This window comes from Dryobates pubescens, chromosome 22, assembly GCF_014839835.1.
Source record: "Dryobates pubescens isolate bDryPub1 chromosome 22, bDryPub1.pri, whole genome shotgun sequence".
NCBI lineage: Eukaryota > Metazoa > Chordata > Aves > Piciformes > Picidae > Dryobates > Dryobates pubescens.
Window position 1 is genome coordinate 11,310,001 of NC_071633.1, and position 111,144 is coordinate 11,421,144.

Genomic DNA, 111,144 nt, shown 5'->3' on the forward strand with positions numbered 1-111,144 from the left:
AAAAAATGAAGAGAGAATCAGCACTGCATACTGCAGAAAGTACTTGCTGATGTTAAGCAATTTTGAAATAAAAAGAGTGGCCTAGGTTTATGAGACAACTTAATGGTATTCTCTAATGATAAAACTAAGCATGTATTAGTTTGTAAAAGGGGGAAGATAAGACTTCTGTCAGAAAAGCAAAGGACTGAGAATCAAACTCTTTGCTTGGCAGTGGAACTGCTTCAGTGGGCAGAGATCCATGCAAGCAGGGTGGTACCTGTGTTCCAGTGCATCCTCCTGAGCTACCCAACCCCCCTACTGCTAGGAGAGATTCTCCACCCTGAGCTATTAAGCATCCTAGGTGGAAGGACTTTCTCCATCCTTCTTATGATTGGAGCTCTCCCTATTTAAACCATCATGGATGTAAACAGAGAAGGGGAGTAAGAAGATCTGGCTTTTTAGTCATCTGAGGGCAAGGTGAGGTCAAATCCCTAGGCCAGTGGTGACAGATTAGCCAAAAACTGTTTAATGTAGAGCACAAAAAGGGAGTGAAAATCAGGATGAGTAACCTATTCCATCACCTGGAGTAATGCTTTCTCCTCCAGCCCAATGGTTTATTAATGATTACATATAAATTAAACAGGAGAAGTTGCAAGAGCATACCCTAAGCCAGAAATGACTATTTGGTTAGTTAGCTAGCCCAAATGACACCTTCTCAGGCACATGAAACAATTATACCAGCTCTCCCATCTGCTGGGGAGTGATTTCAGAGGTCATGCTGGTGTATTTTGTTACAAGAAATAGAAGTCAAGCCGCTTGCCCGCAGTTTGAAGATAACCACTGCTACATTTTCTGTCAAATGGGTGCTTGCTTGTAGTGTGGGGCAGGTGGGTACGAAGTGATACACACTGGTCACCCATGATCAGCAAAACCAGCACATTCCTACTCCTTCCCTCAACGTGCTAAGAGCTGTCCTTGAAGTTGTGCTCTAGTTTTTGGACCATTCCTTAGCCATCATCACCAGTATAATCCCTGTAAATAGGTAGGTACCTAAATAAATAATGGTAATAACAACCACCTTCCCAAAAGAGGGCATGAAGATGGATGTCCAGGGTTGAGTTAGCCTAGGATGTATGTATGCTCACAGTTTATATCTATTTAGCCACCTGGCCTCTATAGTCTAAATAAATATTTGTGCCAAGAGCACCTAAACATTTGTGAAACATTTTATCAGCCATCTGATTTTTGCTTTGGTGCCCCAAGAGACCTGCTAGAAGTTGTATGGAAAATTTATACTAGACCTGGAATAAATTCCAAGTCTCCCTAGTTCCAGTCTAGTGTGTTAGCTGCAAGACCTCCTGCTTCATTCCCAAAAGTTTTACTATATCCCCTATTCCCCAAAATTCATCAGAGTCATATTTGCTTGAGAAAAGCGTTCATCAAAGGAAGGGAGTGTGGATCATTCTGTTGTGCTATTACTTGTGGCAAATTAACTTGTTGCATGTTGGAGAAAGCAAAACCTGGGGTTTATTGCTTCTGCCTGAAAAAGGGAAAAACTCACTTAATGTCCTGGCAGACTGAGTCTCTCTTGACTGAGACCCCCTCATGTGATGCCACCTGCATTATTTGGGGCTTAATTGCAACACCTTTGTTGTGGTTATTTGCACATATTTTCTCAAGTATGTCAAATTTCCCTTGTGTGCTTTCTTTTTCAGACTTCTGCAGTGCTCCGGAAGCCAGCTTAACAGAGCCTGCTCTGCTGAAAGCCTTCTGAAATCATTCTTAAATTACGATGCAGAATCTCTTCAAATTAAGTTGCAAACCAAATTCAAATGTAAGTTTAATTTAGCACCTTCCACTTAACCGAGTCCTAGTGTATAAATCCCACTTTGGTTAAGTACTTAAGATGAGATTTAATTGGTCCTGAGCATCATACTAGTCTGTGTAAAAAATTACTTTAAAAAACTTTAATCACTGTCTTTCAGGCAAGGCTAGACTTCTTACGTATAGCAAAGCTTTAAAGTGGGACTGATCGAGAAATAGATCCTGAACTACACAGCAGTCCTTAGTGCTTCTTCATACCTCTTGATAATTAAGGGAATTCACAGTTGGAAAAAGTTTTTTAAAGTGTCAGGGACAGGTGTTGCTGTTGGGTTTTTTTAGCTCTAATTAAATGAGGGCAGGGAAGCACCAGTAAATAAGTACCTGGAGGAAATAAGAAATTACCTTTGCTTCTGAGGAGACCTTTTTTAAATGTCTGAGAGGGTTAGCAGGCTCTTTTGCTGCTTTCTGCTTATCCTGCACAGCTGTAGCTCACTAGGTTGAAACTGGAGTAGCAGGCAAAGAAGTGGAAAGTTATCCAAAATTGCTCACTATATACATTATCTTCAGTCATTCCATGGCATTAGATCTTATAACTATGGTTCAGTTAAGTGCTCTTCTACGAGCACATTCTCTCCCTGTTGTGTTTTTCTGGCAGTAGTGTTCCTTTCCAACAGTATTCTAGCGCTTAGAATTGATGGCAAGCTATATTTTATCTGTATAACGTTTTATTTAATAAGGCAAAATGTGATTATTTGAATTAATTAGAGTGTGTAAGAACTCCATGTGTAATGCACTTTTGATACTTTTAAAAGCATGCTTATATGTGTTGATTTATAAATAGTTGAGGTATATTTATGTACATTTGATATACAAGCAGTGCAAGGTATTATAGATCATTTGAAGGAGTGTTGTAGTGTGAATTAACATTTAAGCAGTGTGTGGTGTTCATTAAATGCCTGTGTTTCAGCTGGGTGTTTGCATGGTGGTATTTTTTCTTTTAAAGCTTAGCTATTAAATCCATTGTAAAATACTGCAGAGCTGTATCTCAGCCTTTTTAAGTGATTGCTTGACTCCAGTGACTGTTCGGTATGGAAGCTACAGTGAAAATATGCCTATTTAAAACAGATGGAGTCATTAACAGGCCTTCTCAACTGTGCTTCCCAGCTTCTTCTAAGCTAAACCATCTCCTCCTAAGCAGGTTAGGAGACACATGATTATCACTGCATCCCCATGTATCAAGAGTGGCTGCACTGCTGCAGTGGCAGGGGGCTAGCTCAGTAGAAACAGGACTTCTCACTGTGTGAACAAACAAGCGTGCTGCTGTCCATCCACCTCATTCTGTCTAATTGATGCTATTTAAAATTTGAGCCACAAAAAAAAAAATATTGGTGGTTGCTTCTCAATAGGCATAGTAAGGAATTTTACACACCTGGATGCTGCCCAGGGTTAGCTTCGGTTGGCTGTTGCATCATGTTGCAACACTATGAAGCGCTACAGGGAAGGTCTGTTGGGCCTCTGTGATCCCACAGAAGCTGCATGGCAGCACCTAGGGTGAATTTAACCACAGAGTGGTAACAGGAAGAGCAGGCTGTAACAATCTGCTGCAGAGAGGGAAACAACAGAGCCTGAGCAAGGCCTTACCAGTAACAGAAAAGAAACAAGACTGTTTTTCAGACTGCCCTAACCAAGACCTTGGGATAGGGATTTCTGACTGACCCTGAGCTGTGAAGCATTAAAAACACAACAAATGATCCACTGGGCTCTCACTTCTTGACCTCCCTGTGAGCAGAGAAGATTTTCCAGTTCTCACTGAGAGAATGATATAATTTCTGTAGTTATCTTTACATCTTTCAGACTGTTTCTCACCTGTTTAAAGAGAACTGTGTCAACCACTACCATTTCACTCCCATTATCTTCCTGGTTTAGGACAGCAGTTCTTGCACTTCTGACATTTGCTGATGGACCAGAAGAATGTGAACCTGCCCATAGGATTTCAGTATTCTTTTTTTAATTTGGTATGGTAATTCGTCATTTTGTAAAGATATCTAACACATAGCCTTTTTTTTTCAGGACTTGTGGAGTTGTCACCATTGGGTACAGGAATTAGGTAAAAAAGGGATTTTCTTTTTCATGGAGAATGCATTCAGTGATCAATAAGCACAAAGTCTTCCAGTCTCTGAGCTGTGAGCCTGGTTTAGCAGTGATACACACCCTCTCATTAGGGTTTGGGGTGGCAAGAGAGCAAAGGCAGTAAAGGTGGGTTTACATAGGTCTGGATAGAGGAGTTTGGTACCCCTCCCAAAATGTCTGTGTGGGTAATATCCTGCATGAGACAACAGGTGTTACCACCTGCAGATGGGTGCTACAGGTCCATATCTGATGTGTATGCTCCTTCACTAAGCAAAGTGTGTGCCCTGAAGCCAAACATACCACTGCAGCAGTTTCAGTGGTTATTCTCTTTGGGTTGCATCCATATATATGAAGCTAGAGTTTGTCAACATCACTCTGCTGGGTTGCATGCGGTCCAGTATATTATGGTTACTCTGTGCTGTTGTAGTATAGATCATTGTAGTCAGCCTCTGGATACTCCTAAATTAAGGCAGATCGTCCTTTACTCCTAAGAAACCTCCAGAACCCAGCTGCAGCCATAAAGCTGCTGTCAAAAGCAAACTGGCTGCCATTCAGAATTGAGGCCAATATTTTTAACAGCATGAAATTTTGTTTCAGGCCCTCTGGAAGGATTCTGCATATGAAATGTTGATCTGGAGCAAAATCAAAACTGAAGTCCCCTGTGTGGAAAAGCAGGTGAGGAAAAGGTTGGCTGTGTTTGAGAAGAGAGATGCATCTCTCATGTGCACTACAGAGAGTGTCTGATAGCATTAATTTGGAATTAAGGTGCATCTTTCTTTACGCTTGGCTTATGTTAACAAATGCATTACAATGTCATGACCTCTTGTGTTTGAGATAGCGTCTTGTAGAACATACTGCCCATATTAATCTAATAAACATAATCAGAAAATAACTTGATATTTGATGTTAGGAATTAAATCATAAGCTCTACCCGCTCTCAATGAGCCTATCCCTCCACATGTACATTCGTATTGCCACTGGTGGCATTTTGTTTGCATTACAGCAACCTGAGGGTAAACACCAGGCAAGATCCAAGATAGGAAGGCAAATTGTTTTTGCAAACATGGCAAAGAAAGTGTGTGGAATCAAATGCCAATATTAATGCATGACATCTGCTCTCTGCTCCAGTTCTGAGTAAAGTAATCCAGTCCTAATTACACACTGCTGTGCCCTCTACCAGCTAAGGAGAATGGTGCAGCCATTCTTAGCACTGGTACGTAAATATCTTTCTGGATCTGATAGATACATTAGATTCAGGGCAGGCCTTTCATTTTTTGGCTGTCAGTTGCTTTGGGCAGCACAAAGAGAGGGGAGGAGAAAGGTTGCAGCAGGAGAAGATCAAAATCTTCCAAAAAAGCACTCTGCTCCTAGAATAAAAAATTTTCCTAGAGAACTTTCCCTGCAGATCTCAATCAATATCATTTTCATCTAAGTGCACATATTACTCATTAAGAAATGTTGGGAAGACATGCACTAGAGTGTATGCCTTCACTGGAGCCTCTACCTGCCTGCTTTTAGCAGAAGATCTTCAGATCTTGTAATTTCACAAGATGGATGTATTTGGAAAAAAAGCCGACCCAACCAAAAGAAATATATTCATCTCTTTGGTTTGTGGATGCATTTTCTGCTCTCACACATTAATGGATCAAGATTATCACCATTAGATTCAGGCTGAACTGGATGCTGATGAGATCATGCGCAAAACATTGTCCAGTGCAAGAGACCTGCACTGGCAGTGTGATGTGGGACTAGCTGGAATTCCTCTGTTGTGTGTTCAGCAGCAATGCCATATCCTTTGTGTGCTGGCCCATACTGCTATTGTGCCAGTCACCTTTTTCCTACAGGACCAACATTTTTAGATGATATGTTGTTAGAACAATGCTATGAAGACCTGGCAAATGTCATCCATGCCAAGCAGGGTCAGAGGGAGCCAGAATACTCGGGGGACACTGGCAGTGTCTTAAAATGTGAGCCTGATACTGCATTTTATCTTTCCATTACAGTATTTCCATCTCCAACCATTCCGTGTCAGTTCTGTCTGATCTCTTCAGCAGCAAGACAGTGGAGAAATAAAAATATTTTGAGGAAAGGCACTGGGATTTTTGGATGCTACATTATGGTCTAACTGCACAACTGGGACCCCTGTATGCTGCTGCAGTATTAAGAAGAACTGATAGTAACAGATTATGAGAAGCCAGCTCCATGGCTCTGCCTCTATTCACCCATCTCTGATTAGTCTCTGCTTGACATCAGTCTAGGAGCAAGAAGATCTGATCATAATATTGGATGTGACATGAAGCCCAAGAGCTCCATGTGTCACTCTAGAACCAGACACTGTCTCCATTCCTCCACAACACAACTGAAGCAGATGAAAGGATGCCAGATTTGCCTTTCAGGTCTCCCTACTGCACCCACCAAGGTGAGGAACAAAAGGCAGGACTATCTGCAGGAAAACACTGCAGTGACAATGAACGTTGACACGGAGAAGTTAATTACTGGTCCAGATGAAGTTGGGAGACATAGAAACACTATTACCAGAATATAATCATCAGGTTTGGGGTGTTTTTCATTGAGTTTTGGGTTGGGTTTGAGTTTTGTTAAGGATTTTTTCCACTTACTTCAAAGGACTCAGGAAGTTCTTCACTCATACTGCTGTGTGAAGAGGTGGCAGAGTTGAAGTCCATGTGTTGACTTGCTTAGAGAGGCTGGACTAAAGGTGCATTTCTGAAATTTTGCTCAACTTCAGTAAGAACTAAAATTTTACATCACTGTAAAGAGCTGATTGACCATACATGTGCAGTAAAATATTTCACATGAGCCTAGGAAAGTTCTGAGAAGTAGGAGAAAGGAGACATCTCCTGGAAAAAATGTATCTCCTCTAAGTATGATTTCCCTGGAGCCCAGTCTGTTCCAGCTCCTAGTCTGGGCCTCCTCTAAAGCTATTCACTCATGTCATAGGTTCCTCTGCCTTAGACTTGCCCTTCTCCCCAGTTGTACTGGTGCTGGAAAGACACTGATGGATTTGCAGTGTGTCAAACCCAACCCAACCCAACCCTCCAGTAGTTCAGACCCACTCAAGAAAACCTTTCTGATGCAGGTTTCTCATGTAGAAAGAAGCATTCATGAAGTTCATTGCAGCCAAGCAGTTTGGGGATGGGGGTTGAAGGAGGGTTAGAATCTGCCTGTTAAACTTATGAAACAAGAAGCAGACCAAAAGTATACTCTTCCTAATTTTTTTTTTTTTTGGGGGGGGGGGGGGGGGGAAGTGGTTTCTTTTTAACTTTGGGCTATGGAGAGCAGCAGCAAAACTTCTGAATAACTAATTTATCCACTGTGAATTTCTCTAAAAGGTCATTACAGATTGTAAAACCTAATGGCTTAAGGAACCAACCTTACATCACAGTGGTAAAGAACTCATTCTCTAGTGTTTTTGAAGCTTTGCTATTTTTCTTCTGTCAAAGGAGATGCTGTATTTTTATCACACTGCTCTCTTTCTTAAAAAAAAATAGCCTAGCCTTTATTTCCAAAAATATTTAACATTCATTTCATGCAAAACAGTAACAGAATCAAGTGATAAATTATTTTTACAATGTATGGGCAAAGAAGTTAAGCAGATCAAGCAGGAGTTTAGAAATAATTGAGGTCTGTAGATCTCAGGTATGTATTTAAGTGGGCTTTTGAACTGCAGCCTCTGTTTTGTGTGAATGTAACTTTTTTAAGCACTTGGGATTTTCCTCCTTATAGGATGGCTGAAGGGTGGCATAAGGTCAGGCCAGTGGTCACTCTCTTCTGACACTAGCAAGGTAGGTGCAAGTGGTTCTGAAATGGGTAATAACATAGAGATTATTTGTAGCTAATCTAGTATAGAGCTGTGCAAATTGTCTTGGTTGTTTGTGTGAATTCAAGAAATAAAACCCATGTGACTAAACTGGCAGATAAAAGTCTCATCTGTTCAGAAATCTGATTTTGGAAGTAGCTACTAAATTCACTATGAGCAACAGTAGTCTTTGCTATGACCTGATACTGCCTTCACTGTGGGATTCTGACTGGCACATGACTTAATCACCTTCTCTTTTTTGTTTTGATTTTTTTTTCTCCTGTCAGCTAAAAGGTAAAATAAAAAACATATTAACCTCCCTGATGAAGCTTTATAATTCCCAACACTGAAACATTAACTAACTCCTTAATTAAGAGAGACTGAACGTAGAAGAATGCTTTTATGTCATTAGCTGGTTTTTGCTCCAGTCATCTGCCTCATTCAAGCATAGGATAATATGAAACCTCACGGGTCTGCTAAAGGCTTGACTTAAGTATATTGCAGACTTCCTCTGCAATTTAGTAAAAACAGTATGTTGTTCTTAAGAAACTTCATTTTCCCTCCCTTGTGCTCAAGATAAGCAAAAATAAGAGCAGCTACTGAGCAAGGACCTCCAGTTAGACTCAGAAGTCCTCCAAGCCTTAGCCCTTACTGAAGCATATAGGTGTTTCTATTCCTGTGTACCTCTTCCCTCCCACACCAGGAAGATCAGGAATTAGTATTAGATCAGAAGCTTCCCTAGGCAGAGCACAGCTGTTCTCTTTATCTATGATTTCTGCAGTATTGAGCATGATGACTTCTCAGAACTGCCTAGACAGGGTGTGTGTAAGGTGCCATAATTGAATGGATAACAGGGCATGTTAATGATAAACTGGCACCTCAGCAACGGTGTTGTCTGATCCTCCTCCAGCAGTGAGCTGCTTTAGAGCTTTGTTCCAGAGAACGGAGCATTGGGGACCTGAGGCTTATTCCCAGTTCTGGCACTGATCTGTGTCAAGTTTTCCCAGTCACTCGTTCTGGTGCCCGTTACCTACGTAAGCGCTTTTTGAAGGAGTGATCTAGCTGTGCCTCTCTGGTGTCAAGGTACTGAAAAATAAATGTGGTCAAATCCTTTGTATGAGATTTCTAATCTACTGGGTGAAAGAGGTTCAAAAATTACTGAAACTTGCTCACTTCACAGAAATGACTTGCTGAACAGAAAACCATGCAGAACAATGCTTCACCACGCTGTAAAAAAGTGGGGACACTGGGGTTCATCCCTTCATCTTACTAACACTGTAAACCTAAAAATCCCTACAATGGTAAATGTAGGATTGCAGCAGACTGCTCAAACTGCAGGATGTTTGTTTGGGAATGGAATGCTTGGGAGTTTGTACTTTTTTTTTTCCCCACTTTTTTTTCCCCCTCCCCTTGTGTGACACTCCCTCCATTTCTTTTATCTCCAGTGACTCCATCTCTCTCTGTTCAGGTGTGAACATCACTTCTTAAGAACGATACCAAAGCCAACATCTGTCTCCTCAGTTTCTTCCTGTTCTGCCCTTAGCTTGCCAACAGTGACCTGGAGCTCCGGTGCATGCAGATGAACACCTGCCACTCGGTAAGTCTGCGTGTAGATGGAAATGCATCACCCCTGTAGCAAACTCAGAAGTAAGGCACATGAGTTGCACCCACAAGTCTCCTTGGTCACAGTGAGAAAAGGACCAAAGGACCAAAAGTACACTCAGAAATCAGTCAATATTCTCCAGGGTCAGTATTTTTCAAGTGTTGCCGTGTTCTTTTAAAATATTAAAAAAAAAAAAAAAATAGAAAAAACTCATTGAGTTAGATGGACCAAGCTCCTGTGGGCACAGTATGTGCCATACAATGGAAATTAAACACCAGAGAATTAACAGGGTTCATTGTGAAGGCATTTTTATCCTTATATGTGTGTACTCACAGAAAAACATGCTGCACTAATGAAACATGACTTTATGTTCCCAGTCATATTTATGCTTGTGAAGATGAGCTCAGTAAGTTTGTTGCCAAGAAAGTTTAGCTAAAGGGTTGGGGGGAGGGGGCAGGGGGAGAAGAGGAGGTATTTGTGGGGTTTTCCATCCCCTTGGCTTTAAGTGATGTGTACAAGGTGTGATTTAAAGAGAGGGGGGCAGAGCTGCCAAACAAGCAAGACATGGCTGTCTTGACATGGGTGAATGTGAGGATGGGGAATTGGGAACAATTCCCATGACAGGATGTGCAGCATTTGCTCCCCTGAAATCTATCAATAATTGTCAGTCTCCCCTCAAGGGGAGACAGCCTGAACAAAAATCCCCCCCCCCCAAAAGGCAACATGGGGGAACCTAAATAGAAGCTAATAGATGAGCTGAGCTAATATTAGTTTCTTGATATATAAAGCCAAATGGATTAATGGATCAGCTCATGCATTGCCTAAGGAAACAAAAAGAAAATCTTCAATACTTCTGTGCACATTGAGGACATGAACAATAAAAGTCTTTAGAAAGTAAAAACCTAATTTGGGGGAATCAATTACAAGTAGTTTTTTTCTTACCCTTTGTTATTTAAAGGAGGTTCATACAGAGGTAAAATTTGGGTGACACACGAGGCAGAAGTCATATGTCTCAGACACTACAATGATGGTCGATTTCAGTTAGCATCAGTCTTGCCCAGGCTCTTTTTAGCATTCCAGCTTCAGCTAATGGAAATCAAGCCCATTATGGTAAATGTAGGAAGTAAGTACATTAATAGTGGGCACTGACATTAATTCAAATGGTAAACAATTCCAAACTGTTCCCAGTACATACTAGATCATATATCATCTTACCTGCTGCTTCAGAGGGCCACTTCTTTCACAGGTTTTTAAAGTACAAGAGATTGCCTGCCAGAATTTTCTGTTCCACATGAGTCCTATACACATTTTTCTTTTGGTTGCAAGAACTTTCATTCCAGAACTGCTACCATTGCAATGCCAATCTGTCCCTTACTTGAAGTGCAAGGGGGTGGACAGGGCAAGTTTAGCTAAGGGGAGATGTGAGGAATAATCTAATGCAAAGGTAGAAAGAAAATTTGGCTTATTTACATAGTAACACGTGTGTTAGAGTAATGCCTCCCTTCCTTGGCTATACGCTCCTCCATTTTCTCTCTCACACACGTATATACACACACACTTTAACTGTGCTTTTGTGTTTTGTCAGAATTAATGAGAAAAGTTCCCTTGCCCTAGGGGTAATTAGTGTCCTTGGAGTTAAATAAGCTAATACTTAGACACCTCTGGCACAGGCAATTATGTTTGTGTATTGAATAATTGATTCAAAGAGGGGGGGAAGGGGCTGCTAATCAGATCTGAGCATAATGAATTGATTTAATTAACAGGGGAATCTGAGGGTCCCTGGGAAATGTGTGCATTTATTCAGCAGCAGGAGAGAGTGCAAAGCACATAAATTGAGAGAGCGAGCGAGAGAGGCAGGCGGCAAGTGCTTTTGCTTTCAGTGATAGGTTCACATCTTTCCTCCCTCCCACCCCCCTTCCTTTGAATATAATTTTAGATTTAGAGTGAAATCAAGAGAAAAGCACTTTAGAAGACTGGAAAGCTCTTGCAGTAGCAACAGCAGAGGGGGGAGAGGTTGTGAGCTATCACATTAAGACAATTTTTGACAGCGCAGGTTGGGGACGGACGGAGCTGGGGAGCCAGCCCCCGATATCGTTCCTCCCTTGCCTTTTATTCTCATCCCCCCCCCTCCCCACCCCCCCTCCTTGTCTTTTTTAATATCTAAACTGGCACTCGAGCTGCAGCGGCGGGGCCGGGGGCGAGGCGGCTGGTGCAGCAGCCCAGCTCCAGCTCTCCGGCGCCCAGCGCGACCGTAGCCCGCCGCACGCCCTGCTCCAAACTCGCGTCCCGGGGCAGCATCGGGGCCGTCGCGCCGCTGTCCCCCGCCTGGGCAGCGCCCCGCTCTCCGGCCCGGCCTCGCCGCCCCCGGAGCCGCGCCGCGGCGGCTGGAGGGGGAGCGCCCCAAGGAGCCGGAGCGGCGGCGGCGGCGGCCGCCCTCGGCGCCCGGGACAATGGTGCTGGACAAGGAGGACGGTAGGTGGGAGCGGGGACGCGGGGCCCCGCCGCCGCCAACTCCGCTCGGGCGCCCCGGGCGCGGGAGGCGGCGGCCGCCGGGCAGGGAGGGAGCGAGGGACGGAGGAAGGGAACGAGGGACGCACGGAGCGAGCTACCCCGCTCCGAGCCACCGCTCGTCGTGCCGCGGCAGGGCGCTGCTACCCAGCCTGTCCCGCATCGCCCCGCCGGCGCCGGGTGTAGCGGAGCCCATCGCCTCACAAAGAGGTGCTGGGGCCCGGGCAGTGCGCCCGGGACGGTGCTCCCTCCCACCCCTGGGGCTGCTGCTGCTGCTGCAGTTTCAAGGCCGAGCGCTCTGAGGTCTCTCCGCTCGGGCGCGCCCGGCCCCCGCCGTGCGGTGCGATGCGGCGCTAACCGCGCCGGGGACAACGGCGGCTGCTTTTCCCGGCCGCGGCGAGTGCTGCGGCCAGCAGGGAGGTATCTGATGCCTGCAGCCCTGTCACTGGGCCCGCCATCAGCTCTGGTGGCTTTGGCGTGTGTCACTGCCGGGCCAACTTCGGTGGCATCCGAAGCAGGCGGTGCCGAAATGCCACCCCGTGCTCCTATTGCAGTCGGCGCTGCCGTACGTGTTTGCGTGCGCTGCCATAAAATGTCTCTGGCGGGCTGGCGTGGGGCTCTAACTCGGAAAAGTGGATACTAGGATGAAGAGGCAAGCGGGAGATGCTTTCCTGTGCTCTCTGTCCCTCTTTCTCTACCTCTTTTCCCTCCGCCCTCCCCTTCTCTTTTGATCTGGAGTTGCAGCTTCAGTAAGGTTCGAGTCGCCTGCCACGACCCCTCGGAGTCGGATGGGGCACGTCGAGAATGCGGGGCTGGCTTGTGCGACCCGGCTGTGGGAGGGGGCCGCGGCGTTGACAGCTAGAAGGTTAAATGCTCGCTGCCCCAGAGAGGTGCGTGAGGAGGGAGCATGCTGAAAACTCGTCACATGCCTCTGCCCTGAGAATCCCTATCCGTGTCTTCCTGCGGTTTATTGAAGCCCTCTGAAGTAAACTGATGTGGTGTTATTAATCGGGTCTGTAATGCACCAGTCAAAAGCGTGTGGGCTGGAGAAGAGGGAATGAACTTATCCAACTGGTCAGTGAGAGGTAACAACAGACTTTTCTCATCCCTCGCCCCCTATGCACAAAGGTAAAAGGGTTAAGTAACAGAGGAATTAATCCAGGGTAATTTCTTACTTCTGTGTGGAAAAAGGTTCATGTTTCTCTCTGACCTCACTTTCAGGGGTGACTTGCATTGCAAGAGCCCCCTGAATTTTGCCCAGCTGTTGGAGGAAAAGGGAATAAAGGCTTTTATCATCTCCATTAATACCCTTAAATAGTGACAATAACTGGGTAATGTCTTAATCCCAGTGACTCTCTGTCAGAGGGTGCCTGCCAACCTGTATCCATTTCAATCTGATTGACGGGCTAACAGCAGGATGCTGCCTCCAGTGCAGGAGTGAGAGGCACAGGTGAGCTGGGAGGAAAAACAGATCTGAAGAGGGTTTCCTAATAGGGGTATTTGGGTTCTTTCAAGTGTTGCAGACATACTCATTAAACACAAGGAGCTCAGGGCTGGTGTGATAGTGGTGTAAGGAAATGAAACTAGAACCATTGATAATCCAGACAGTTCTCAACAGCCTCCTTCCAGGAGATCTCATGAGCAATGTATAAAAGCAAATAATGATGGCGATGGTAGAAGTAAAAAGGAAATTAGTGTGAGGTGCACTTAAAAAGGAGTAAAGTAGGAAACAAACCCCTGATGAGAGGGCTGTGGAGATCAGAGCAACAGACTGCAGTAATGCCTGGGAATCTCCTGTGCTGTTGATGAAGTAGTTATGTTGGAGAAGAAATTATGCTCACTTTTAAAAGTGCACTGGAGAAATTGGGGACAGGAGATGAGATTCAGAGAAGAAACTCGTTTATGAAGAGGTTATTTTACCTTTGTACTTTTCTTTCTGCCTGATTCAAATGGGCTTCACTTGCCTGCTCATCTGTGAATGTTAAAAGGGGATGCTGGACCTGCACAGGTTACAAATGGACTGAAATGGAAGCACTTGCTAACTAAACCAATTCCTTTTGAAATCAAGCTTGAATGAGCTTGTTAATAAAAATGGGTCTGCTTTTCTCCCATAAATGACTATTTTTTTTCCTTTTTATCTTTCTGTCCCAGAGGCCAGTCTGATTTCTACTATCTAAAAATTCTGTTGTTGTGGCTACTATCCAACTTTCCCCTTGATTTTAAGAGGCTTTGCCATGTGGAGGGAGGTGGGATTTGAGAGGTTTTCTTCTTCTGAGGTCTCTGGCAGCAATAGGAGTATTCATAATTATTACTGAGTGGAGAAGGCAGGATTTCAGAAATGTTTCCCCCACCCCAGCTGAAGGTTGCAAGGATGACATTTGCTGCCCAGTAGGTAGAGGCTGCAATGTGCTCCTTGCCTTTGCATCCCTGAGAGGCTACTTAGCAAGCTAGGCCATGGTGGTGGTCTCAGAGGCAGCTGCCCACTCTTCCAGCTCTGGGATGGGGCTGTTACAGTGCTTTAGGGGTGTGTTCTAGCCCCTGTGTGGCACTGGTGTCGCCCATGAAGTCTAATAACCTCTACATGGCTTTGTGAGTGAAAAGCTTCTTTGGCAGGCACACTCCATAGTACCAAAAGATGTGGTAGAGATGCAGTAATACTTTTCTGTGGTCTTTACAGATATCATTGAGGATGAAAGGGCAGGCTGAAAAAATAACAATAATAATGTTTTTGACTTGATGTGTTGTGGCATCATGTCAAGTTATGTCAGGGCGGTAACACATTTTGCATGTTTGAAGTGACATAATTTAACTTGACTGATGCAACATGAGTTGATATTAGAAAATACCATTTTACAGTGGATTTTTGGCAACTACCTTCCCAAAACAGATGTTGGGAACCGAGAGATGGGAGGGGAAAAAAAAAGGGCTGAGAATGCAAAACTTCCAGTCTTGCCTTTCAGTCAGTTCCAATGTGTAAACCACTGCTGATTTGCTGTTGGCAAGTCAGCTTACGTACCCTGCAGCTCATTATACATTTCCAGATAATGAGAGTTATGATATTTCTCAAGTACACAAATATTTTGATTGCAAAGACTAAATTTCTGCTTTAAAAAAAAGTAAGCTGACATCAGGTATCACATTTAATTCCAACAGGTCATGGTGATTGTAGTTGCCTTTAATTGCCGTACAAATGTGTTGGGGGTTAGAAAACTTTCTTATTGTTGGTGTGTGAAATGAGTAAAGAGGTAAAGCGTTTAAAAATGCCTGTTTGCAAAGGGAGTAATCCAGCCTCTATCACACGGTGACGCAGGGAAGGAATAAAACATACATTGATCTGGTACAGCGTATTTTTACAAGTGCTTTATGTCTGCTGGTGTGCTCTGCTACAGAAGCCAGCTGCGATAGACAGCGGCTAACTTCACTTGTGTCAAAAACCTGCCTTTCTTATAACTGACAAATAGCATAAGTTTACATGTGCTGTATTTTTGGGGGTAAGTTTGTCCTGTCTGAAGGTGACAGGGTTGAAAAGTGTGCAAACAGGAAGGTGGAACATATCATTGTTTTCTAATGGAGGCCAATAGTGTATTAGCAGTATTAAAATGCCTCCAGCTTAGAAAAGCCTGTGGTGGTGTTAGTTTCCGCACTGATGTTTTTAACTGTTAGACTTTGATCTCTGGGATAAAGTCCTTCTCCTTTTTAGCTTGAGATACTTCTTAAAATAAAATAGTTGTTTATGATGGTTGCATTCTCATGTTAAAATACATATTCAACACTTCCAAGCCAGTATCACTAGAAAAAATAGAGTTGTTCAAAGTACTGGATGAAAACGGTTCATTGTAAAATGATACATTTAACATCAAATATGCTCAAGGACTGTTAGGATTAAGCATTCTGAATGAAGGGGAAGGAAAAGCCACTTCAGCTGCGGATAAGGAATCTAATTAAAAATCGGTATTAGGGATATATAACTTGAGCTCGCTATCATGCCTTTTAGAGTACCGTTGTATCAGTTGTAAAGGGGAGGAAGAAGTGTCATTAAAGCAGGAATGAAATGTTTTCTTGGATTAAAAGACAGAGATGAGTGAAATGGTGCTGTTGATACTCGTAGCGACGCCTCTGATCCCACAGATCCTTATGAGCGCCATCGGAGACAACAGATGACTGGTTGGAGTGAGGGTTGGGAGTTGAGAGAGGAAGAATAAGAGACATAGGCCCCAAACTGGTCACTTTGTATCTGGGCATTGATGGCATCTTTGAAAAGTGGAGCAGACCAGTTAGTGTTTGTACCAGGTTTGAGTTCTTAAATTCATTTTAATATCATCCTGGTGAAAATGGAGCTCTGGTCTCAAGAGTATTCCTTGAAACTAATATGCACATGTGAAAACAACCCCAAAATGTTTGTACTGAAAATTAGTAACAAGTTTTAGATCACAGCAGATGTGTGAAATCCAGCAGCAGGAGATAGGGCTGGTACAAGGCGATGGTACTGTAAGGCAGGGCCGGTGCCAGGCATCAGCCGCGGAGTTTGGAGCTTCTGAGCTGCCCGCAGATACCGGCTGGTTTCAGTCAAAATCCCGAAGGGAGCGAATCTGGACTCGCACCCCGGCTTTGGACCACCGCGCCGGTGCAGGACGCTGCCTGCGCAGCCCCTTCCCCCCTCCCCGGGCTGTCCTCACCGCTGTCCCCGGTCCCCGCCCCGCTCTGTCCCCGCCGTGGCTCGGTCCCGGGGCGGAGAGGCGGCGGCGGGGCCGGCGGGCTGCAGGTGGTGCTGCTGAGCCGGGAAGGCTCCGCTCTGCCAGGAAAAGCCTGGCAGGAGAGCGAGAGGGGTCCCTGGGAAATGTGTGCGCTTATTCAACAGCAAGTGTGCAAAGCTCGCAAATTGCGGGAGGGAGGCAGCAGCAGCCGGGCTGAGGTGTTCTACCCTCGCCCAGTATAATTTTAGATTCAGATTCAGCTTAAATCCAAAGGGAAAACACTTTATAAGGCTGAAAGCTGTGTAGTTCTAACAGCCAGGGTTATGAGCTATCAAATGCAATTACATTAAAATAGATTATACTGTGTAAATTGAGCCATTTAGAAGGTGAGAACCAAAGAAACAGCTCTGATCCCCCTTCTTTCTAAATTGCAGTTTTAGTTCCTTGCAATTCTGAAGCACAAAAGTAGGTGAGACTGCTTTTGTATCTGCAAAGTGCTTTATTTCTGAGTGTAATTCTAACTGAGTGCAATCTAGGTTAAAAGCTGGACAACTGGGTAATTAGAGCTCACTTGCTGCTAAAGGACGATCAGCTGTACCGTAGCTCATTTGTGTTCCCAGAGACTTGTTCTCCTCTCCCCTGAGCGGAGGCTGCTGGAGAAGAAGCATCTGTCCCCGGACTTTTCTTGACTGCGGAGATGATGGTGCTGGACAAGGAGGACGGTAGGTGGGCTGAGATTGTGTAAGCCGGTGCTTCATGTCTTCCGTGTGCTGCTAATGTAGAAATAAATAGTTTTGAAGCAGATGTGCGCTGTGCATATCAGTGCTCCACTTTCAGCTTCTGATATTTTTCTCTTGTGTTGGTGAAAGCATGCTTGCTCATTATCATTATTATTTTTTAATCTTTTCCCTGGCACAATCAAACCAGTTGGGAAGGGTTTACCCCAGGCACTGTTTGATGAAGGGCACAGCAGAAACAGCTTAATTTTGTTTTCTTTTAATATCTATTTAGATTTCTCTTTCTACAAGTTACTCTAATATTTCCATTTTAGCTTGTTTATTTTAACAGCTGTTATTGTAAATCTAATTTTGAGATTCTCTTTCCTTTCCATTGCATGCCATTTGGGGCTCTTTAGTGCGCCTTCAATATCTATTTATCACAGCTTTTCTTCATAGATATAAACATAATGACAATAAGCTAATAAGCTGCTCTGGCAAAAAAAGGCATTGGCTTATTCTAAGAATCTACTCCCTTTCCTGAATGGCAGAAGTGGGGGTTCATTTAGGAGGTAATTTAATGAATGAAGCTGAAGGAGAGCTTGACTTATTTTAGAACTTCACAAATACTTATTTCATTAAAGCTGGCTAGTCCTTATCAAGGATGACTAAGGAGTCCGTGTAAGTTAGTAGTCTGAATGATGCCTTCGTTTGCACATTGCTTGCTAAGGTATGCAACTGAACTGCTCAGTCGCTAGTAGTTTCTAGGGTGAATGTGGTAATCTAATCACAACTTTTTAATTAGGGTTTTTTCTAAGGCTACTTTGTGGCTTAGGTACTCTGAGAGCAGGGACTAAAACTGAAGCAGAGCAGAACATCTCTGTAGCCATCCAGGTGGACTTCCATTGATGGCGCTGCCTCTTGCCAAAGACCGCCACCTTGGTGGCACTTGGAGCATTGAAAATGGCAACTACATCAGAGTTTCTAATGCACGTTTGTAGCAGTTATCTCATTGTTTCATTTCACTTTTATAAGTGGATGGTGTGTGCCATGTAATGGGTGTAGTGCTGATTCTCTGATCTTTTTATTTCAGAAATCTCTAAGTGTTAAAAAAATGAAAAGTAAGTCATAGGCAGTTGTCTCTTGGAAGTAGAAGAAATTACTCAATATTGGCAAGACTGTAGACAGGAAACAGCTTTTCACAGGGAGCCAAAGAGCTTGGAGAAATTGAAAATTCAACATTTTGGCATTATCATTGATTTTACTTGAATATATGTATTGCTTTTTAAAATATTTATGAGAAGTATAAATTGTAATTCAAAGTCGCTTGCTTTCCTGTGCCAGATGGGTGCTAATCATGCATTGTGAATAGTACTGAAAGCTGCCTGGTGGTAATAAGTTGGAGCAATATGAATTTTGTTCCCCGACCCATATCTGTCTTATGGTATTTTAAAACTGAATTAATACTCTACTGGAGAATAATGAGGAAAGAAGGCTTGACTACTGAAAATAATGGGTAGATGTTCACATATAACCAAAGGTCTTCTACTGAAGTTTCTTTTCTCTCTCTCCCTTCATTCCTTCCCCAAAAAGGGTGGTGTGGGGCAGAATACTGCCCAGTATTTCATATCTAGAATTTTGAGGTCTTTGTGTTATTATAAAGTTTGATTTCTAAAATTTTCAGTCTAGTGTAATCCTATGCACAGGATTTTGAATATAGTTTCTGGGAGGGAATGTGAGGTTTTATTTCATTCTTGTTTGAAGCACTTGGGACAATGGGGAAAAAAAATGTGACTGGATTTTCCACAAAGGTTTAACACCTTTAAAATATGAAACCAAGCAGAAATGTGTCATTCTCAGTGCTCTCTTTCTTGTAGGCATCTGTGATCAAATTTTGACTAAGAGTTGACCAGTGTGGGATCCGTGCCCATGTAAAAGTGCCTTGTCCTTCTGAATTTATTCTCTGCTAGTTAAGTTGATACCCTAAGACTGTGAAATCATCTTATTCAGGGAATATAATAATAAATCACAGGCTTTATTTCTCTTGAGGTCTCACAAGTTTCTTTGTTAACACAGTAGAACTTTCAAGAAAAAAAAAAAAAAAGAAGTAGATGTGAAGCATCTGTTCCACATCTTCTAGATCAGCTTTGCAGTTGACTAGACTGTGGATAAAAGACACTAAGTGGCTGAGTATTGCTTATGCTGGGAAAACAAATGAAGCTAACAGGGTTTCAAAGGCTTTGAAGCAGTGTTGCTCTCAGAGGTGTTCAGTTGTTTTCTTTGGCAATATAAGTTGAAGCAAGCCAGTTTACTTTATTAAAGGCATAAGGCTACTCTTGTAACCTTCCTCTGACTAAGACAAATTTGGCTGACTGACCTTCCTTCTTCCTGGACCACACGTGTTGTGCTGGGTTTGGGATTTTTTGTCTTCCCCCCCCACCTCTTTCTAGGACCCATCTCTTTTAAAAGACAGCAACATTTTCCATATTCTGTTATATCTTTCCTTTCAATTTGTGTTTCCCTATAGAACCATGTTCTGCTATGGTGGAGCAATGCAAATCAAGTAGAATAGCCTAAATTAATTCTTCACATTGGCGGCAGTGTGATTGCCTGCACAGAATCAATAATGCATCATGGAGGGATCAAATTTTGGAGTATAATGTGTGAATAATGCTTGACACAAAACAAAAATTCAGTCATCATAATAGCAATTAGGAAAAAGCTGCAGCTTATCCCAGCTGTAATCTCTGCTAACAATGAAGCACAGCCTGGTAATCAGCATGTATGGTATGAAATGCACTAATAGAAATCACGGCTCTTTGTTATGTGTGTGTGGGGTGAAAGTTTCCTTTTAGCTAACTTGTACTGTGTTAACTAGACATAGTATCCTTCAACCCAGTCATTGAGAATGTGTGCACTCATCAGCTGTGTGTTCCTCCCGATGTTTGCATAGACAGTGGCACCCCAAATCATGGATCCTTTGTGTTTTCAAGCAGAACTCTGATTAAATAGATCACAAGAGTAGGCCAAGTAAATAATATAGCAGAGAACTCCGTTAAATATGTACCCATATGCAAACCTTGGGGTTTATTTGCAAAAAAACCCCTCCATAATTTCTTTGCAAATGAGAAGAAAAATATAGATGCTTAGTGGTTGTGTGCAGTGGGGTTGGAGAATGGGTCTTAGGTTGATGGGAGGTATTTAGGGCAATGAATATTAGGTAATTTGAAACTGGATTAGTAGCAGCGGTTGGGTTCCCTGTTGTGTAAGAGCCCATCTTACCCTGCACAGAAGGGAAGAAAAGCAGCATTTGGAATTAGAAAGGCAGTGAAATTGATTGTATAATGGCAGTTACAGAAATGGTGTCACAGCACCCTACCCAGCATAGCAGGGTTGTGGTTTGGCTTCACAAATGAGTATGCCAGCTGCCATATGGAGGTACCTATAGATAGGTAGATGGATAAGGCGAGAGCTCTGCCTCCAGCAGGGGAGGTCCTGCCAGTCCTCTTTTGACAAAAATCATACACACAAGCGTAAGGCAGGTATGGCTTGTACACAAGCCTGATACAAACAGTGCCATACAAGAGGAAGAGCTGTTCCAGGTGCTGCTGGTACCTTTTGTTTCCTTTTTACTGTACGTTTCTCAGATGTATCTATTGAGAAATGACACAAAGAAAGAGAAGAGGAAATGGCAGGGTGGCTTTTTCCTCAAGTGACATGGAATTTAATTTTTCTGTTGCCTAATATTCCTGAGACTGTTAGAGTTTTCTTTTTGTCTCTTGTGCTTCTTTACCTTTGGACCTTCTTCATGGTCCACCATTGGTTTAGCTTCCCTCGTGAAAAAGAACTGCTGCACATCTTTCCAGACATAACTTAATCAATGGATGTCTTATCCAGGTCACCCAAAGCCAAGTTTTAACCTATTCAGCTGCTTGCCTGTTGGTTTTTCAGGGACTCAATCTTGACACATGTGGACTTGGTGTAATTTCGGAGGTTCGATCTGGCTTTAGGGCATGACACAGTGTCCTTTGGTGACTCAAATGTACAGCAATGGAGTAATCTATGTATGAGGAGAAGACAGAAGGTGGTGAAAGCAGGAATCTGAATAAAACCAGAGCACATTTTGCAGGAAAGTAAACCATGAGACTCTGTTTGGCCACAAAGGGAAAAACAAAATAATAATTTTGCACTGTTTCTCCAAAGCTGCCCAAATGTGGAGTTAGAGGTAGCCTTCCTAGAGGTGCCTTCTGCCCCTGGAAATGGCACGTAGCTAAGCATAAGAGAACCATGAGATAGTGAAGTAACTGCTTAAACCTTTTCAAGAAATGGAAGATAGTGTAGTTGGAGCACAGATAATCTAGATCTCTGTTTAATGAAATCTTATCCTATGGGAAGAAGAGGAGCAAAAAGAGTTAGCAGGCCTAATAGGAGCACACTGCTTTGTACGGGAGCATTCCTGCTGGGCCCTCAAGTAGTTCTTGGTGTTTGCTCAGACTAGAGAGCTGAATGATCTGGGTAGGCATCTGTACAGGATGTCATCATTCTTCATTCCCAGATGCCAGTGACACGTGATAGTTCTTGGGCTGACATAAGTGTTAAAACAGTGTAGGAACGTTTTTCAGCTCTGGTAATAGGGCAAAAGAAGAAGCTGGTTCCTGGAAATCAGTTTGCTCTAATTTTGGTTTAATACAGTAGAACGTATGCCTGATACCCTGACAGCAGAACATAATTTGTCTTCTTTGGAGTTAGTGTTAAATTTTATTATCTTTAATAGATACAACATGAACATGTCAGCCTGTTTGTCATAGCCATCCCGAAAATGCTCTCTTATGGTAGAATCCTCGGAAAAATTCCTTTTAAGAGCAGTGCATTATTAATAAAGTAATCCATTAGGTCTGGTGATAAAGGGTCACAGCAGAGTCTGAAATACATTTCTTAAATGGTTAAGAAATTTATCATGGTTGGAGGATTAATTGATTTCATTTGGAGGCTTTCTTAAGGTTTTCAGGCTTTGTATTTAGAAATGGTTTTACTGTCTTTGGAAATGTGCTTTCTGCTCAAAGTTTTGCTGCACTGTCATTAGCATGAACTATTGCATTCTGCTAAAGGCAAACTGTTCTTTTAGCACGTGAGTGATTGCCTCTGTGAGGAGCCTTACTGAGGTAAAGAATATGAAAGTTTATGGTAAATAAGGTATTTTACTTGAAATCAATTCCAAATCAGAATAATGGTATCAAGCATTAAGTGTTGTGGTGTAAGAATAAAAAAGGCACTTGCAGATGCTGCTAAATGCTGGACTCTAAAACTCTAATGGGTTTGCATCTTTTTTAAATGGGGCAGAACTGTCATCATTTAGAATACATAGACATTGTTTTAAACCATATAGAAATCGCTGCCCCCAACTTCAATAATGTGCGTAACTGTTGCCAGGGAATGATTTATTCAGTGAATGTTTCTCCTATTCACTGAAGACTTTGGGGTGGAGGGGAGGGGTGGTTTAAAATGAAAGTTGTTCACTCTTAGATTAACATAATTGAACCTATAGATGGTCTGAGAACAATTCTCCACAGCTACTGTTTTTGAAACCTCAGTGTGTAAGTGTGTGTGTGTGTTTTCTGTCCTCCAACAGCGTGACTCCTGAGCCCAAGTTTTCAAGCGCAATGTTGGGTGCTATCAGTGCAAACAGATGCTCAGCTCTCCAGTGAATGTTCTTGCAAACTAGTTTCTTCATACATTGCACATCAAAGCAGATAATGGATGCTGTTGTCCAAATTTAGAGGATTTTTAATTTCACTGAACATTTCCGCATTCTCTACGCCAGTGTTCAGAGTTCCTTGCATGCTAATCAAACTCTGAGAGGGTGATTTGGGCAGTGAAAGTAATATTTGCCTTCTTTTTAAACTATTGATTTCAACAGTTCTAGTTCCTCTTAAGGAAAAAGTGGATGATTGTTGCATATTCATGACTGAACTGCAGAGAACTTGGACCAGAATTAAACAATTAACCCTCTCGCCAATGTAAACATCCATTTGAGTAGAAGCCAGGGATGTTCCTACTTGGTTTATTATGGATCTGAGATATAGAAATGTATTCCAGAGGACTGTGTTTCTAATAAATAAAAAGGCATAATGAGAATGTAACTGGGAAGGAAGACAAAAGCAGCCATGCTTTAAATTGTTAATGATGGTGCCAGTGGCTGCAGCTTTACCACAGCTGTTTAAATTGATCAGCTAGTGAAAATGTTTTGTTTTGGCATTTTCCCTGCATGTGCAACTCTTTCGAAGGGACGTCTGGAAGCTTTTCAAAGGGGAATCATGATGATTTTTTTTTCTTTCTTTTTTTTTCTTTTTCCCCACTAGACTTAGAACACTAGAGTCTCCAGTATTCTAATTCCAGTATTTAAGGATGCAGTTCAGTTTGTCTTTTGTAAAGTTTTTGGCTCATGAGTATTGCTTCCCCTAAATTTCACTTACCACTCTTCTCTTTATTTTCCTCTTTTTTTTTTTTTCCTGCCCCCTTCAAAAATATTGCAAATTATTCAATACCAACAAGAGATGAGGCAACAGCTCACTTTCTAGCTGTCCTTTTTTCCTCATCTCCTCTATTTTCCTGGTGCTACTGAGCTTGCTCAGAAAAGCAGAAAGGTGCTATGTCAATTTGCTATGCATCTTTTGGTCAAGCATCCAGTGTGAAATTGTTCTGTAAAATGTACTTTTTCAGAGGAAACTTGCTACTAATTTGTTTCCTGGTTGGCTCTGCCTTGAAGGGGATGTGGGTTAACCAATACTTCTTTAATGCTTGTATAGTTTCCCTCTGTTCCAGAGTGATGGGTATACATTTCAAAAGGATGCAACCCCTTCAAGTTGAGTAGGTAGGGCAAGGTTGTATTTTCTTTATATTGACAAGTGATGTGTTAGAAATGTACGGGTGGAGGACTGGCTTGAGCTGGTAAAATGTGGTGTGTTTTGAAGAACACCTCCTGCCTTGGGTTCCCACCTGAAAGCTCATGAGCAGACCTAACTGGGACCTTGAGTGAAGCCTCTTCCTGGCACTCGTGATGGCAGGTGACTTTTGGATAGGCCATGCCTTAGATAATGTTGAGCAACCTGGTTTCTGGCTAATGTAGTGGGGGTGGGTATTGAACATTATTCTGAATCCATTATATATTTATCTTTATACTCCTTTGTGGAAAATGATTTCTGTAAGTACCCTGTTATGGTTATGAAAGCCCAAACCAAACATCAGTCTCAAACTCTTTGACCTGTCTGCACAGAATGGAGATCTGTTTTGAAAAGGACTCCTTTATATCTGTTTTTACTCCATGCCCTTCCATTCATTTGCCTATACAAAGCAATAAAGGGTAAAACTAAAGTAACATAAATTGGTCTGTCTTCCTGAATCCATGTCTCGCTAATGTACCCAGATTAACTCAACTGTAAATTGTCTCCTTTGGATGTCGTGTCTTGCTAAAAGTTTCCTATATGATTCATGATTTGGATTGCTTTTAACAGCTATTGGCTAAGCAATATGGTAAATGTACAAGGTGATGCAATTGGCATTAGTGAGAGGATGCACAGGAGCATGTAATGCAGTCAATACTACATTAACTACTGATGCCCAATTACAGAAACTGGAAGAGTGGCTTTTAGGAGCATTAGGACTTGCAGAAGAGCTGAGATCACCTGCCGCTCCTTGCCTAAAAGCTTCACCCTTTATGCGCTGGGATCAAAGCAAACATTTAGTAGCTATTTTGTCATGTAGAACAACGAAGGTATTTCCTGCCCCCCCACCCCCCCTTTTTTTTCCCCTCCCAAAAAGTGTCACACTAATGCTTTTAGCACATGTAAAATCCTATCTCCATATTTCAAGATTCTCCTTCCATCTCCTGGGGCAAGACTTTATTTGAATAAAAACTCTTTAACCACCACAGCGTTTACTGTTTCTCTAAAGCTTACTACTTTAGCCTTTTTTTCCTTCTAAAGAAATACTAAGTGCAATTTAGAGTGTCCTATTTCAGTGTGTCAGACAAGGCTCCCCTTCGCTCCCCCCCAGCTCCTTCCCCTTTCTAATCTGTATATGATTGTTTGTGACCTCAGCTGGCTTGAAGTCTGTAGAAAGAGTGTTTTAAAATACAACCAGACACCACATAAAACAGGATATTTGAGTGTGTGACCTCTCTGCAGTCCACGTTCAGATTAAGCACACATTGTTTCCACCACTGCTTTTAAAACCCATTTGCAGTAGATGGCAAAGGACCACGTTGCACTGAAAGACAGCGCATGCTTCTAGATTGAGTGGAGTGTGATTGTAGCTTCTAAACCTATTTGAAAAGTAATGAGCAGTGTCACTGCTGCCTGGCAGAACTAGCAACCCACAAAGTTCCTCTGGACTCAGAGCAAGATGGGAAATCAAGCAGCTTTAAGAACTCTGAAATATTTTAATATAGAAGACAGCTGGCAGGTGGCTTATTGCTCTTATTGCAGCATTTGTCTTTACTTCCAGCTATGATACTTGGCATATCGCTGCTGCTTTTAATCCTCAAAGCATTTTGCCAGTATTAAGGAATTTGCACACCCCAACTTAGCATTCCCTGGAACTAAGGCCTGGGTATCTGGGTGGATGTGCCTGTTTCCCCCTGAAGCATGAGTGGGCTTCTGTGCAGGTTGTCCCAGATTTGTTCAGCTTTGCTTTCTGTCTGCACAGCACAAGAGGAGGGTGGGATCTGCAATGCTGTCTCTTCTTGTGGCACACTGGTTTTGGAGATGGGAGCTCCACAGAAGGAGGGAGAAACAACTTCTGGATCTCCTGGGAAGGATGTAGTGCTACTGCAACAGTTGCTCTTCTTGGCTGTTGCTGGAGCGGTTGTGTTGATCTGCTCTCAACAGGCAATGGAACCTCCCTGAGGTTCAGTCCAATTGTGAATTGTTGAGGAAAAACCTTCAGTAGCCTATCTTCCTGCTATGAATAAGAGCATTGGTTGTGTCCCATTCTGATTCCTGCCATGATTGTAAGTGTCAGTTATGTTCCCTTCTACCATTTCGTGCACATGACAGAAAAACAAGGTAAGAGTCTACAGGCGCTTCCTTAGCGACCCTTTTTTTGGTGGATGGTGCTTGAACTTCTAAGACAGCTGGTGTGTTGGTTCTCTGTGTCATTGATCCAAGGACCCATGGAGCTCTCTGTCCCACATCTAGTACTGTCCTGGTATTCAGCTGCCCCAGGGTGTCAGCTGTGGCCAAGGGAGTAGGGGCTGGAAGGGCAGGGGCAGAGGAGTGCTGTTATTTTAAAGAGGGCTTTTGCTTTCAATTCCTGATTGATGCTCTTTTGAACATTTAGGGGAGTAAGCAGAAGGTAACCTGCTGGGTTTCTCCTTGCACTAATGTGTTTAAAAGGTGGCACCAGCAGTGGAGGTGTGGGGAAACTTGACTGAGCTCTGCCTTCAGCACAGCTTCAGTGTATCCTGTGCCCAATGCACTTTCCAAGCTGTACAAACAATGCTTTAAATGTCTGAAGTACCCAGCAGGGCAAGTCAAAATGTCCTTGAGCAACTCTGTATTTAGACAGTGTTTTCTCTTTTCCTTTGATCAAGAAAGAACAGATGTGTCTCTTCTTATGTGTGTGTTTGTGCACACCCGTTGCTGCACATGCTTTCCCTATCCTTGTGCAGGGGCTGCAGTATTTAGGGTAGGCTGTTACTCCTCTTTGTTCTTTCCTATTACTGTTTTGTTTTGGTTTTTTTTGGGGGGGTGGTTGGTGTTTTGGGGATTTTTGGTGTTTTGGTGGGGTTTTTTTCAGGGGAATTTGAGTTGGAATTTAGAGAGGTCAGACTAAACAAGGTTTTAACTTATGCACACTCCCTTAGATCTTTTTAATTTGGATAGAGTCAGGAAAAAAATAAAGAAGGCTGCCTTTTAAAAAGTGTATGTGTATGTATAATCGATTCATTGACTAGTCCTTTTTGGGGGTTTTTAAGCATTCAGTCTAAGTGGGCTGCTCAGTGAAATTTGTACATTCATAAAATAGCTGATTGAAAAGCAATATTTCAGATAAATACAAGCCAGCGATCTATCAGCAGTTGTAATAAAAGCTGGGCTTCAGGCTGTGATTTTATTTTGAAATAATAAGAATTGCTTTATTCTTTTTACTTGAGTTACCATGGTAATTCTGTCGTGTAGCAGTGTTATATTGATTTAGAAAGTGGACAGTAATATTTCTTTTGTGTTATTCTGTTTCTAGGGGTTGATTTCTAATTTCCACTTGGAGATTACTTTTATAAATTTCTTAAGTCCTTCCACTTTTTTCTCTAGCAGTGTAATTTTCCTCTCACACATTGCTATTTTCTGAGCTTATTGGTTTGCTCTTATTTTAAATTAAACTTGCTGGTTTCAAATATTGAAATGACATCTTTGTCTGTGTCTGTACTTCGGTTTAGCAAAATATTACAGTCTGCTGTTTTATGCTTAATAATTTAAGGGAAGCTTTATGTCTGCCATCAGTGGTTGTTGGTAACTTATGACTAAACCAACACAGAGCTTAAACCTCTGACATTTTAATACTGTGTGATGCTGCTTTCCACCCTGCCTTCTCTGTGTGTGCTAAAGAGAATGACAATTAAATCCTGAAGAGATCAGGAGGAGTTTTTGGGTGGAGATGACTCTTGGCCCTGGTAGGTCTCTGTTGCAACTTGAGAGAATCACTGGTTTTGTCCATCAACGCAAGAAGCGTTCCTGGTAGACCATCTTCCTTGTGCAATTAAGAAGCTTCAAGCTGTGAAAGCAAAACTCTGACTTGCAGAAGTGTGTGCACATACCCCATGGCTGACAAAACATAGCAAGCTGCTTTAGCTCTGTGCAGGATTGCCATACTTTATCTATCGAGCACTGCTCTTAGACTGCTGCTACTTTAAGAGATGACAGCCTAAACAGGATGTGATTGCCCCTTGTGGCAGCTCTTTCTTGCGAAGGAAAAAGAATGCTTCTATGGTAAACCTGGGAGATGAGGGGAAACGAACCTCAAGCGTCACTGTTTTCAGAAGTGGTAGTTTAGATCCTGAAACCAAAGCCATGAATTCTGCTTTCAAACAGAAGTCATTCTGCTTACGTTTTAGTATGGAGGGTGGAAAACCTTCCTGAGCACTACGCACAAACGTCCTGATCTCATGAAAATGCCTCTGAAAGGCTTTGTGTCACATGAGTAACAGAGCGGGGCTGAAGTCTTGTTCTGTTGTCCTTTTGCTTTCATTCCTCTATGAAGCTCACCTGATCTCTGCTGGGATTGCTAGACCAGCTACAAGAAAGAATATTACCATCAGCTGGAAATGGAAAGGGAAAGGGAAAGTTTGTTGTGGACCTGCAGTGGTTGACTTCAGGAGGACTGAGGTATGAGGTAGTTGGTAAAAAGCAAATGCAAACCTGAAATGCATTGAACAAGGAACTGCTAATGACCACTGGAGAAAGACACTGACAGACCTTGTCTGTCATGGATAAACCATGGATCACACATTCTCAGGGACACACAATCCATGTGGAAATAGGGGCAGAGAGGATGAATGTGAAGACAGAGGAGTCCATACTTTAACTTTTCTATCTTTGTAAAACAAAGGCTGACTGGTCTGCCCTGTATGAAGACACTGAGAGGGGAAACACCAGGGAAGAAGGAAAACAGGCTTTTACCCACAAAGATTTATTTGTCAATAGAACGAGTAGGTGGAAATGGCTAAGAATATTTCTGGGTTAGCAACTTGAAAGCTTATGGGCTTCAGAAGAGTTGGTCTCTGGATCAGCTTTCCCCAGGGAATAGTGGAAGCACAAAGATGAATTGTTTGTTTTAAAGAAAGAGATGGTATGGTAGCCTCCATCTCCAGGAGATGGGACTTGCTGGTCCTTCTCAGTCATCAGTCCATGCTGAGACATTTATGTCACAGTGCGTGAAGCTCTATCAGCATTTCCACATAAAATCCATATTTCCATGAACATTTATTTATGGTGAAAGTCTGCACATAAGATCCTGCCTAAGGATACCTTTTTCTTTCCTATTAAAATTTTATAAACCTGTCACTTGGCTGGAATTTTCAGTTCTCTGTGAAAGTAAAATCGAAGGGAGGCCCTGATGGGGAAGCATGAGAGTATAGGCACAAGCTACAAGCTTACAGGTGAAACTCCAAATGAGAATGGCAAAACCCATGTCTAAGTGTTCTGTACTTCTCAATCATCTGATTTGGTTTGATTTGAGTGTGAAAATGCATACTCAAGTGCTGTTCCCAGAGGCCTTCCCTAGCTTTTCTGCATGTGTGTTGCTGTGCAGGTGTCATCTGTGCTGTTTGGCTTGAGAGCAGTGATCCACAAACTTTAAAACCTTTAAATAGGTCTTGACCTGCGAGGCTGTAATGGCCCTTGGAGCCTTTACAGCCCATTGAGTGATGTCTGTTACACATTAGTCTGTAGTAGCTCCAGAATAAATAACTTGATTTTTTTTTTCCTAGCCAGTAATTATCTCTCTCCACAATGGAGTGCAATCGCTCTGCATGCTAAAATCCTGTTTTAAAGTAATGCAACAAGAGACTGTTTAATGTCTCTGACAGTCAGTATTGAGCACGAGTTCTCTGCTTTCTTTCTCCAGCGTTTTCTGTCTCATTGCTTACTCCTATTACAGCATGTCCATGCTACCAGGAGCTGACATCTCACCCCAGATTGTCTGTGATGTGAGAGAGAAGTATCTGATACTGTGGGTCTCCTCAAAATAATGCTTTGGTCTTTCCCCATCACACCTGCTTTTCAGGAACAGCTTTAGCTGATAATTTGCAGTCATCTTAGTAGGTCTCTTTGCTCAAGAGACCAATTTTATCCTGGTAGAAGAAAGGACTAGATGACCTAATAGACTTTTTTTAATAATCATTTCTCTCTGTATCTGATCTTTTCGTGGGATACAGTGTTGCCTGCATCCTAAATTGGGATTTGGGTTTGCTACCCCCTACCTAAAATATATTTTCTTTCCCTATGGTTCCTTCAATTATAACTCTAGGATGTATCTTCTGGGACTGAGTAATTGGCTAGGTCAGAAGTAATCTTTATTTTCACTAGAGAGATGTTTACAAACTGGTGCTGTAGTATCTCTTTAAAACCCACTGAGAATCTGATTAAAGGTCTGAGGATCTTCTGCAAAGATTGCCTGCTCCCAGTTGACTTGAAAGGGTCAGCATGCTGTCACAGTTTCGACGACTAAGAATTAACTTAAGGCTGATTCAAATGCTACTCTCTGTGTACAGCATTGATTGAACTGCTTTCAGATGGCAAGAGGTAACTTTATACTGTAGCATGTGTGAACTCCATTTAGTTAAATCGGAAAGCTGAGTGAATATGGTTGCTTGTGGCAGGGGAGCTCAGAGGTGAACACATTCTACACCTTCTGCCCTGAATTAAATACTTTGGGGAAGGTGGGAGAGAAATAGAATTCTCGTGGTAACGTACTTGGGATACTCTCTGCTGCAGCTGTTCTTCATCAAGTGAGGGCCTAAGTTTTGCATAATCTTTTCTTCTTCTCTTTTCCTATGCATGGTCCACCTTGTAAGCTTAATGAGGTGGGATTGCTTGTAGTAGAAATGGCAGCATGGTGCTTTTCTGAACGAGGTCAAAATCTCAGACCAAATACCATGAGTTTGCTGTGATGTTATTGCTGCCCCTTTTTCAGAAAAGGTAGAAGGCCTAAGATTTTAAATCTGGTTTAATGCAAGCATCAGTGCTCAAAGTAACCATGCATTAATGTGGGAAACAGCTGGTGCTGACTTGCACAATGCTGTGGGCTTTGTGGTGCCACACTTCCAGTTACTAATCTTAGAGCAGCTTTTCTAAAGGTCCTGCTAAATGCAACCACCTGATGTAATGATGTGCTCTGTGGGAAGCAATGCCTAACTGCAGACTGCTGTATTCTGGTGCTGTCGGTGAGTGCACCAAAGCAGGCAGTGCTACTGCTGCAGCTGAGCCTGAAATGGGAAGTTCAGCTCAGCACTTTATGCAAAGCTGAGGTGTGCTTCTGAGGACCTGCTTCTGCTTGCCAGCCTCTCTGCCAAGCCAGCAGTTACCTCTAGCAGGTGGTGCAACCAGGGAAGGTGCCACATGAGCACTAAACCTTCATCCAGGACTCAGGGGCCAGCTGGTGTAAGTCAGTGAGCATGTTGCTGCATCAAAGTAAAGACAGGAATTCCCAATTACTTGCCTTCTCTAATGTCCACTAAGCTAAAGGCTTTTCTGGGGATACAGTCACAACACCTAGGCCCTTCGTGAGGCTTCATGAATACATCAGTGCTGTCCATGAGTGAATAATCTCAAGGGCTTGTGTGTGTGTATATGTTAGAGGGCTCAGATTTCCCTAGACAATTTCCTGGGGATTCTTCCTAGTGCTGTCTTGGAGTGAGGGTGATGTAGTTGTAAGCCAAGATCTAAAGCTAACCTAAAGCCTTGGTGTGGTTTTGTTTTGGCTTTTTGTTACTTATTTTTGTCTCTCAACTGTGGTAATGAGTCCAGGAGGAAGACATGCTGGAAGTGCTGACAGGCTGTGAGTTAGGGCAACCAGGGAGATTATGCTGCAGTAAGGTACTGCTCAGCTTTAGTTGTGCCCAGAGCAATTTCTGTGTTCCCTGCGGGCAGTTACTGGACAGTGCTCTTGCATGGTGGCCATGCTTCCTTCCAGAGTTGTAATTTGCCAGTGATCACTCTCAGAAGAAAAATATGCCCTGTCAGGATCCTGAGCAAGCTAAAGGTGAGAGCAACTGCACCAGCCAAGGCAGAGGAAGAGAGAATGATTTTGACGTCTTCCGTTGGTGACCAACCATGAAATCAGTTTTCTATCTGCAAGAGTTGAAAAGTTGCACCAAAGACCAACAGTCTGGTCCCTCTTTCCCCCACCTCCTCTCTCAGGCTGGAGGAGCTGCTGCCTTGTGGTCACTGTAATTTAATTTTGGCATGTTTCACTGCACACAGTGGATCCATTTCTGTACAGTAAACAAAACTCTGATTGCCTCTTGCAACAAATATTTTGACTGTCTTTTGCCATTACAAGCTTTTTATCAAATTAAACAGTGCATTGAACTAAGGAACTGTGGACTTGTCACAGTAACCCCTCTGCGATACTTCTTGGATGCATAATGATGGTTTTGCTTGTTTTCATCCTGCCTTATTTCTTCTTGGGATGGCAAGCTCCTTCCACATCACTGAGCAAGCTCCCTGTGTTCAGGTTTCAAATGATGACTTGTTTCCCACTCCTTCCCATCCCAAAAAACTAGGTAAAAAGTTGAGCTCAACAAAACCCTTGCCAAATCCTGATTTAAGCTTAGGGTTTCTCAATGTGTGCTGTTTTCAGTTAGCGTGCAAGCTTACAGCACTGACTCTTCAAAGAACACTCCTTGGTGATGTTTAATCAAAGAAAGCAAATATTTCTTGGTCTTGGCTTAAGTTTCCGTTCTGTCTACAGAGCAAGTCAGTTATGAAGATGACTATGCTGGTTCCTGCTGCAGGAGAGGCATGTGAGTGGTTCCTACAGTACCAGCTGTGACAAGCTTACTTTGTTTCAAATAAATGAATACTCTTCAAATGGTGTTAACCTAGTTAAAATTTTGCTTATCAAAGCAAGATCTGTAAAGCAAGCCAGGTAAGTGCATGTTACTGTTTGAAGTTGTATGAGAATGCAGGAGGAGGAGTTGATTTTGAACTTTCCTCACGCTGCACATCGTGATCAAGTGCTTGAGGCAACTTTAACGTCTGAATGAGTTTGTCATTAAAGGAGTAGTGTTGATAGCAGGGCTGTGTTTACTCAGCATTTCCCTGCAAGCTCTCAGAGCCCTCCTTCCACCTTCATGTTTACTCTTGAGTTTAGCAGAGATGCCTGCCCAGTGAAGGAAAGGGCTAACATATCCTGTGTATGCTGAATGACAGTATTTCTGTGAAATAAATACTAGGGATGCTTTTCATATCCTGGAAGAAATCACAAAAATATCACATAGAGGAAAAAAAACCAACAGGACTTCGCTCTGTGTTTGTATTTGTTTGGTACTATGCTATGTAAGGCAGTGTATGCATAAAGAGGAGCAAGGTATTAGCTCTAAGTTAGATTAATGTTTGAATTAAGCATCCAAAAAGGAAAACAAAACAAAAACCCAACACTGAAAAACCAACCAAACCAACCAAAACCCCCCAAACAATCAACCGAGAAGGGCTAAGAAAGTAAAATAACTTTCACACACAGAATCACCATGGTTGGAAGAGACCTGAAAGATCATCAAGTCCAACCCGTCACCACAGACCTCATGACTAAACCATGGCACCAAGTGCCACGTCCAATCCCCTCTTGAACACCTCCAGGGATGGTGACTTCATCACCTCCCTGGGCAGCACATTCCAATGCCTAACAACTCTCTCAGTGAAGAACTTTCTTCTCACCTTGAGCCTAAACTTCCCCTGGTGAAACTTGAGACTGTGTCCTCTTGTTCTGGTGCTGGTTGCCTGGGAGAAGAAACCAACCCCCTCCTGGCTATAACCACCCTTCAGGTAGTTGTAGAGAGCAATAAGGTCTCCCCTGAGTCTCCTATGAAATTCTGATCTCCAGACTTCAGGTCTGAACACTATGTGCTGAACTGCAAAATATCATGTACGTTCATGTGATTCTTGCTTCAGTACCATACCCAAGGGCAGATCAGGATGGGTGCAGGCTGTCAGTCTGTTTCCAGTATACTTTGAGAGTAAGATTATGTGTTAGAGTGTGTCAAATGCTAATCTGGCTAAGGCTTTCTGTATCACTTACGCAATTTAATATGTCATCCCCACCTTCCCGCTTGCTGGATTTACTGTATAATATATATTTTGGCCAAGTGTTTTTCCTCTAAAATAGAGAAAAGCAATTTAGGAACAATGCACAAAGCAAATGAAACACATGCTCTGCTGTGCAAGAGTGGTTGACAGCTCTGTTTTAAAAAACATTAACAAGGAGATATGCAGTAAAGAACATAAGTCTCTTTGAAAATGCTAAAGTAAACTGAGTCTTTGTTGATGGGAGGAGGTAAGTGTGATTACCTAGTCAGGGAAGAGGATAGGGGCATGCATGGGTTGGAAGCAGGGCATACTGGGGTTTTTATTGTGAGTTTCAGATGCTACTGGCTATAAGTTGAAAGAACTGATACAGAGGTAAATAGGAGCTATGTGGAACCTGACATTTTATAATGTATACAGAAAAATAGTCCTAAGTAGTTAAGGATTTGTCAACACTTAGTCTTTATTTTACACAGTAACTAATCAACTGCTATTTAGGCTTTTCCTGGGTCTTGCATGGTTTGGGCTGATTTTGCGTAGGGTGCATCATAGGAACTGGACCCAAAGGGACAAAAGGAAGATGGTGAGTGTAGCATTGCTTCTCTTTGTGTCACAGTCCTATGCATAAGGCTCATTTGTGGCCAGCTTTCTGTGGGATAGAGGGGTGCTTGCAAGCATTCAGTCTTTCATGGTTGTCCAGTAGAATATGCTGTGGAGAGAACCAGTGGTGTGTGCTGACATGGAGCTGGGAGACAGAAGCCCCTGCTGCAAGCCATGAGCAGCTGAAGAACCACCCTGCACAGACCCTGGCCAGGGCCAGGGTGCTTCGTGACCTGACCAACTCTACCTCACCTGAGGTGTTTGGCGTGGAGGCTGTGTCTTGCTTCTGTTTGAGAGTGCATGGCTGAAAGGCCTGATTTGATGTGTGAAATGAAGAGAGAGGAAGAGCAGAGACCTTCCTGAGCACTGTGGCAGAGCCGCCCTCCTTGTTGTCTCTGTACTGGTTGTAGCCTGTGCTTCACCTGGCGTTGCAGCCATTTGCCTTCTGCATCTGAGGAGCATGTCCTGCCTTATACCTCCATCTTCCTGACTTCTTTCAGACATCCCTGTGGCTCTGTATTCATCCTGGCTCTTCAAAAGATAGGAATCTTAATTTCTCCATCCATTTTTGAAGAACTGAGATTCTTGAGTCCTTGAATCATTTGACTTGCCCTCTGCTATGCTGCCTTTGCAGCATCCCTTTTATATAATCTCCACTAGTTGCAGTATTCTGTAATACAGCCCCACTCCTCTCTCTAATAGACTGCTCTGATGTCCATGACTTACATCCCTGAATTTTCATTACTGCTACAAAGAACTGCTATGCACTTTAAAAGGGAACAGATGGATTCTTCCCTATTTTGGAAGAGATCATTCGTGCCTGTCCACCTTCTCAAGTTCACCTATTTTCATTACTTTAACTTAAAATGATTTGTGGAGCCTTCTGAGCTCTCAAAATTAAACTGGAGCCTGAATAAGATTTGAACCTAGATTTTCCACATCTAACCTAAAGTAGATGATAGCTTCAAGGGAGGACCTAGAGAATAGTTCATTTTGGTTATAGTTCAAAACAGTAGTCAGTCTGTTCCTTCCCACTGCGCTCTTTCAGAATGGCTCCAAGGAAGCTCACAAAGAGCCCTTCTGAGATTGAAGTGGGAACAAAGTGCTAATTGTTAAATTATCTTTTGTCCAACCCAAAACCTAAGGAAAATCATCTGAAGGATGTTAGTTGCATACAGAGTATTTCTGTCTCTATCCAGTGTTAAGTAGTCTGTTTTAGAAAACCTTTATGTTTTGTCCTTTGCAGTTCTCAATAGGCTTTTGCACTCAAACAATATGGACTCTAGCAGGTGGCATTTTTGGCAAATGACCTTTTCTCAATACTGGGACGTTCAGAAGTTGGCCTTTCTCATCTTTTTTTTTTCAGAACTATTAAAATAGGAGGTGAAGAGCAGATTTAGTGCTAATGGGGTGAAGGTGCACTGAGATCTTAGACCGGAAGAAAATAAAAAAATCGATTTCCAAAGAACTGAGTAAGTGGTGAAGAGCTGGGTCTGATAGCTGGCTGTAGTGACTAGCAGCACTTCTCTCTGGAAACAAATCACACAAACTTACATGAGTGGGTCTGCTGCTGTGGCAGAGGTTAATTATACGCGCGGCTCGGCTGCTCGCAGGCTTTTTTCTTCTGCGCTCTGCTCGCATTTGCCTTTCTGACGTGAACTGCAGTAATATGCACAATTTATGTGCCTCTGTCTGATTTTGGTTAATTGTAGTAGTAATTACTAATTTCCAACCCCTGACCTGCTTTTTTAATCGCATTTTTAAAGCGATCTTTTTGTGCCGTTTTAGAATTTGGTGTTTGGTTTTTAATTTAGATAAATTATGCCAAAGTGTTCTTGAGAGAGCTGCGCGCTGAGGTCAAAAGCTTTATCTTCACAGTGCCCATTTTCTTTAACCTATTTTAATAATTGTAGCTGCTTTCTTTAATGGGTGGCTTTTGTCTGAACTACGCTGTATCTGTCCTGTTTAGACCAGGCTGCTGATGTAGCAGTAAAACAAAGTGCTGCGGAGCAGTCCCGAGGCTTTGGGATCACCACCTTGGTCAGGGAGATTCTGGGACTGGATTTCCCTTCCTCTGTCCCTCCCAGCACAGCTTGCAATACACCCAGCCTCATGGCTCCCCTACCCTGTGCCTCCACAAAGCACCCAGAGACAGACCATGGGTCTGCCATGCTCAGCAGCCATCCCATCCTGGATCTCTAGCATCTGATCACCAGTTCAGCTGTGCTCACACTGTGTGGACTGTATTTGAAAGCCTTTCCCACCCTATTTCCCCATGTGCTCATAGATACCCATATGTAGACGCTCATAGATGCCAGCAGTGGCAAGGTCCCTGGCCATGTTAATGGCACCAAAGCATGTGTGAGCATGGGGAACTCTTTGGGCGAGCACCTTCCCACCTCACAGACTGCATCTTGTTCTGCACTGGAGACAGAAAAAAGGTGGCATTTCATGGCCAGATGTCATCATGAACAGTGAAAGCTCCTTGTCATCCTTCTTGTAGGAGAGGTCTCAGCTTTTTAAAGAGGACATTGTTTTTAGCCCCAGACACACAAGGGCAATATTCATGTATGTGCATTTACAGGTCGAGGTGCAGTTTGCTGTGGCTGGTTATGTGGTAGACTCTGCTAGATCTTATGCAGACCTGCCTTTCTCTCACCCTTCTCCTCCTCCTTCTGCTTTAGATGTGGAAAGTTTAACAGGGTGTGACGTTTTTGAACTTGGAAACAGGTATTAAAGAGCAATTAGCTGGCTGGCCTCCCTGGATAAAACAGAGAAAACTTGCCAAAGATCTTCTTGTCTTTAAACATTTGTACAAATCTCATGTCAAATATAGAAGTAATTGCCTTTCCCCCCTTTTCTTTTTCCTCTCCCCTCAACCACTTTCAGTCCTGCATCTGGTTTAATATAATGGGTGTTTGCATGAATGGCTTAGTTAGCCAGGGTGGCAATAAAACACTTTAAATTTATTGTGACATTTGGATTTAATTAAAAAGTACACACTTAGAAAAGTAAAACATAATGTGTAGAGGGAGTCAGGAAGGTTTCTCTCCTTTTCTTCCAAAAAGCTAATTAGAGTTGTATTTTAAATTGTTTATGTGCTGCTAATCATTGTAATAAATCATTTATACTGAGAAAGACACACTCTAATGTGCTTGTGTAACTGTTTATGCTCTCAAGTTTCTATCATGAACAAATTGATCTGGAAGTGAATTTATTAACCACTAGGGAAGAAATCATTAGTGCTTTCTCTAAATATTCCCCAGGTACACTTTTATTATAGTAGTTTACCGTTTTAACTAAAAGTAACTTTACAGGACCTTGGTTGTAATTATGATGCAAATCGACTTCCCGTCATTTAAAAGGAGGGGAAACTGCCTTTTTGCTGGTAATGTATATGTGTGTCCTGTATGCCAGAGAGCCTCACAGCTTCCTAAGGGTTTGTTTGGTTGTTTTGTTTGGTTTGGTTTGGGGGTTTTTTGGCTGAAAACAAAATGTAAAGTTGTGCTTTCGGAGGAATTAGTTATGGGCACTTCATGGAAGTGGAAAGTTTAATCTCATTAGTCTACCTGGCCTTTGCTAAAGGATCTTAGGACAAGGTAAGTAGAGCCTGTCACGTTAAATCTTTTGCATCTGATGGCACACTTACACTCACAAAGCAACTTGGTGCTTTCAGAGTGCTGGAGATCACTTGAAATCTCTTGGGGATCGCTGGCATTGCTGTTTCCCCATCACTGGTGAAGCTACTTATGAAGGGATTGTAATATGGAAAATCGGCAGCAGAACTGTGATTCTAATCTGGATTTTCTTGTTCATAGTACAACTCTTAATCCAAACTGGAGAGCTGGTGACATCCCTGCTCTTCCCAAGGTTTTCTGAGGTGAGCTTGTCCTGTGAGTCTGGAGGTGGTTGTGGAGCTGTGTGTGAAGGTGTTGGGAACCATGGTGGGTTTGCAGGTGCTGGCTAAGACTGAGGAACAACTTTCATATTTGGAGGTGCTGCTGAATTACTTTTCAACACCAGTACTTCCCCTATGGTAGTAAATTGCATTTCCCAACCAAGAAACCAGATCTGACTACCAAAAGCTGCAGTTAATGCTAGTAGGTTTTGTGGGTGCTTTTTAAATTTAGCTGCTATTATTTGAGTACTGAATTATTTACTTACAGGTGTAGCATTGGACCACCAGGTGGGAATACCCACAACATGTAGATTTATATAGTTGAATAGGTGGTGAGGCATTTTTATTTGAAGTCCTCAGAACTGTAAACTGCAGTGTAAGTCGATGGCAAGGTTTCATTCTCAATGGGATAGTCTTAAACAAACAAACAAAGCCCCCAGTAACCTAACCAAGCAAATAACAAACCCAAACCAACAACCAAACCAAATCCAACCCTAAAACAACAAACAAAACCAACAACCAAACAAACAGAAAAACCCAACAACCACCTACTCACCAAACCAGTGTTGCAATTTCTGGCAAAGCAAGCAGTCTGCAGCCCTTTCCAGCAGAAAGAGTCAATATGGGTACAATTGTTCTCTTTAATTCATGTTCTTTGGAGAAGGTGACTTAAAAATGGAGAGTTGGGAGGATATCTGTGGAGTCCACAGAGACAGCTGCAGAATGCAGTGGCACCAGGACAGGAGCAGAAACAGAGTTAAGCTGGAACCAGAAGCAAAGGCTTCTGGCACCTTCATGCAGGAGCTTTCCAAAAATCATTTGCTGTGGGAGCTGAAGTGCCCCTGGGATTTCAGCTTGTTTCTCCCACCCTTCCCGTGTAAAAGTTCAGTCAGTCTACCTGTGCGCCGTCTCGGTGCTTGGTGGAGATGTATTGACTGCTTAACAGTTCACCTCAGTGTTTCCATGGCAGAGAGTGTTGGAAGGGTTTGATGTCTGATGCATGTGAGAAAGACCTCCTCTTGCCTCAGGGACATAAGCACTGGGAATAGCTTTGGGTTTAAGTATCAGCACTCCTACTGTTTTTTAAAATATGGTCCTTAGCTGCTCATGGTTGCATTCATGGTTGGTGGTTTTTTAACTCCTTAGCCTCAGGGAGGTTCAAAAGTCTCAAATCGGTCCTGGCTGCACGTATGCTGTGCCACCTGTGTGTACCTGTGAGGAGTTTATTGGTGCTTCAGTTACACAAATGTCACCGAAGAGGCTTCCCTTTTCTAGATTTTCTGCCAACCAAATAGTTTTCTCTCATGAGATCAAGATGCCTATTCTCTGTCTCTTTTTAGACCGTATTTCTGATGTGTTGGTTTAAAATCCAATCATATTGTACACATCTTGCTCGCAAAGCGTGATTATTTTTATTTTTAAAGAGTCTTCTAGCTATTCATTTTTCCAGAAACCTGCTGTAGAGTGTTCTGCCACATTAGGTTTCCCTAATAATCCATGGGAGGATGTGATCAAGATCTATTACTGGCTCTCAATGTGGATGTCCCCGAATTCTGTGAAGGAGCTGTAGTGGCAATTTGCTTTGTCTTCTGTTTGGAAAGCCTTGCTGTACTAACCAGGACTGTAAGGAATCAAAAGGGACATCTTGTGTCTTCTAGGAAATGTGGATTTTATTTTATCTTTTTTCATTTTTTCTGGATGTCTTTAGATCCTTTTATGGCCATTTTCAGAGTGAAATGTGAGACCCTCAGTCATTACATTTTCTGTTGAATCTGACACTTCTAAATGTAAATGTGTCTACCAGAATGCCATTAATTGAGAACGATAAACGTCTTTTTATATGCAAAGTCTTTACGTGGAGGTGACTCTTGCTGTGATTCCTGAAGGCATTTTTCCTTCAAAGCACACAAGTATATCAGCACTTAAAGAAGCATTTGATATCCTCTTGCCATTGCTGTGGCCTGAGCCTCTGCGTTGCTGTGCCTTATATCTCTTCTCTTGACACTTTACAAGGTGTGCCGTATCCAAGCTTGGACCTTCTCCACAGAAGTGTCCGTGAATTAATAACTCAAAAATAGCTAGTGGCAGTTTTACACAAAGTCCCAGAATTCAACTTGTCCTTTGGTGAGCAGAAGGAGATGGAAAGGGACCAAGACAGCCATGTAATGAACATAGTGGAACAAAGCTGGTGGCCATTTACCCTAGGGGAGCCAATGAGGACAAGTTGTTCTCTGCCACCACTTGCTGCATAAGAACAGCTTTTGTGTACAGTCTTCTCATGCAGCTTTGGGCTCATGTAAAAGAGTGAAAGCATCTTCAATTATACAAACAGTATCTGCAAGCTACTTAAATACATGGTCTTGGATAACCAATTCTGTAGGTTTTTAAGTAGAGCTCTGTTGTAAATTCAGGTCTTAATAACCTTGCCACATAGTGGCTTGGTAAGATTTAATATCTCCTTTTCACGTTTCATTTTGTCTCTTTCCTTGTTAACAATTCCTTCCAATTGGGCAAGAAGTGATATCCATCGACTCTTCTACTGGTGAGACTTTTAAGATGTTGGCATCTCAAAAGAGTGGTGCAGTGGCTCTTGTGTGGTGTGGCAGGAGTTTTTCCTAAGTGTGTGACAGTGGTGATGGATTGGAGGAGGAGCACCAGTGGAAAGTGTTATTTCACCATTTAGGATGAAAATAAGGTAAACCCTGTTCATGAGGAGTAAAATTGAGTAACAATTTTAATTTATTAAGTCTGTGGAAGAGGTAGGGGCACAGGATTACTGCAGTTTTATCATGTGGAATGGGAAGACATTGTCCCTTGGTTTAATTCTTCACTGCTCTCAGAAGATGATAATATTAAGGTACTCATGCTGACTCAGACCTTACCAGGGTGATACATAATGTTGCAGTGTCTTGCTTCAAGTAAAGCCACCAAATGGAGCTGTGATGAAGCCATTCATGAACTGCATACCAAAGGCTGATCATTTTCTGGTGTTTTATAACACAAGGCATCTGTCTTAAATGTTAACTTCCAAAATATTTCTCTGTATGCTGATAATGTGATGCTAACTGTGGGATGCAGCTTTACCATTTTTTATGCTCTATAACAAAAATATGAGCTCAGGGGTGTATTAGCATGATAATGCATTAACATGAAGTACCCTTTTTTTCTGCAAAAAATAGGCATTCCTCCCACAACAACTGAAAAATAGAGAGGATATTGTCTGTAGAGGTTTGCATATTGTACTGCAAGTGTATTTTGACACTAGAAACTGAAGAAATGGGAAACTAGATATGTCTAGGGAGTAACTACTAATCTAAGTGTCAGGTTTGATACTGGCAGACTCTGTGGAACCAGTAGCTCAAATCTCCAGAGGACTGGCAGAGCCCCTGACCTTTGTAGCAGCAGATGAACTGTTAGTATTACTGAAGGCTGACTTCAGAGAAAGTGATGGACAGATCTTAAACATGAAATTGGTGCCTGTTTTGCATAGATACAGGATGTCAGAGAGCACTCATACAGAGGAAGGGGCTCCCCTGATTTTCTTGGCCATTTAAACAGTACTATATGCATGCTGTTTGTTGGCTTCACTTGTCTCTGGAGATGGCCATGTTTCATCCCTCTGGTTGAAATTTTCTGATTGCTCAGGCTGTGGGAATAATTTGTGGTAGAGCTCATTAAAACAAAAATGTTTTGGAGGTATCTAGTTTGAATTGTTGGTGATATCAGGCAAAGATGACAAGATTTTGCTTTGCAGAGGTCAGTATGTCAGTTGTGAAATCAGCTCTAGGCCTCTGAACACAAGGTAAGTGTCCATCACTTGAAGTTGGCCAGGTGTCCTGTGAACAGACTAGAGAGAGCCTAGCAAGCACCATCTCGGTGGTGGCACATACAGGGAGAAGCTGAGTGAGGGCAATGGGTTTTCTGTGTTGGAGAGGAGAAGGCAACAGAGAGTTGTCACAGCCAAGGAGTTCAGAGAAAACTGAGCAAAACTCCTCTTAGAGGGGAGCAGAGGCTCTCATCTGGGAGAGGAATTCATGCCAGACAGTTCCACAGGAAACAACCCCTGTGTCAGGTAGCTGTGGGCAAGAGCAGGCAGAGCAATCGTGGGACAGGTGGTAGATGATACAGCCATGGTCCTATTCCAATACTGGGAGGAGAAGCTGGCTGTTGGCTTCCAGTGCAGATCTGCCCCTTCTCTTGTGCAGTCTGATGGACCTGTTTGGGACTGGGGCAGGGTTTCAGCTGCAGTAGGTTTGGGAATGAAATGAAAATAAGGCTGAACCTGCCTAAAAAGTGTGAAGTCTACGGAGAAGTCTTCTGCTGCTTAATTCTCCGAAAGCAGAGTGGCAATTGCACACTCGGCAGTTGCTGTGAAATTGCTGCTATGGATAGCCAAAAATGGGATAGATATTTTTTTAACTTGAACTTTGGGGCGTCTGAAATGCTGATATCTATTCTTTTCCACCCAATTCCTATTTGTAAGCACTTCAGTTAAGGGCTCAAATAGATTTTGGCTTTTGGAAACAGTTATTCACACACTTCCCTTAGCTGTTGGATCTGGAGCAGAGGTTGGTTTTCCTTATCAGACTTTTTTATTCCCTATTAATAGGGAATAAGTACACTGCTGGTATATAAAGATAAAGCAACATAAATCAAGATCTCTCTATGCACATTACCACTTCAAACAGAACTGGTAGCCAAAAATAAAACCACCAAAAGCAACAAGCCTCCTATCACTTGAAGTAACAAATTACTGGTTGTGCACTATGCTGTGGCAGATCATGGCTTGCTTTAAAGTATCATTCTTTTCTCCTATGCTTAGATAATTTAGACACTCCTGAAAAGAGGTACCACATGGAGTGCAGTGGAGTTGAGGCAGACTGGAGAAAAGGATTGCATTTTGCATGTGGAAGCATTGAATGTAGGTTGTAGATAAATGACATGGATTTAGAGCCATCATTGCTGCTACAGCTTGATTATTTTTCTCAGGGATAGGTGCTGGCTCTCTCCTGCCTTTGAAGAACTGCTGTACCTGTGTCTGCTCTGTATTTTATATAAGGTTGTGCTGACTTCTATTCTTCCACTTCCTATCTGCCTCCCTTTCTCATCCAAAACTAGGATGCTGCAATCATATAGCTTCCAAGTGTTCAGCAATGGCAACAAGCTATGAAAAGGGCCCCCTATGGCCTGTGAAAATACCCATATCATGTACTTCATCCATATAAAAGCATCTGCTCTAGAGCTTTAAAAATGAGGCTTGCAGAGAGGCTGATATAGTCCTGGGAGCAATCAGAGCTGGGAATAATGTAGGGCTGTTCAGGAGCTCTTTAGGGTAACAGGTAAATGTTTGTAGCTGTTTCCTCACTGGAAAGTGTGCTGGGATTGTTGCCTTGACCTGTGCAGCAGAGGAGTAGAGAGTATGGCAGGGCTGGAGATGTGTGCTGTGAAACCAAAGGTTTGCTGCTTTTATCCCAGCTAGATGTCCAACTGTGTTTCTTGAGTACCACATTCACTTTGCAAGAAGGCAAGGCAGGGAAGAAGGAATCTAATACGATTTAGAAGTAATAAGGTGGACTTCGCAGCAGCCCTGCTCTTAATAACTTTTACTCACACAAACCTGCTTTACAGATATTTATAGTGAAGTTTTTCTTGATATATAAAAATATTTATAGATATTTTCTTTAAAGGGTGAATAAATCACTTGGTGTCATTTGACACTAGTGGATACGTCTCTTTTGTACAGAGCAAATTTTCTTTAGGTGGTGCTTCTTGAACTCATAGGAAAATTGAATAGCACTGAAATGCTGGGAATTAATCTAAACTACCAGTGTGAGGTGAAAAATGCTCCCTCTGCTCTAATTGGCATGGCCCAATGAAAGACAGCTCTTGGGCTGCCTCTCTTGCTAACTGCCCAGCTCGTAGCAGAGTGACATAATTCCCCAGCCCTGGAGAACCATAATAGAGCACTCCCTGAAGTGCTCAAAATCCTAAGGGGAAATTAGGATATCTATATTTTTTAATTAATTTTTCTATATCTATTTTTAAATGTATTATTTTTATGGGTTTCCTGGAGTGCTTATGTTCATCCAAAGGACTGGGGGCTATTAAACAGAGGGGGGTTTAAAGGTTTCTCTAATTGCCACACTTCCTCCCTCTCCCCTCTTTTAAGTGGCTTTGGACAGTGTGCAGAACTTTGATTTTAAATTTGTCTAATCTCTTGAGATATCTACATAGGGAAAACTATTGTAACTGAAATGGCTCTGAATATTTTTCCTTTCTTCCATTTTAATAGATGTGTTTAGTCTACTTTAAAAGCTTTCTGGAGCACCTTTTATAAATGGCTAATTTAAGCTTGTCAGGTTTTAATTATAATCTCTTTATGCACAAGTTAAGATGCTTAATGCTAGTGAAAAGTTCTGAATACAAAGCAAACCTGTGTCAAGTTGCAGAGCACTCTTTCCTGTCTTAATTGCTTCTGGTCTGAACTTTAACCTTAACTCTCCCATCTGTCTTATATGTTCCCTTCTCTCATCACAACCACTTTCTTTCTGTAGAGTGCTGAGGATCTGTCTTAATTCTGCAGGATTTTTAGTCTGGCAAAAACCTACCATCAGGCTGTGGATGTTCAGCTCCTTTTTTATCCCATTCCAGTGTGATGAATGTTCCTGGAATTTAGCCCTGCTGCCTCATGTAGCCCAGAGCATGCATGCCCTTACCCCCTGCTAGATGGTGGTAGAAGATGGGGTACCTAAGATATCAAGAGAAGTGCCTTGGATCGCAAATGTTATGATAACTTCTGGTCTCAGTTAAAATCTCTTCCCAACAGCATCAGTCATGCTTTTTGTTTGCAGTTTACAGATGCTTTCTTAGGTAGTGTATTCCTTTTTAGGACTGTCATCTGCCCGATTTTCTGGCTGTGACCCAGCCTTGGTGGCAAAGGTTACTTGACTCTTTCTTAGATAAGAATGAGTTTCATTCAAGCTTAGAAAATTAGTCTTGAAAATACTCAGTCAGTGCAGATTCTTTCTGGAGAGTGCATTTAAAAGTCTGAATCCAAAATTGATTTGGAAGTACTCTAATCTAAAATAACCCTGATGTTAGCATTGTTGTCTGCAGCTCTGGCTAGCCCTGGCGTTCCGGTTCAGCGCATTGGCACACAGTTCCCTGATGCTGTGAAATTGAGACTCATCTGGAGATACAGACTTTTCTAAAAAGGATTGCAGGGCACTTAAGACTCCTGATTTCATTAGTTCAGTGAAGGAGTTCTTTTCAACAGTCAGGAATCTCGTGATGAGGTGGATGAAAACTGAGCAAATCAAGCGGTAGAGACTGCCATGGAAATGGAGTGGAGGAAAAGCTGCTTGGTAAGATTTTTGGCCCGGAAGTGTAGCATTTTTGGAGCTGAAGGTCAGTGGTTTTGAAAGTCTTTTTAGTCTGAGGTTTCAGGCAAAGCATTAGTAGTTACACATCCAGGCCAGACTTTAGGAGGTACATTTCAGGAGCCTTTAATTTCCGCACGCTGGGCTAGGTCATACGTTGGGGTTTTTTATTGTTTTTAACCAAGTGTAGCCATCAGCATCCTCGTGTGTGTTGGTGAGAATTAAATGGAGCATAAATAGCTGAATTGAAGAGCAGACTGCCACTTTAAGGGGATCAGTTGCTGCACAAAGCAGTGGTAATGATCCAGAGGAGCAGGACACGTGGAGGAAAAGAGTAAAGTGTGAGTACCATCCAAAGCGCAGGCAGCAGATCATAAATTCTTGTAGTGGTGGTGGTCTGAAATTCAAGGAGTAGGATTAGAGAGCTACTGTGGGTTAATGAAAACGGCTCCCTTAGGATCAGCTTGAATTCAACTCAGTGGTCAACCGTAAGAAGAGGAATGTCTTGTGCAATTCCAACTTCTCATCCATATTCTGAATACTGCAGTGCTCCTGAATGCTTAATAGAGTAGAATATGCTCTGTTACGGTGTATTTCATATGACTTCTAAGATGCTTTAATGCAAACTAAATGTCATGCTAACTTACCCCAGACCGTTAGTGCTCACTTGAGTCTGGGATGTATGGTGAATTGCAGCAGAGTTTTCACAGCCTTTCTTGGGCGTTTCACAGACACACAAAAAAGAAACAAAAGGATAAAAAAAAAAGAGTCTTGCAATTTTGCTTGGGTCTTTCGTGTTGTCCGGGCTAATAGTGCTCAAATCCTGTCTCTATACGTCACCTCAAAGGAACTCATTATAGCATGAGTATACAACAGCTAATGCCAAGAAACCACTTTTAGTTCTTATCAGCGCAATTTCTTGTAAAGAAGGGTCGCATTAATGGCCAGCTGTGGCTTGTGAGCCCTGACTTAATCAGTTGTGAATAACAAAAATTAGTTTGAGGCATATAGTTACTAGCCAACTGCACCTATAACAAATGGTTAATGAACAGTGTTGCACCGGGGTCTGCATACCTTTCCCTGTGAATGAAAGGGGAAATGGCCAAGAGCAGGACTTTCTCACTCCTAATTGCAGTGGCAAAATGGGGTAGAGTAAAATCTGCCCATGGAAGCAAACTGTTGGTAAGTAAGCCTTAAGATAAACCTCAGTAAACAGAACAGAAGCAATGGTAGTATTTAGCCTCTTTTTCAGTCTTCTCTATCTTTGTGGCATTAAAAGAATGACAACTTCAGTTATTTGCAAAGTATAGCAAGTTCTTTCTCAGAAACTTCACCCTGTCCTTTTTCCAGGCTTGAAATATTAAACTGCCTTTGCTGGAGCAGTCAATTGTGCAGGGTGCTGTGCTCTCTGGAGTCAGTGGCGGGATGGGAAGGATTGTTCCAGTTGTGGTGGGCTATACTTTGCACGGCCAGGATATCCAGGGACCTCTTTTGTCTGGTCAGTCTCAGATAGGAGCTTCAACAGATCAAAATGCACCTTTGTCCATTTTCTGCTAGGAAGGGCAAGACAGTGCTGGCTTATTGTCCTGCTCAAAATCTCCCCTTCCTCCTAGCCACCTCTGAGTAGGCAGAGGATTTTGGGAAAGAGCAAGGCAAAACCTTTACTATTTTCAGGGTGAATTTTGGCCCCTGAAGTATGGCTAATGATTGGCATGTTGACTGCAGGCACGATGCAGATAAATCCAGCAGAGTTGCACTAGATGTGAAGGGGTTTTTTGCCACCTCTTCTGGAGCTTGTTCATGTGCAGCTGAAGCTTACCAAGGCAACTCCACAAATTCCTTGGCTTTTCTACGTTGCTAGCTTTTTAGGAGGTTATATACAGTCATTCAAAACTTCAGGGCTTGCAAAAGGTTAGTGCACTGTTTATATCCACAATGATACAAGTTCCACATCCTAAATCAGTAATTATTTATTGGTTACCTACACAGTAATTACCAATGCAAAACTGAGACTGAGACTCTCCTGACCCAGGCCACCTCAGCCCCTCTTATACAAAAACAAACAAACAAAACAACAACAACAAAAAACCCCAACAAACACCACTTTGAAATTTTGGAGGGGGAAAGGAAGTGGGGAAATGCGATGCTCTCTTAACCTTGGTTTTTCTTTGCTACTTTCATGAGGCAAAATTCCAGTCTGCTTTATTTTTTAAGTCAGCAAACTGATTATATATTGTAAAAGATCAGTGTTTTCATGGGTGAGTAGTAATTACTGAGTAATGGCTTAAAACATTTCCTGAAGGAACATAAAGCTGTTTTTAAAAGTCAAGAGTACATTAAAAGGATTACCATGTAGATTTGATTTTTAGATAACACTAAAATGGATCCCAAATGGACTTATGAAAAGGGATGCTATCTCTTTAATGGAAAGTGCATGGTCTGACAGCTCAGCATGCAAATGGTCCTGCAGAGAACTGTCTGTTGTGTTTTTTTTCCTTTCAACAAGAAGAGAAAGAAGGGCAAGGAAAGCTATTTCTCCTTTTAACTTTTAATAGCAGATGGGTTGGTCTGGTTTTGCTAGGGAAGGGAGAGGAGGCTACATTTGAGGAATAGCTGCATCTTTCTGAATCACAGGGGAGGTGTATGTCATGACTTGGAGAAGGTCAGCAGCAATCGTGTCACTTACATGGATTGCATTAAGTAGACAGACTCCCTCTTGCATTCTTTATAGGTGAATTTTTACTTGTCTCTTGGAAATGAAGAAAATATGCAAATAAATTATTGTCCTTGTATATTTATTATACCAATCTTATGCAGGGCAGGAGTGTCAGTGCTTGGCTTTGCAGTAAGTTTGGATGGGGGCAGGAGGGGCAGTTACTTTCATGCTACAGTAACTTGCAATCACAATAGCATTTGCTATTTCAGAGTTGCCAGCACAACTTTCTGTTGATTGATGGTGTAAAATACGCTCTTGGCCTGAGTAGGATTTCTTCTAGAAACATTTGAAAGAGGGTATTTTTATTTCATTAAAAACAGAGCCCTGGGATTCCAAATTCTTTTGTGGTATTGCACAAATTAGTATAGGCTCCAAAAGTCTTGAGAAATTTCTATAAGCCTGTGAAAGCTTTAGATTGGATAGTCATCACTGCCTGCATTAGGGCCTGTGACAGATTGCTTCATCAGTGTACACAGAGCAGAACATCAAATGGCCATTTGGCAGTGGGCACTGAAATTCTATTAAGGTTGCCGAAAGCTTCGGTTGACATTGTATATGTCTGCGAAGAGGCAGAAGAAAAGATGATGATGATGATTGTGCAGTGATATAGTTCTGTTCTCCTTAAAATATTCACATATTTAGCATACCAAATCTGTCAGGGCGATGTTAATGTCTCCCTGCTAAACCTGAGCTCTGCTACGTCGCGTGTCGTGTCTCCAAACCTCAGCTGCACTATGTTAAACGGTGCATTGTAACTGGAAGGTGAGAGTTGTGTAGTATTACACATGTGCCTGGAAATAACTGACTTGAGTTTTTACTTCTCAAACACTCTTTGGGATTTTTAGCTTGATATAGGGGGGGGGTTATGTTTTATTTTCTTTCCTTTTTTTGGAAAGGGAAGGGACAAAAAACCTGCCTGGATTTAACCTTAGTATGTAGATTTTTCTTAAATGAGTCAAAAAGCAAGGGATGAATTCTTACCTTTGTGACTCTTCTTGTGATTCTTCTTCTGTTGGTCTGCTTTGACACCCAAACCCCCTGAACAGAAAACTTTTCAGCTGAGGGTTTTCAGTGAACACCTGCAAAATGATGGATATTGAGTATGGGATGGATTTCAGGCTAGTCATCCCTAATAGTAACTTTGTCACCTGTGATGTGTTTATACTGCTGGAAAGGTGATTTGAGGATAGTCCATTGCCAGACTTTTTTTTCTAACTCAGACATTAAGAGAAGCAACTGGCCACCTAAAATCAGGACCATTGCCAGACTGTAGGGTGCTAAATTGTGACTAATTGAGAAAACTTGATCAGAATGTTCTCAGGTTGAAGGTGGAAGAAATCTGTACATCTTTTTAATGTTCTCAAAGCTCCAGACAGTGAAAATGAAACATTACATGTGCTAAGAATAATCTTTGGGCCTATGCCAATTATAACAAAATTAAATCTCATACAAGCATATTTTATGAGCAGAGGGGAAATGCTGTTTACCAGAATGATTTACAGACACTGGTTTGCAGTAACAATGATTATGGTTTACATTTAGTCCTCCTGCCATGTTTTCCTGTCTAGCTACAGGTTGTCTTCTAGTAAAAGCTGCTCTGTAAGAAAGATCTCCCAGGCAACCACCAACAGAACAAGAGGACTCAGTCTCAAGTTGTGCCAGGGGAGGTTTAGGCTGGATGTTAGGAAGAAGTTCTTCACAGAGTGATTTGTCATTGTAATGGACTGCCCGGGGAGGTGGTAGAGTCACCATCACTAGAGGTGTTTAAGAGGAGACTGGATGAGGCACTTGGAGCCATGGTTTAGTTGATTAGATGGTATTGGGTATAGGTTGGGCTTGAAGATCTCGAAGGTCTTTTCCAACCTGGTTAATTCTATGCTATGCTATGCTATGCTATCTTAAAGCAGATACTGAAGTCCCAAAACCTTTGGGGAAAATGAAAATCTGTATTATAACCTTCAACCTGGTGTCCTGAATCAGGACCTATGTTGAAACAGGTTCAAAGGATGCAAATGATTGTTTTGGATATCTTGCTCATTCTTGGCAAATGGCTTGAAAACAGGGTCTCTGCATTTGACACTGGAGGTGTCTAAGCTGCTCATGAGGCTTTGGGTCACTTTTAGGCAGCTGCAACTGCCTGGGGACACTAGATTAAACTGTGTTTTCACAAAAGCATGTGCCCAAAACAATTCTATGTTTTTGAGAGGAGGACTATAGCATAGTTAAAATAGAAGTACTGATACAAATGTTGTTTCTCCCATTAACTGCCCTCTCCAAATACATTTTTTTGTTGCCATGCTTGGGAAATTAGTTCAGGGCTGATTCAGAAGAAAGAATACCACAAATGAATTGCTAAAGCCACTGTAAAAATCACCAGCTGTATATTGCAGCATGAAACTGGAAATGGAAAAAAAAAAAAGAAAAAGATTGTGGTTACTCATTGAATAATTTTGATGAATGGTTTAAGGCTTGTTCATAAGCATTTAGTTGCAAGTACTCAGTGTTCCAAATGTAATGTTTTAATTGGATACACAGATGACATGATGAGTTTCACCTTGCAAGCCATAATTCTTCAAATGAAATTCTTGGTGAAGATGCCCAAGACAGCTTGCTCTCAGTTCACAGGAAGTGCACGGTTTAACTTGTTTCACAGGGTGTAATATTCATAGAAGGTGAGTAATACAATACTGGGAACACAAAGTGAGTTTCTTTTTAAGGGAATTAAATTCACTGCATCTTTTTTGGCAATGACTGTCTGCATTTACTTAAATGGGTGATGCAGGTCTCTAATGCTTTTAAATGATATCAGATCCTCTGATAAAAGACATAAGACTGCAGCTTATTTATTGTGATGAGACAGGAGTTAATAAGATTACTCCTACTCTTCAGTTTCTTTTTCATCTTTTGCAGCCAAATGCTGAGGTTTTTGTTAACAGGCAAAAGGAGGTCAGCTCATTTAAGGAGTGTTGATGCTAGAAATAAACATTTTTTCCCCCTCAAGTGGAACTCTGAAACCTAGGCTCAATTGCCCAACTGCAAAACTCCGGAATTGCTTTTAGCACTGGAATGCTGCATCCCTGTAATCACCACTGACAAAAATGACAAAGAAAAGACAACAACAACAAAATAAAAGGCCAAGAAAAAAAAAGGGGGGGGCAGAAGAAAGAAGTGTAACATAAACGCACAATAATTGTGGTGTTTGGCAGAAGGGTTGCTCAGAAATGTGGTAACTGGAAGGCTCTGCTCAAGCAAGAATTTGTGGTGGAGAATAAAACCTTATTTCCAAGGTGTTGTACAACTGTACCAGGGGAGTTCTCACAAACCTTTCAGGGAGCAGCTGTGTGTGTGTGCAGTTATCTACCTTGTTGCTGAGTAAGCTTTTACGACAGAGGTAGCTAATTTGAGGGAGAGTTTGGGGATTATTTATTTATTTATTTATTCATTTATTTTAAACCCCTAAACAAACAAGGAAAAAACCCCTCCAACCAACCAAAAAAACCACCAAAAACTTGCAGAGGGAAAGAGTTAAAGCCATCTGCCTGGGAGCATTGTGTAAAACATACACACAATGTTGGGGAAATAAGCCAATTATGTGTGCTTCACAGGAGGTGGGGGACTGACCTTTGTGTATAATTAGTTCTTTTATTTAAAGCAAAGATTTTGAATAGAATAACTAATTAGCTGTCATAAATGGCAAATTGAAGATTTTGGCCAGATTCCTTGGGGAGTGTGGGAGGACGTCTCTCCTCCCAGCCCGCACTGTAGGCTCTGGCTCTCCTCATTAGGGTTGTTTTTAGTTCTCTGCCGTGGTAATGAGGATTGCAGTGGTGGCACTTCTTGAAGCCCCCTCTAACAAGGCATGAAATGCAGGTGGAGGAGAACTGCCTTCAGCTCCTGCCGCTTTCCCGCAGCACATGTGGGTGTAGCAGGGCTCGGGTGGGAGAGGGGGAGGCCATAGGGGGCTGGGGAAAGTTGGAAGGGGTCTGAAAAGTCCTGTGCTATCACCTTTGTTTTATGCTCTGGACCTGACTTTGTAAAATACAGGCAAGCTGCAAAGCCTTGAGGCATATATCATTAGCTAGCAGTCCCACATTACTCTTTCAGACCAATTAACCTTTAGAGTTGCATTAAAGAAATTAGGTGGTGAACTTCCATGCTTTCAGAGGGGACCAGTAGCTCTCTTGCAGACCAAAGCACTGTGGAGCCGTGCACCACAGGACCATTGCAGATAACTGTTATTTAAAAAGGCTACCATTTATAAAAAGTTCCCAGGCTCTCCTGGAAACAAGGCTTTATGAACAATGCCCTTGGAGGAACTGCAACTGATTGCCATGTGAATGGAAATATCAGTAAAATGGCTTAGAAAAATTTAGAGGTGTACTTAGTGGACACTTGTGTTATAAAGGCAGCTGAATAATTTCACAGAAAGACCCCGACTGAGAAGATACAGGCTGATTAAAGCTGGTTTGTCTGACTGTGAATAGAGGTAAAGTTTAGATTACTCACTACAATAACAGCCTCTTTAGACACAGCCATAAATTTCAGTATGTCCAGAGGTGGTGTCTATAATTTTTTAATGTGCATTGGAGCTCTGAGCACTCAGAACAGGTTTTGTTTTGTATTTACCAGCAGCAAGTCTATTAAGTTGTAGAGGGCAAAGAAGGGAGTGGAGGTAGCCGAAAATAGAAAGGCTTCATCTACTGCTTCTAAGAAAAGACAGCCGTGGATGGCTAGCAACAGGAGAGGAGAGAGCAACTTGATGGTACTTTCAGAATTAAGTAATCAATCAGCATTCCCTTTGTGATCATGTATTTCAGTGAGTGAGTGTCCAGCTGTTAATTTTTCCACTTCTGCAGCACTACTTCTCATTTTCTAATCCTCGCCCACAGAGCACACATGGAATTTATCGAAGCTGAGCCCTTTGTTTCTTGACAAGCCCTGGTTAGACACCACATGCCCCTGATCAAATTGAACTAGGTATCTGGGCGGGTTTTGGGTAAGTACTGGGGGGAAATCTACACAGAGAAACGAAGCAGCAGCTCTTTCTTGCAGCGTGGATATTTCCAGAAATAAAAGAGCAGCTTTCCAGGTAGTTTCTACCTGCAAAGCTTGGACTGCTCAGGGTTTGCTGGAGGGGCTGCAGGAGGAGGAAAGTGGGGTTTGGTGGTGGTTGTGTCCTCTCTCTGCAAGCCTCTGACCGTGAAAGGGGTTAAGCTTCTGAGATGCTGCTCTCTTGTTGCTTAGAAATGACATGGCAAGCATTTGAGGAACCCTTGCTGATCAAGTTTGGCAGTTTTTGAAATTTTGTTTCACGCCTTGCCTGCTGTGTCAACTCACCAGCTAATTGCAGCTGCAACTTTCTGTCGTGGCGTGTGTGCTGTGTGCAGACCGGTTGGCTGGGATGTCGGAGGGAAGCCTCACAGACCAAAATGTAATTTCAAAACACTGAACCTGACCAGCAGAGGCTGACCTTGCTCGTTATTATCTGAGTGGGAATAGCAGCTTTGAACATCATATGATCTCTGAAATGGTACCTTTTTTCATTAGAAAGCCCCCTGCTGAACACTGGCCAAATACATAGCTTTTTTACTTGCTTAAGGTACTGTTTAAAAATATATCTATCTGTTCCTTTGCTAGTTATTAGAGGAAAATCAAAGTGCTACATTCCTTTTATTCACAGAAGCCTCTCATAAGACAATGGTGAGCTTGCAATAGCAGGGAATTGAGATGGCTGTGGTGAGTGAGGGTCTGCCAGGGCCACAAACAGAACAAGAACCACATGTACGGCCAGGCCACGGCCATCTGGGTCTGCTTGCCACCTCAGGGGACCCTCCTAACCTGCCAACCTGCCTTTACTGATCAAACCAACCTCTCCACATGGTCCAGCCAGCGTTTCAGCCCTGCACAACTGTCCTTGCACTTGACTATGCGGCTGTCACAGTGGACCTCTGGATCAGCACAGCTGTAACCCTTCAAGGGCACTGGTTTCAAAAGTGCTCGAGGGCCTTGGGATGTCTTGTCTGGCTAATTGTCTGGTACTTCTCAGTCTCAGGGATGATCTCAACATCCAGAGCCACAGCAAGGGGGTTTAAGGGACTTTGGTTATCTAGAATCTGAATCTGAAATCTGTAGCACCTCCAGACACAGGACTTTAAAGGTACCTAGATGAACCTTGCAAAAGACTTGTATGATGACCCCTCTTGTAAGAAATCCTCTTCTGCCTCTAAGGGTACACAGCTGAAAGCCTGTTTTGTGGGTGGGTAATGACTCACTGGTGTCCAGGGCTCCTATCTCAAAATATAATTTGCACATCTAGGTCTTAGTTTTCATAGGTGCCAACTATTTTCTTTCATCACTGGTACTGATCTTGCACGGTTTGCAAATGCAAATGTATGTATGTACCCTTCTCTGCCTCAGAGTAAGGCAGTCTCTTCTCACAGTGTTCTGTTTTCCTGGTGTGGAGTTGGAGAGAGCATGGGATGACAGCTCTTAAGTTTTCTGAAATAGAAATTGCTCCAAAAGTGAAGCTTTTTGTGCTCCTGAAATGTACTCTTAAAAAAACAACAAAAAGGTGCTGTGTCCAGGACCATGCAGCCACTTCCCTCATTCTCAAAAGAAACTCTTACCAGGAGCACAGAACTTCTGCAGTCTGACCTCTAGCACCTGCAGTACGCTTCTGACACTTCCCTGCCCTTTCCCTCTTTCCAAATGTGCAGGTGTTTCCCTGTGGCCATGTAGAATTTCTCTCAGGAGCATTATGTGCGGCAGTTAAACACAGAATTAAGTTTTCACTTAATTATTGCATACTTGTCACTGGCATCAAAAGTTTGCTTGTATTGACTTTGCATGTGGTTTCAAGTGTGCTGCAGCAAGAGCAAAAGGACTCTTCAAGTCTTAAGAGTTTCTGAATGTTACTTGACCTGTCTCCGTGCTGCTGAGACCACTTTGGTAACAAATGGATCAATACCTCGCTGTTTGTGTAGAGGTGTCTTAAGTGCTATTGTCATCTGCTCGCAGCTCTGACAAAGCAATTATTACTGTAGGAGTGGTGGGTTTTACATGTGCTGAGCATTAGCCACTGTCAGGTCACCCTGGCTTTTAAGGAAAGCAGCAAATGTCACTTATTACTGTGGCACTGACTCGGTCCTCTCTGGTTAAGGGACTGTTAATAATTCCATTTTCGAGCTGCTGCTTTCTGGGGCATCCAGCGCTTCCTACAGAAATGGTGGTTGAACTTTGGGTAAGAGTGTGTAACCAGTGACACCTGCTACTGTAGCCAGTGTCCCCCCTGCATTGGTTAAGCCCATGGCATACTTGTTACAGGCCCAGCATTGTCATTTTTAGTGATTGACACCAGTGGAAATAAAAAGCAGTAGCAAAATAAAACCAAAGCTCCAGAGAAAATGGGATTCTGGCGTCTCAGGGAGTTCGTTTCTTCTTTCATTATCTCCTGTCCCCTTCCTCCTCCACAGTACAGTCCTTGTTTATTTTTCCACCTCGCCTGTTGATTCCATAAAATCCTCTCTTGCCTTACTGTTAAAGTGAGAAGGGTGGCAGGTGTCACACCTGTGTCAGTGCTCACCGTGGGAGGCACTAGCTGCTTGGGGGAGAGTTAAAAAATGGAGACAGCAGTGTGAGGAACGTGGCCACAGCAAGTCTCCACCAGTCTAGTGACTTGACTGCCCTGTCCCCACCTCATACCCAGCTGGCTCATGCTTGCACGGCAGTCTCAGTAGAGGTTTCCAGGGAGGAAAAAAAATCTTGACTTTTTGGTACCTTCTCCAGCCATACAAGAGGAGAAGTAAAGCTCTGCTTTAGTTAAAGAGCATGGCTTCACTAGTGGTAGAGAGGCACTGGTTGGGTTGTTCTCAGCAGTCCTGAAGGGTTTTGAATGAAATTCATTTTAGAGCAGCCCCTGGGCTTGCTCTGCCTTTCACTGGGGCCTCTGTGGCCAGCAAGGCTCACAAAAGAGGAAAACCCATAGTGTGCCACATGTTTTATACCTGTTCCTCTCCTTTCCCCATCAAGCTTGATCCAACCAAGATGTTGGGATGGGGGTGCGTACAGTGGTGGTCTTTCTGATCTTCATAATTGCCTGTGGCAGGTAATTAACAACACAAGGGTACCGGTAATGAGGGGAAAAGCCGATGTTGAAATTGCAGCCAGTTTATTCTGCTGCAAGATGTTAATTAAAAAGTCTGGTGCTTTGTGTCAGCCCTACCCTTAGGAAAAAAGGGCTGTGCTCTTGCAAGTGTCGCACTCCCACTTAACCCACGACAGTGTGAAGTTTAAATTCCTTTGACTATCAGCTTCTTGCAAGGTGAACTCCCTGTAATGGAAGCAGCAGCAGTATTTGCTCACGGATCTGCCTATAGCTCACAGTGCTACCCTAAATTCAAGCTGTTTGGATGTCTTCTAAAGGAAACGCTTTGTTTGCACTGCAGGTGTGCCGATGTTATCCGTACAACCCAAAGGGAAGCAGAAGGGCTGTGCTGGCTGCAACCGGAAGATCAAGGACCGGTACCTGCTGAAGGCTCTGGATAAGTATTGGCATGAGGACTGCCTAAAGTGTGCCTGCTGTGACTGTCGTCTCGGAGAGGTTGGATCAACTCTTTACACAAAAGCAAATCTCATTCTTTGCCGCAGAGATTACCTGAGGTAAATATAGGAACGTACCGTGGGCTCTTCCCAAAGCCTTGCAGCGTGCTGCCAGTTGTTTGTCTTTCTAAACCTCCACTATGAAAACATGTACTTGTGCATGGACAGCCCTGCCCAGAAGAGGTTGGAGTTTCTCCTTCTGTCTAAGCACGTCTTTTTATTTGCACTCAATGTATTTTGTTGTCAGGGAGGTGGAATCCTATTTTTAGGTCAAGGTAGAAGGAGGAGGACATGACTTTTTACTGTTATGAACCAACAAGAACAAACAGTGCTTGCTGAGAAAATTAGGAAAAGGCTGTTAATTCTTCCTGCATAGCTTTGATGTTATGCTCCTGCATATTAACTGAGACCTGACCAAACCCTTAAGCTTTTCTTTTTTCAGCGATAGCTTTCAGATAGACTCCTAGTGCTTATTTTGCGTAAGGTTCCTCCCAGGGGGCTCTTGTCTCTTCCCTCAGTAAACAGAGCAAAACACTCCAAAATTACAGATCAACTTCAAATTTTTTTCTTCTCGAGGAAGTCTGCAGAGACCATACTAACTCTGAGTTAGAACTAACCTGTCAGTGTGTCTGTAATACATAACAACACATGGGACTTTTTGCTTAATGTGTGTGGAGATTTCGTACAAAATACTTCAGACAAACAGCAATGACTTTTAATAAGACAGTAGGCCTAATGCAAACATACTTATGAGGGACACACTGCAAGGCACTCCCAAGTTTTGCTTTGTTTTTCCTTTGGAAGACTATATGTGATCTCCAGCTGATGAGTGTGTTCTCTCTTTTTGCTTATTTCATTGATAGTATTTCCTATGAAACTTCAACCAGCAAACACATCTGAAGCAAAACCAAAATCAATGTGCTGGTTTAAGATAGGGAGGTAAAATGCCATCTAACCTTGCATTGTCCAGAGGCTGGCTACATTAATCTCCATGATCAATGGAAAACACATACCTGAATATCTTCAGTAAATGTTTTCTTAGTAAACTTTGAAAGAAACAAGTTTCTCCTTCTAAAGATGAGAGATTGAGCACTGAGACAAAAAGAAAAAAATAAGTCTCTTAGTGGCCACATGGAGCTGCCACCTTGCCTTTCAGCCAGGCAGCGTGTCCTGCTCATACCGAGGGAATTTGCTCCTGTTTGAGCTGAAACTCTCCAGGGCACGCATGAAATGTCATAGCTGAAATTCTGTCACACGTGCAGCAGTTGCAGATCCAGACCAGGTTAGGTGGGATGCTTCCCCAAAATGTGAGGAGGAGTTTGGGCAAGGGTGGAACATGTCTGAAGGGGAAAAGAGAGGACAAGAAGCCTTTGGAAAGGTATAAAGAGTGCAGTGAGGAAAGAGTTAACTATCTTTACTGTCCCTGAATAGTTTTTGTACCTTGCATACTTACTAATGCCACAAGTCACTTGCTCTGGAAGTGTGCTTAGTCTTGTTTGTGCTAAGCTGAATAAAACTGAGCTCCAGAAAGTTCTGTAACACACAGATTTCTACCCTCAAATTGCATTTTGGTTCTTCACTTTCCCTCCTTCAGCTCGCCTGTACTCTTCCTGATGTGTCAATGGAGAATATAACAGCTCTTGATCTTCCATTGCTGAGATTGCATTTATTCCTTTTCATCATAGTATCACAATTGGGTTGTGCTGGGTACCAATCACAAAGAGTCCCAAAACATCTCAGGAGAGCTTCTTCCAGGAATCTTTTTCCTTCCAGAAAGCACAGCCTGCATTATTTTCTGGAGTATTTCTTTATGTTTTATGTTATTTATACTTTTAATCTTGTTTGCATCCAACTTGCCAAGTGCTCCAGATCTCTCCATCAGTCATCCTCCTCTTCAGGATTTTGTCATTCGATTACCAGTGCTGTGTTTATTGTTTGGTTTTGGTTGGTTTCTTTTTAATCTGACCCAAAAGCTGGATATTCAGCATTATCCTACGTGTTACAGAACCCCATCAGAAATATTCAGATGGGTGGTGATCCCCATTTACATTTGCTTTTTGAGACCTATGAGCTACCCCATGTTTTGTCCATTTAATGAGCGCTGTATTGATTTTGGTTTGTTCTGGTTTCATAACAAAAATAATGTGCAGCATCAAACCAGACACGTTAAAGTGCCAAAGGAGAGCAGTACTGATGCTATTAAACTTAGAAGGACCTTTTTATCACTGCAGCTGCAGAGCATTTCTTTCTTTCCTTGGTTTATCCTGAGAATGCTTCTTTGAGGCAGAAAAATCTTAATTTGTGATCTTCTCACTGGCCCACAGATGACACAGCTTTTAGGGGCACACCAGAAGCCTGTGCTGGAACATGGGAAAGAAGCCAGGTGTTGGAGACCCCAGGGAATGGCTCGTGTCCCATCTTTGAGAAGAGAGGGAATTCATTACGTTGAAACATTGAAGGCAACAGTTGGGGCTGGTGTTTGACCATGGCCGTGCGATTTCTGGCACAGCAGCAAAGTGTGAGCTCTGAAACAAACTTGTGCTGTGCCAGGAAGAGGTCTCATAGCCCCTCTGCCTCCATTTGTTGGGTTAGAATAATCCCCAGCCCACCAAGGATGAGTCCATTGCTATTTGTACAGCATGGTTACATTGTAGAGGGAAGGCTTAGGAGGCCTTCACGTTAAATATTTTCCCCCTGTCTGGATTTAGTCTGTTATTGAACCTTTAATCACTATAAATATCTCTCACTTGTTTGGGGTTTTTTATGGAGAAAACCATATAATTGTCAAATCCCAGGAAATGTGACCAAGATTCAGGTAGGATGGAATAATATTAATCCTGTCACACAGCTGTTAACGGTTAACACAGTTGTTAACTAGCTGTTGTCCAGCTTTACAGCTGGTTCATGTTAATAAGTACATTTAGATTTATACTGGCTTTTTGGAGGTTCTGCTAAACTCCTCATGTTAAAAAACCCTCTCAGGGTTCTAGGATGGGAATCAGAGCATTGCTCTGCACTACCATGTTTGAAGGAAGTGTAAATTGTTGGGGTTTTTTGGTTTTGTTTTTTACTTTAAAACATCTTCATAATTTTTCCTTCTCTTTCAATTGTAACTATTAGTTCTATTAATTGAAGGAACTGACTTTGCCATCACCATTTTCTCTACTGTCTGTTCACTCCTGGTAATTTGAATTTTTCTTCTTGGGGAATTCCCTATTCCCATCATTATATAATTCCTTCAATAATAGTTTTAGATCCTCTTTCCATATCTTTTTTACCTCTTTAAACAACTCATTGTATTTGTTCTACTGGTCAAAATTTAGCAAAATTCATTCCTAAAAATAAGTTTTCATACTTCACACTGTACTCACACCATAAAGGAAGTACTTTATCTGGAGTACAGTCAAAGCAGTTTGTTGTTGGCTACTTCCTTTTTATGCCTTTGAATACAAACAGGGTGAATATTGCACTGATATTTAGTAGGTCAACCACCATGTCTGATTCTGTACCTGTAAATCATAGAACTATTAAAGTTGGAAAAGACCTCTAAGGTCATCAAGTCCAACCATCAACCCAACACTACCATGACCACTAAACCATATCCTAAAGTGCCATGTCTACACATTTTTTGAACACCTCCAGGGATGGTGACCCCACTACTGCCCTAGGCAGCCTATTCCAATGCCTGACCACTCCCTCAGTAAAGAAATTTTTCCTAATACCCCATCTAAACCTCCCCTGGTGCAACTTGAGGCCATTTCCTCTTGTCCTATTGCTAGTTACTGGAAAGATCAACCTCCACCTGGCTCCAGCCTCCTTTCTGGTAGTTGTAGAGGCAGAGGATGTCTCCCCTCAGCCTTCTCCAGACTAAGCAATCCCAGCTCACTCAGCTGCTCTTCATAAGGCATGAGGAAGTGTAAATATATGCACCTTTTATAGCTGAAGTCCAAAAGGAATATTGCTGTGTAATGATCAGGAAGAGAAATCAGTGTTTCATCATCTGTAGATAGACCAATGTTTCTTTGAATCTGGTTGTGATTGTGTCATTTAAGAACACGTGCTCCCTTGTGTGCTGAGATGTGCTTTCTCCTCCTCTTGCTCAGCCCCCACTTCCAAGCCTGCAGCAACTTGTTCCTCCCTAGGGCTGCACAGACGGAACCCCTCAGCACCCAGGCATCAATGTGCAGCTGCTTGCCTACAGACAGCCAGGCCTTGGGGAACAGTCTGGGCAGCTCAGAAATTCAGCTGAAATGCTTGTCAGGGTCTGGGACTCTGCTTGTGCCACCCCTCCTCCGGACAGGTCTCACTGTTCTGGGGAATCACAGAATCACAGAAACATTCATGTTGGAAAAGACTCTGAGGATCACAAAGTCCAAGCCAGAACCCTATTCTACAAGGTTCACCCCTAGACCATATCCCCGAGCACCACATCCAAACCACCTTTAAACACGTCCAGGGTTGGTGACTCAACCGCCTCCCTGGGCAGCCCACTCCAATGCCTGACCACTCTTTCTGTGACATTTTTTTTCCTAATGTCCAGTCTAAACCTACCCAGTCATAGCTTGCGGCCATTACCTCTTGTTCTATCACTAATTACCTGGGAGAAGAGACCAGCACCAGCCTCTCTACAACATCTTTTCAGGTAGTTGTAGAGAGCAATGAGGTCTCCCCTCAGCCTCCTCTTTTTCAAACTAAACAGCCCCAGCTTCCTCAGTTGGTCCTGGTAAGATTTATTCTCTGGGCCCTTGCCCAGCTTCATTTCCCTCCTCTGCACTCACTCCAGCACCGGGGACAGGGACGTACTTCTGGGCTTGTGTCCTCAGTGCAGGGCAGAGTGCTGGGACAGGAGCATGGCTGGCTCCTGCCCTACTGCACGGGCTTGGCTTTGGAGCCCCCTTTGCCCACAGTGTGGGCAGCGCAGCGGGCTGTGGGCCGCCTGCACCGGTCCTCAGTGGGTCTTTAGAAGCAATCCTTCAGATGTATTTCAGGAGCTGCTGGCAGACCACAGCCTGATCATTTGTTTCAAAAGATAAACTGTCGTCATTGGTTGTGAAGGAACATTTGTTAACCTTCACATCTCATAAAACACTTTCTTGCTCATTTTTTAATCATGAAAGATGAAATTGGATCTGGAGTTGTTATCCTTGCGGTATCACCTCAGTCTCCAGCTGTGTCTAGATGTATCTTTCGATACATTTCATCAGAGCAAATAGATTTACCATTTGTTTCATAATCGCAGTTCCAGCATTCCTACCTCTAATTATTTTTGATAAGCAAATGCTATTGAAGAAACTGCTTCTGGGACAGCCGAGCTTAGCATGCAGCTCGGGTGGCTCCTCACAGCCCCCACGCAGCTATGTGTGTTTGTTCCTAGGCGTAATTAAACCTTCACCAAGCTCCGGTTCACAAGGACGGTTTGGGTGTTGCATCAGGATTTCCCGGGAGGAACTGACAACTTAAATTTCACTGTGAAGTGCTGATGAAGAACGTGATTTTCCCTTTTTACTCAGCATGGTGCCCTCACATGAGCAAAGGCGAATCAGGCTTGCTTTGACAGGAGCAGAACTGTCGCTTCTGCAGGTTTGGTATGATGGTGTTGGTAAAGTTTTTCATCATTTAAACTGATTAGGGCCTTAATTAGACTCCAAAGAAAGCCCAAAACCCACATTAAAAGATGATGGCAAATCAGTAAGCAAGAAGGGCTTTCCAGGATGCCCTGGTGCTGTGCAGTGGATTTGATCCACCGTCAGTGGATTTAATGGAAATGCTTTCCACCCAACTTCCTGTGTTTTCCTGTGTCGATCAGTGCATCATGGGATTGGTGCTGCTACCTGAACATGGTGTCAGTGCTACTGGCAGGAGAAGGAGCCCTGTGTACCCCATCAGGACTGCCAGCCCCTCAGCACTGTATTACAGAAGCTTGAACTCCACCCTAGACAGCACTCAGTCCAAACAAGTCAGCTGCCCGGTACTGGGGTTTCTAGTTCTTAGACACTGGTTTTTGCTCCGCTCTGATTGCCCTAGCAGGTTTGCACTGTTAGCGAATTGCTTTAGAAGCCCTTTAGATGAAGTGTACTGTACTCAGCAAATGTGCAGGACTTAATTTTGTTGTGGGATGTGAAAAGTGTTCTTGCACAAACATGAGTGTCCAGCACAGGAGAATGCAGGCAAATGCCTGCCTTCTGGTGGGTTTCCCCAGGTCAGTTACAAAGGCCCTAAGCCAAGCCATTAAACCACAGTTGGATGTGTAAGCACAAGTCTTCAGGAACCACATGCCACAGCTAGTAGAATTGAATTCAATTTCCCAGAGACATCACTAATACTCTGAACGTAGCTTCAGCCTGCAGAGACTGCAACCCCTTTGGAGCAGCAAGGAGTCTTTGGGCTTTTCCCTGCTGGAGGACTGCGGCATGCACTGAGAGCATGCCCTGCCTGCCTTTCAAGGGACACATTTAGTGTGAGAGGCAGTATAAATGCAGCATGGCTGAACAAATGATATCCACTTAGAGCCTAAAAATGTTGCTAAATTGAAGTGCTGTTCTTACATCTCAACAGGGAGTGTCTTGCATGCTATGTAGGGTACCTTCACTTCTGCACTTAGGATCTGTACAGCTATTAATGAGGATTAATTAGGCTTCAAATGCAATGTCTTGTCAATGTTGCTGTGCTGCATGATGTTAAAGCACAGACCTTTTTTTCCTCCTTAGTACTGGGTCCAGGAGTTTCTCACAGCCCATGCCTATCAGGATAAACAAGGAATGCTTGGTTTGTTCATTTGCTCTTTCCCCTGCTTTGTTTTGTTCCTTCTCCATAACCTCCCACTGAGGAGGAAAGCTCATGGGGAATAATTCTGCCCAGCTGTGGTACACTAGCACACCTCTAGTGATTTCAGCCTTGCAGTTTTCTGATTGCTGTTTTTAGACTCTCCTAAGAGGACATTGTTGCATGTGTGTTCACCTGTGCCAGAGACAGCCAGGATGGGGTTTAAAGTCAGTGGCTTCAGTTGTGCCATAAGAACGGGTGGGGCAGGGATGAAGGTCTTGGACTACTCCTACCTGCAAAGAGTTTCAACCCCACTGTAAATATTGACTGAAAATACAGAGGGAGGGACCAAAAAAGTATAAATAAGTGAACATTTGGATGTGTTCTTCAACTGAAAACAGATGCCCTTGAGCAACCTTGAAGTTTACACCCAGTAATCTCTGAACTAGTGCGGTCACTCGACCAGAGGGCTTTTTTGTACTGCGTTGGTTCAACTCCTGCTATGCCATCCATGAATGGCAAACCCTTTGGCATGCACAGTGTAAATTCTTTAGGATTGAACTTGAAGGATTCATGAGAGGACAGCTTGACCAACTTCATTAGTATCAAAATGCATTTCCTTTCCTTCAGCTGACATGACTTCCCACTGCAGCACTGACAGCAGTGTCCTGCCCAGGAGGGTGCAGTGGCTAGTATATATTTACCATGCTGGAACACCTATTGCTAAGGCTTGCTCTGAATATTACACAAAGGCTGATTGTAGGGCAGCTGTGAACCTCGAGTCTAAAGTTGCTTTTAAGCTTATTCTTTTTATCTTTTTCAGTGATGCTCAGGCTTTCCTGCAATTACTGGCATATTCGGTACTTTGGGCAAATCAGACTTGTAGCTCAATTCCTAATACCCACAGATGGGAAAAATACTGCTTGCAGGTTGCTAAGAGGCAACCAGTTCTGGGCCCCTCAGTTTAAGAAGGACATCGAGACACTTGAACGTGTCCAGAGAAGGGCAACAAGGCTGGTGAGAGGCCTTGAGCACAAGGTCTATGAGGAGAGGCTGAGGGAGCTGGGATTGTTTAGCCTGGAGAAGAGAAGGATCAGGGGTGACCTCATTGCCCTCTACAACTACCTGAAAGGTGGTTGTAGCTGGGAAGGGGTTGGTCTCTTCTCCCAGGCAACCAGCACCAGAACAAGGGGACACAGTCTCAAGCTGCACCAGGGGAGGTTTAGACTCGAAGGAGGAGGAGTAAGTTCTTCACTGAGTGAGTCATTCATCATTGGAATGGGCTGCCCAGGGAGGTGGTGGAGTCACCATCCCTGGAGGTGTTCAAGAGGAGATTGGACGTGGCACTTGGTGCCATGGTCTAGTCATGAGGTCTGCCGAGACAGGTTGGACTTGATGATCCTTGGGGTCTCTTCCAACCTTAGTTATAATGTGAGACTGTGAAGAGCCCTCTTCACTGGGGGACTAGTTAGATGTTTGTTTCAGATGGAGGGACAAAAACCTTTTCTTTTCATGACATAAAGCAAGTCATGTTCCACAGCAGATCCTGATGAGGCTAGGAACTGAATAGCATCAGGCATATAGGGAAGGAGTATGGGAAAACTGGATGGTCATTAAGGTCCCTTCCAACTCAAGGCCTTCTATGATTCTGTGATGATTCTATGAAAACCTATTTCACCTACTAGTTGGAGATGATATGAACATGGGCTTTGGTAGCTCTTCAAAAACTTACATGTACAGATAATCTGGATAGACAAATACAGAGAGAAATATGCAGCTGGACACAGTATCCACAAATGTAGATATTTCTCTGCAAATAAGTGTGTAGTCCTCTTTCCACTCATAATTCTTACCTTGCAGTGTTGACAAAGCCTTTTATTTTGGGGAATTATCAGTCTCAGCTCAACTGTTTAATTTGAACTTGTCTTATTCTTACATTGTTCACTACTGCTCATTATTCCTGTGTGCCTGTCTGGCTCCTTGGGTTTGTCTTCAGTAAAGTTAACATTTCCAAAATTTTCATTCTTTCTGTGGAGGGAAGATTTTCTTTCTCTTACTCAGCTGCAAGCTGCTAGCTAGTCAGACACCAAGCTAGAGAGAGGAGAAGAAATGGGGACTCCTTCTTGTAAGCAATGACTAGTGGTGGCAGAAACAGGCAATCAGGTTCTCAGTTTTGCCACTCTGCACATTTTGGTTAACAGGTGCTAAACTTGATGTGTCCGTATGAGATGTTTCATACCGTTTTCCCTGCAGTAAGGACCCTTTACCATCCTTTTCCCCCCTCAAAAACCTGCAAGTAGCTGTGCCTTCCCTGCACTTTGAATTCAAGTGTGTTCATGGAGCTGGTGAGGTCTGGGTCATCATGCAGAAGACTAGTCTTTAGCCCAGGCTACATAAGTAGCATCCTTTGGCAGTTGCTACCACTTCCAGGAGTGCTCCCTTCTTTTCCCATTAATTCATTTGCATTCACTGCTGCTCCTGGATGCCAATTAGCTTTAATTTTCACTATATACACTGACATCAATGGCCAATGAGAACAGTGCGTAGCAGGGTTTTTAGTGTGCCTATAAACTACACAAAATTGTCCTTGGACAAACTCCTGCTTTTAGACTGGCTGACAACAATAGACATGGTTAAGTTCAGGCTAAGAGCCATTAAACATAATTACTACCACAGGGTAAAAGTTTAATTGTGCTAAATTTTAAATCTGCATAATCTATGCTTATTTACACACTGGCTAGATCTTCCTGTTACATAAAGGGGAAAATAAATCTCTACTTTAAAATTGTTGTCTTTTAACTTCAAAGGGAGATGAAAAAAAAAGAACAAAAAAGGGAGGGTTTGCAGAAGCAAAAACCTCCCATCTCAAATCTTGCTGTGTTTCCAGCTTCTTTTATGCCAGTGGCTCCAAGCTGGGACATAGATGCTGAGCACCTCCTGATACGTTTTCCTAATGTGCTTCAACTTTGTGTGTGTGAATGTGCAAGAGAATATTGCATCTGTTCTGAAGGTGTCTGGGGGGCAGAATGCATGGGGGGTGATTTTAAATTTAATCACAGATGGGGCTTGAGGTAGAAGATTTTCCTCCTGCTCCTTGTCTTCTCTTTCTCCTCTGATAATACTAAGCTCCCCACTTCAGAAAGTTTCAGCTCAAGTGGCTTCTGGGTAAGCAGGTATCAGAGGTGGCAGGTTTTTAGCAAGGAAAGAAAAAAGACAGAAGTCTGTGTTCATTTTGCTTTTTTCTTTCAGCAGATTAAAAAAAACCCAAAAACAAACCACAAACCATGTTCACTGATCTACAAGTTCCAGGGTATTTTTGGAAGCATGGTGAATATACAAGGCACTCAATCACTCCCTGAAAAACAGATTAAAATTAGGAAGTGCTAGAATAAGTGTGAAATGTTCATCTGCTGGGAAAGGGAGGGTATGGAGGACTGTGAAACTTGATAGAAGAGGAGAAGATTAGCATGCTGACTAGCTGGAAGCTACGTTTATGTAGACATTAGACGGCAACACGATTTCAGCTGGACAGAACACATAAGCTTCAGATCTTATGCAAACGGTCAAAGCTGTTTAACAATTGGTTTACCCCTAAAACCCCTGACAGGAGACAGGTGAATACGATGCCAAATACATTTTTCATGTTTCTTAAGCTAACTGTTTAAATAGTTAAGTGAACATCTGTCCAAATTTCCCCATCATTTCCATTTAGAAAAGTCTCCTATTTGAAGGCTGAAGAAAAGCGCCTGCTTAACAATGCAAATGGTGCTGTCTGGGGCCCCTTTATTTTGTTTAATCTAGATTGAGCTCCACACAACTGTGATGCTAATGAATAATGGATATTTTATACTTGTGCATGTAGCAGTGCTGGGCACAGAGCAAATCTAGGATTAACCTCCCAGTTTCCCTGCCTAACGTATTGGACTCATTTTTTTGAGTTTGCTGTGACTTGGGTACTCTAAACATGGATTCCTGAGTATACAGAAAATGGCAATAACCCAGCAAAAACTGTCAGGTTTTGCTGTGCCCCAGTGAGGTACTGCAGAAGGGGGCAGCTACACTGGGGGAGGGAGGGATGTTTGTGTTAAGGACTTGATTTGTGAGCGGGTGCTGAATGAGAGCCAGGGTGTTGCAGGGTGGAGGAGACCTGGATGCTTTTCAGTGCCACGATTTTGCAGTCCAGGCTGCTGGCCTGGGGCAGCCAAGCACTGTGCTCAACTGCTTCCCCTGCCACCCCTGCCTGCGGGAGCAGGAGCAAGCCTGAGCCAGTCTTGCAAGGAAACAGGGACTACCCCATTACTTATTACATGGGCTGAGTTTGCTAGCACAAACTGTATAGCTGGAATTTTACTCTGCCTTTTAACTCTCATATGACGAAGTTGTAGGGGAAGAAATTTTGCTACTTCCTTTGTGATTTTTCTGTCCTGTACAAGAGGTTCCATTTGGTTTGGATTGTTAAGCTTCCAGGGTAAATGAGGTTCTGTCTCTTCATAGGAAGTCTTGGGGTTTTCCAGCCAGGGCTTAATGAAAGACTTTTGGTATCGCTTCTAATGAAAAATAAGGGTAACCTTTATTTTTATAGCTGAAGAGCAAGCTGACTTTGGTAGCATGGCACTGTGGGAGGGTGGGAGACTCGTGTGGAGGTTTCTATAACATTGATGGGTGTTTTAATTCACAATTACTGGCCAGTAATAATTAATATTGATTAGCTTGGCAAATTGCAGGTTTAGAAATTGGTTATAGATTTTCCTGATGCTTCTCATCTGCGTGTTGTGGAATCAGCCAGAACCAATGGCTTGAAACAAACCTTGAGCCCAAATCTGTCTGCGGGCAGCGACGCGTTGCACACACAGAGCTAATGGTCAGCAGGAATCGTACGTCTTGAGGCTCACCGCCCCAAGAATATGATTTTTATCCTCTCCTCAGCAAAGTAACCACATGCACACTGACCACAGCCTGCAGCCAAACTTGGGTTTGTTGGCCTGTTGATTCGCGCCCTATCTGGTTCGTGTGCCTTTAATGTCGCAGTGGTGTGCTGGCCCTGGCACGTGTGGGGGTCTGTGGGGACATCTTGGAGAAGAGGACCGGGGGAAGGATGCTGCAGTCTTGGTTAAGTCCCCGGTGGGAGCTGTAACAGCAGCAGACATCTGGGGAGACAGATAGTGAAAGCCAAGACAAAAATGGCAAAGCTTCCAGTGCTGAAGGGCTGTCCTCGAGGACTGGGGAGCTGAAGTGGAACGGCTGAGCATGCTGTTCAGGCCGCGGTGGAAGGGCTTAGCTGGCTCCCGGGAGGGACGCGGAGGCTGGAGGAGGGGTGTGCAGCCAAGGGAGGAGGGTTTCCTCTCTAAGATGCCTTGCAGATGCTTGTGTACTATTCATTGCAAGAGAAACTGTTCTTTCTCATTTCAAACAGCAGGTAAGTGAGGTTCTTCTTGAGCTATGTCACAGCATTGCCTGCTAGGGTTGGCAAAGTTTTCTGCATCTTCTGCATCCCCCTGCAGATGGGGCAGGCCCATGCAGAGCAGCTCCCATCACCCACCCCACTGCTGCAGAGGCCGGTAGTTTTTGACTGAAATTTTGTGAGCCCCAAAATAGTGCTTGGAGTGTTTAATGCTTTTCTCCATTAGACAGCAAATTAGCCCTAGGCTCACAAACCAAATGAAGTTTCATCTCGACAGTCAGAGCCTGCACACCAGGCAGTTTTATCCCAAGTTCCCGCACACTGGTTGGTCAGTGAAATGGAGACTGCAACTTCTATTTATTGGTGCAATACAGTATTTGATACTGCTAATTACACTTAATTAGTCCTTCCACCATTTAATTAAAATGGCTTCTAATGATTGTGCTTCTTTGGCAGGCTCTTTGGTACCACCGGGAATTGTGCTGCCTGCAGTAAACTGATCCCAGCCTTTGAGATGGTGATGAGGGCCAGAGATAATGTTTACCATTTGGACTGCTTTGCCTGTCAGCTCTGCAACCAGCGGTGAGGACACAGTTGTTATACACACAAACACAAACCAATTTATACCTTTGCCTGCAAAATAGGAGAAATGTTTGATCCACGCTACCTGTCTGGGGCTCACAGCCTGCTGGTGTGGCTCAGGCTAGTTTATTAGGCTGAGCTGGGTGATACATGTAAGTACCTGTAGTGCCCTTACTGCAAATCCCCTTGGAGCTGGTGGGAGTTGGAGGGACAAGAGAGATCACAGAGACTGCAGATCTGGCTGTGGCTGTATGCAGCACAGCTGCTGCTGAATAAACCAAACTGCTTCGGCGTCCTTTCAGGATCTGCCCTTTTTGCAGAACACAGATGACAGAGAATGGGCCTCCTCTGGCAAACTCATGTTATTTTGCTTAAATTAAGTTTCTAACAAGCTCAAAAGTGGAAATGGCAAAGAAGGACAAAGAGAAGGGACAAGAAGGGGAAAATTACTATAGATCAGCTGTTTCCAACACTAGAAACAAATCCCTTCAGTTGTTGTATAATTAATAGGGGATCTTGGTATAATTTTGAATGTATGTCTGCAGGGTTTTACCTGGTGGGAAATGCACTTCAAAGACTGTAATAAAGGGGCACACACAAAGTTTTCACTTGGGCTGCTTGTCACCAGCTCAACTTGGGACAGCTCTGAAAAGTCTTCCCAGCACTCTGTTTTTGGTCATTGGAGGCAGATGTGATACAATGTTGTCTTCTGATGCATCCATCCTTCTTTGTCCAAGAAAGGGATTGTTGTTCTTTCTGATTGTTTAGTCAGTTTGTGGTGACTGCCTAGGGCTCTGCTGGGGTTTCTGTTCTGGATTTGTGGTTGGGTTTCCCAAAGATGAAACTAGGAGGCGATGCTTCATCCTGTGTGAAGGTGTGAGAGAGATGACAAAGTTCATGGGAAGATGCAAAACCTAATTCTGCAAAAGTCAAGCTAAAACCTTGACTTAAAATTTCATCACTCACCTTGAAACTAAAGTCACAGTGGGGTCTCTTGAGTAGCAATACACGGTGTGCATGTGGATGCAAACCCCTCCCATGTTTCCCACTGAACTTGGGAAACCATGCAAACTGGAGTCAGATTCTCCTTCCATGCCCCCTGATAGTGGCTTAGTTCTTGAGGATGAATGGGGTTGTGGTGGCTGGTGCCTGAGCGTGGAGGAGAGCCATTTGCAGCTCAGGTGGCTGTACTCAGTCCCATTACTGATGGTAGAGGTGGTGTTCGTTGGAGGTACAAAACTCCTGTGAGTACTGGTGTGTCCACAGGCAGGGTGGCAGTGCCGAGGCGGCAGTGACATCTAGTGGCTCCTGGCCTTGGGCTCCTTTCTGGAAGCCACACTAAACCTTTTAGTTGCCCACTTTTTTTTTGCCACTCGAACACACTCCTGCAACAGCCATGCTTCCCCATCAGCAGTGTGTGGCTGTCTGCAGAGCCAAGACCTTCCCTCCCCAAGATGGGCTCTCCACATAGCTGAAGTTGCTGGTGGTTGGTAGGGTTTGTCTCCAGTGTTGCAAGAGTTGCAAGATACTGCTGGGGCTCAGCCCTCAAGTTCAGCTTTCTGCAGCATGCTGATGAATGCTGGCCAGGAGAGGGGTGCTCCTAAACTCCATACTGATGTTAGGGCTTGAGCATCTCAAATGTGTCTTCCGGCAGAAGCAAGCCAGGGCTTGGGGCTGCACAGGCAGGAGTGCTGGGTTGGCCTTGGAGTCTGTTGGATGAGTATTTGAAATCAAATCTCTACTTTACCCTGGCTTCTCTCACGGAAAAGCTTAGTACTGCCTAGTTTTCATTTTCAGAAATTTCTTTTATATGCCACCCTGTATTACAAAGGCTCCAAAGCACCTCTCCCTCTTCCCTCTACAAATGCCAACACTGTTACTGCACTCAGTGCAAAGTGTGGTCCTACTTTGCCCTTAAAACAACCTCCACGCGCTGTCGCAGCCTGGCAGGAAAGCACAGGTAATCCCCATTCTGGCAGAGTCACGCTTTGATGCACAAAGGATTTGCCCAGTTTGGGAGGAGCAGGGTTTCTCTGAAAGATGGGCTGAGCAGACAGTGTAGAGCTATGTGCAGATTGTTATTTTTGGCTGAGATCTGAAGGCTACAAACTTTTATGGTTTATCCTCTAGAGATTTTAGCTTGAAAGGGCAGAATGGAAGTGCTTCTGTAACAGATAACGTTGAAAGGTGAACCAAGAACTGAGCTTAAGTAACCCTAAAGTCAAAATTGCAGAGGTGCAAAGCTAGTCCCAAATTGGAAACACCACCTGAAACCCCACCTCATTTTTCAGCCATTAAAAAAATTGATTTGGGGGAACTTTCTGTAGCTCCCTTCCTTCTTGTCCTTCTATAGCTAGACTGTGTAGAGAGTTAAATCAGAGCAGAATCTCTAATATTTCTACTGAGTGTGCAGTGTTTTCATTAGCTTCATTCTCCAAAACATCAGGTTTGCAGGAAGTCCTACAATACTACTCAGCCTACTGTGCTTTCAACTGTTGTAAGGTCAACGTTGCTTGTCACAATACTGAAGAAAAGTTGGTCACCACTGCAGCTGGCCATAGGTCAGCATTTACAGGGTTTGCAGGAAGTCCAGCTGCTTGCATTGCTTTATCTAAAATGGGGTTTTGTTCTGAAGAAAATCACTCTGTGGAAGTGGCAGGGTAAGTTCAGTGCCTGCCTCTCTCTGCTGCAGCGGGAGCTCAATCAGCCAGATGGGCTCTGCAGTAGACAGGCTCTGAGCATGGGGCTGGCAGTGCAGCCCCACATCTTGCTCCAAAGAGAACTGCAGGCTGGGACATGTGAAAGGTGAAAGTTGGTGGAAGTTGCCCTCTTAAATCCTCTGTATCTAGTAGATGTATCAGCTGGAAAGATCTCAGTTTACTGCTGGTTTTGCCAGAACTGGTAAGTAGAAAGAAAAAGCCACCTTTCCAGTGAATCAAGGCCTTCTCCCAAAACTTCACAGGGTCTCAGTGTACCCCTGCTGTGCACTTCAGCTCCCATGTATTCACACACCTTCCCCCCACACCCCTTATTCTCCAGTTCCTCCTTTGGCTGCTCTAGACCCCAAGTGGGTTTGGCAAGAGGCACCTGTTGATGGTGCTGGTGGCAGGAGTGATTTTTGCATTTCTCTTTCTGGATATTCATATTGTACTTAAGGTAGGGATTAGTAGCAAAAAGCAAGCAGTTGTGTCTGCTACTTAGAGTGAGTAAACCTACTGGTGGGGAAGGTGGTGGTAGGGAGAGTGTGTATAGTACAGTTTAGCTTAGAAGCTGTTATTGCAAATTGAGATTTCAGAACTACTTAAACATTGGTCCTGCTCTGGCGGGGGGGGGGGGGGGGGGAGGACTCAATGATCTCCAGAGGTCTCTGCCAACCCCTAACATCCTGTGATGTTGATGGAAGGTCACCAGTGAAATCACATAAACTGAGAACTACCCTCTGTTGTTTGTAGCAACTTGACAAATTAATCAGCTTATTTGTTGAGCTGAAGAAAACTTGCAGCCATGTCAGCTCTAAAATCATCACTCCTGTTCTTGTAGCAGAAGATACTTAGTTTTATGGAGCTGCAATGCCTTAAGCTGCTCAACTTAGAAATCTGGAAAGCATTTTTGACAAGCAGTAGGGCAATGTCCTTGCCAAAGCTCTGCCTGTGAGCAGAGTAAAAGCATTTGAGGTATGCTAGGTCTCATGAGGATAGGGTCATCTCCAATGGTCTTCCTTCAAAGCCCAGTAATTATTTGGCCTTTCCAGAGGCTGGTACCTACCTGTTCCTCTGGGTTCAGTGCTGCTTTTTGGTGCAGTGCCTCTCTGCTTTAGGGACGTGGAGGTGATCTAAGATTTGGTGCTTGGAGCAGGGAGGCTCAGCCCTGTGCTCTGATCTATCCTTGCCCCACTAGTGTGATGGACAAAAACCAGCCCCTGAATTGGGTGCAAAGAGCATTATTTGTTATCTTAAGAAGTAAAGATTAGCTTCTAATTCTCCGGCAAGCAGGAAGGGCAAAAAAGTTATTGGCTGTCAATTCACACCTCTCCAATCTTATATGTGGAACTTTTTTGACCTTAATAGTCAAATAAAATTGTTAAATATCACAAGCCTCTCTGTCAACTTCCAGACAAACAGAACAATTTACATGGTATATAGAGAGCAGTGCCCTTCGCTCAATGAAGATAAAGGTTAGGAGTGCAGCCACCAGGAAATTTCTATTTATTGTTCGGCACTGTACACAAGGGGGTGAGGAAGGACTTAATAGCCAGTCGTTGCCTAGAAATTAGTGTAAATACTGCCTCACCCCAGGGAACCCTGGAGATGTGGATACCAGCAAAAACTTCAAATAGTCTCTGTGTAATATGGCCTGTTTGATTTCCCGGTTGTAGAGCTGACATGTCTCGTCTGCTGCAGGCATAAATCCTTTCACTGCTCCTGGCCTCATCCCACTGCTGGCATGGGACCTGAGGTGACCAGGACATGCTCCCTGGGCTGCTTTGCCCAGCCCTGGCCTGGGAGCTGAGCGCCACCAGACTGGGAAAGGGCACAACAAAACCCCAGGGCCTATGCAGGGAAGGCGAAGCATGTGGGCTTTCCCAGGGTCCAGCACCACCAGCAGAGCTGGAAACTAAAGTCTGCCTTCAGACCCAAGCAATCTCCTATTCCTTCTCTTCTGACCTCTGTGCATATTCACACCCGCTCATTCTTTTTCTCTTCCAGATTCTGTGTGGGAGACAAGTTTTTCCTGAAGAACAACATGATCTTGTGTCAGATGGACTATGAGGAAGGGCAGCTGAATGGGAGCTTCGAGTCCCAGGTTCAATAACAAACCCTGCTTCGCTGAAGCACTGTGGGATGGGTGCTCGGCCGCACGAGCAGCGAGGGTGCCTGTCAGCTTGCCTGCAATATTTTTTTAACTCTTGGTCCAGAGAGGACTATATACATTGTAGTACTTTCCCCCCGCCCCCAACACAAAGCAGTTACAATTTTAGATGTACAGTTGTGCCTGCTTAGCTGAGCACTGCATTGCCTGTATGTTTGTGAGTTTTTGGGGTCTGGGGGAGGGCTCTGTACAGTCTGTTTTCTGTATATAAACTGGAACATTTATTTTATGACAAATGTAATGCAATTTTATTACTGGTGTGAATTAAAAATTATGAATGTTTCCTGGTCATCCTAGCTGTGGTTTGTTCCCCGTGTGGCAACAGCCTCTGTTTCCTGTGCTTGATGTTGAGCAGGCTGGTAGAAATACACACATAGATCCCTGCCAACTGCCTGGATAACAGAGGCAGGAGCTCTCAGGCAGCAGCTGGGGTTAGGAATGCTGCTGCAGACCTCTCTGAACTGTGTGGAGACTTGTGTCCAAAACCTCACTGCGCTGTGCAGAGGAGGGAATGAGCTGTGGGCAGGGTGATGGCTGGGAACTGTCGATGGCACTGGGTCTCGCTATGGCTGCTGAGCTGTGCTGAACTGAACTGCTGGCTGAGAGGCCACTTGCTTTTCACCTCTATCTGTTCAGGGCATTTCCATGGCTAGGAGTGCTTGTTGGCCAGCTGGCACGGTGTCTCCAGGCTGGGCTGCAAGGAACAGGCCCCTTCCAGCCCTGCTACAGGTGTCCAGGCATTGAACAGAATATTAATTTCAAGGCTTTAGTAGGCAGTGGCGTTTTCCTGCAGGGCATCGCATGTGGAGGTCTGAGCTGCTGCAAGAGCTGATGTCGGGGTTCAAACATGAGCGGGCGCTAAGGCAGCATCCCTCTTTGCAGCTCTTTTTGCTTCCTCTGTGCCAAGTGCTTTGACCTCCCACGTAAGGAAAGTGGTTGGATTTGAAGCATCTCCCAGAGAAAAGCTCTGAACTGTGTTCCTGTTGCGATGCTCTGTGCAATGATTTTCAAGGTTATGCAATTTGTGTGCAACTCACTGGACTGCACCAAACAAATTTCTTGTGTTTTGTCACTTTAATACAGCTCACTAGTGGCTCTAAAGGACGGCTGCAATGCTATTTATTTTCTTTTCTTGCCTGATTTTTAGGTTTATACCCTTTCCTCTAGTAAGTAGGCACCAAATACTTTTTTTTTCTGCTGTGACTTAATCAGTTACTGCTCTTGGGTCATGTGTGTGTTCTTGGAATTGCAAATACCAAATGCAGTGCAGCTTGATGCTGCTCTGCCTGTTGCATGAAAACCTTTTTTGTCTATCTGTGTTGAATAATGGTTAAACAGAAGCAAAACCTCGCCAGACAGTGTGGTTTAAAATATTGCCTGTCAGCCGAAGCTTTCTCAGACATCATGTGGATTGGGTGAGTGATTTTTCTTCATGAACAGATGTTTTAGGTTGGGACACCCATTATAAAAGGTATGGTCCCATCCTCATTTATTCTAATGAAAGTGAAATAGCAATTAAAAAGCCACCTATGGATAGGTGGTGTTTTAATTGCTGTTCCGTTTTAGTGCCTTTTGGGGTTGGAGGGGAGGGTTCTTCTGGGAAACTGTAGAGTTGATGCTCCTTTTGTAGAGGCTATTGCATGTGGCCACACTGGGGCTACTGAAGGAATAACTTCTTACCCAAACATTTCAATTTGGAATGGGCTGTCATATGGTCACTGCCTGTGCCCCAGAGTAATGGCCACACACTTGCCTGTGGGCTTCACTGTAATTAAACACATAATGGCAGCACACAGGTATTGTCCCATGGTCAGGATGGGAGCAGTTGGATGATAGGTTGGACATGATGATCTCGAGGGTCTCTTCCAACCTGGTTTATTCTATTCTATTAAAGCAAAACCCCATACCAAGCAAGCTGAGGGGGACACTTTTTTTCAGATTCAGTTCTGATTCTTTAGGAAGGGTTTGGTACCATTTTAAAAGGAAGCCCTTTGGAGACAGGTACTTCAGTCTTCTAGGAAGACTATCTAAGTTGGCTTACATGGTCACCTTGCATCAGAAAGAAGAGAGGAAGAAAATGCAACTTTTCAGAGCTGCTTGGCTCATGCCACCTAATGGCTATGCAACTGACTATCTGTCATACATCAGTGAGAAAGCCACAGAAGTGTCATCACCCCAGAGGCAGAGGCATGCTGGAGGAGAGGGCTGTTTGTGTGGGAACTTCCCCTCTATCGCTTGATGAAGGAAAATGGCACTTGGTTGGTGTGAGCCATGTCTTGCTGTATACTTGAGTCCCCACATTCTGCAGGGGAGATGTAGCTGAGCTGGGCCTGTTTGGGTGTGTCTGGGGATAGGGGTGGTTTAGTGGGTTTTTTATATGTGGCAATGCAACAGATTGGGTCAGCAAACCTAGCAGAACGATACAGAATACAGAATTAAACAGGTTGGAAAAGACCTTTGAGATCATCGAGTACAACCTATCATCCAACACCATCTAATCAACTAAACCATGGCACCAAGCACCCCATCCAGTCTCTTCCTAAATATCTGCAGTGATGGTGACTCCACCACCTCCCTGGGCAGCCCATTCCAATGGCCAATCACTCTTTCTATGAAGAACTTCTTCCTAACGTCCAGCTTAAACCTCCCCTGTCACAGCTTGAGACTGTGTCGTCTTGTTCTGGTGCTGGTTACCTGGGAGAAGAGACCAACCCCCACCTGACTACAACCTGCCTTCATTCAGTTGTAGACAGCAATAAGGTCTCCCCTGAGCCTCCTCTTCTGCAGGCTAAGCAACCCCAGCTCCCTCAGCCTCTCCTCACAGGGCTTGTGCTCCAAACCCCTCACCAACTTTGTTGCTCTTCTCTGGACATGTTCCAGCAACTCAACATCTTCCCTAAACTGAGGGGCCCAGAACTGGACACAGTACTCAAGGTGTGGCCTAACCAGTGCTGAGTACAGGGGCAGAATAACTTCCCTGCTCCTGCTGGCCACACTGTTCCTGATGTAGGCCAGGATGCCATTGGCCTTCTTGGCCACCTGGGCACACTGCTGGCTCATGTTCAGCCACTGTCAACCAGTACCCCCAGGTCCCATTCTGCCTGGCTGTTCTCCAGCCATCCTGACCCCAGCCTGTAGCACTGCATGGGGTTGTTGTGGACAGTTTGTAGAACCTGGCACTTAGATGTGTTAAATCTCATGCCATTGGACTCTGCCCATCTGTCCAGCCTGTCAAGGTCCCTCTGCAGAGCTCTCCTACCCTCTAACAGATCAACACCTGCCCCCCCCCAGCTTGGTGTCATCTGCAAATTTACTGATGATGGACTCAATCTCCTTGTCCAGATCATCAATAAAGATATTAAACAGGATGGTGAAACAGAAGATAGTCCAGGAACTTGGATGAAAAGAATGGATGAGGAACCGCTAAATGGGACAAAATAAGAAGCTGAAACAGCTATGGAAAAGTCTAGTCTCAGTGGCTGCCATTTATATGGTTCTGTCAGCACAGCAATGTGGTGTGGAGGAAACCTGGAGCCAAGGATGAAAGCTAGCAGTGTTGGCTAAGAGCAGGGAGCACACTGAGGTCCAGCAGTCACAGGAGATGTTACCAGAACAACATGAATCTCTTCTGGAAAGGTAAATGTTGAGGTGGGGTATTATGAGAAACTGAGCCCCCATGAAGAGCACCTCTGTCTCCAAGGCATGGCAGGAACCAAGTCCTGCATGCCCAAGAAAGAATGACTTCCCTTCCAGTTGCGCACACTAAATACAAGTCCAGCAACATGCTGCTTGGCTGCCAACATCTCTTCACCTTGCATAGCAGTCCCTGATGAGGGCCAGTCTGCACCCTTCCCTCACTACTGCTGTGGAGCACAGAGGGGCTTGTACCTTGCCAAAACCCCCTTCTGTCCAGGGAAGAGAGCAGGTGGTGGGGTTAGTTACACCCTGGGCCATGACCCACATGTGACAGTGTCTCATTACCTCTCTGCACTTGCCCTTGCTGTGACATGCAGGCAGTGCTTCCTGCCAGGTACACAGCCTTCATTTCTGGTGGGCATCCCTCTGGCTCTGTCACTGTGCCTGTAGATCCTATCCCTGATGCCTAACAAGGAATTTCATGATGCTGTTTCATATAAAAGTTCTGTCTGATGGCTGGCTGGGTGGGAGGGAAGGCTGGGACAGGACACAGGTTCTTGGGAGTTGAACAGGGTGCAGCAAATGTCCAGTCATTCTATATTAAAAAAAAATATATACAAGGGAGAAATTGTGCAGCATCTGTAGCCCTCTGTCCCGTGTGTGCAGCAGACAAGGCCCACCTGTCACAGCCCACGGCCCAGAGAGCACTAGTAGTGGGATTGCTTTAAAAATAAAAATCCCAGGAGGACAATGCAATCATGAATTTTTGCCTGAACACTGCAAATTTGCTTAATAGAAACAAGTGCTGGAGAGCAGACCTGCTGTTGAATAATCACTTCCACTCTGCGGAGCAGAGCACGGAAACCTTTTGATGGTGTTATAGTCATCACTTGGCATAAATATTCATTCAAGGAATCAGAGCAGAGTAAATGGCATTTTAGACTCTAATCATCTAGTATTAGCAGACAGCCTTTTTACTGCTAAAGATAACCACTGCTTAATCAGTTTAGTGACCACTGGCATATAGCATGACATTTAAGCTTGTGCCTCAGTCCCTGTGTTGAGGACACGGCTGCCTGTGACCCCTCTGCTCGAGTCTTCATCCTTCCCAAAGTTGGTCCCCATGCCACCAGCTGCCAGCCACACGCAACTGGCGTCAGCTTCTGCGCAATCTGCCATTTGCCCTCTTTATCTTAGATCAAAGTGATATTTAAAATTCTTATTACAACTTTTAAAATCTAGGATATTTTCTCTCCCTCTCTTATTATTTTTTTTTTTTTTGGTAGTTGGGGCTAATGGCTGATCACAGCACAGTCTGATTTTGAGATTAAAAACAAGCCAGTATTTAAAGGCAATCAAAATCTCAGGCTTCTTCTCCATTCATCTTTAATGCTGGTGTAATTGCTGCACAGATTCTGGCTCTTCTTCCAGTCTTAATTTCTCTTTTTTTTCTTCTTTTTATTTTTAGTGCGTGCCTCTGTCTGTCAGAGGGATGTTACACTTCCCTGAGCAGCATTAGCGCTGTGGAGCACTCTGCTATCAGCAATCCAGCTCACCCCATTTCATATCTTGCCAAACAAGTTAATCTAATATTAACAGCGGTTTGTTACCTTGTTGTTAGCTTAATTTCCTTTACAAGAAATGCTATATTTGCATTTCATCCCTCTGCCATTGGCTTGCAATCCCTGCTTCCCAATGCCAAGGAGGGGTGGCTCACACCGCTCGGTGCCAGTCTCTCGGTGTGGCCTTGCCACGTGGTGGTGGTGGTGGTGGGGGCATCACCCCGACCAGGCACGTTCCCTAATTGGCTGGGGGCGGGGGGGGATGTGAGGAGTTGAAAGAAGGATTTCAGAAGCCATAGAGCAGGTCCTGGAAATGCAATATTCACAACAGCACTAACATGCTGCTGCTCTTCCAGTAATCGAGTTGAGTCGTAGACAGTAGTTTTCCCTGGTGGCAAAGATCTACAGTAAATGTCTGGAGTATGGAAATCAGCAGACATATGGGCACAGCAGCAGACATTTGCACCACCAACAGGTTCCTCAGGCTTTTAGTGAGTGCTCCCATGCCAGGACGTGCTGGTATCTCTCTGCCGTCATTGTAAGGCCCTGCACCTCACAAATTGCTGCAGTGGTGGGGGTGGGGAACTGTGAGTAAAGTCCTCCAAGCAGTCACTCCAAGGGTGCTCCCCAAAATGATCCAGCTCCTCAGCAGCTCTCAGATGGGAAGGCTTTTTCCCAGTAGCCATATGGAGCCACACTGGCTGCTGGGCTGGGAGGGGTGGTGGGACAGGACTGGGAAATGCTGGCTTTCACCCCTGGTGGGTGCCTGGCAGCCCTTGTTCTCAGTGCTGTAAAATGCATGCAAGTCACACCTCTTATCACGAAGCTGTGTCAAAGCAAGACCACTTGGGCAAACCAGTTCTCCCAGTGCAGGCAGGCCAGGCCAGTGCTGGCTGGGCAAGTGCTGCCCACCATCTGCCTGAGAATGGGCAGGTGGAGCTTGCATCTCTTTCTCTCCCTCACTGGCAATACTGCTGGAAAGAGCTCTTGATGATGCAGCCTGAGCTTTCATGGGTGGTGTTACTAAGAATGTGACCTTGGGAAGAGCTTTATTGTTATTAAATATGGAATACAGAATTAACCAGGTTGGAAAATACCTCAGATTCAGGTGTTTACCTACAGGTCTTAACATCCCTGTAGAAACTGTAGAAAACTGAGGGGTTTATTTAATGAGTACCATGTTGTTCAAAACCAGCATTTCATGCAGGGCCTTGTCCTGCATCCCCACATGGGTGCACCCTGTGGCAACAGGTGCCTGTGTGTGCTGCCACACAGCAGCTGAGGCAGGGAACTCACTGATTGCCTATTCCAAATTCCCTCCAGTCTGCCTCTCCCTATGTAGCTCCCCTGGGTGTTTTTACCCTCAAACTACTTCCCTATGCCCTTTGCCAACAGTGCCCATCCCACACTGGTGCTGCCCACAGCAGACTGCTGGAGCTGAGGACAGATGTACAGGCATGCTGCAGAACTCCACAGCACTTGGGCATGGTGCAAACCATGCCATCCTTACCATCACTTTTAAGAATGGCTTTTCTGTAATGTGTTATTTAATATAAATAACCCCTTTAATGTTCAACCCTCAAATTCTCTCTGTAATAATGGCACTACAGTATTGAAATTTAACTGAAGGCAGAAAGGGGCTGTCTCTTTGTGGTTTGGTTTCCTGAAACAGCATATCTTTGCCTTTGTCCTTTTTAAAAATTATTATTATTGTTTATTAAATTCTTGCCAAAGGCAGCCCAGAGATTCTGTGAAGAGCTTTGCCTGGGTAGTACAAAGAGCACAGTAACAGGAGCCTGCCACACTGAAGGGGGGAAGGCATCCCCAAAACCCTTATGGGAACATAAAGGTTCAGGACATGGCATCCTCCAGAGCAGGGCACCCAAGGAAGCTCTGGGAACCCCTAGCCTTTGGCAAGAAGGAAGCATCCACATTGCTGCTCAGCCATGCTCTGGCAGGCTCAGGGCTGCCACCAGCCACGCCACACTGCGTCCCCTCACCCCGGTGGGGAGCAGCAGCCACATAAATAATTCCTCAGTGTAATGGCAATGTTGTAAAACATGAATATTTAGTGCATGCATAATAGTTGTTTATTCAGACTTAAATGTCAGCTGGTAAAAACATATTTAAAAGGCTCCCTTCCCAGGGAAGCACAAAGCACTGGAGGAGCTGGCTCTGAAAAGTCACACCATTTCTTGCCGTGCTGAAGCCCAGGGCTGGAGTGATGGACCCCTGTCACTCTCCTGCTTGCTGGGGACCAGACCTACAGGAGCCACCACAATCACACCAGCTCCATCTCCCACTGACAGAGGGTTTTGTACTTGTGTTTGGGCTAAATTTGGCCCAAAGGATGGCAGTTCTCCTGGTACACTACACCTGTGTAACCAACATGGTTGAGCCATGGGGATGATTCTGGGGTGCGCTAGGGGTGTGAGTGCATCCCAGCACAGGCTGTGTGAAAGCAGACACTCTGCAGGACAGAACTGCTGCAACAGTGGATACAGGGATGCAGCTCAGGCAGCAGGCAGGGTGAGGTGTGAGAGTCTGCCCACCACCTGTCCACAGTCTGCCAGCTCCCTGCCTGCCCCCTACCCACTGCCTGCCTGCTCGTGCACACTACTAGCACCAACGTTCTACACTTGGGAAGGGGGAAAAACAGAACAAGCCAGCAAGAACTAAATTATCAGCAAAGTAAAGCAACACAAACTTATGAAGGACAATTTTTTTTTTATTTTTTTATGCTGTCAGTACAGACAATGAGGCAAAAATTGGAAGCTTTTGAGGAAAAGAAATGCGTCTGAACTTCTGAGCGAACGAGAAAGTACTGAAAAGCCCTGCACCGCCGAGCTCCTCTGAGGTAACTTCTGTGCTCGGAGAGAATATTTCAGAAGACATTTTATTCTTCAGAAGATGCCAAAAAATGCAAGACTTGGCACTTTAACAAAACAGAAAAAGGAAAACACATAATCTTCTTAACTAGTAAGTCTTTGAGCCCAGGATCACATTGTTGCCATATAATAAAAAGGGATGTTATGCAGTAATTTGGGCAGTTAAGAATTCTGTGCATACTCAAAATCATGACATTTCAAGGACAATAAAGTTGGCTGGCTCGTGGCCATTGCCCATACGAAGAGAAAACAAAAAAGCGGATTGTCAGCTGGTTATTCATACCGCATTACAAAACAAGCCTCCCAACAGGCAAACACTCTTTATTGCTTGTGTTTTTTGCTCCAGAAATATATTTTTTAATTAAAAAGGAAAAAAAACACCACCAACAACAACAAAAAAAAAAAAGGGTTCTTGCAGCATTCATCTTACAAATGTTAACCCCTTAAAAGACAATTCTGACATACTTTGCCGCTGGCTTTTCCACTTTATAAATGTTCTACAGACAAGGAGAAAATTAGAAAGAAAAATTTATTTCTCACATGGCACAAGCTGTCTATTTCTTTATGGGGAAAGAAGAGCAAAAGAAAATAAAAAAGAGAATCAAGGCACTCAAGGCAACTTTTTTGCTATTAATCATGTGAGGCGCTTTGATTTTGGGGGCATCTGACTTGAAACAACACCTTAGGGACTCATTTGCCAGATAAAACATCTAAAATCTGTGAGTGTGTGCCCAGTGGTGCCCCCAAGCCTGCAGCCAGGGCTGAGGATGGCCCCAGCTTGGCAAGGCGTTGCTGTGCAGAGCTGGTGGCATTGGCATACTGGGGAGGTGGAGGGATCAGCCCCTGCTCAGCCAGAGCTGGTGGCTGGGCATGGCACAGCAGGGAAGGGCAACCACTGTGGGCTTGTGGGTGCATAATATCACTTTACTGGGTCGTGCTCCCCTGATGCCGTACCAGAGTCCATGCTGGTGCACAGATGATCACCTCTTTTCTAAAGGCTTTATGTCCTGTCAAGCCATGCTGCTTGTCTGTGCACTGCCCTCACTTTCCAGGCACCCTGCTCTGTAGAGCCAAGAGCAAGGAAAGACTAGCTCCAAGCCACACACTTTCTAACCCCACACTCTCATACTTTCAAGGCTCTTTACTTCCATGATTTAATTTCTCCCTAAATAACTTTATTCTGGCTTTTCAATAATGAAAGAGCTTTCTAATAAGTCCTTTCTTAAGCATCACTGTCCTTTTTGGAAACAGCTGAAGCACCATCAGTGGCTAGAACTGTGAAGTATGAAACCACAGCATCACAGAATGATAAGGGTTGGAAGTTGGAAGGGACCTCTTGAGATCATCTAGTCCAACCCCCCGAGCCAGAGCAGGTTCACCTAGAGCAGATTGAACGGCATGGCATCCAGATAGGCTTTGAATGACTCCTGAGACAGAGCCTTCACCATCTCTCTGCACAGCCTGTTCCAGTGCTCCACCACCTTCAACGTTAAGAAGTTACTCTTCATGTTTAGATGAGGCTGCAGAAGAAGTACCAAGCCATGTTACCGTGGTAGGAGCTTTCCCTCCCACCATCTGAGTAAGTGCCTCCTGTCCACAGGTCAGGGGAGATGCTTGGCCAGCAAACTTTCATAAGTGCTTTTTGGGGGAACTGCTTGTTTGTGGAAATGCACCAGGGTAGACTCTGCTCTCAAATCCTCCATAGCAGCTCATACTTTCAGCATCATCAGTGTCTACCCACTGCTTTGCTCACTCCTTGCATTTCTCCTTTTCCTCACATCTTCTTGAACGTCGCTATTTGCAGTGTGATTTAATGCAAATGCACATTGGTCTCTTCCCTGGCTCTGCCTATATCTGTTGTTGGCTCTATTTACCTTGATTTGATTGCACCTTCTTGAGACAAAGCACAATGATACCATTTTGTGGGTAATTAAATCTGCCTGGTTGTGGTCCAGCCGGCAGGACAATTCCTGTCATGGTGCATGGGAGGGTATAAACTGGCCAGATTTGCAGGCAGCGTCTGTCATCTGCAGTGAATTATTTTGGGATGCTTTTGCATGAGAGAAACTGCTTAAAAATAAATTGTATTGTATTAGGCTAATGGAAGACAATAAATTTGGCTGGTCTTTTAACTTGAAATTCATCAATGTCTGGAGCTGGAAGGGAGGAAGTAGCTGAAGGATATCAAGCCACTGGGCAATTGATGGCCGGGAGCTTGGGACTTGCCAGGCTGCAGCAATGCCCAGCTGTTTCACAGTGCTCTGGTTGGAATGAGGACAGTGTCAGCATTAAACTCCCCTTTAAAAGGCCAAAACTACCAAAAAAATCCTCATCTATACATCAATTAGCAAGAATCAAAGTCTGGTCTTATTGCAAGACCAAAAAACTCTCTCAATTATTGAAGTCTTTCAACCCTGATGATATTTTCTGCCCCCACCCTGTCCCCTGTGCTACAGCATGGAAAGCCCTTGGTTCTGGCTGTAACTTCCCCCAGATCAGAACACATGGGCTCCATGCTAATTTTGGCCAGCAATGGGGGAGGGGAATTGCAGAATCAAGCCCAAAGCCTGGCCTTGCTGTCCCTGGGCAGTTCTGGGGAGACACCCCAGAAAGAGCAGAACCCACCTCTGCTCTGACTTGCTGTTGTGTGCCAGGGCTCCTGGGACAGGGCTGTCTTGTGAGCTGTCCTGCAGCACTGTCCTGGCTGTGGGGGTGCCACAGGGAAGGAGCCTGTGATGGGGATGAGTCACATCCTGTTGGAAAAACCACACCAGCTCTCAAGTTGGGTTTATGGTTATTCCCGGGCATCACCACCTGCTCCACGCACCAGCGTCCCACTCCTCTGTCCCCCCGCGTTCCCCAGCATATGCTCCCTTTGGTTTCCTGCTATGAAATGGCTGCAGACAGACCGTGGCACCAGGTGGCTCCGGCGTGGCTCCAGAACAGCATCCCTGAGGCATGATAGCCTGTGACAATAAGCCCAGGGCTGTGGCAGAGGCTCCTCGCTTATGTGAAGATCTGGGAGATCTTCCCTTCACCCCCAGTTTAAGGGGGTTGACACAGTTGTAAGTTTGGGGTGACTCTGCTAATACCTGCAGCGCACGGCCTGGTGATAACCATGCTTGTGGGAGGAGAGGTGAGCATGATATGTGGGGGAAGGCAGCTCATTAGTAGAGCAAATAATTCAGAGAGAATAATTTCTTCAGCAAACATGGCTTCTATTTCTGAACGTCTGTGAAGGGGCTGTACTTCCCCCAGACCTGCTGCTGCCCGGAATTACTGGATTTTGCTTTTTTCTTTTTTGGTTTGGGATAAGTGGGAGCATGCTGGCTGTGCTCAGGCTGTCCTGGTAAACTGCAATGCCTCACACCTGTTGCCACTCTAGTACCTCATCAGAGCATCCCAGCTCTATATAGCAAAGGTCCTAGAAGCATCCCATTTCCCAGGGTGCAAGGCTCCTCACTACAAGAAAGACATTGAGTTGCTGGAGAGTTCTGAGAAGGGCACCAAAGCTGCTGAAGGGACTGAAGAACAGATCTGGTAAGGAGTGGCTGAGGGAACTGGGGTTGTTTCTCCTGCAGAAAATGAGGCCAAGGTAAGATATTCTTGCTCTCTACAACTACCTGAAAGGAGGTTGTAGTGTGGTGGGGGTCAGTCTCTTTTCCCATGTAACTAGCAATAGGATAAGAGGAGATGGCCTCAGGTTGCACCAGGGAAGGTTTAGACTGGATATAAGGAAAAACTTCTTTGCTGAAGAAGTTTTCAGCCTGGCATTTTAGGCTTTGGAACAGGCTGCCCAGGGAGGTCGTGGAGACATCCCTGGAGGTGTTCAAGAAACAGGTAGATGTGGTACTTTGGGACACTGTTTAGTGATGTTGATGGTTAGACTTGGTGATCTTAGAAGTCTTTCCAACCTTAATGATTCTATGATTTTATAATTCTATGGCTTCTGCGGACAGGCTTAATATCCACCTGACATAAAAGACCACATAGGCAAACCTTGCTCATTGATGGAAGATGAAAATAAGACAAACATGTGACTTCAGGACATGGTTTAATGGCCAGGATGGTGTTGGGTCAGTGGTTCTTCAGGGTCTTTTCCAACCAAAACAACAATTCTGTAATTTTATTCTATGATCTAAGCAGGGCTGCTGCAACCTCATGTTTAAACTCACCTGAGTGTTTGAGAAAATGCCCTGGCTACATCTGCTCAGTCATTTTTCATTTCATATGTTTGACCCAGTACAACTGGAAGTTGTCTTTTGCATCTTCAGCAGCACTCAGCTGGGCAGGAGGAGGAGAGGGAGGCCAGCAACATAATTTATGGCAGGAAAAGCTGCAGCAATCAGATGTTTTGTCCTCTAGAAAGTACTGCTGCCACTTAAGCGTTCATTTCTTCAATGGTACTTTTGGTTTTGTCATTTATTGGCTTTGTGAGCAGCTTCTTCCAACAACTTGCTTGGAGGAAAAGTGTATTTTTAAAACTGCATGTGTATGGTCTGAAACCTGCTGTTACAAGTGCTCAGGCTCTGGGTCATGGAAACTCACTTCCCTTATTGCTGGTAACATGACCTAGCAGCACTCCTGAAGCCTGCCTCTCTCACCCCCCAAAAGATACGGGCCGTAGGTGAAAGGAAGGCTGTGAGAAAGCTCCAGGTACAAACATGTCATGCTTTGAGCTCTTGTTCTTCCTCACACACAGATCACTGGTGGTGCTGATCTGGCCAGAGTTACCTCTGGCTGTTGCTGCCCACCACAGCCCAAACCAGGGAGCCAAGGTGGGTGGAGGCTTATTCAGCAGGAAGGTGTGATGGACAACACCTGCTGGTGGCAGCTCTTATCTCCACTAGCACTTGTTCAGACCAGCACATCTTTGTCTTGGCTAGTGATGGGCTGAAACAGGAGTGGGCTCCAGGACTGCTGAGAAATGGAGGAATTTGGGATGGGGGGTGGGTCTTGTCCTCCTAGTGTCCTTCTCCAAGCTGGCATTCCCTTGTGTGGTCTCTGCCATGGGTTTTGCAGGGCTCTTTTGCACAGTCACTCCTGGTGACATCCTTGCTGCAGCCCAAAGCTCAGCAGTGCGACTGCCCCTTCATCATCACCACACCAATTTTCCTAGTGTATGCTGGCAGCACAAGAGCTGTACCCAGGGGCTGCACAGCAGATAAATCTGTGCCTGCGGATGAGGGAGAGGCATGGGTATCACTGTCCTGGTAAATCACACTGCTCAGGAGTTCACTAGATTAACTTTCTAGTCATCCCAGGTCTTTTAAAGGGTTCTTCTTTTTTATTATCCAATTAACTATACATGTTAATAAGAAATTTTCTTTTATATAAAACCAAGCAAAATTTTTTTCGCTGCCTGGAGTGACATAAATAGACCTTTTCACATATAACTTCAGTGTCCTGGGACTGATTTGTGGATATATATTGCTGCTTAGAAAGACTGTAATTTACAGGTGATTGTTTGGAGGACTTCAAATTACCACCACTCATATATATGGATATATAAATAAAAAATGAAGCTTCTCAGGAGATTCTGCATAAACAATTTTCTTGGGAAGAAAAAGTATTCTCAATAAAAAACCCAACAAACAGTATTTTTTATATCTCTGCCACTGCATAAAGTATGGGTAGATTATTTCAGTCCTTCATTTCTATTTCAGCATTTCAGGACCATTTCCTCTAGCATTTTATCTTTTTTTCTTCCATCATATAAATCCTCCTATATTCTGCTCTGGAAGGAAGGGGCAGGTTTGGGGGCCAGCCCTGCCTGAGAAGAATAGGGATGGGAAGGATTAGCTCCAGCTACCTTAATGAAATATCACTTCAGCTCCTAAGTCTCTCTCACAGAAAAATGCACACACGCACAAAGAGGAATACTTTTGGAAGCTGCTTGTGATTTTTATTGCCTTGCTGCTGGGGAAGCTCCACTGGTTGCAGCTCACAGGCATCTCTGCTGCTGGGAGCTGCTGACGCTGCCTGCTCTCAGCAATCAGGCTTTCTGCTAAAGCTTGGTACCCTAAAGTCACCATTTCACTTTGGAAGATATTCATATAACGTTTGTTGGCTCTTCTGGCCCACCACAGAGCCATGGCTCACCCAAATCAGGACTGGAGTGATGACACAGGTCTGCAAGAGCAGCCCGGCAGCAATGAGCGCCCAGGGCTGTGCATCTCCTTGCCACATTTTTCCAGCCTCCAGGGTTTGTGCTTTGTGGGTAGCTCTAAGGAAGAATTGTATAGTAGCCCTTGAGGGACCTTTTCTATCATCAATTTGTCCAGTACCTGCCTTTTTTGTTTGTTTCCTTTAATGCATGTGAACTTTCAGGTGTCTGTAACACATGACTCTTGTGTTCTGGGTGTTGTTTTTTTGTTGTTTTTAAAAGCTGTAAACTCATTAATGAAAGTCTATGACTTTACATGACCTGAAAGTAAATCATCTAGTGGGAGTTAGTGCTCCTTCCCACCCATCAGTGAACAAGTAGTTTCCAGTCCCTTTATTAAAGGTAGCAGCAAAATCTGCCCTCAGCTGCCAGTGTACATTTCCAGTATAAAGAAGGGGCTTGAAAGTGGCCACAACTTGTGTGGAGGAAAAGGGATCTCTATGTACAAAGAACAGGCCTTTAATTGAGATTGGTTGATCCACATTCCATTAACAAACCTGTCCTGTGGACAGTGTCCCTGCACAGCCAGGTGGGATTTGTTTGCTTCAGCACTCACAGGCTCCCTTGCGCTGCTGTTCTCCCAGAGAGCCGTGAGAGGAGCCAGGCGGGACAGGCTGCTCTATATCTCCCATCTCCTGGTCGCCAAATGATGATTCAGATTCACACCGAGATCTATAAAAGTCAGTGGTTTATTGCTGACTTGTATTTCTGTATTAACCAACTCATTATCATCCCAAATGGAGCATAAATCCAAGGGTATCCAGTTGCTCTAGCCTGCATGCTCATGCTCCCCTGCCTCCTGCCATAAAAAAAACTCAGCTCTGGGTAACAGGAGGGATCCTGCAGTTTCCCAGCTCAGGAGCAGGCAGTGTTTATAGAGGATGAGTTTCCTCTGCTCAGGGACAGGCCAGGCAGCATTCCATGCTCCTCTTGACTGTGCATCTCTGCTTCCATGGTTGAGCCACTGATGCATGTGGAAACCTCACAGGCAGGAAGTTCTGTGTTCTGCCATTCCATGTGTCTTGTTCCTGTACATCTGGGAGGTGTGCTGGGCCCTTGGAGAATGGTCTGTCTTTGGAGACTGGGGCTTTTCAGGTGTGGGGTGTTGGCTTTGATCAGTCCCGTGGTTGCCAATGTAAAGACAGTTGATAAGTAGTTGGGAACCGGTTAGGATGAGCTCTGACACCCTAGCCTCGGCCACATGCCACCCGCACAGGAGCTTGGTTCAGCATTCCTCCCAGCTATGCCATGTTTGCCTCATTACAGTTTGATTTGATGGAAACTCCAGGTGGGAGAAGAAGTGTGAAGGCTGAAGCTGCTGCTATGGTAGTTAGCAAAATTCTGTATGATTCTGTATGGTAACAGTGGGCCAAGGCATGCAGCTTTTCTCAGAGGGCTTTTCTTTTTGGTTTGTCTAGTGAGAGGAGACCAAATGATCGCTAGGGAAAGCAAAACTCTTCTAAAACCAGCTGCTTTCTGTTTCTGTGCAATACGGGGCACTTCCCGAGTAGCTCACTCGTTTAAAACGTGCACACCACCACAGGCTATTTCTGCTGCAAGTTCCTGTCCAAGGCAAAGTGATGAGCTTCCCAGAATTTGATAAATTACACCCCTCCTTTGCAAATTATTCTCCTTCAATCTTACAGCACCTCTGCCCTTGACACGCGTGCGAGAGGGTGACAAGCTTTTAAACCTCATTTAGTGCTTGTACCCAGGAGGTGCAGAGTTTTCTGGGCTTCTCAGAGGTCGGGTACATTTCTCACACTCTGTGTGCATGCATTATTGGGTTTTAATGGTTATTATTATTTTCATCACAATGCATGTGCTGGCCAGGGATATATGCTACTCCTGCACCCTGTGGTCACACCATGTGTGACAGCACCCTGCACTGGAAATGCAGGGGAAGGCTGCGAGGGGGTGCACTAACCTTTGGAATTGGGAGTTTAACTGAGATGTTATTTGAGAGGTCTTTTGGAAATTCATGCTCACAAGTACAATCTCATACATTTCAAAGCCTTGGTCTTGTTGTATTGTAATTTTAGTCTCCTGAGGCAAAGTCAGCACCAGGAGAGGGTTAGAAGAAAATAACATAACCAGGATTGAAGACATTTCCCCAAACCTTCATTCATTTTGGGGGTGTATATTTGTTGGAGTGTCCCTACCAGCATGCTCAGCATGGCTCTGGTCACTGTAGACTCCTCTAGATGGAGATGACTCACTCTGACTTTGGGTCTGTTGCAAATGAAAGGCACTTAACAAATGTTTCTGAAATAAGAAAACCTCTGTACTCCTCTCCTCGTCATTCATTTTCAAATTGATAAGTTAAATACTGTACTCCAGCATAAACATTTCTCGGGGACAAAGTATAAACATTTCTAGTGGAGTGCACTTAATAGAGTTTTGTTTGCCAAGTGGCGCTGTCTCCTCCCAAGCTATGACTGCGAGAGGGTTTTATTTAAATGGAGATATAAATTAATTGCACTCAGCACAGCCTCTCATCCCAGCTCTCTTCTGCATCCGTGCCCTTGGACTCTCTGAAGGAAAGAGCAGGTGGGAGCTGCTGGGGCACAGCCTTGCTGAAATGCTGGCAGGACACTGCTGCAGCCACTTCCTCTGCCTCCCCAAGACAATTTTTTTCACTAGCAGAGACGTGCCTGGATTTGCTTTAGTTAGATGCAGATGCAGTTTGAAAAAAGATATCCTTCCCAAGGCAAGGGTTAATGCAATGTTTTGTGACCTGGCAGTACTGAAGTGGGTGACACTGCCTCTGAGACAGCTAGATTAGATTGATATAGGTTAGATATTTTAAGGTTCCGTTCAGGGGAAGAAAGGCTAATTTTAGACTTTGATTGAAAGCCCATCTTAGGCTTTCAAAAGCTAATTTCCTTTCAAAATTGGCAAAATCTGTTTCAACAATGTCTTAAACTGGACTCAGCTACTAAAAAGTCTGAACTTTGTCCACCTCTCTGTCCTTTCTGTACCTGAATTCTCATTCAGGTGCACATGATACAGAAGCTGGTGAAACCCATCTCTCCTCTCATTCCTACTCACATATGTACTTTGCTCATTCCTGGGAAGCCTCCCTGCCTCCCTTATCCCCAAAGGAAGGTGGGCAGTTGTGAGCTTAATGCCTGTTTTGGGGCTTGTTTTGTTTTCTGTGAGACGCTGAGTTGCTACCTGGAGGATTTTGGCGAAAAGGTTTCCTTCACAGGAATATGATCTGCTCACTTCAAAAGCCAAGAGGAGGCCCAGGGCAAGGGATGGAGGCTTCAGATCAAGCACTGGAGGGTCCTGTGACCCCAGCCTCCTTGAGGACCCTCTAAAGCTCTACTCAGTGAGCGGGGTATGAGGAGAGGCCACCTGTGAAGGCTACAGAAACAAACACATTCTCCTACAACTCGCAGCAGTAATTTTATGGCGCACGAGGAGAGATGTACAGCCAGAGTCTTGCTGCTCATCAGAAAGATGGCAGTTACCTTTTGTACAACTATTGCTTTCTCTCACTTTTTTTCTTTTTTTTTCTTTTTTTTTTACACCTTTAAGATTAAAAACCCTTCCTGGAGAAGGCTTACAAGGTTTATGGCAGAGGGCTACAAGAGACGAATTAAAATTCCATAAATATATTTGCTGGCTAAAATTTATCTATCCTGTATTCCTCGGGTATCTAATTAGACCCAAGAAGAAAATAGCCCTGCAAAGGATAGGCATTTTGTTCAAATAATTTAAAAAAAAAAAAAAATGGAGCTAAATAATGGCCATTTTATACTGCACACAATATAATTGTTCTTCTTGTATTGGGGAGCAGTTATAAATTATCTGGTATCCCATTCAGTCTCGTTGCCACGCCGAGTACCACACAATTGTGAATGTAGTTACTGGGCACGTAAATTCCCAGCTCCCTGACAGCTATACCGTTACTGCCGCCGCTAACTAACCTTCTGCATAAAAAATGCAATCCCTGGGAAAGAAGGAGCATTTATCTAAGTGCTGACATTGAAACATTCTGAATAACTCTTTGAATCATTTGTACTATTATGGGTAGAAAATGTAATTATTGTAATCAGCCTTGAGTCTGAGGCCATGTTGTTTCAAAAAAAAAAAAAAAAGAGGGAGAGAGGGGGGGAAAAAACCAGATCTGAACAACGAAAATGAACCTTGATAATGGAGCAGCCTTGAATTCCACTTCATTTATCACACTAATGGATGTCAAGATGACCTCAATCAAACATTTTGTTTTCCAGTTTTAAGCAATGGAAAATGCTTTCTTTCTTTTTTTTTTTTTTCTTTATTTCTTTTTTTAAACTGGGGAAAAAAAAGAGAGAAAGTTATTTAAATTGTTCCTAGTAATTACATTAGAGTAGAAGGTCAAAGTCAATATGAAATAATATCCACCAACCTTTTGATGAGTCGAGTCCAGTCTCTTTACTGGCACAGCTCACATTTCTCTGTAATTCTAGTGCAAGTCTTCTGTTTCTCCTTCCCTATTTCTTATGGGTTTATATTTAAATAGAAATTACATTTCTTGGTGGTTTTATTACTTTTCATTTGGAGTCCCAGTAGTATTTCACCTAATATTTTGAAGTAAATGGTCATGTGGCTTAACCACTACCTCTCTGACAGGATAGGATATAGCTGTACAAAAGGCAGAGAAAGCTAAATGAAAGAAAGCTTATGACAGCAGCACTTCATTAAAGTGTCCTGATTCACCTAGACCAGTCTTGTGAAGAACATTTCATGGGATCTGTGGTAGGTCATGGCCAAAACGTTGTAAGCATGGGACTTGTATCCAGATTTGAGTATTTCAGTTCAGTTATATCTCTGCAACGCAAAATCCAGACATTGGCACTCCTGCTTCCCACAGCTGCTAAAAATGTTGGTTGGATCTAAATTCAGCCAGGGCCCAGAGCTGCCTCTGGTGGCTTGCACAACTTAGTTCTGGACATTGAGTGAAACTGACTGCCTGCTCCTCAGAAAAGGGGTAACAAGCTGGTTCTTTTATGCCACTGTGCAAGTGTAGTCCATAATCTGCTCTACTGTCACCTGCAACAATCCAAATCAATATCTAATAGGTGTATTTTGACTCATTTAATTTGGCAGGCCAGCATTTCTGTGGATGCACACAGTGTCTTGAGTCATCGAGGACCTGCTTCACAGGTTTCCAAACGTGACTGTGAGCTGTAGTAATCTGAATTGCATGGAAGCTACAAATTAATTCTTTCATTGAACAGTGGCAGTTTCATCTGGAGGGTGAAAAAAGAGAGAAAAAAGGGTAACAGAAATTGATCATTGTGAGGGAGAAATTATCTGTGAGCATTCACCATTCTTGAACCCACCTGTAGTTGTGGCAGGTACAAGCTTGTCCTTATTGTAATCTCATCTGCCCATGTGGGATAAGGCAAAAGTGGTTGCACTTCTGGAAGTACCAAAAAGCTTTTCAGCAGGTTGGTTTGTTTGGTAATTTTAAACCATATATATTTGTCCCTTCAGGTAGTTGTAGAGAGCAAGAAGGTCTCCCTTGAGCCTTCTCTTTTCCAGGCTAAGCAACCCCAGGTCCCTCACCAACTTTGTTGCCCTTCTCTGGACACATCAGAGAAGGAGAAAGTATGTGCCCTAAAAGAAGACACAGTTAGAAATTCCAGGTCTCAGTTTTGAGCCACACTTGCTACAGCAGATTATGCAAATCCTTGATTTGGACACAAGAAGTAGCCCTCAACCCAGGTGTGTGGATTTACTTGATCTGCATGCTTACTTGCACCATAACAATTGCATGTTTTCTGTTGTTCAACATAGGATTATTTCGGTCTTTTCTACTTCTGGCAGGATAATGATGGTCTCTATGGACATTTTCTACTACAGCTTGTAACACTGTAAGAATATCTTGATTTTTAACTCTGGAACTTTCAAGAGTGCTAACCTTAGTGTCTCAGATATGCCGTGCTGTATTTCAGTGGCAGCCTGCTTCTTTAGGAAAAGATATGATGCAGTAAATGATCTGTAAAAAAATCTGCAACAAACCCTTTGCTGCAGTAACCGCATCATGCAGGCCCTTGCTCACTTATGTGTGAGGCTCTTGGAGTGGTCTGTGCCAAATAAACTTCTTTGAAACTGTCAGAAATCCCCCATACGGTAAAATACCACCCCGGCTCTCTTTACCAATAATTCAGTATTCAGGAAAATCCTACTGGGGGGGAAAAAATGTGAACTGGGTTGGTGTCTGCAAAGGACCTTCCTGCAGGAAGGTCAGAGCTCAGCACACCCAGGTCCCCTGCCCTTCCCAGCTGGGCACAAAGTACTTGCATGGTAGAAAAGAGCAGAAGCAAACAGGTGAGATGAGAGGAAGGATGCACGGTGCTTAAAAAGGATGTAGAGAGGGGCAGGGCACAGACCTCCGTGTCTTTCCCAGGAATAATAATGCAGCGAGGAGTAACCTCAGGCCAAAAGATAGACCAGTGAATCATAATGGGGGGAGGGGGAAGGCATGGATATTTTTAAGTTAAGCTTTTAAGAATAAATAAATCTGTAGAATGCAACATAAATCAGCTGCCTTTACCCCTCCTTTCCTCCCCCACCCCCCAAAACACTCACTAAAGCGATTGGAAACATTTGGGCCTGGAAAGGAAAGGAGGAAAAAAAAAAAAAAAAGGGAAAGCTATAAGTGCTTTTTCTTTCTTTTTTTTGCCAAATCATGCAGAAGATGCTGGCAGCTGCAAAGATTCAATTATACACAATGCAAAAAATAATTTAAAAAAATAATGGCACTTGAAAAAAAAAAAAAAATTGCCTCTCCAGAAATTGCGTGGAACAATAAATCTGTTAATTAGCTAATTAATATTCAATTGGGGTCAGTGGGCTTAATAGAACCTTTTTCTGAGACCCAAGAAATTTTCCAATCACAATGTTAAGTCTGCCCACTTTCATTATCATCTAAGCACAGGCAGCCCTTATCTGGCCGCCAGGCGCCCAGGAACAATGCGGCACCATTATCATCTCGGCGCAGTGGGTGCGGGTACCACAGTCGGATGTTGCAGGCTGTGAAGTAAAAATGCTTGAGCATTTAGGGTAATTGATATATGGGTTCTGCTGTATTGTTTAGGGCTGTTTGTTTGCTCTACTGGTATTTAAGGCAGCGGAGCATCAGAAGATTGATTTTCATTGGCTGTCGGGTTTTCTTATTTTTTTTATTTAATGAAATCGATGACAAGCTGTCAGCGAGGGGCCCAGACCAATAGCAGCTGGCAGGTCCATCCCATAGTGCCAGGGCTGCCATCAGCCAGGGCACAGAGGTGCTGGGGCAGCGTGCTCCTCGTGCCTTCCTCCGGATCTTGTCTGGCAGAGATGCTGAGCCAACGCTTGCCTCTGCGGGGCAGACACTTAAACCTGCGCGGCTACAAAGCAGGACGCGTTTAAATTGCCATCACTGCCAGAAAGGATGAAATGCAAGAGCTGTGCTGTTAATGGTGGGAACTGCTTGTATTTGTGTTTCCAAGGGACTGTTGTTTTCCACCATAAGACCTGCTATCTGTTTCTCCTCTTGATATCAAAGTATGGAAGAGGGGATTGCTTGGTTTAGGTGTGTCGTCGCACACACCCCCCACCCCCCCCCACCCCCCCACCTTCCAGGTTAAGAAAAAGCCATAGATCACAGCTTTTGGAGTTCACTGGACTGAATACTGTTGTTTATGGTATTCCACAACATTTCATAAAACAGTTTGTGACTGAAATTACATTTGTTGTGTGGCTGGTAGTAAATCCTCCGGGTTAGCTTTGAAAGGCCATCGAGGTCCAAGCGATTTGACACAGACTCCTTAAATCTTTGTGCCAGGCCCCTGACATCTACCATACTCTTCCCATGATTAGGTTGTAAATGAAAAATACAGTTGGCATTAACTCTACAGAATGAGGACATGATCTACAGGACCCACCTGCTCCTCCACTTCTTCACTGAGCTTCATCTCAATGCACTATTGCAACTTAGGCTAAAGTGGGCTGTGGTTGCCTGAACACTTTGTAGTTGCCTAATTCAACTATTTCAAGTTTCTACAAAAACTTCTCCGTGAAGGAGCAATTCTGCTTTCCCCGCCCTGCATGGCTCCCTCACTGGCCCCTGGGAGATGATCTTAGAAAGCTGAAGAAGAGGGCAAGAAGATTCTCACTGAAAATTTGGAGACTGGGAAATCCTTTTTCTTTCCTTTTTTTCTCTCTTATCCCTTTCTTGCAAAGGATCCCTGTTGCTGGTGGCCAGGGGAGAACAGGACTACTTCAAAAGAAAAACTGAGAATTTTGCAAGTATTTCCCAGGTGACGTGCCTGCCAGTTATTTGTGTACTTAACTTGAAGCTAGAGACTCCAGGGTCTGGATGGCTTATCCCCAAAACTGCTGGAAAAGGACATTTCAGGCAATTTCTTGTCAGGGAAGAGATAGATTAAATGATTTACAGATGCTGGCCTTTCATGCTGGTGGCTCCTCTGTCCGCTGCCCCCTCAGGAAGCTTCCTACCAGAGCTGTCAGGAGGACACAGGTGTTTGTTGGACTGGGAGATCTCTGGAGGAGAAGGGAGATCTCTGGAGGAGAAGAGAAGGTGCTGTACACAGGGAACACAATCAGCCCTTCCAAGCTGTCAGGCAGATGTTTGTATTCTCACTTCAACCTTGCTGTGGTTTCTTAGTTAGCTTTTCCAGCCCCACTTCACAAGGCCCACACACTTTATTTTAGGAACACAGGCTGCAGAGTGGGAAATTAGTTTGTTTTTTCTTTTCTTTCTCCTTCAACTTTCTTGCAAGTCACTGGACTTTCATATTTATTTCCTGGGTAGCCTATGTGCAATTACTCTGATTAGATCCCGCTCGCCACCTCTCTGCTGTAGCACACGCGCACCCGAAACCTTAAAAGGAAAATAAAAGCCTCTGGTTCTTATTTTCATAAATGAAAAGATGTTTCAAGTATTGGGAGACACTGAAAGAAATTCTGCAGTTTGAAGATACTTCAACTTAACTACTAATTGCAGAGGACCAGTGGGCGTAATTTTGGCACTATATTAGCTTTGCCACTCCATGAATAATTTGCATACAAAATGCTTTATTTTGGCAATCTATTAAAGAGCTATACAGTATTTGTGGCTTATCGCATTCACGCAGGAAGCAGGATCCTTGGCCATCTCGTTAAATTCTGTTGATGCATAACAATTTAAAGCATGGCACAAGCTGGTATGACATTTAAAGATGCCTTCACTTAATTATATTACACAAATATTGGGTTGTTTATCCTTGGGAATAAAGTCTTTTTGAAGTCAAAGTTGGCATGCGTATAAAGGAGTAAATTTTAACTGATCCCTCAAGTGGGCCTCCTAGCTGCAAATTGGGGTTCTTGCATTTTTTAAATTATTTGTGATAAGAAGCATTACACTTTGAATAGAGCCACTGGAGTTTGTTTGGCACTCCCTCCCCCACCCCCCCCCCCCCCCCCCCCCCCCCCCCCCCCCCCCCCCCCCCCCCCCCCCCCCCCCCCCCCCCCCCCCCCCCCCCCCCCCCCCCCCCCCCCCCCCCCCTTCTCCCCTACCAGAAAATACGCTCTTTAGCAATAAATCATCACATGAAACCAGAGGGGTAAGCGTAAGTTGGGGGTGGGGTGGAGAGAAGGGGCAAATGGTGGTGATCATAACAGTTTGTGGCTGCCAAAAATCCTCACTTTTGTCTTCAACAGGAGGAAAAAGTTGTGTGACTGTGTCTACAGATGGTTTGCACAGAAACAATGGGGGAACTTAGGGTTAAAGGAAGAATGATGCTTTTTTTTTTTTTTTTGAATCCCTAGAAGGATAATCAGCATGAAGCAAACACTGGAGTTTGGGTTTCTCTGTAGATATTAAATTGAAAGTCTGCAAATCTGAAATTCTCATTGTTCACTTTACTGGGGTGATTGCATTTTCTTCAGTAGTAAGGATACTTTTATATATGTCACATGCAGAAGCTGAAGAGAAAAAGACTGGGAATGGGCTGGGCAGAGGAGTCTCTAGCCTAGTAAAATGCACATACCTGAAGACCCTAGAAAATGAAATCAAAATAAATACATCCATTTGCCAGTGTTGGGAAGAAAGTGTGATCATTGATCACATTGCTCTGTAGATGATATTAACACTAGAGAAGAAATCAAATTTTGACTCACTGGGCAGTAAAAGGAAAGACTGCTGTGTGATGAAACCCCTAGATGAGAGACGGAGCTTTCCTCCGTTCCCTGCCCTACTTTGACCAGCAAAAAAACCAAACCAAAACAAAAACCACAAGCAAAACCCAGGGAACATTTCTATTTAGGCTTCCTTGTAAATTGACCTCCAGGAGTGGACAGACCCATCACTTAGAAGTCCACGGCATATCTGGTGAGTCCTTCTGTCCCTGTCTAGACTTTTTAGAAGTAAAATGTGGTGACTTGAAATGACTTTGTGTTTGTTGGGTAGAGTAATCAGAACCATTCAAAACACACTGTTTCACACTCGCCAAAACCAGTCATACCAGAAGCATTCATAAAACACAGTTTAGAGTGCTTGTCTGGGGAGTTGTAACTAACATTTTCTGCCTTTGGTTTAGCTAAGATATCTACTCTCACAGAAAAAGGAATTTTATATCTCATTTCTTAGTATACTTGTTTGGCTAGTTTGGGGTTTTTTTAAATGGTGTGTATTTATATTCATTTCAATTCTGTAGTTTCTCTTATTCAGCCACAGTTCTGCTAGCTACAGCTCTGAGCTGTGATTCACCGAGGAACTACCTTGTCCCTAGTCTCAAAAAGCTGAAAAGAGCTGGTCCTGGCATGGTTGCCTCATCTCCTTCTTGATTCTACTTTGCAAAGCTGCACTGCTGTGAATAAGTATCCTGAATAAGGATCCCAAAAAACTCAGGTTGTATAAGGCCTTGAGCAACCTGGCCTAGTGGAAGGTGTCCCTGCCCATGATGGAGGGGTTGGCACTAGATGATCTTTAAGGTCCCTCTGACCCAAACCACTCTGTGAACCATTCTGCAAATCTCTCAAAATCATACAGGACAGTGGGAGTTAGCATCACTGCAACACAGGCAGAGCTGCTATTTTCATTCCAGGGCGAGTTTGGGTCCTCAATCTTCTTTTGGCTTTGTTGCGTGTCCCCCTTTTATAATTAATTAACTAATGAGCTGATGTGAAGTAATTTTCTGTATCATGGGCTATTGATAAAATTAGTATTAAGTATATTAGCAATTAGGAAGCTGAGAGGATGTTAGGAATCCTTAAGTCCAATAAAGTGCTATGATTTAAATTACTGTCTTCCCATTATCCTCTGTTTCAATCTATAAACTGTCCTTTATTGGTGATGGATGCGTGTAGATGCACTCCTGCAGATGCTACCATGTCTGGGACTATCTGCCAGTGCAGAAGGTTGGATACAAGCACAGGCACTCTGTCCCAGGCCCCAACCAGCTGGTCAGCCATATTCAGGCACTTGAATATCTTCAAATGCACAAGCCTCCTTGCCTAAATCCTGTTGAATTTTGGCAAGACTTAAGAGCCCTAGCTTTGTCCCTAGATCACCACAACATCATGAGTATAGAATAGAATTAACCAGGTTGGAAAAGACCTGTGAGATCATTGAGTCCAACCTATCATCCAACACTATTTAAAACCATGGCACAAAGCACCCCATCCAGTCTCTTCCTAAATATCTCCAGTGATGGTGACTCCACCACCTCCCTGGGTAGCACATTCCAATGGCCAATCACTCTTTCTATGAAGAACTTCTTCCTAACATCCAACCTAAACCTCCCCTGGTGCAGCTTGAGACTGTGTCCTCTTGTTCTGTCTCTGGTTGCCTGGGAGAAGAGACCAACCCCCACCTGGCTACAACCTCCGTTCAGGTAGTTGTGGACAGCAATAAGGTCTCCTCTGAGCCTCCTCTTCTCCAGGCTAAGCAACCCCAGCTCCCTCAGCCTCTCCTCACAGGACTTGTGCTCCAAACCCCTCCCCAGCTTTGTTGCCCTTCTCTGGACACATTCCAGCAAGTCAACATCTTCCCTAAACTGCGGGGCCCAGAACTGGACACAGGACTCAAGGTGTGGCACAATCAGTGCTGAGTCCAGGGGCAGAATGGCTTCATGGCTCCTGCTGGCCACACTATTCTTGATGCAGGCCAGGATGCTATTGGCCTTCTTGGCCACCTGGGCACTGGCACATCTGGTCACTGTATTTGTGGTCAAAAACACAGGAAGATGCTCCTGAAATGGAGAGACATGTAGTGGGTTTTAGTACTGCCAGTGACCTCAAGTGGCATGGACCCACCAAAGTGGCCTTTAAGCGAGCATGGGACTCACCTGGGTGCTCTGTAAACTAGCTAGCCAGATTTCAAAATCTGGACTTGGATCCTGTGGCACCTGCTCTTAATTGGTTATGGCATTTGCAGTGACGAGAGCATGGGTGACCAGCTCCCAGTGGTGTGATTTTTTAATGGAAGCTGGACATACCTAACTAAGGCTCTGCACCAAAGGACTGGCTCAGATTGCTGTCTGGAAGTATACTGAGTATTTTCAACTACACATTTGCCCTACAAACTATTGGAAGACTAATCTGTTATTTAAAATGAAAAGGTTCTGCTTTTCAGCTCTTACAAGGAAAAAATAAAACAACAGGTTTTGCACAGAAATATTCTTAAGTGTCAGAGAGGAAAAGTCTGATTAAAGCTGTGCTTTGCAGCAATGCAGTGAGGTCTCCTCCTGCAATCACTTTGACACAAACAGCATTCACTTCTACCCTGGTAAACAGCATTTCCTTTACTGTTTCTACCAAGTGCAGCTCTAATATTTATCTTCTACTTTCTATTTGTTGTGTGATTCGGTTGAATACATTTTAGCTTCATAATAAACATCTCTGGGAGTTAATGGACCAGTAGAGAGGCTGCTGAGCTCCAAGCTGCACCAGCAACTCCCAGGGAATTACTTGCAGGTGCAGGTACTTGGCAGTGCCTGGGGCTTGCCAAATGCAGGCAGTTAATGAGTGGCATAAAAGTTTGGCTGGTGTGTTAGATGAACTGGGCACGCTGCAATGCCAGGGCTCGCAGCTCTCCTGCACCCAGCTCGGCAGTGCTTCCACCAGACATCCATCTGCCATCAGAATGAGCACCTCCTCACTGTAGCTGTAACACCCTGGAAAGCACAGCCTGAGGACCTGGCTAGGATGACTGGGGACAGAAAGAAAAACCTGCAACATCAGCTCACACTCGGTAAAAACTCGTGAGGTTTTCTCTTTTTCCTTTTTCTTTATCCATTATGTAACATAAAAGGGAGAGCACCAGTTTTTGTACCTACATCAATTTTGAGCCCTAGGAAATTGGGAAACACAAGATGTACTTGGCACTGCTGTGTGGGCCCCAGCCCTCACAGCCATACTGAGCTGAAGGGTAGGTGCCTGCCCTTTTCAGGTTTTCAAGAACAGTCATCTAGGGTACACCCATGCCACGGCAGTGCCATCTTGGTCCCCATGGGAGCAGCTAACTGCCTTTATCTGTGAATTTTTCAGTGTAGCTGCATGTGTGAGCACAACCAAACATGTGAGGGTCAGCCTGAGTGGCCAGGACCAGAGCTAACAGAGCAAGCAGGATAAGCAGGAGGTGGGGAGAGGGGAAGCTGCTTGGGGAAGACAAGCATAGTGTGACTGCCAGACCACACAGCTGGGCTGATCTTGTGCTCTTCAGGGGCCTTTCCATTTCAGTGGAGGATGCCTGATTGCAAGGTAGAATTTGGGCCTTTGGGCTAATTTTATTTAATCTTACAAGATCTCCTGAGAGATTTCTAATGGGAACTCTGTATTAACCATCCCTATAGCTTCACATCCAAAGATTATTTAAACTTGAGTATCTTCTCAGCCCTCAACACTGAAAATCACAATCTACTATTTCTATCTTTTTTTTCCCCCAAACCCTTGATTCCTCCTTCATCCCTATGTTGTTGCAGCTACAGTGTCTCTCTTTGAGGCTCCTCTAACACTTTCTGAGAGTGGAACCTTTTACTCCTTTTCTCATTTGTGGGCACCATCTATCAGCACTAGCAATACTGTTGTGTTCAGAGCCTTTGACTAAGCTCTAAACATATAAAGTGGGAACCACAGCTAAGCCCTGGTAGCAACTGGAAGAAACCAAGCAAGCCTGGAAAAAAAAAAAAGGCTCAGAGAGGTTGAATGATTTAAGTAAAGACACATGGAAAGTTAAGTAACTACCCCAGAAATAACAAGTCCTGTGTGACCTCTGTTAATGTTCAGTTCTTTGATCTGCCTGTCTTCTGGTGACTCTTCCTACCTGCACTGCAGAGCTGAGAGGGATGATGTGCTGTAGGGAGCTGGGCTGTCCGCACCTTTCTTGCATGAGAAGAATGTCATTTTAATCACACCCCAGAGTAATCTGCACTTGAACTTGTGTGGGAGGTGCATGTGCCTTCAAAGGCATAGGGCTTCACTTCTGAAAATCACCTTGGTGATAACAGATGACTGTGCACACCCCATTGGTCTTACTCTTCTAGCTTGTTTCCAGCACTGTCGTTGTTGAGGAGAGGGTTCCTCCAGGATCTCGTTGGAGTTTTATGGTCTGTGCACCTGCGGGCTCTCAGGTATGTGCATAAGAAGTGTTTTACCCCTGATATTTGGCTGTTTCTCATGTGTGACAGAAACCTGCTGCGCTCTTTTTCTTCCAGTTCTGATGCCTCACACTCCATAAGTACCTGTCCTGTTTAGAATTAGCTTGTTGTTGTTTGTGTGTACAGTTACACCTCTGAGCAATATGGTCTGTGACACCTGTGCTGGCACTGCTTGCATTAATGACAGCATTTCATACAAACACTGAATTAAATTCTGAGTGGATATAAAATAAGGAGGCTCTACTTGCAGTTTTCGAGCCCTGCTTACCTGACTTTTTACACACCAGCACAGTCATGTGATGGACTTCACAAGGCTGGTTGGAGAGCTGCTTAGTCAGAAATCAGCATGATTTATACTTTTCTTTTTTCCTAACAGGACAGGACCTGCTCTTAAGTGTTGACCTGTCCTACAGGTGCACAGTTTAATATGTGGAATGCTATATTTGAAAACTTATTATTTAAATACCTTATTTATGTATATTGTTGTGAAGTCTATGTAATAAATTGAAAAGCATAAATACTGGGGAGGTTCTCCACAACACATATCAATTTCCTGATATTTTTGTCACCTGTATAATGCAAAGTACTGTTACCAGTTACTTCCCCATCATCATTCACACTGCAAATTAAAAGTAACTGATATATATTATCACACAACAACTGCCTTTCCTTCTTGTACCTTGGTTACCTCCATCATCACAGTTGTTACACCTTCTCCAGCACCCACCAGTCAGGTGTGTAGTGAGTGTTTTGTGACATGTTCCCATGTAGCATGGGGTAGGTATTAGCACCATCTAGGAGGGATGCAAATGATGTAATGTGCATGCCCATAAGGCTGTAAAGAGCACTGGGGGGCCGCTGCTGTTACAGTAAATGAGGTTGCTGTTGCCACGGCTTTCCACAGACTCCTATGGCTTGCAAAAGATGATGTTGACCAGCCAATTATGCTATATTACTGCTGACTATGAAACAAGGATCTAATCTGAATCTCATTGATGCTAATGAACAGTTTTACACCGACTTCAAAAGGTGCTGTTGGATCAAGCAGCAAATTATTTTCCTCCAGGGTATTTAAATTTTCATTGTGTCCCACAAAACCGGAATCTCTCAAGTCTAATGAGCAGTGTGTAACTCTTGCCCTATTACAAGGAAAATGCAGAGGCTGACATTGATGAAACAAGGTGGATCTTTCCTTCTGCCAGCTATTTGACAGTTGCGACAAATTGTCTTCTGCCACGAGTTCCTACCAGAGACTCAGTTGTCGGTACAGAGGGCAGGGTCAGCAGTATAAACTTTCAGAGCTTCAAAAAAAAAATACCCTCAACCACAAGGTGTTTCTATAAAGCACACATTTCTGGCCTACTTGAATCCAGCTGTGTGACTTTCAGGTCAGGAAGAGGAATTACAATACAATCTTCACTAACTTTTGATTCTCCACAAAAGGTCTTAACAAAATTGGATGAGTTTTATATGAATATGTTAGCAGGGTGTAGAATAACTCTTTGCTTGCCTTCTTCTCACTGAACTGGTAGGTAGCCTTTCTAGTGTGAATAGAGCCTTTTTTTTTCTTCTTCTTTTTTTTTTTTTTTTTTTGGTAATGAAAGACTTAGGAAAATATAATAAATGAATGGAAAGAGAAGCACAGTAAGTTCTGCATCTTTTCATTGATCTGTTATTTTTAGTAAATCACCTGTAATCATAACACAAAACCCCAGGAATATGATGTGACAAAAAATAATCAGAAATCAAGCTCAACCTGAAATTAAAGGCATCAGCTTACACGTTTCATGAAAGCAAGAATACCTTTCAGATGGTCTAGTTAGCATATTGCAATCTACTTAGCAATGTAGTTAGCATACCACTGCATCTGGTGCAGGGCTCTGTTCCTTATTAATTTTCAGTACGTTCATTCGCTTGTTTTATACTTCAGATCTGCCAGCTGCTGCCAGATGTGCTGTGCCATTTCCTCGGATTGAAGCCAGGGTTTACTCTCTACTCGCCTTCTACTCCAACTCTTGCAACACCTGTGCTTATCCCAGGTAGGGGCAGAGGAGATGGGTGTTCGGAGGGCAGTTCTACATCCACTGGAAACACGAGAAGCAAAAATTAATTATAGCATATACTGTATGTGATAGAAATGAGTTACTGCCTAATTATGTCTCCTGTTTCCATTCAGATGAATTAACGTTTGTTGTGAGCCCTTGGGAAACCAGACACACTTTAAAGTTGTAATGAGTGCTATCATTATTGCTTTTGACAGTCATTGAAGTATAATTATCTGATCATCTATTTAAAAAAAAAAAAAAATCAAACTTGTTATATATGAGTTCTGAGCTGGCAAATTACAGAGCACTCACCTTAGAAGCTCAGCTGCTCTGCTATTTTCTGTAGTGGCACTGCCATCTCCTGGAAAAACTGAAGTTGTGCTTCCAAATTTTTCACCTTGAGGTGAAATTTTTTAAGAGCAAGTACAAAAGCCAACAACGTCTAAAATTTAAGGTGTAAAGAGCTGCTGTGATACCTGGTTTCCATGAAATGGCTGCTCAGCTCCTCGTTACCAAAGGGGTTTGCTAAGGAACAGGAATGGGTGATGTATTTGGGCTGTTGTGGACTACTCCTAGCAAAAGGAGCTGGTGAGGACAACTAGGTGCTCCAGTGGTTTGGTGTTTCTTTACAAAGCAGAAGTGCTCCAAACGCATCATGAATTGCCCACCAAGATATGGTGCAGCATTACTTCACTTGTTCCCAGCTGTCAATAACCCAGAAACAGATATTCTCAGATGATGGAGTTTTAGCAGTAAAGAGGTTTGTATTGCAGTTTTAACTTGAAAGGAGATGGTATTGAATCAGGTTGTCTGCTTTCTTGGCCGTTTCTGAGCCACCCTATGATAATTAGCGTTGACTACCCAGCGGTTCTGTCTGCAACCAAAGGATTTCCCCCAGTTCCAAGCATGCCTCCAGTGTCTCTAGGCACTGTGATACTTTCAAGTTTTCTCTTAGACAAGAAAACTTTTCCTGTTTTAGTGTAGGCTATGTAGATACCAAGGTCAGCTATTTAAAGCTCTTCCTACAACTGTACCACTGAACAAGGAGGAATATATGCATGCCTGCGAAGAGAAGAGGGGCAACAGATTTTTTTCCCCCTCCCTGAACACATTTATTCCCTTCAGCACCAAAACTTTCCTGTCATGCTTAGGGCAATGTTTGATAGAGGCCTACATGGGGTGAACATCAGCAATGCAGAGCTTTAACCTGAGACAGTCTGCAAAACCAAATTGCTTCTGTTTTTCTAAGCATTCAAATGGGCATCTGCCAAGGTTCTTCAGCCACAAGCTACTGCAAGAAACGTAGCTTGAACTGGCCTTGCAGACAAGGACAGGAATTCCTAGGACACTCACAAAAAATACTTCTGAAGAGCTCAGGTTTTTCTAATAAGCCATTATCCTCCCAGCAACCCTGTACTGAGTAGCTAATAGCACTCCCAAAGCAAAACAATAACTAGAAAGATCCTCAGCTCTGAAAATAGGCCAGTTCATGCTGCTGACCAGTACAACACTCCCTTTTCTCACTTCCCACAAGGTCTCTGAAGTACTGCCAAACATAAATGTGTATGTAACAAGAATCTGAAGCCAGGAACATGAATTCACTTCTTTAGTCTCATTCTTACACAATCCCCAGCATTTCCATTGCCTTGCTCTCCTTGGCTTCCCACAGTAAAGGATGCTCCCTAAAACTGGCCATGTGGACTTGATTTTCACCTTTTCAACAGTGACAGTCTTGCCAGTCCATCACATGAGAAATACTGATCCAAATCGTACACCCAGGAGATAATAAAAAAACATCTCTGCACTGAAGTTCTGTCGACTTTAGGGTGAATTTACACATACTTAAGCAAGCTGGGGTCCACCCTGGTGCACCTCCTAAAGACAGTTAAGCTCATCACACGTGTGACTGCCTACAGCCACCAAAAGAGGATGGTTCTGTGAGGCTGGCACCTTCCCCTGTACAACGACTTCACTGAGAGGCTTTTAATCACAGCTAGCACAATAAACACTCCCTGAATTATCTGTACCCGAGCCGTAACGAAATCAATTCAGGATGAAGAACTTTTATGTCTAAGTAAAGTGAAAGTTTTGCCTGGTAATAGATAAAATTGTAGTTTAACTAGCCCTAAAGGTGGCTGGCATGTAGTAAAGAGACCATGTTCTCTGGTTCCCACTGTACTAAATGCATCCTCTAGCTGAAAGAAAACAGTGATTATCAGAAAGTCAATTGTCATTCTGCCTCTTTAGAAAAATTCCCATTAAAGATAAAGCCAATTTTAATTAGATTAAGTATCCAATTACTGTAATTACATTTTAAAAAAATTCACATCATGAGGATGACCCTTTTAAAAAGGGTTACAAGAATAATTAGTGTATTCATATTAACCAAAATGTATTGGATAATATTTATACCCAGAAGGCAAAGTACATTACACATATTTCACCTTTGGGGAAAGCTTGCAAATGTTTTGGCAGTGGTATGAATATTTATAGAGAAGAGCGTGCTTTAGCAAGATTATATGAGAAAGCATTTATATGCTCACAAATTTTTACCCAAGGGTAAAGTATACATAAAATGTAGTGCAGAGATTATGGATATGCAAAGTACGATTTAAGCGGCGAATTTATATCAGTTTGTTTAATTAATTGGAGCAGAATACTACATCCCTTATTTTATTTTGGTGACAGAAGGGCCCACAGAATTCAAGTCTGAGCTTGCTTTACTGCTGATCATCAACAGGAAGAAAGATGCAGGAAAAGGGTCTTTGCTCTGCAAGGCATCACCTTGTTTATAGGTTAAAACATCCCCCTTAATGTGTTCCTGATCACACTGTGTAAGCAACCCCCTCTGTGGCCTGATGTTATCCTACCAACTCACCACAAAGCTGGAAAACACAAAGGCAGCCTCTAGTCAACACTGCTCATTTAGGGGCAAATCCAGTTCTCAGTGTGGAGAAGACTTGAAGATATGCCAAGATACGCTCACACACACCACAGCCTTGTTCTAGGCTACCCACAGAAGGCACAGAGGATGTGACACATTTTTACCTGGCTGCACACAGAACCCTTATTTCAGGTAGCCAGTACAACACACCACAGAGGTCATCCCAGCAGGTACTGCCTATGCAGTCTAACCACTGATTCTTCTCTGCTCTGCAGCTAATCAATGGATTTGGCAATTACCAAGGCATTACAAACTTCCTCAGAAGAAGAAGCTCTCAGGCTTCCTGCTGCTGTGTGCATTTACATACTCCTGTATGCATTTACCTAACCCTGCAGTACTTGCCCCTTGACTACTAAGAGACTCTGCACTAGGAAGTATGCTTGCAGCATGCACACAAACACCTTCTTAAATTAGGTGAGAGGAAGCTGTGATGGGACAGCTTTTGGCAAGATCTAGACATATGAGAAGGTTGCCAAGTCATTTGTTAGTTTAAGTTAAGAAATTTGTTCCTAATTTACATTTATAAAGCTTGTTCATTTTTCTAGCAATTTATGTATGGTGAAGAATGAGCAGACAAAAAAGAAAGGAAAAAAAAGAGAGACAGGCTTAAATTTATTCATTCAAGTTCTTTCACATTGATTTGCTTTTCACTGAATTATCAGCAATTGTACTCAAGCATTGATGCCTTTCTTGGTTTTCAAAATTGTTGAATATTGGTTGAAATACTCCACAGTTTGGTAGTCATTAAGCCACAGACTCTGCAGATCTTATGCAGATCTTTACCTACACATATAAAAAGGTTCTGGCTTCTGAAGACGACCTTCCTCTTAAAGGAAAAAGTTGCAATATATGGCAAATATTTGTGCAAATGGACAGTAGTTTCAATGCTGATACTGCCTGCATAGATAACAGTACGAACAGGTACAATCTCCTCAGTTTACACTGTCATTTCCTGAGATTTGAGCTTTCTTGCAAAATACAATAGGCCAAGAACATCCTCAGGAAAAAGGGAAGAAAAACAAGGGGAGGAAAAAAAGTCTTTAAAAACTTTTTTCAACATTAGTCCCTTGAGAAGGAGAAACTGGGAAAACTGGGAAGCATGGGATACCAAAAGGGCAGGTAAATGGCAGACTATCAGGGTTAAATAAATAGGAAGAAAATGGAATTTGTTTCTAATGTTCCTTTCCAGAAGTTCAAAATGAATCATTTGTTGGAGATTGCTACAGATACCTGCTGAATAGCTATTATAGTACCTGGCAGGCATTTTACCATGTAAGTGCTGGTTTTGAATACCATAAAGGCTGTACTTATATAAGTTTGGAAGCATAAATCAAACAAGACATTTATGGCACTTATGAGAGAATCATTCTATGAAAACATCTCTTCCTATGTGATAACAAACACAATTCAAAGCAATCTAAATACAGCAAAATCCACTTCACAAGGGTGACCTTTTTGAGGCCCGAGTAAGCAATCAGTGCATTTGTGGTACTCAGACTGTAGTCTGAAAAACACATGCTCAGATCAGAGTAGTTTTCCCTTTCCAGGAAGTAAAATTATTTAAAACATCCTCTTCATCTTCTTTGTCAGGATGCTTTTTTCAACAGTTATTTTGTATGACTAACAATGGATTCCACAGCAAGCTGAACTAGGAGAATTTGACCTATGTCTTCCACAGACAAAGGACTGGACCTGTCCTTTTTGTGAAGCCCAAGACTTCTACCCTAGGCTTCCCCTCTGGGAGTTCTGTGTTTGGTTGTAGAAGAAAAAATAGGTTTATCAAGTATTCCTTTTTCAAAAACCTAACTCCTGATGATTGAAGACGTCACAAGAAGTCATGACAACTGTGTAGTCTTTATGTATAATCCCAGTATGAAATGCTTCATCCAGACCTGTTCACCAAGGCAGCTCCTAAATATCAGTGTTTTGAATCAATGGCCTTGATGACACCTGTGGCTCTTAAAATGGTGAAACGATCCTCTGACAGCTGCAGCTAATGTCTGAAAGGCTCAGCTGGTGGCACAACTCTTCCAGCTGCTATTTGTCCTTACTGCAGGTCCCAAGAGTTATAATGGAAAGAGAAATGATTCCCTAGGAGTGCTGTGCCAGGCCAGTGGTGGTCCCCTGTGGTCAGGGAAAGTAATTTTGCTTTTGATGGAAGAACTGATGCTTTGGGTAACTTCAGCATGGTCAGATACTGTCCTAAGCAGTTGCAAACTCACTGCTGTGCTATGCTAAAAAAGTTTTCTCTCCTGAATGAAGAGACAAAAGCTGCTGCTCATGGTAGAACAGCATTGCCAGATAACACAAGGTATTTTTCATGACATATTGAGGGAATTGTTGTTGTTAGTGGACTGACAACTCATTTCCAGTCAGGAAGATGCTCTTTTTGGTG

General features: G+C 43.6%; 1 protein-coding gene across 2 annotated transcripts; it reads left to right on the forward strand.

Annotated features, from left to right (window-relative positions):
* Nucleotides 1-11,685: 11,685 nt before the first annotated feature.
* LMO1 (LIM domain only 1) lies at nt 11,686-75,152 on the forward strand. 2 transcript variants are annotated; one of them, XM_054171627.1, is made up of 5 exons: nt 11,743-11,825; nt 17,176-17,277; nt 57,105-57,318; nt 69,878-70,003; nt 74,710-75,152. In XM_054171627.1, the coding sequence occupies exons 2-5, from the start codon at nt 17,253-17,255 to the stop codon at nt 74,813-74,815; spliced, it is 471 nt and encodes a 156-aa protein (XP_054027602.1). In that variant the 5' UTR covers nt 11,743-11,825; nt 17,176-17,252; the 3' UTR covers nt 74,816-75,152. The 2 variants fall into 2 exon arrangements, with proteins under 2 accessions (XP_054027604.1, XP_054027602.1); XM_054171629.1 differs by lacking the exon at nt 17,176-17,277 and having other exon boundaries at nt 11,686-11,825.
* The last annotated feature ends 35,992 nt before the right edge of the window (nt 75,153-111,144 follow it).

Bases quoted from the DNA above. Each gene is read 5' to 3' on its own strand.
- LMO1 (XM_054171627.1), top strand. From the start codon at position 17,253: ATGATGGTGCTGGACAAGGAGGACG. The intron at 17,278-57,104 runs GTAGGTGGGCTG...TTTGCACTGCAG, and splicing joins GGTGCTGGACAAGGAGGACG to GTGTGCCGATGTTATCCGTA. The intron at 70,004-74,709 runs GTGAGGACACAG...TTTCTCTTCCAG, and splicing joins TGTCAGCTCTGCAACCAGCG to ATTCTGTGTGGGAGACAAGT.